Raw genomic sequence first — 144,179 nt, forward strand, 5'->3', positions numbered from 1 at the left:
TCCGAATCCCGAGAGCCGTTTTGCTGCGCCAGGTTATAAATGACTACATGCAGTATGGTAAAAAAAGTTTCAAATCGTATGTGATTCGAAGTCGTCTCTCATGCCCACCTTCTAGGCCGACATACTTACCTGCTCTCATGCTTTCACCCGAGCTTCCCTCCTCATTATAAAAAACAGATCCACACTTTTCCACTACCTTACGGAATGTCCATCTCCACATGCAGTACCCCCTTCTCCAACCCCACTCATTCTTCCTGGGCGGCTTCTTTACAAACCGCTCATCCCGCCGGCCAGAATTGGGTGGTTGATAGGTCTTTATGTGAAGCATGTGCCGGTGGACTCCTAGACCTGTAGGGAACCACCCTGGAAGAGATTTTTTTCTCGTCTAACGAAATTTGTTTGCGCCCATCCTTCCTTTTCAGGAGGACTCTGGCGCCTAATTGATTGTGGGCGGAACTTCGATCCTCAGCTTTAAAGAGACAGCTACAACTGACCGCTGTCACAGCCACTCTCAGCATATTAAGCTTTAGTATGCTTTTTTGTCTCACATCTCTGCAGACAGGTCAACTGCGCCGAAAGGGAAGGGATAAAGGAGGGACAGAGAGAAGAACGGAAGAGAGAGGTCTCGTAGTGGAGGGCTTGGGAATAACTTCGACCACCTGGGGATCTTTAATGTGCACTGGCATCGCAGAGCACATGGGCTGCCGCCGCGCTCGGGTTCGAGCCGGGTACTCCTGCACAGCTCAGTAAGCTCAGGCCTTTCCCCACTTTAACGCTTTCGGACGCTAAACCCCTCTAAACTGAACCAAAGCAGTGTATGTTGCACCACCACCGCCTACCGTAAAACGCCATTGAGGTCGTCACTGATCCAGAAGGCAGTTACACCTCTTCCCTTTCTTCGAAATCAACGATGTTTAAACCTCCCAGCCCACAACGGCGGATGGTGGGGGGGGATAACTGTTTTAGCCAGCGTCGTCGATTCGACGGACATGGTTGTTGAGGCGCGCCTGTTTTTCAGTCCCCCCTACCCTTCTCATCCTTCATTCTTCTCTGTCTGCATACATCAGAAAAAGGTTTTAAATTCAAAATAGCTTTTGGAGAAGGAAATGGCGGAGTATCGCTCACATCTCGGCGGACACCTGAACCAAACCGTAAGGCAAGGGATAAAGGAGGGAGTGAAAGAAAGAGAGAGAGAGGTGCCGTAGTTGAGGGCTGCTGAATAATTTCGACCACCTGGAGATCTTTAACATGAACAGAGATCGCAGAGCCCACAGGCGCCTCTGCTTTTCGCTTCCATCGAAACATGGCCACAGCGGTGTGGGTTCAAACACAGGTAACGCTGGTCAGTAGCCGAGCACCCTCACCACTGAGCCACCACTGCGGACGGCAGCGATGGAAGTTTGCTGTGCGATACCAGTGCACGTTAAATATCCCCTGCTGATAGAACACTTCTTTCTACCTTACATCTTTCACTCCCTCCTTTTTCTCTTCTCTTAGGCGCAGCTCAGGAGTCCGCCAAGTTGTCAGACTTATATTGCGCACTTCCTTTCACCACAAAACCAAATTCAACTTCCAACCTATTTCTGCCATATGCACAAACCCAGGCTGCTTCAGACAACGACTGGAAAAGCACTTTTACAGAGACAGACAGCAAGGAAATGGTCCCGGCGATCTTCGAAAATCCCTCAAGGTAGCGCCAAAACCAAGGAACATGGACCCCAACCTTCACCGATGGTTTAGAGAAGAGAGGGTTGAATTTCTGCGCAAAAATTGTTCCTCACGACACCACTTTGTATGCAGTCGTGTCCTCGAGAGGAGACATTAAACATGAATTGGATAAGGTGGTCGATCTTTCTGTTCCCGAAATGACGAGTGCGTCTATGCAAGACTGCACGGTGCAGAGGCGGAAGAAGTAGCCGTTGCTCTAGCGGTGCGGAGGCATATAGAAACGGGCGGTCGCTAACAATACTCACGACTCTCAAACAGCCTGTCGAAATTACATGAATGGCAAGATAGGTCATAATGCACTCCGTATACCCCTCGCAGAGAGCGACAGAATTAAACCCCACGAAGAATAAAACGACATGAACACACAGAGAACTGTGTGGGTACCGTGAAAAACGGGGGTGGTAGGGAACGAAGGCGGCGACAGGATAGCTCGAAGATGAACTACTTTACGAGCCCCCAACGAGACCGCAAAGCTCGTCGCAGCATCCAAAGAATACTTGGCCATACTACAAAACTATAGAAGCAGAATTCAATATGCCTTGCAGCATAAATATCTCAACGGAGGAAGGAAGCTGGCATTTCGAGACAATTACAAAGAGGTTCTTACCCAAACCTACACATATAAGTAAAAAGCACCCTTCCATATGCGCGGACAGTTGTTCGTGATGCGACGAAAAACCCACATTATATCAGACCACATGGGCCTATCAAAACATAGGCGTGGTCTCCAAAATGCAAAACCTGAGTGCGCAGCAATGGAAGAGACTGACATCCAGCGACAGCTGTGAAGACCAAGAAGGTCTGGTACAGCGAGCTTAATGGGTGGCAGTGGCCAGCCGAGTCCTGGACTGAGGGCGACCGACCATTGGTTAAATGTGGGTGAGCTCGACGGAGGAGACTCCTGCGGATACAACAAAGGAGAGAACAACTCTGAAGATGCTGAAAAAGCGCAGAGCACAATAAAGTTTTCTCCTCCTCCTCAATCACAACTTAAGAGGATATATGATGGAAACAACCTTTATTAGACAAAAAAAAATATTCTAGGGCGGTCTCCTACCAGTCCAGGAGTCTATGGGCTTATTCTTCACATAAAGCTCGATCTACCAGCCATTGCTGGTTAGCGGGCTTAGCGGTGCGTAAAGCAGTTTTCCACGAAGAATGAGTGGGATTGGGGATGGGGGGTGCTTCCTCTTGCGGAAGGAAGAGAATTAGGATAATGTGGATTTGAAGACGCCACAGGTGCTACAATGAGGAGAGAAGCTGGGGTGAAAGCATCCCAGCTGAAAAAAGCAGCCCGTTTGAAACCGTCGCCATGTGACGCTTGATAAGGGCGACAAGGTATTTTGGGTCATGAGAGTGTCATGCGGCTCAGGTTATGGAAAATTAAAACTTTTTTTGGAGGGAGGGGGAAAGGACATTGCGCAGTATCTGTCTCACCTGTCGGCTGAAACCTGAACCGTGCCGTAATAGAAGAGATAAAGGAGGGACTTAAAGGAGAAAAGACGAAAGAGGTGCGTAGTGGAGGGCTCCGGAATAATTACGACCACCTGGGGATCTTTAACATGAACTGACATCGCACAGCACACTGGCGCCTGTTTTGCTTTTCGCCTCCATCGAAATGCGGCCGCCGCGGTGGGGTTCCGATGGAGGAAAAACGCTAAAGCGGAGCCCCTCCTTGCGTTTTTCTTTCAGTACCTCCTTTATCCTTCCCTTACGGCGTGGTTTAGGCATTCGACGAAACGTGAGACAGATACTACACCATTTCCTTTCCGCAACAGCCAACCGACCAATCACCCGGCTCGTGGCGCAATCGGCGAACGCCTCGAGATTACTAAAGGAGTCACGACAAACAAAAGCGGAATGAATGAAGGCGGCCGGGTCAGACTCGTCCACTCGTTCGTCATATGCCGCGTAGTGTACGTGGGGGCCTACCAGAAGTGGGAGAAGAGCAAGAGAATCAAGATAGATATATTCATCCGCAAAGCCTTAAGACGACACTGGGGCTGTTTGAAACAACGAGAATCAAGGGTTGCACAGCACACTAGAATACAAGAAGATAACCAGGGCTTCCCGCTTGGCTCGCAGAACTCTCCCGCCCCTTCGCTCGGGGCTGAGTCGAGAGCAAGCCGTTTTATTTAGACAGATGCAGTCAGGCACACACCCTATCCCATCGCTGAAGCACAGAGTGTATCCAGAGACGCACCCGACAGATATGTGCAGAGTCTGCCGAAGAGAGACGGCCGGCATCGCACACATGCTGTGGAATCCAACCAAGTAATAATAATAATAATAATAATAATAATAATAATAATAATAATAATAATAATAATAATAATAATTGGTTTTGAGGGAAAGGATATGGCGCAGTATCTGTCTCATATATCGTTGGAGACCTGAACCGCGCCGTAAGGGAAGGGGTAAAGGAGGGAGTGAAAGAAGAAAGGAAGAAGAGATGCCGTAGCGGAGGGCTCCGGAATAATTTCGACCACCTGAAGATCTTTAACGTGCACTGACATCGACACAGCACACGGGCGCCTTAGCGTTTTCCCTCCATAAAAACGCAGCCGCCGCGGTCGGGTTCGAACCCGGGACCAAGTAACAGGAAGAAGCCAAGTCTGGTAGGATCGCGCATGCAGCGGCAGGGAGGGATAATGCAGCGGCAGGGAGGCATAATAAAAATGCACAACTTCAGGCCGTCCAGCAGGATATCGAGGCGCTGGCCCGGCAGGGATCCAGCGAGCCGGCAACGGCGAGCGGGGACCCAGGCCGCGCGGCCGGCGCGCAGAAGACGGCGTAGAGTCCGTCCGGAGCACAGGCGCAAGCGCGCGTTTTTCTGCAGGCTGAAATAAACGTTTTACCAATGCAATCATATCCATTCGTCTAGAGACAGTCCACATAAGTAGGCGTGTCTACCTTCCGCCACATAAGCTTTCCCAGGCGGACTCCTATCACCTAAGACGCATCCAAACACTCGTTCTCCGCAATCTCCACCCCCACACCGCATTCAACAGAGATTAGTAGTTTATGGGATTTTATGTCCGAAAGCGACACGGGCTACGAGGAACGTCATTGTGGAGGCCTACTGATAATTTCGACCACCCGCGGTTCTTTAACGTCGACTGACATCGTGCAGTACATGGGTCTCCAGCCATTCACCTGGACCGAAATGCGCCTGCCGCGACCGGAATCGACAACGCGTCTTTCGGGTGAGCTACTCAAAACGGCATTGGAGCAGTGGCAGGTGACGCTGGCCAGCGGCACCTTGGAAGACAAGGAGGCGCTAGTCGCCCTCGCACAAGCATCGGTGCAAGCTACTGTAGTCCCGAAGAGTTCAAACACGATCCCCTATGGTCTCCTTGTAGGCACTAAATGTTTATTGTCTTACTCCAATACAGTTCCATCTGCAGACGTGGGTGTAAGCAGCCACTCCTTCAGTCAAGATGAGCGATGGGAGCGGGGTAGAGAGCAGATGAGGGTATGAATGTATGGTTGGGTTGCAGGGCTCAACCAGTACGAACGCTAAATGTAGGTGTAAAGAAATAATTCGGAGTAGGATGCATGTCCGGAGATTGTGGAAATTCCTTGGACATCTACATAAACGATTTTGTGTAATTAGCCACTGGTGTAAAATTCGTCATCTATGGTGAGTATACGAGCCGATTTATTTGTGATGAAAGCTGCCACCGACTGAAATGAAGAAAATAAAAGGAATATAAGTGTTAATGATGATAGCTGTTTCGGCTTCCTATAACGGGTAAATTATAAAGTAACAAGAACTCGGGCTGTCATCTTTCACGCTAAGGGTAAAAATATAATTCAAAGTCCTGCACTTTGTCTGAATGGTCATTCCATCGATATACTTAGCAGCTTTAAAGCCCTATGTGTAGTCTTTGCTGGGTATATGTTTGCTGGCTGGAGATTTTAATTTCTATAATGTGTTCGTAAGATGGTGGCCAGCAAGTCACGGTGACCGACAAAGCCACCACACCCCAGCATGACGGCAGGCAACACGACCCTCAGGGGAGAGCAGAGGCAAAAAAGCGTGTGCTACAGAGAACCACTTTAAATGGCAGCGAGAGCGGCAGCTGGACCTGTTCAGGTCAACATACGCAAGCAATACCTGAATAACAAGGAGGGAGCAGAAAGTGCGGACAGGGTATATGCCATATAGCGTAGGGTATCGTATATCGAAATCAGCTCCGATGTGCAATAAGATTTCATGTGAAAGTGAATGCGGCTGGCAGTAGTTAAAATGGGTGCTTTTAAGTGCTTGTACTTGTCAGGACACGCGAATAAATTGCTGTCTGTTTAGCTCAGGTTAGACCTAGTGTGTAAGCGATAGCCGAGGAACACGTGGCTTCGCTCGTGGTTTGTCGCTGTCGTTTCTCCGCTGCTGGACGGCGTCGTTTGCCGAGCCGTTACTCTCGTTGTATCGGCGTCTCGGCCGCGCGCTTGACATTTCTGGCTTCTCGGGCTCATTGTTGACTTGCCTTATATCACGCCACAACATCGGGATCCGTCGACGTGGCTTCCCGCAGGCGCCGTTGATGTCAGTCGCAGTATACACTATGGGGTCACTCTGCGTCCAGCCGGCCGGGAAGGCGAGCTTCCGTGCAAGCTACACGCAGGCGTTATTCGAGTACGCAACACGTTTCCCCAACCCGTGGCGCAGAGTCGCAGCCACGGCAGGTTCGGACGAAATAGGCAACGGTAGGGCACGCTAGTAAATAGTTTATTATCCTAACGCGAGGTAAAGCACACTGCGGAAGAATGTTCTATCCGTAAAATAGATGTTCAGCAGCTCATCAAGTCGTTGACGTCGACCGGCGTTGGAGTTCGGGGGCCGGCGGGCAGCGAAAGGGGTCCGTGGGGTACTTAGGTAAGATCCAGCAGCGAGAGTCCCTTCCCGCCGCGCGGTTCCCCTTTTATCCCCTCGGGCATTGCCTCCCTGGCAGCAAATCGTTGCCGTCAAGCTTAGGCGTGCTACCCTCTCCGCAGAAGGCAGCGCGCTGCCGTGACGTCACGTCAGTGCTGGGGCGGAAATGAGCAGAGTCGCAGGGGTGCCTACTCTCCACATTCGTGGTGGCCAGCGCGCCCGTGTAAGTCACGGTCGCCGCTGGCGCGGGGGACGAGGAGGAGATACCAGTGTATCCCACAACACGCGGGCCTTTCTGCTGCTTCATTCATCGTTCAATCTGATGAATGAGCGATTCGCACCCTGTGCTTATGAAGTAGCCGAGCAATCACGCGCATCGTTTGCCCAACTGCGCATGCGCGACACGCACAGCGAGGCTGCGGAGTTCGTGGCGGCAACGGCGATGGCACAACTCTGACGTCATGCGCGGCGCGCCTGTTCCTCGGCGCATGCGCACTAACGGTTCCGGATGAGTCCGGTGAACTTAGCTTTACATAGTGCAATGAAGGTATTGCTTCAAAACATCGGTTAATAACGCCAGAGGAATCGTAGTCGTTCCTGAAGAACGGTTGCGATGGTTACGAAAATGCATACCGGCAGCTCTCCAGCTCAGTGTAATGAAGCATGCGCAAGAAGTAAAGTCGAACCAAGCAGGCGAGAAAGAATTTGATGTCGATGGAAAAAGGTAATGAGATTGGTGCTGCGTCCTTGATGGATCGGAAAACGAACTGGGGTGTTCTCTGAAACATTAGCGGGCAATCTGAAAACATATTTTCAGCCGAAGTTCATACCCGCCGCGGTGGCTCAGTGGTTAGCGCGCTCGGCTACTGATCCAGAGCTCTAGGGCTCGAACCCGACCGTGGCGGCTGCGTTTTTTCGGAGGCAAAACGCTAAGGCTCCCGTGTGCTGTGCGATGTGTGCACGTTAAAGATCTCCAGGTGGTCGAAATTGATCCGAAGCCCTCCACTACGGCGCCTCTTTCTTCTTTCACTCCATCCTTTATCTCTTTCCTTACGGCGTTGTTCAGGTGTCCGCCAATATATAAGACATCTGGGCGTGATGGATACGATGATAGTGTAAGTTTGACGCGGAGCACTCCCGAAATTCGACAGCCACGAAATTTCGCAAACCGTTTGTACCAAAATCGTTGTGCAGGCTAACTTCCATGTTAGCGGTACGATTGTAGGTTCTAAACGTACCCAGAGTGCTCCTAAAATTTCCCTGCACCCCAGCTACGGGATTTGAACTTCATTTGTTTGCACCAAAATTGATTTCCAGACCAATTCGACCATGAGTATCATGACCATATGTCCAAATCAGACCTACACAATTGTCCAGAAATATTGAGTCAGCGCCAATTAATCTCATTGCAGCCGGAGGGAAGTACACTACATTGCCGTATTCTCGTCATGAAAACGGAATACAGCAGAAAAACTTTATCTCCGCGCAGGATTCGAAACACCACCGTCGTAAAAGAGCAGCTTCGTATACCAGCCTCTCACCACCATTCGGACTCGACAGCAGCCTTGCCGCGCTGCATGCCTGGGCAGGGCTCATCCAATTTTAAGCATCAGTTCGCTTCCAGTCACCACGTGCGCTGAAGAGGCTGAAACGGTAACTATCCGGAGTTTCCTATTCCTCACGAGGTGCTTGATGGTGTAAGGGAATACGTCCACTTAGGGCAGGTAGTTCTCGCAGATCCGGATGACGATAGCGAAATTGCTAGAATGGTAAGGATGGGGTCAAGCGCATCTGGCAGGTTCTCTCGGAACGTGAATGGCAGTTTACCAAGATCCCTAAAGACAAAAGTACACGACAGCTGAATCTTTCCGGCAGCCACCTATGGGGCAGAAACGTGGAGGCTAACGAAAAGGGGTCAGCTTAACAAGAGAACAGCGAGGTATGAAAAGAAAAAAATGATATACGTAACGTTAAGAGGCAGGAATAGGGCAGAATAGGTCAGGGATCAAATATAGGTTAATGACATCTTAACCGAAATCAATAGATTTCGATAAGGCAATAAGTTAGTGTAGAAGAACGGAGTTGTAAGTTCAGCGCCTTCCGTGTGTCTCGCATCGTCCTCTGTCTCTGTTTTTTAGCTGCGGTTTTAATACAATGCATCAATAACTTAGTGCCAGTGATATTGATGTGAGGCATGGACTGATGCTCCTAGAAATTTTCACACTGCCTTCGGTGCATAAAAACTAAATATGTTCGTTTTCTACTAAAAAAAATGTATGCGTTGCTCTCAGTGAGCTACGCGCACGGAACTGCTTCTGTGCTGAGCACCAGAAGCGGTTCATGCTCTTTTAAACGTTTTGACCTTTGCATTGTCCATCTTTACGAACTGGCGCGCACTGGCGCCTACCGACCTGAAAACATGCTTATGTATGAATACAGCATGTACCTGTAGTGATTAAACGCACACGTTTCTGTCACGCACAAAAAGCGTCGACTGCTAAGTTTTCAAAGGGCCTTATGTGACTAACATCTCTTTGTCTACTTTTACTCGACCTCAGAGAAAAAATAATTGCCTATTACTGAAAAATAAGTATCCATATGTGTTGCTATCACCTTCGCAAACAGCTCATCAAGTGGGGGTCATACTATCATGCAAACTGCTAAGTTGAGCCTTGCCTTTTGTTGCATGGGTGGAAAGCGTATCCGATGGCGCTAAACATGTTGAACGGTCTGCTCCGGGAATGAAGGCCACAGGTGCTTTCGCCTTCGCATATAAACAGGCACGCAGCGATGCTCGAACATGTATTCCAGAGTGCGTTACAAGGCCAATTGCCATGTGTAGCACATTCACTAGGCCAAAACATCCACAGAATATCTTTAAAACTGACGCAGATTTTCTGCAGCAGTGGTTTCTTTATTTACATTGGTTTTCAACCATTGCAGAGTGGAGCAGTTTTCTTATTTCATCAAAAAACAGTTTGAAAGCCTCGTCGTCCCGATCAGAGCAAAAACCGGAAGCCCTCGCGCGAAGTACAATCTGCGGTTTGTTAGGGTTCATCTTTTAAGCGCGCTCCCACTTACAGAAAACTGCAGTAGAAAATTTTAGCAACAGCAAAAGTTGTCTAAAGTTATTAGCAATTACAAGCAAAATTATCAGTGGAAGCGCGCAAGTTTTAAACCATGCTTTGTTTACCGAGAGGCGAGCTTTTACTCAGAGTGCGCTATCAGCACCGATGAACATGTATCAGTCGAACGGAGAATAAGACTCGAAATCGTGATAGCTGTTTTGCTTTAGATACAAGAGCATAAAAACGACGCTCAGGTATTTGCTGCGGGAAGTCCTGAATGCAAAGAAATGAACACGCTCATGGTACACGCAAATACTCTTTCGCTTTGAGCAGATTCGGTTAACAGGAAAATAAAAAGATCTTCCTGTACCAGCGAAGCATTAGAGTTCGCCCATTTAGGGCCTGTTACCGGAGTCATCACGCCACTCTAACCGCTACACCTGCTTGGCCGTGCACTCAGGCTAGGCAAATGAGGATGAATTACCTCAGGAGTTGCCCCGCCTCCTCTATACCGTGCTTTTAACCATTTTCTTAAATTTCTTCTCTCTTCTGAAGTCTTTTTATACTTCAGGAAGCCGATAGCTATAGCCTAATCAAAAGCTGAACACTGTCCCTTTCCGGTCGCTGCAGCTGTATTACAGTATTACGGTACGCTCACACAGTCTGTCCCGTTTTCGTACAGCGGCTAGTGATGGCCGTCTGGAGCTTCTACTGTATGCAGGAATCTAAGATTTCGCTCTGATATTTCACTGTTTATTTAGTTGAGCTATTGCTGCATTTGGTAACCTTTCCTCAACGGTCCGGCAGCCCTGCCGCTAAATTTAAGAGGAAAAACCATTAAAATATTGTTTTCATCTAATTTATTGTCGGCTGAGCTAGTTTCGTATTACGCACGGAAAGCTATGTAATTCACATATTTTCCCGTGTAATCAGCACCCCCCCCCCCGCTTTCTGCAATGCAAAGATACGAGGTCTAGGGAGAAGACATAATTTTCTAAGAGGGTAAGCGCGGTTGTCCTTCATCGAAGTCTCGAAAACAAGTCCCTCGGCTGTCAACACTAAAACGAATGCAATAAATTGGGCTTCCGTGGAGTAAACTGGGGTTATTTCTGGGCCATTTAAAAGCATATAATGTATCCAAAAGAGACAAATTTTAATCATTCGGTTAGCCTCCAACCTTTACTACCTTAAGCTGCTTTGTTTCTTAAGAATCATTAAGGCAGCAGCCGTGTTATTCAGTAGAAGATAAAAAAATCGATAACTAGCCACAGGACAGAATACGAATCAGGGTCTGGGTTTTATATAAGATTTCAATGCCAATCTGAATAAAATGCTTAGTCGGTGATGTGCCGAAGTTAAGTTCGCGAAGTGGCAACTTCGACCTGCGACCACAACCTATTGTAGAACCTGCGAGCGTGGCTCTTCAAAAAAGCTTTTTTACGTAAGGTGTTCCTCGCTTTCATCGTGATTCTCACAATTGCAACATTGCTTTGAAGATTTAGACACACTTCTGAAGATCTCAATAGGCTATTTTTTTGGCGTAATTTAACAAAACCTTATATTTCCTCCTTACAACTAGTTAATGGCGTCTGCTTATTATTCATAATTTATATCCGAAATGAAGCTCGGCTTCTCAAGTTTATCTTCACATGAAGCTTCTATGCAGTGCTTTTCTAGCGGCCCGTATTGTAACCACTCATCAGCCATTTTCATCTCCGAAATATCAGAACTTCTTCATAAATATGGTGGGGCTGAATAAACTGCGAATTTCCATAAAGCTGTGCCTTCGGTTTGGACGTTCAGATTGTGAAACTTTAGTTACCCGCAGAACTTGTGGGGATTGTGAGTGCACAAACTTAAAGTCAAATTGTAGTGCAATCCGTTTATAAGTGCGCACAGCTGTGTTGGTCGAAACGCAGCCACCAAGTTTTGCAATCCGCTAATCACATAGACAATGCTGCGTATAATAATGCAGACAGAATATAAATGACAAATTGACAGGGGCTGTTCCTGGGGCTTGAGCCTCCCACCCATCCGAAATAAAGTCAATAGTATGGCTCTCGTTGAGACTTAGCTCTGAGTACAGTTCATTTGTTCGCCGTTATAGAGGTTTTATTTTTTCAGTAAATCAAAAAAGATAAGAGGACGAGGAAGTCTCCGAGGAAAAGTGCAAGCTCGGCGCTCCTTGCATGCACAGTATATATTACTTTTTAGCCGTCAGTTCACCTTGAGTGACGAGGGTGCGGTCAAAAATATAAAAGGCAGAAGCAAATATTCCTAAATACACACCCGCACGGATAAACAAAATCCCAATCACGCTGAACAATGAAGTTTGTCCAAGAAGCGAGGAACTGCTTTTAAAAACATTGGAGGCAGTCATAAGAAATAAATTCTGCACAAGCGGAGAGAGTAAAATGAATTCGACTGATGAGGGCAAAAGAGCTAGGATTCACATAAAATCCTACAGACAGATTACGATAACATTTGTTATATAACAGAATCGCAATGCAGGCGATAAATTAAACATAGAGTCATCGGCAGAAAGAAATATTATACTCGAAGAATTTCAGAATCGGTTCAGAAGGGGTAGGCTCTTAGATCTTTGTTCGTGCTTATAAAACACGTAGAAATCGCTACAGCGGAAAACAGACCTGTGTATTTAGCCTTATTGGACATAAGCGGTGCTTACGACAATGTGAACACAGATCTACTATAAACCTTGTTAAAAATGAAGAAGCACAAACTCTGCCTCATTAAAAGTGTCCAGCACTACATTTCCCCGCACACTAGAGCAGGGGTAACCCCAGTTCTGATGCCGGACATTGAAATCACCGCCAACCAAAATAGAGCGTCCCGGGTATGCGCCGCAAAGGTGAGCTATCCATTCTAGCTGTAAGCGACTGTAAACCACTGTAGAGACGTATGTAGCCAGACAGAAGCACCACCTCAGTGCGACGAAGGCGAACCAGCACAGGCACAACCTCTTGCCAATTGTTGCACCAAGACGCCAGGGGAACGTCAGTCTTAAGGTAACAAGTGGCTACGTGGAAGGCGGCCTTTCCAGGTGTCCTGGAGGCAGTGCTGCAACGCTGTCAGGGAGAGTTGGGCAGGAGTAGGCAGTAAAGCCACAAAGCATGGGCACAGCATTAGTCTCTTGTAGATGTAATGCCCATGCAGGAAATTTACCCAAGCGCATTCGATGATGGATTTCGCCAGTCTTGTTCTGGAAACTTTGGAAGTTCTATTGTAACACATGTAGGTGGGTGTTGAATGTTGAATCCATATTTAGGGAACCGAAGGAAGGCTAGCTATTAACATTTTTACAGTCGTTGCAGTTGTCGCGCGACGAAGTGGAGCAGCTCTACAGAAGTCAACTAAAAAGGCTGTTGTGTTCCGCAGGGGGCAAGCGATGTGTGCGCATTTGACTGCGTCACAGGAGATAGGCGAGTTGAATGGAGACCGGACGATTGGGGAAGTAAAGCCCGTTTTTGGGAAAGACGTTGCACGTCCTCCTGCAGAACTGCAAACCTTTTATCCAATTCGGCAATGTCATCTTAAGGTTGCTCATCAAGAGCCGATTTTTTGGGTTGGTTTAGCAGGACGTGCTTTGCCTCGCTTCAATTATTGACTGTACGTTTGGGTGGCGGTAAGATCTTCAACTTTATGTTGTGCGGTGGTGTCATCTTCGCTAAGCGCCAGTAGTGCAAAGCGGTGTGATGTAGGCGAGACACCAATTGACGAGTCCGGCATTGGATTTGAACAAGCACCCTTGGAGCGTTTATGCCTTTTCTCGATTGTGCGGCGCTTCACTGGGCAGTCTTGGGAAGTGACATCGTGATCGCCCTTGCCACAGAGGCCACAGCGATGTTGCTCAAAATTAGAAACCCCCTTAGACGCGTCTGAAGGACACGGGCAAGATGCTTTAATATGTCAGGGCCGAAAGCAACGGTAACAGTAAACGACTCCAGTTTTGTATAGGTGGTGTTGCAAGATGCCCCCATAAAACGAGATGCGGGTCGGAGCAGACAAACGGCCCTGCAGAGTGACAAGACACGTACGTCCCCTACCCTTGTAGGGAGCTTCTAACACCTTAAGTGACGAAGAATTCACAGAAGTAACAAGTTCCTTGGGTGCGACGTCTGGGTCTACACTCGTGCGGACAGAGCGCCGAAGGTCTGAGCCAGATGCCAGGTAACCTTGAACAGGCCCGATGGTCGAAGCAGAGCCAGGCAAAGTCAGCATTTCGCGGTGGCGGTCGACGTCGGTTAATGAGCGCACCCAAATTGTCACGGTTCTGGTGGGGCGGTATTTGGCGTAGCCTTGAAATCCGTGAGTTCCAAGGCACTTGTCAAAGGCCGGTTGAAGGAGACGGTGTGACAAAGTTGATACATGGAAAAATTCGCGCGGCTTAACAACCATATTGTATAGCGGCGATACGCCAGGTTGAGACGACAGGCAGTCCCTCCTCTGAGCCGTTCCCTGAAAGGAAGTTTCAGACTGGCATGTCGATTCGGCAGCACGTTTGGCAGGAGACGTAGAGCCAGAGGGACGACGGTGTTCCATCGTAGGTGTAGCTCTCTGCGGCTGCGGAGCTTGGGGGTTCATGACCTCGAAGGTCACCGACTACGGGTGATACGAGTCCGCGTTCAGACGGCGGTTGAACACCGAATGCAGCACAGCTGCGGCGATGGGTTTCAGTAAATCGCTGGAAAAAATGGTAAAAATTACCGGATCGACTAGAATTACGTGCGGTACAGGCTGCACTTCATCTTTATCCGCCTTGATTAGTTCTTCGCATTAGTGAAAGCCGCACTTTCCTCGGTGCTGGTGAGTTCCTACGAGACGGAATTAACGGCTAACGAGGAGGAAAGCTGCGGTATCAGTTTCTAGTGTATTTGAAATAAGTAAACGTGTGAGAAGTGTGTTTGCAAGTCATGGGTAAATAACAAATATACAGCAGCAACTGTGGAGAGATATATATCATATAGCATACGGTATTATATACTAAATTCAGCTCCGATGTGCGAACACCTTTCACATGGAAGCAAACGCTGCTGGAAGAAGCCAGAATTGCTGCTTTTCAGTGCTTATATTTATGAGAAAACCTTCAATTAACGTCAGACGAATAGCAGTCATTCTTGATGAACTGTTGCGATGGTTACGAGAACACGTAACGATAGCATTCCAGCTCAGCGTAATGGAGCATGCGCAGGCAGTAAATCGAATCAAGCAGGGTAGAAATATTTTATATCGATGGAAATATTTAAGGGTATGAGCTTGTAGCGCCCCGCGCGGCCGGCATTGCGCGTAATGCGGCAAAGGAGGAAGGGTCCTCAGCACGCGCTGGAGAGAACGCTGATTCTTTACTGATTCTTTATCTTTGTGTTCGTCCCTCGCTGTACATGTTGACGATCCCATTTTAACAACTTTCGTATCCCCACTTCCTCCGCATTTGAGCCTTGTTCATTTAGTATGGGTTCCCGGTCACAGCAGTGTGACAGTAAATGATATTGCTGACAATCTCGCAAAGGCTTCCCCACAGCGGCCCCGTGTTGCTAATCATCCCGGCTACAGCCTATATTACAGCATCTAGATTTCGGCGAGGTGTGTTTTTAAGCACGCAACACACAACACTTTTAACATCGGCGGATTATGAGCACCTTAAATATTATTGAAACAGGAAAATTTGTTGCTCTCGGCAGCTTGAAGTATCACTGACGAGGCTGCGCTGCCGCATCCCCCGTCTAAATTTCTATTTACACAAGTCGGGTTCGGCGCTCTTTCCTCTTTGTGCATTTTGCCGTGAGCCTAAATCTATAGAACATTTTTGGCTGTATTGTCGCCGATTCAACTCTCTGAGAAAAAGGTTGCTGGAGGAGCCCTTGCAGCATCTTGGCCTTAGTTTGAGCAGCCCGCTCTTGCTATCATTTGCGCCACCACATTTGGGTTCAGCCACAGATATGTTTGTACCGCTGTTCTAAATTTCCTGATAGAATCTCACCGACTGCCCTGCTAAATGTTCCAAACGTTTCTTTTCTATCAATTATTACATTTTGACTTAATAATTATTATTTAATCTCTCCCTTTATTATTATTCTTATAATTTTGAAATCAAAACTCTCCTCCATTTTCTGTTCATGGCGGAGAATTCACCGGTGTTGCGCTCCCACGTGCTTTTCCTTTTTATTAGCTGCGTTCAGGTGAATAGCCACCCGATTCTTGGCCGATCCCCCATTGTGGGTATGTGCCATCATTTGATAGGCTAACAACAACAACAACAACAACTGCATTTTTCCGGTGTTGCTTTCCCGCATGCTTTAGATTTTTATTACCTAAGTACAGGGGAACAGCCACCCGATTTTTGCCCGATCCCGCAGTGTGGGTATGTGCTATCTTTTGAGAACCTAATAACAATAACAACGACTTCCGCGTACCCAGCCCAAATCAAAGAAGAAACTGCTTGCCCCAAATCCGAGGATAACATTTTGGGGCAGGGAGTTGCTGCTGCTAGGCTTTCGCAAACATATCGTCGTTGCGAGCTCTACAGTGGAACTGTAGCTCTAATGTTTCAGGTCCGCAGATTTGCTGTGTATTTCTACCCAGCTTAATCCGGATGTCATAATTCTGCCAGAAGCCTGGCTTTCTATCGACAAACATTTTCATTTTAAAAATTACCGTCCATTTCGCCTAGATCGCCAGCCGTGAGCAGGGGGTTTGCTAACCTTATTCTCTTCAAAATTTTGCCACAGGGCTAAGGCACATTTTCAACAAATGTCTCCTGACTGTGAGATTTTGGCATAAGACTTTATACTTCCTGGGTGCTCTCCATTCTGCATAGAAAGTTTTTATTTCCCCTCGAGAGTACATGATATTAGACCTCTGGACTTGTCACTCGCTAACAGTAAAAACCGAGTTCTCGTGGCTGGCGACTTTAATTCTCATCATGTGGCGTCGGGTTTTAGGACTACGCTATGCAGCAAGCGCCTTTGGGACTGGGTTTCTTATCACAACCTTATGTGTCCAAATTCTAGATCGGCCACTTACCTTTGCACACAGACTCAATCTGTTTGAGATCTCACGTTCATTAGTCCTGGCATTGGCGTAACGAATTGGTCGACTGCTGATTGCGGCACCTAAAGAGACCACAGACCTATTCATTTTGATATCATATGTTGCGTAACTCCCGCGTCTTCTCAGTTGCGGTCACATGTAAATTATGACAGATTTCACACGGCGTTGCGCTCTGCCCTTGAGTCCGTCTCTAGCATCAACGAGGCCCACCAGTCAACAAGCATATGTCTGGTTATAGACGAATGCGGAAAGAGTCAGAGTTTCTGGTGCGGCTAACAAAATGAAATGCTTCGACCTAGTGGAATGCGGACTGTACAAGGGATTACTGGTGGAGGAAGGCAGCATAGAAAAAGCTTCTTGATAACTGGTGCCCAAATAACTGGAGTGATTATAAATTTATTTCTGCCTCCTTTAAACGCACAGTTCCTAGTGAGAAGGAAAATATGACTTGGAACATTTCGATTATCTTTCAAAATCGGGCAAACGACGTGCCCTAGTCGGCTTACTAGGGTCTATGAAACTACTCACATCATCTAATAATTTACAGTTGTTAATTATGTCACCTAAAGAAGCTATCTAGGTGGTTGAATATAATGCCACGGGCCTGTAAAAGCGGTTTTCATCTCTACTACCTTTGCGACCAATGTTGTTTGCGTCTGTGGTGCCAAATATTAGTTGCTCACAAGCTAATCTATCGGAGCTTTCCCAAGTTTTACAGAGATTACCATCTGCTGCTCCTAGTCCAGGTGGTGTCAATACAAAGATGCTCTAGATTCTCTTTGAAGAGGCTCCCGGCTCCTTTTTGCACTTAATGAACTTCTCTACCAAACACGCCTGGATACCTTCTGAGTGCAAGCTCGCCAGGGTGATCACTTTACTTAAATATCAGAGTAGACGCTAAGAATAGAATAATGTTAGCCCGATTTCTTTAACAACAAACGTAATATTATTAGAAATGGTGTTACTAATTCGGATGTCAGTCTTCGTGGACCGCAGAACAATACTCAGCCCGTGTTCGATATAGATTGCGCATGATGATCTTGAGAGCAGAATTCTCCTTGCTCTTCGTCAATGCCTGGTCGCGGCTTTGGTTACGCTACACGTTGTCAAAGCTTACGATAGTGTAGAACACTCCATTCTAATACGTAGGCTACAATCTCTTCAGTTACCAGATTATATAGTTGCTTGGATATCTGCATTTCTTTATAACAGGAAATTCTTTTGCGTCTGCAATGGTGTTCATTCAGGGAAGTACGAACAAAGGATAAGTGTACCGCAAGGAGTTGTTCTTTCTCCATTGCTCTTTAATATTCTGTTGACGTCAATCCCTCTCCATCGCCATGTACGCACTTACGTCTCTGCGTACGACATTGCGTTTTTTGCTGCTGCGAAGGATATACATGCACTGTATGGTCTGATGCAGACTTATTTGAGTATGCTTGAGCACTGGTTGAGCAGCTTAGAGATGAAGTTAAATGTTAGCAAGTGCGCCATCCTTCTTTTCCCTCCGCAGAATCCTATAGTGGTCTCTCTCACTTGCCAGCTTCGAGCAATACCGTAGATTCAATCCCTAAAATACCTAGGGTCTTTCGTGACGATACACTCACCTGGCGACCTCACAATGACCACGTCGCGGTGAAAGGGTCTCTTGCCGTGGGCATGCTACGTAGATTATGTAGTCACAGGCACGGCATGCGATCAGATGCGCTACTAATGATTTACAAAATGTATGTTAGTACAATTTTAGAATTTCGATCTGTGTTGTTTTGGGCTCGGCTACATAAAAACTTCGTCCTCTCGTTCTTTTGGAGAAGGGGGCACTTCGGATGTGCCTCGGCCTCCAAAAATTTGTGGCTACCAATGGGCTGTACCTTGAAGCACGCAATCCCCCTCTCTTCTCTGGGCTTCAATTTTTAACTGTGCAGGCTTTCCTTAGAATTTATGAATCTCATTTCCACCGTTCGCAAAGCATTCCCTGTTGCCAGCTGACATCCTTTTTGAGTGTCCTTTGGTATCGTTTCCATTCCCAACAGGTAGTGTTTGTGCAAAGATTACTTGAGCCTTGAGATGTGAAAATTTGACATCCTTCCTGTGCTATGCAGAAGGCCCGCTGTCCACATTGTTTTCAACGATATTTTCTCCCAAAATAAGAAAACTTTTGCCACCCAGTACTATAAACAGTCTGCTAGGAGATCATCTACGGACCATGCCTACAAATATTGCATTAGCAACCGACGCATCGCAATCCAATGAATAGGCATGTGAGGGAATATTCAGTTCCCATTTAGACTTCCTTTCAACGGCGAATTAGAGATTTCACACCCATTTTAAAGCAGAGTTTCTGGCTGTAGTACTTGCTCTACGCACGCTAGACGACTGTATTACCGTAGTGGCAGTAATTTCCGATTCTTTGTATTTGTGTTCTTCCCTCGCCGCGCATGTTGACGGTCCCATTTTAAACACATTCTTGTCTCTGCTTCCTCCGCACTTGAGTCATGTTCATTTGGTGTGGGTTCCCGGTCACAGCAGTGTCACAGTTAATGACATGGCTGATAATCTCTCAAAGGCATCTCTAAGCGGCCCCGTGTTGCCTATCATCCTGGCTAAAGCATATATAGAGCATCTAGGTTTCGGTGACATGCGTTTTTTTGCGCGCACGACATCCCCGGATCATCGGTACACCTCAGATATTCTTGGAACAGGCAAGTTCGTCGATCTCGGCAGCTCTAAGGATCTCTGACGAGACTGTGTTGCCGTACCTATCCTCTAAATTTCTATCTTCACAGGGCGGGTTTGGCGCTCTCTCCCCTTCTTGCATTTTGCCTTAAGCTGGAATCTATTGAGCATTTTTGGCTCTATTGTCGCCGATACACCTCTTTGATAAGGTGGTTGTTATAGCAGCTTGCGGCCCCTTAGCCTCAGTTCTAACAGCCTGCTCTTGCTATCATTTGGTGCAACCATATTTGGGTTCAGCCATAGATCTGTTTGTACCGCTGTTCTAAATTTCCTGCTAGAATCTCACTGATTGCCCTGCTATGTGTTGAAAATTTTCTTTTCGATCAATTGCTACCCTTTGAGTTAATAATTTTGTTTCAATTCCTCTGTTTATATCTAGTAATGTTGTTATTATTATTATTACTAATTTTGAAATAAAAACTGTTATCCCTTTTCTGTTCATGAGGAATAATCCTCGGGTGGTACCGTCCCGCATGCTTTTCGTTTTTATTACTTAGTACGGGTGAATAGCCACCCAATTCTTGGCCAATCCCACGTTGTGGCAATGTGGCATCGTTTGATGGGAGAACAACAACAACAACAACGACTCTGGCCAGGGCCGGACACTGCCGCCGCCGCTCCGCTACTAGCTCTTCTCCGGCAGCCCTCAATAAGTGCGGCCGCAGTCGCCTTCCTGGGCAACCACCACATTGTGGTCACCCGTGGAGCCTCACCTTCTCCTGCAGCTGCGTTCATGGAGGGCGGGCTGGCAGAACCGAGCCTTCGACCCGCCGCTTCCGGCATTCCGTCCTGAAGGCGTCGACGGGTGCTTCGCTCTGTTCGAGGCTGCGCTGTATCTGAACGACGTCACCATCCAGCCGCTCAAACATGCAGTCCTCTGCGACATCCTCCCGCCCGACCTGGTGCCCCGACTCGCCTGCCCTGCCTTGGGTAGCCGGCTGCACGACGAGCTGCGCACTGCCATTTTGGCGAGCTTCGGCATCTCCTACCGCCCCTGCCGCTCTGCGACGCTGCAGACCCGCTTTCGCCGCCGCCAGCAGCTGGGCCAGCCCCAGCCTCGCCCTCGCCCACGCAGCATTCGTCAGAACCCTGCCAGCCTCAGCAGCCTCTGCCCGCCTATTCGCGACTCCGGCACAGCATCTCCGGTCTGCTCGTCCCTGTTCCCGACAAGCAAGGTAGGCTCAACATCATCTTTTCCGCATGTCCTGGTCCCACCGCTGTCGTTCTCGCCACAGCCTCCTGACGACAAGGAACGCTGTGTGACCGTCTGCATGTCGCGTTTTTCGGCATCTCAGTCTGCCTCGCCACACAAGCCAATAGCTCAACAGGCCTCTGCAGCGCTGTCGAAGCTGCAGCCAGCTGTTCCCAACGCTGACTCGGCAAAGCCACAGCCTTCCTCTCATGCGCCGGCCACCAGCTGCTGCACCTGAACCACCGGCATTGGGCCCATTTCGCAGGCTGACCCATGTCTTTTTCCTGCCCCTCCACGTCCCTGGACGCCCCCGAAAGCTCATCCTCAATGCTACAGCTAGAGTCGCCCGCCTGAGTCTCGTATTCAGACCCCGGACGGCCTGCACCTTTTCGTCAGGGGGGGATAGTGCATGGAAATAGTTCCGAAAAGAAACGTCAAGGCACGCTTGCGCCACAAAACACCAGAGCATCTTACCCCTGCAAGAACCCTCCTTCCAAAACATCAAAAGTCTGGGAGGCACACACATGGATCCAGATAAGAGAGGGCCAGCTAGGCGGCTTTTGCAGGGCATAATATACTGCCCGCACCAAAGCGCATTGTTCACGAAACAGAGATATCGATGACCATGGGGATTCGGCATGGCGGTCCATCATGCAGCTCTTGTAGAGACTAAATATTCCCAGCAACATAAATAGATCAAATGACACAGCACTGTTTTTCTCTTCGGGTAAAAAATGAATGCTGTAGGGTGTGATGTCAATGTCCTTAAATGATGGTTGTAAAATGTCCCAGAAGGAGATAGCATCAATGGTCAGAACAAAACAATGGTCAATTGTCCCTGGTGTATTGCACAGGCGACAATTCACCACGAATGGGGCAAGCATTTCCTTTGCATGAAGCCGTGCCTTCACAGGCAGAGTCGGCTCAAGGTTTAACCGTGTATAAAAGCGCATGTAGTGAATGAGCGCCTTTGATATATTAAGTCTCCCAGAGCAGATGTCGCCAGGCTTTTGCTACGTATATCCTGGCCTAAATGAGCTAGACCATCATCAATTTGGTGCACATGCGCGGATTTATCACGTGAGGTATACATAAAGGGGGAGTTTTCCAGTGCAATACAGCCATGGAGAAGGGGAGCGAAATTGCTGCCCAGCGGCTATTCGTGCTTAGTGGATCAGCGTAGCCCTCGCTACGTATACCCCGGCATAGCTGAGCTAAGCCACTGATAATTTCTATCCTTTTCCTTATGGCCCGGTTCAGGTCTCGGCTGAGATTTGAAACAGATACTGCTCCATTTCCTTTAACCAATAGGCAATTTTAAATTTTCTTCTCTGAAACATTAGCGGATAGTCTTCTGGACCCCTTATGTAACACTTTAAACCCCGGGCGCCTTTAAGGAAATAAAGTGATGTGAAAAAATTCTTAAGCAGAAGTTCGTCCCCGCGGATTATACATCTGGTAAGAACTATCCTAGGAACACGTTTAATTTCATGACAAGAATTGGCCCCTGGGGGCTCTACGCGGGGTGCACATTATATTCAGGAAAGTACTGGAAGTGCACATGCTTGAAAGCATTGCGCGTCACTGAATCAGCCGAGTAAACAATTGCTGCCACGCAACAAATTGTTTTAGATGGATACCCCGACTCAGTTAAAACCGACTCACAGTCCCAGGGATCTATGACACTGAGGTTGCCTTCTGACATTTCAAATTCATAGCAACAGCCTTAAACCAGATGACTCTGACCATTGGGATAGTGTATATAAAATAGACCTTGGGCGTTTCGAAGATGTGGCGCATCCCATCCCCCTGTTGTTCAAGCCACCCACAAAGTTTTAATTTCATTGATCTGGACAAATATCAATGTCCAGGCTATTGTCAATGTACTCAATACGATGGTACTCTCCATTTTGGACCCAGGCTACACCCAAATTTGGTCCACTCTGCCGCCTAAATTTGATACCTATTGGTATGGAGCAAAATCGATGTCCAGGCTCACTTGAACACGGTCGATACCATGATAGTCTTGATTTGACCCGTGCAACTACGAAATTTCGCCCAGACCGAAATTTGACCATCGATTTGGACGAAAATATATGCCCAAGCTAATTTCAACGTGCTCGATACGATGATAGCCTCCAAATATACTCGGGCCTTTGCTAACATTTGGCCCATCCAACCATCGAAGATTGAAATTCGGCGATTTGATCCAAAATCAATGTCCAGATTATTTTTATCATGGCATCACGATGGTATCTCCAAATCTCACACGTGCTACTGCCAAATCTTGGCCCACCCACCCCGAAATTTTACCTTCGATTTGGACCAACCCATGTCGAGCCTAATTTGACCTTAGGGATTCTGATGGTTTGACCTTGGGTTGGCCTTTGAGAAGCCTTGTCATTTAAACAGAATCCAAAGCATCTCGTTTTAAAAATATTCGCCAGACAGACCAGCAAGAACAGCTATCGCTCGACCATTTTGTGCAAGATGCCTTTAGGTAAACGGCTTTTAGTTTTTTTTAATAATGCGATTGTCCGTGACCTTTTCAATTATTTCCGTTTGCTAAAATTCACTCGAAATATGTTGCTCGCTTATTTACTTTAAACTTTTCTGCGTAATCCAAGCAGCACATTGAATCCTGGCGGCCTTTTGGTGGTGGAGAAATGCGAAGATCCTCCGTGTGTTGTGTGATATGCCAGAGGTCATCAAGGAATGACGGGTGAGAAAAACAAATCCCGAATCCTTCATTGCGTTGTCTCTCAGAGCCGTTTTTCTGTGCCGGGACATAAAGGAATACATGCAGTATGATAGAAAAAGTTTTAAATCGTACGCGATTCGAAGTCGTCTCTCATGCCTACCTTCTAGGCAGACATGCCTACCTTATCTCACGCCTTCACCCGAGCTTCTCTCCTCATTTTAACACCTGATTCACACTTATCCACTTCCTTACAAAATATCCTTCCCCACTTGCAGTACCCCCTTCCCCAACCCCACTCATTCTTCCTGGGCGGCTTCTTTACAAACCGCTCATCCCGCCGGCCAGAATTGGGTGGTTGATAGGCCTTTATGTGAAGCATGTGCCCGTGGACGCCTGGGCCAGTAGTGGACTACACTGGAAGATTTCTTTTTCTCGTCTAATGAAATTTGTTTCCGCCCACCATTCCTTTCATAGGAGGATTCTGGTGCTAATTAGATTGTGGGCGAAACTTCGATCCTCAGCTTTAAAGAGACAGCTACAACTGACCGCTGTCGCAGCCACTCAGCATAATAAGCTTTAGTATGCTATCTGATTCAGCGCGCACTTTACTCGTCGTTCGGGTCGTGTTCGATTTAAGTTATTAAAACGCGTATGCTGAAACCATGCTATCGGCGTGCATGCCATTTTACTCAAATCGCTACATCATAGTTTTTAGGCAAGTTTTTATTTTTTTATTATTAGAGCCGATAAAAAATAAAAATGGTTGCTGTGTAGCATTGCCAAACAAAAAGGGGTGCCCGCCGCGGTAGCTGAGTGGTTGCGCTGCTCGGCTACTGACACGAAAGACACGGGTTCGATCCCGGCCGCGGCGGTTGAATTTTGATGAGATCGAAATTAATGGTTCCTGTGTACTGTGCGTTGTCGGTACACGTTAAAGAACACTAGGCGCCCGAGATTTCCAGCAGTCTTCACTACCGCTTCCCTCATAGCCTGAGACGGTTTGGGACGAAAACTTGATCTGTTGTTGGGGAAAGGAAAATGCGCAGTCTCTCTCTCACATCTAGGCGGACACGTCAACCGCTCCGTAAGGGAAGGGATAAAGGAGGGAAATGACAGTAGAACGGAACAGAGAGGTGTTGTAGTGGAGGGCTTGGGAATAACTTCGACCACCTGAGGATATTTAACGTGCTCTGACATCGCAGTGCACATCGGCGCCTTTTCGTTTCACCTCCGTCGAAACGCGGCCGCCGCGCTCGGGTTCGAACCGGGTACTCCCACTCAGCGCAGTAAGCTCAGGCCTTTCCTTACTTTAACGCTTTGGGACGTTAAAGCCCTCTAAACTGAACCAAAGCAGTGTATTTTGCACCACCGCCACCTACCTTAAAATGCCACTGAGATGCTGACTGATCCAGGAGGCAGTTACACGCCTTCCTTTTCTTCGAAATCAACGAAGTGTAAACCTCCCATGCCGCAGTGGGGATTTGAGTTTTTTTTCTTTTAGGCAGCGCCGTCTATTCGACGGACGCGGTTGTTGCAACGCGCGCCTGTTCTTTCAGTCTCACCCCCTTCTTCCCTTCTCATCTTTCACTCTTATCTGTCTGCACATAGATGGAAATGGTTGGAAATACAAATTAGTTTATGTGGAAGGAAATGGTCACATCTCGGCGGACACCTTAGCCGAACCTTAAGAGAAGAAAAAAAGGAGGGAGCGAAAGGAAGAGAGAAGTGCTCTAGTTGAGAGCTCCTGAATAATTGCGACCACCTGGGGATCTTTAATGTGCACAGAGATCGCACAGCACACGGGCGCCTCTGCTTTTCGCTTCCATCGAAACATGGTCCCCGCAGTGTGGGTTCAAACACAGCTAACGCTGGTCAGTAGCCGAGCGCCCTCACCACTGAGCCACCACTGCGGACAGCAGCGATGGAAGTTTGCAGTGCTATATAAGTGCACGTTAAATATACCCTGGTGGTAGAACACTTCTTTCTACCTTTCATCTTTCACTCCCTCCTTTTTCTCTTCTCTTACGGCGCAGCTCTGGTGTCCGCCAAGTTGTCAGTCTTATATTGCGCACTTCCTTTCCCAATAAAACCAACTTCAATTTCCAACAATTTTTTGCCATATGCAGAAACTTAGGCTGCTTCAGACAATGACTGGAAAAGCGCTTTTACAGAGATAGGGAGGAGGGAAATGATCTTCGGCGATCTTTGAAAATCCATCAAGGTAGCGCCAAGACCAAGGAATATGGACCCCAACCTTCACCGATGGTGAAGTGAAGAGAGGGCTGAATTTATGCGCAAAAAACATCCTCACGACACTACTGTGTGTGCAGACGTGTCCTCGAGAGGAGGAGACTCGAAACTTGAAGTGGCCACGGTGGTCGATTTTTCTGTACCCGAAATGACGAGTGCGTATGTGCGAGACTGAACGGTCGCAGAGGCGGAGGAAGTAGCCGTTGCTCTAGCGGTGGCGGAGGCATACAGAAACGGGCGGTCGCTAACAATACTCACGACTCTCAAACAGCCTGTCGAAATTACACGAATGGCAAGATAGGTCATAATGCACTCCGTATACCCCTCGCAGAGAGCGACAGAATTAAACCCTACGAAGAATAAAACGACAACAACACACAGAGAACTGTGTGGGTACCGCGATACACGGAGGTGGCAGGCAACCAAGAGGGCGGCAGGATAGCTCGAAGATAAATTACTTTACGAGCCCCCAACGAGACCGCGGAGCACGTTCCAGCATCGAAAGAATACTTGGCCATAATACAAAACTATAGAAGCAGAATTCAGTATGCCTGGCAGCATAAATATCTCAAGGGAGGAAGGAAGTTGTGATTTCGTGGCAATTACAGACAGGTTCTTACGCAAACCTACACATATAAATAAAAAGCACCCTACCTTATACGCGGACAATTGTTCATGAAGCGACGAAAAACACACATTATATCAGATCCTCTGGGCGTGTCAAAACATAGATGTGGTCCCCAAAATGCAAATCCCGAATGCGCAGCAATGGGAGAGACTGATATCGAGCGACCGCTGTGAAGACCAACAAGGTTTGGTATACAGCAAGCTCAATGCGCGGCAGTGGCCAGCCGAGTCCTGGACTGAGGGCGACCGATCACTGAATAAAAGTGGGTGAGCTCGACAGAGAAGACCCTGGGGATACAACCAAGGCGAGAACATCTCTGAAAATGCTGAAAAAGCGCAGACTACAACAAATTTTTCTCCTCCTCCTCAATTTAAACTTTCTAGGATAGATGATGGAAACAATTTTTATTCGACAATAAATATTATAGCGTGGTCCCCTACTAATCCAGGAGTCTCTGGGCTTGTTCTTCACATAAAGCTCGATCTACCAGCCATTTCTGGCCAGCGGGCTGAGCGGTGCGTAAAGAAGTCACTCAGGAAGAATGAGCTGGATTGGGGTTGGGGTTCTGCCTCTTGCGGAAGGACAATCCCAAAGGTATTGAGAAAATGTGGATTTGGACACGCCAGAGGTGTAACAATGAGGGGAGAATCTGGGGTGAAAACTTGAGAGACCGTAAGGTGAACTAAAGCAGCCCATTTGTAACTCTCGCCATGTGGCGCTGGATAAGAGCGACAAGATACTGCGAGGTGGTGGCAATGTCTTGCGGCTTAGTTGGTAGTAAATTCAAAATTATTTTTTTCATGTAAAGGAAATGGCGCAGTATCTGTCTCACATGTCGGCTGACACCTCAACCGTGCCGTAATGGGAGGGATAAAGGTTGGACTGAAAGGAGAAAGGAAGATTGAGGTGCCGTAGTAGAGGGTTCCGGAATAATTACGACCATCTGGGGATCTTTAACATGCCCTGACATCGCATAGCACACTGGCGTCTTTTGCGTTCCGCCTCCACCGAAACGCGGCCGCCGCGGCCAGGTTTCGATGGAAGCGAAACGCAAAAGACCCGCCTTGGTGGCTCAGTGGTTAGAGCGCTCGACTACTCATCCGGAGTTCCCGGGTTCGAACCCGATCGCGGCGGTTGCGTTTTTATGGAGGAAAAACGCTAAGGCGCCCGTGTGCTGGGCGATGTCAGTGCACGTTAAAGATCCCCAGGTGGTCGAAATTATTCCGGATCCCTCCACTACGGCACCTATTTTTCCGTTCTTCTTTCACTCCCTCCTTTATCCCTTCTCTTACGGAACGGTTCAAGTGTCCAACGATATATGAGACAGATACTGCGCCATTTCCTTTCCCCCAAAATCAATTAAAAATTAAATTAAACGCAAAAGCGGAACCCCTCCTTCTGTTCTTCTTTCAGTCCTTCCTTTATCCTTTCGCTTACGCCACGGTTCAGGCGTTCGCCGAGATGTGAGACAGATACTACACCATTTCCTTTCCCCAACAGCCAACCAACCAATCACCCGGCTCATGGCGCAATCGGCGAACGCCACAGGACTACTCAAGGAGTCACGACTAACAAAAGCGGAACGAGTGAAGGCAGCCGGACCCACCGCGGTGTCTCAGTGGTTAGGGCGCTCGGCTACTGATCCGGAGTTCACGAGTTCGATCCCGGCCACGGCGGCTGCGCTTTTATGGAGGAAAAACGCGAAGGCGCCCGTGTGCTGTGCGATGTGAGTGCACGTTAAAGATCCCCAGGCGGTCGAAATTATTCCCGAGCTTCTCCTACGGCACCTCACTCTTCACTTCTTCTCGAACTCCCTCCTTTATCCCTTCTCTCACGACGCGGTTCAGGTGTCCAACGATATATGAGACAGATACTGCGCATTTCCTTCTCCAAAGCCAATTATTATTATTATGAAGGCAGCCAAGACAGACTCGTCCGATCGTTCGTCATATGCCGCGTAGTGTGCGTGGCGGCCTACCACAGCAGGGGGAGGGAAGAGCGAGAGGAACAAGAGAGCTATATTCATCCCCAGAGCCTTAAGACGGCACAGGGGCTCTTTGAAACAACGAGAATCAACGGCGTCCTGCAGCTAGGGTTGCACAACACGCTATGATACAAGAAGATAACCAAGGCATCCCGCTTGGCTCGCAGAACTCTCCCGCCCCTTTCCTCGGGGCCGAGACGAGAGGAAGCCGTTTTATTCAGACAGATGCTGAAAGGGACACTCCCCAGCCCATTTCTGAAGCACAGAATGTATCACGAGACGCACCAGACAGATATGTGCAGTCTGACGAAAGGAGACGGCCGGCATCGCAAGCATGGTGTGGAATTGCACCACGTAAGAGGAAGAAGCCAAGTCTGGTAGGATCGCGGCGCGACTCCAAGCAGCATCAGGGAGGAACAATCAAAATGTCTAGGCCGTCCAGCAGCTCATCGAGGCGCTGGCCCGGCAGCGATTCACCGAGCCGGCAACGGCGAGCGGGGACCCAGGCCACGCGGCCGGCTCGCAGAAGACGGCGTAGGCTCCGTCCGGAGCACAGGCGCAAGCGCGCGTTTTACTGCAGGCTGAAATAAACGTTTTACCAATGCAATCTAATCCATCTGCCTAGAGACAGTCCACCTAAGTAGGCGTCTGTACCCTCCTCCACATAAGAAACTTTCCACGCATCCAAAAACTCGCTCTTCGCAATCTCCACCCCGTACACCGCATTCAACCAAGGTTAGTGTTTTATGGGGTGTTACGTCCGAAAGCGACAAGGACTATGAGGAACGATTAGTGGAGGGCTGCGGATAATTTCGACCTCCTGCGGTTCTTTAACGCCGACTGACATCGTGCATTACATGGGTCTCCAGCCATTCACCTGGATCGAAATGCGACTGCCGCGGCCGGAATCGACTCTACGTCTCTCGCGTGAGCCGCTCAACGCGGCTTTGGAGCAGTGGGAGGTGACGCTGGCCAGCGGCACCCAGGAAGACCAGGAGGCGATAGTAATCATCGCACAAGCATCGGTGCAAGCTACTGTAGTCCTGAAGAGCTCATACACAATCCCCGATGGTCTCGTTTTAGGCACTAAATGTTTATTGTCTTACTCCATTACATTTCTATCTGCTGACGTGGGAGGAGTAAGTAGCCACTCCGTCAGTGAGGAAGAGCGACGGGAGCGGGGTCGGGTTTCAGGGCGGAACCAGTACGAACGCTCCTCGGTGCAACCAAAACAATCGGAGTAGGACGGATACCTAGAGATAGTGGAAATTCTTTGGACATCTCCTTAAATGATATTCGGTAATTATCCACTGGGGTAAAGTTAATCATCTGTGGTGAGTATACGAGCCCGGTTATTTGTGATGAAAGCTGCTAACGACTGAAATGAAGGAAATAAATGGAACATAGGTGTTAATCAAGATAGATGTTTCGGCTTCCTATAACGGGTAAATTATAAAGTAACAAGAACTCGGGCTGTTATTTTTCACGCTAAGGGTAAAAATATAATTCAAAGTCCTGCACTTTGTATGAATGGCCATTCCATCGATATAATTAGCAGCTTTAAAGCCCTATGTGTAGTCTTTGTAGGGTACATCTGTGCTGGCTGCATAATTTTAATTTCTATGACGGATGAGTAAGAGTGTGGCCAGCAAGTCACGGTTACCGACAAAGCCACCTTACCCCTGCATGACGGCGGGCAAAACGACACTCAGGGGAGAGCAGAGGCAAAATAGCGTGTGCTACGGAGCACCACTTTAAATGGCAGCGAGAGCGGCAGCTTGACCTGTTCAGGTCAACATACGCAAGCAATACCTGAATAACAAGGAGGCAGTCGAATGTGCGGACAGGGTATATGCCATATTGTGTAGGGTATCGTATATCGAAATTAGCTCCGATGTGCAATCAGATTTCATGTGAAAGTGAATGGGGCTGGCAGTAGTTAGAATGGATGATTTTCAGTGCTTGTACTTGTGAGGACACGCGAAAAAATATTGCTGACGGTTGAGCTCAGGTTAGACCTAGAGTGTAAGGGATAGCCGACCCGAAGAACACGTGGCTTCGCTCGTGGTAAGTAGCTGTCGATTCTCAGCTACTCGACGGCGTCGTTTGAAGAGCCCTTCCACTCGTTGTCTTAACGTCTCGGCCGCGCGCTTGACATTTCTGGCTTCCCGGGCTCATTGTTGACTTGCCTTATACCACGCCACAACTTCGGGATCTGCTGACGTGGCTTGCCGCAGGCGCCGTTGATGTCAGTCGCAGTATACACGCGGGCCTTTCTGCTTCTTCACTCATCGTTCAATCTGATAAAAGAGCGATTCGCACCCTGTGTTTATGAAGTGGCCGAGCATTGACGCGCATCTTTTGCCCAACTGCGCATGCGCGATACGCACAGCGAGGCTGCAGAGTCCGCGGCGGCAACGGAGAAGGCACAACTCTGACGTCACGCGCGGCGCGCCTGTTCCTCGGCGCATGCGCACTAACGGCTCCGGATCAGCCCGGTGAACTTGGCATTACATATTGTAATGAAGGTATTGCTTCAAAACATCGGTTAATGACGTCAGAAGAATCGTAGTCGTTCCTGAAGAACGGTTGCGATGGTTACAAAAATGCTTACCGGCAGCTTTCCACCTCAGTGTAATTGAGCATGCGCAAGAAGTAAAGTCTAACCAAGCTGGTGGGAAAGAATTTGATGTCGATGATAAAAGGTAATGGGATGGGAGCTGCGTCCTTGATGGATCTGAAAAAGAACTGGGGTGTTCTCTGAAACACCCGCCGCGGTGGCTCAGCGGTTTGCGCGCTTGGCTACTGATCCGGAGTTCTAGGGTTCGAACCCCACCGTGGCGGCTGCGCTTTTGCGGAGGCAAAATGCTAAGACGCCCGTGTACTGCGCGATGTCAGTGCACGTTAAATATCGCCAGGTGGTCGAAATTGTTCCGGAGCCCTCCACTACGGCACCTCTTTCTTCTTTAACTCCATCCTTTATCCCTTCCCTTACGGCGCGGTTCAGGCGCCCGCCAATATATGAGACAGATACTGCGCCATTTCCTTTTCTCAAAAACCAATTATTATTATTGTTAGCCGAAATTCGTTCCCGGGGTTTATACACAGATTGCGGACTATCTACGCAACAACTTTATTTGAAGCCGAAAATTGGCTCCCCGGACTCTACACCGGGTGCGTTCATATTACGGAAAGTACTAGAAATATGTACCAATGAAGGACCTGTGCGTTATCGAATCCGATGATTATTGAGCAATTCCTGCAGAGAAACAAATTGTTTTAGAGCGATCGCTCCTCCTCAATGCAGCCGAGTTTCAGTCTGAGGGATATATGCATGACAATGAAAATACCATCTGACTTCGCTATCCCCTAGCAACATCCTCAAACCAGATGACAAAGCAAACTTTGACTATGACCATTGTGATAGCGTCTTCAAATTAGGCCCCGGTAGTTTCCAAATTGTGGCCCATTCCACCCCACCCATTTGTTCCGCTGAAACTTGACCTTCTTTTGTTTCGACCCGAATCGATGTCCAGGATAATTTGAACGTGTTCTATACGGCGGTAGTCACCATACGTGGCCCTGGCTACACCCAAATTCGGCCCATACCACCGCAAAAATTTTACCTTAATCGATTTCGAACAAAGTCGCTGTCCAGGCAAATTTGGGCGTGATGGATACGATGATAGTCTGTGAATTTGACGCGGAGCACTCCATAAATTCGCCAGCCCTTGAATTGTGCAAACCATTTGTACCAAAATCGTTGTGCAGGCTAATTTCCATGTTATCGGTACGATTGTAGGTTCTAAACGTACCCGAGGCGCTCCTAAAATTTACCTGCACCCCAGCTACGGGATTTGAACTTCTTTGATTTGCACAAAAATTGATTTCCAGACCAATTCGACCATGAGTATCATGACCATATGTCCAAATCAGACCTACACAATTGTCCAGAAATATTGAGTCAGCGCCAATTAATCTCATTGCAGCCGGAGGGAAGTACACTACATTGCCGTATTCTCGTCATGAAAACGGAATACAGCAGAAAAAACTTTATCTCCGCGCAGGATTCGAAACACCACCGTCGTAAAAGAGCAGCTTCGTATACCAGCCTCTCACCACCATTCGGACTCGACAGCAGCCTTGCCGCGCTGCATGCCTGGGCAGGGCTCATCCAATTTTAAGCATCAGTTCGCTTCCAGTCACCACGTGCGCTGAAGAGGCTGAAACGGTAACTATCCGGAGTTTCCTATTCCTCACGAGGTGCTTGATGGTGTAAGGGAATACGTCCACTTAGGGCAGGTAGTTCTCGCAGATCCGGATGACGATAGCGAAATTGCTAGAATGGTAAGGATGGGGTCAAGCGCATCTGGCAGGTTCTCTCGGAACGTGAATGGCAGTTTACCAAGATCCCTAAAGACAAAAGTACACGACAGCTGAATCTTTCCGGCAGCCACCTATGGGGCAGAAACGTGGAGGCTAACGAAAAGGGGTCAGCTTAACAAGAGAACAGCGAGGTATGAAAAGAAAAAAATGATATACGTAACGTTAAGAGGCAGGAATAGGGCAGAATAGGTCAGGGATCAAACATAGGTTAATGACATCTTAACCGAAATCAATAGATTTGGATAAGGCAATAAGTTAGTGTAGAAGAACGGAGTTGTAAGTTCAGCGCCTTCCGTGTGTCTCGCATCGTCCTCTGTCTCTGTTTTTTAGCTGTGGTTTTAATACAATGCATCAATAACTTAGTGCCAGTGATATTGATGTGAGGCATGGACTGATGCTCCTAGAAATTTTCACACTGCCTTCGGCGCATAAAAACTAAATATGTTCGTTTTCTACAAAAAAATGTATGCGTTGCTCTGAGTGAGCTACGCGCGCGGAGCTGCTTCTGTGCTGAGCACCAGAAGCGGTTCATGCTCTTTTAAACGTTCTCACCTTGGCATTGTCCGTCTTCACAAAGTGGCGCGCACTGGCGCCTACCAACCTGAAAACATGCTAATATGTATGAAGACAGCATGAACCAGTAGTGATTAAACGCACACGTTTCTGTCACGCAAAAAAAGCGTCGACTGGTAAGTTTTCAAAGGGCCTCATGTGACTAACATCTCTTTGTCTACTTTTACTCGACCTCAGAGAAAACATAATTGCATATGACTGGAAAATAAGTATTAATATGTGTTGCTAGCACCTTCGCAAACAGTTAATCAAGTGGAGGTTATACTATCATGCAAACTGCAAAGTTGAGCCTTGCCTTTTGTTGCATGGGTAGAAAGCGTATTCTATGGCGCTAAACATGTTGAACGGTCTGCTCCGGGAATGAAGGCCACAGGTGCTTTCGCCTTCGCATATAAACAGGCACGCAGCGATGCTCGAACATGTATTCCAGAGTGCGTTACAAGGCCAATTGCCATGTGTAGCACATTCACTAGGCGAAAACAACCACAGAATATCTTTAAAACTGACGCAGATTTTCTGCTGCAGCGGTTTCTTTATTTACATTGGTTTTCTACCATTGCAGAGTGGAGCAGTTTTCTTATTTCATCAAAAAACAGTTTGAAAGCCTCGTCGTCCCGATCAGAGCAAAAACCGGAAGCCCTCGCACGAAGTACGATCTGCGGTTTGTTATGGTTCATCTTTTAAGCGCGCTCCCACTTACAGAAAACTGCAGTAGAAAATTTTAGCAACAGCAAAAGTTGTCTAAAGTTATTAGCAATTACAAGCAAAATTATCAGTGGAAGCACGCAAGTTTCAAACCATGCTTTGTTTACCGAGAGGCGAGCTTTTACTCAGAGTGCGCTATCAGCACCGATTAACATGTATCAGTCGAACGGAGAATAAGACTCGAAATCGTGATAGCTGTTTCGCTTTAGATACAAGAGCATAAAAACGACGCTCAGGTATTTGCTGCGGGAAGTCCTGAATGCAAAGAAATGAACACGCTCATGGTACACGCAAATACTCTTTCGCTTTGAGCAGATTCGGTTAACAGGAAAATAAAAAGATCTTCCTGTACCAGCGAAGCATTAGAGTTCGCCCATTTAGGGCCTGTTACCGGAGTCATCACGCCACTCTAACCGCTACACCTGCTTGGCCGTGCACTCAGGCTAGGCAAATGAGGATGAATTACCTCAGGAGTTGCCCCGCCTCCTCTATACCGTGCTTTTAACCATTTTCTTAAATTTCTTCTCTCTTCTGAAGTCTTTTTATACTTCAGGAAGCCGATAGCTATAGCCTAATCAAAAGCTGAACACTGTCCCTTTCCGGTCGCTGCAGCTGTATTACAGTATTACGGTACGCTCACACAGTCTGTCCCGTTTTCGTACAGCGGCTAGTGATGGCCGTCTGGAGCTTCTACTGTATGCAGGAATCTAAGATTTCGCTCTAATATTTCACTGTTTATTTAGTTGAGCTATTGCTGCATTTGGTAACCTTTCCTCAACGGTCCGGCAGCCCTGCCGCTAAATTTAAGAGGAAAAACCATTAAAATATTGTTTTCATCTAATTTATTGTCGACTGAGCTAGTTTCGTATTACGCACGGAAAGCTATGCAATTCACATATTTCCTCGTGTAATCAGTACCCCCCCCCCCCCCTCATTTTCTGCAAGGCAAAGATACGAGGTCTAGGGAGAAGACATAATATTCTAAGAGGGTAAGCGCGGTTGTCCTTCATCGGAGTCATCGAAGTCTCTAAAATAAGTCACACGGCTGTCAACACTAAAACGGATGCAATAAAGTGGGCTTCCGCGGAGTAAACTGGGGTTATTTCTGGACCATTTAAAACACATATAATATATCCAAAAGAGACAAAATTTAATCATTCTGTTAGCCTCCAACCTTTACAACCTTAAGCTGCTTTGTTCCTTAAGAGTCATTAAGGTAACAGCCGTGTTATTCAGTACAAGATAAAAAAATCGATAACTAGCCACAGGACAGAATACGAATGAGGGACAGGGTTTTATATAAGATCTCCATGCCAATCTGGATAAAATGCTTGTCTGTGCTGTGCCGAAGTTAAGATCGCGAAGTGGCAACTTCGACCTGCGACCACAACCTATAGTAGAACCTGCGAGCGTGGCTCTTCAAAAAAGCTTTTTACGCAAGGTTTTCCTTGCATTCATCGTGATTCTCCCAATGGCAACATTGCTTTTAAGATTTAGACACACTTTTGAAGATCCGAATTGGCGATTTTAATTTTGGCGTAACTTAACACAACCTTATATTTCCTCCTTACAACTAGTTAATTGCGTCTGCTTATTATTCATAATTTATATTCGAAATGAAGCTCAGCTTCTCAAGTTTATCTTCACATGAAGCTTCTATGCAGTGCTTTTCCAGCGGCCCGTATTGTAACCACTCATCAGCTATTTTCACCTCCGAAATATCAGAACTTCTTCATAAATATGGTTGGGCTGTATTAACTGCGAATTTCCATAAAGCTGTGCCTTCGGTTTGGACGTTCAGACTGCGAAACTTTAGTTACCCGCAGAACTTGTGTTGATTTCGAGTGCACAAACTTAAAGTCAAATTCTAGGGCAATCCGTTTATAAGTGCGCACAGCTGTGTTGGTCGAAACGCAGCCACCAAGTTTTGCAATCCGCTAATCACATAGACAATGTTGCGTATAATAATGCAGACAGAATATAAATGACAAATTGACAGGGGCTGTTCCTGGGGCTTCAGCCTCCCACCCTACCGAAATAAAGTCAATAGTATGGCTCTCGTTGAGACTTAGCTCTGAGTACAGTTCATTTGTTCGCCGGTATAGGGGTGTTTATTTTTTCAGTAAATCAAAAAAGTTAAGAGGACGTGGAAGTCTCCGAGGAAAAGTGCAAGCTCGGCGCTCCTTGCATGCACAGTATATATTACTCTTTAGCCGTCAGTTCACCTTGAGTGACGAGGGTGCGGTCAAGAATATTAAAGGCAGAAGCAAATATTCCTAAATGCACCCGCACGGATAAACGAAATTCCAATCACGCTGAACAATGAAGTTGGTCCAAGATCCGAGGAACTGCTTTTAAAAACATTGGAGGCATTCATAAGAAATAAATTCTGCACAGGCGGAGAGAGTAAAGTGAATTCGACTCATGAGGGCAAAAGAGCTAGGATTCACATCAAATCCTACAGACAGATTACAGTAACATCTGTTATATAACAGAATCGCAATGCAGGCGATAAACATAGAGTAATCGGCAGAAAGAAATATTATACTCGAAGAATTTCAGAATCGGTTCAGAAGTGGTAGGCGCTTAGATATTTGTCTGTTAGTGCTTATAAAATGCGTAGAAATCGCTACAGCGGAAAACAGACCTGTGTATTTAGCCTTCTTGGACATAAGCGGTGCTTACAACAATGTGAACACAAAACTCCTATGAACTTTGTTAAAAATGGAGAAGCACAAACTCGGCCTCATTAAAAGTGTCCAGCACTACATTTTCCCGCACACTAGAGCAGGGGTAACCCCTGTTCTGATGCCGGGCATTGAAATCACCGCCAACCAAATTAGAGCATCCCGGGTATGCGCCGCGAAGGTGAGCTATCCCTTCTAGCTGTAAGGAACTCTGCCACTGTAGAGACGAATGTAGCCAGGCAGAAGCACCACCTCAGTGCGATGAAGGCAAACCAGCACAGGCACAACCTCTTGCCAATTGTTGCACCAAGACGCCAGTGGAACGTCAGTCTGAAGGTAACAAGTGGCTACGCGGAAGGTGGCCTTTCCAGGTGTCCTGGAGGCAGTGCTGCAACGCTGTCCGGGATAGTTGGGCAGGAGTAGACAGTAAAGCCACAAAGCACGGGCACACATTAGTCTGTTGTAGATGTAACGCCCATGCAGGTAGTTTACCGAAGCACATTCGATGACGGATTTCGCCTGCCTTGTTCTGGAATCTCCGGCAGTTTAATTGTAACACATATAGGTGGGTGTTGAATGTTGAATCCATATTTAGGAAACCGAAGGAAGGCTAGCTATTAACATTTTTATCAGTCGTTGCAGTTGTCGCGCCAGCAGCTCTACAGAAGTCAACTAAAAAGGCTGTTGTGTTCCGCAGGGGGCAAGCGATGTGTGCGCATTTGACTGCGTCACAGGAGATAGGCGAGTTGAATGGAGACCGGACGATTGGGGAAGTAAAGCCCGTTTTTGGGAAAGACGTTGCACGTCCTCCTGCAGAACTGCAAACCTTTTATCCAATTCGGCAATGTCATCTAAAGGTTGCTCATCAAGAGCCAATTTTTTGGTTGGTTTAGCAGGGCGTGCTTTACCTCGCTTCAATGATTGACTGTACGTTTGGGTGGCTGTAAGACGTTCACCAACGTCATGCTGTGCGGTGGTGTCATCTTCGCTAAGCGCCAGTAGTGCAAAGCGGTGTGATGTAGGCGAGACACCAATTGACGAGTCCGGCATTGGATTTGAACAAGCACCCTTGGAGCGTTTATGCCTTTTCTCGATTGCGCGGCGCTTCACTGGACAGTCTTTGGAAGTGACATCGTGATCGTCCTTGCCACAGAGGCCACAGCGATGTTGCTCAAAATTAGAAACCCCCTTAGACGCGTCTGAAGGACACGGGCAAGAAGCTTTCATATGTGAGGGCCGAAAGCAACGATAACAGTAAACGACTCCAGGTTTGTATAGGTGGTGCTGCAAGATGCCCCCATAAAATGAGATGCGAGTCGGAGCGGACAAAGTTCCCTGCAGAGTTACAAGACACGTACGTCCGCTGCCCATGTAGCGGGCTTCTAACACCTTAAGTGACGAAGAACCCAAAGAAGTAATAATTCCTTTGGTGCGACGTCTGCGTCTACACTCGTCCGGACAGAGCGCCGAAGGTCTGAGCCAGATGCCAGGTAAGCTTGAACAGGCCCGATGGACGAAGCAGAGCCAAGCACGGTCTGCAGATCGCGGAGGCGGTTGACATCGGTTAATGAGCGCACCCAAATCGTCACGGTGCTGGTGGGGCGGTATTTTGCGTAGCCTTGAAATCCGTGAGTTCGAAGGCACTTGTGAAAGGCCGGTTGAGAGAGACGGTGTGTCAAAGTTGATACATGGAAAAATTCGCGCGGCTTAACTACCAGCTTGTATAGCGGCGATACGCCAGGTTGAGACGACAGGCGGCCTGTCTTCTGAGCGGTTCCTTGAAAGGATGTTTCAGCCTGGGCATGTCGATTCCGCAGCACGTTTGGCAGGAGACGTAGAGCCAGAGGGACGACGGTGTTTCATCGTAGGTGTAGCTCTCTGCGGCTGCGGAGCTGGGGGGTCCCTTACCTCGAAGGTCACCGATGGCGGTTGACCACTGCACGCAGCATAGCTGCGGTGATGGCTTTCCAGTAAATCGCTGAAAAAATGGTAAAAATTGACGGATCGCACTAGAACTACGTTCGGTACAGGCTGCACTTTATCTTCATCCGCCTTGATTGGTTCGTCGCATTAGTGAAAGCAGCACTTTCCTCGGTGCTGTTGAGTTCCTACGTAATGGAATTAGCGGCTAATGAGCAGGAAAGCTGCGGTATCAGTTTTGACTGTATTTGAAATAAGTAAACATGTGAGAACTGTGTTTGCAAGTCATGGGTAAATAACAAATATACAGTAGCAACTGGAGAGAGGTATATATCATATAGCGTACGGTATTATATAGCAAATTCAGCTCCGATGTGCGAAAACCTTTCACATGCGAGAAAATGCTGCTGGCAGTAGCCATAATCATTTCTTTTCAGTGCTTGTATTTATGAGCCCACGCGAAAATCTTCGATTAACGTCAGAGGAGTCGCAGTACTTCTTGAACAACGGTTGCGATGGATACGAAAACACATAACGGCAGCATTTCAGATCAGTGTAGTAGAGCATGCGCAGGCAAAAAGTCGAACCAAGGAAGGTAGAAAGAATTTGATATCGATGGAAAAAGTTAGCGGATATAAGCTGTTTACATAAACGGTCGGGAAAAAGTCTGTGCTGCTGTTTCGAACTCGACCGCGGCGGCCGCTTTTCGATGGAGGCGAAACTCAAAGGCGCCCGTGTGCTGTGGGATGTCAGTAGAGGTTAACGGTTCCAAGGTAGTCGAAATTATTTCGAAGCCTTCCAATATGGTACCTCTTTTTCTCTCAGTACCTACTTTATCCTTTCCTTTATGGCGCGGTTCACGTGTGCACCGAGATATTAAACAGATACTGCGCCGTTTGGTTTCCCCCCATAAATATTTTTAATTTTTCTTCCCTGAATCATCAGCGCGTAATCTTAAAAAACTTTTCAGCAGAAGTTCGTCCTCACGGATTATACATCTGGCGAGAACTATCTAAGCGACACCCTTTATTTAAGGCCAGAAATGGCCCCTGGGGTCTCTACGACGGGTTCCCTCTATATTCTGGAGATTACTACAAGTGCACACGAATTAAGGCGTTATGCGTTATTGAATCAGTCGAATAAACAAATTCTGCCAAGCAGCAAATTGTTTTATAGGGATACCTCGATCAACTCAATGTAAAACCGTTTCAGTGTGAGGGATCTATGACACAGAGGTTACCTTTTCACTTAGCAAATTCATAGCAGCAGCTTTAAACTAGATGACTATGACCAATGAGATAGTGTCTATGAATTAGACCCTGGGCGGTTCCAAGATGTGGTGCATCCCGACCCCCTTTTGTTCAAGCCATCCCGAAATTTCACTTTCATCTATTTGGATCAATATAGCGGTCCAGGCTATTTTGAATGTGCTCGTTACGACGGTACTATTCATATTTGACCTGTACTATCCCAAAATTTGGCCTTTCACCACCGAAAATTGGCCCCTAATGGTTTGGACCAAATTCGATGCCAGGCTAACTTGAACATGATCGATACGATGATAGTCTAAATTTGATCCGGGCCACTCTCCAATTTGGACCACACCCGAAATTTTACGATCAATTTGGACGAAAATCCACGTCCAAGATAATTTCAACGTGCTCGATACGATGATAGCCTCCAAATATACCCGGGTCGTTCCTAAAAATTGGACCACCCAAAATTCTTCATTTTGGACCAGAATCGATGTCCACAAAAATTTTATTATGGGCATCGCGATTGCATCTACCAATCTGATCTGGGTTGCTTCCAAAATTTGGCCCACCCGCCCCCGAAATTTCACCTTCGATTTGTACCAAACCGTGTCCCCCTAATTTGAACTTAGTGATTCCGTTAGTTTCATCTTAGTTGGACGTTTGAGAGGCCTTCCCGATCAAAACGCACGACAGAATTTTTTGTCGTGCATCTGTCGCGCGACACAATTTTGTGTCGCAAGACGAGCTTTCTTGTGCCTTGCGTCGTGCGACAAGGTTCGTGTCGTGGGTTCTTTCGCGCGACAAAGTTGTTGGTAGTAGGTCCTGCCGCACGACAGACATCTTTCCAGCATTTTGTCGTGCGAAGAAGGTCCCTGTCGCAGCATTTCTCGCGCGGCAGGTTTCTCTCGCAGGTACTCTCGTGCGACAGAGGGAGTCGTGCCGCGCGACAGAGGTCGCGTGCCTCAGCAAAGTTGCCTGTTGTGGGTTCAGTCGCACGACAGACTTCTAGCGCGCCTCTTTTCACGCGACAAAAGTACCTGCCGTGCGGCCTGTCGCGCGACACAAGAGATTGTCGTGGGATATGCCGCGCGACAGATACCTGTCGTGGGATGCGTCGCGCAATAGATACCTATCGTGGGATGTGTAGTACGACAGATTCCTGGTGAGGGTAATTGTTTTACTGCATAATTCTAGAAATGCTGTCGTGCTGTCGTGCGACAGCGATAGGATCAAATTGACCAAAGATGCTTCAAAGCACATTCACTGTGGCGAGTCGCGAAGAGGATGCGAGGTGCTCTGGTCTGTTGGTGATGGACACCGAGCGAAATGAAGTGCTCATTCACATTGGCGAATCGAGTTTTCAACTCGCTTACCGCGACCTGGCTCTCTCACCGAACGAGAATTGGCTTATATAGGAGAGGCATTGCTCGAGCACCCACTTAAATCCCTTCTGTTCCCACATGACATTGTGACGAAAGTAGTGGACGCTCAAGAGTATAATGCGGCTTTGAAAGCCCAGAAAGCTGTAATGCACAAGCGACGAAGCCAGCGGTGCCTGCGTATCCGCACGTGCTTGCGGTGGCGGCATGTATAGCCAGCCACGACAGCGCCTGCACACCAACTGGCTTGCGCAAGTCGAATGGCGCTACTGAAAGTCAGTGTCCTCTTGGCTTCTGTTACATGTTCAAGCCATGTAATATAATGTACCGCTACTACTACATGCGCAGAAAAGGCCACGGACACTTATACGTGCGTCGCGGAAAATAATGACGTGTATCGTCAATCAGGGAAAATTACTCGCCATAATCATCCGGCTACACAAAGGCTGCATGTATGTACGTGCACGCACTTCTCTGTATAAATGTTCAAAGCAACCCCGATATCATTTTTCCGCGTTTCAGTTTTAAGAGCGTCAGCTCTTACTTCTTACGTTTGTCAAGGACACGTCTGTCTGCAGGGAAGGTCAAATTAGCCAAGACAGTTACCACATTATAATACATAGCAACAGCGGGCACGCAGAGCCTCAGTTGTCACAGATACTTTCGATCCGTTTTACATATGCCAGTATAGCGGCTATCGAAGTGGATCCCCGGGGACCCCCATTTGCATCAAATTTGGGGGCCGCCCGTTTGACGAAGAATGATCGAAGTGGTGTCATATGACTTGTCATGTTCCTGCGGATAAAATAAATAGTTAGATGAAGCCCAAAATATGTGTGGGATTCGCACCGACAACATTTTCGCCCCCCAAACCGCGCATTCCGGGGACTTCCAGACAGCCATATGGCCTAATAGTTTGTCGCAGAGGGTTCCGGATGCGGTAAAACGATTCGTTTTGTTGTAATGCACATATGTAATGTTAACTGATATATAAGGAGGAAACATACCGGATATAGCGAAGGTGGCTGTAAATCGCAATAGTAGTGCAAAATCTTTGAAGCAGACGGTTCTGCTTGTATCTTAGAAAGAATGTTTCCGAAACGAAATCCTCAGATGTTTGTATTTTGTCTTCTCCACGTTTGCTGAGCACCCCGATCTAAACACTTAAAGCTGTCATAGCTAACGCTCTTATGTCCAACACTGATATAGTGTTGGCGGAGAATTTTTTAGCGGCAGTGACGTGCTTCTTATGATAACAATACATTACGACGTTGTTCATTGCCTTCACTGAAAATGTCATGACGGTGACACGAAAATGTCGCTAAATATAGAGAACAGCGTATGCAGCCGAAGGTGAAATGCGGTGGCCGGCGAGATTGAACCGATTTGATTCGCAGTCGAAATGAGAATGAAGTCTTGGGACTGACGTCAATCGCGCGCTTTCAAGAGTTTCGCCTGCTTTGACACAGTCTAGCTCCTGTGCACCCGCGCTCGGTCCTCTAAACTGCTCTGGTCCCAGTGTGACTGTGTGCTATGACAATCTGAGCGAACAGGAAGATGTCTGGGGATTTTGCTGTGCACCACGGCCACAGAGTTAAGCGCCATGATAACGTACGGGCGCCCTTCTCGGGGCCGACATGCAAGCCTGGATTCCGGCCGCCAGCGTCAGAAAAATGCGACAGTAATGTTTGTTCAAGTCCATACTAAGCCGTCGGATGGAGTATCGTTGGCCAATATCGAGTCCTTGGTAGAAGCGATAACAGGAATACAAACTAATGTCTTCCCACAGCGTCTTTAATTGCTGCTGCTCAATCGCGGCTCTCCTGGCCTCAGCTGGCCCCGCTCGTGAAGGTGTCGCGGAAAACGAACATATCTTTGTTTTACTATGAGACGAGGTTCACAGTAAAACGATGACGAGAGCAGCACCTCAGCGCTAACCAGTTTTGAACTGCACTCAGCTGCTGCATCGATGTGAAACCGGCTAGGCTTAGCGACGACTAGGGCAGCCAGTCGGTAGTGCGTCCCAGGTGAAAATCTTCAACTGGAAATTCAATTGGGAGTAACTGGTTTCAACTGGGAGTAACTGATCCCAGTTGGATACCAACTGGTACCAGTTGGAAACCAGTTGGAGACGAACTGGTACAAGTTGGAAGCCAACTGGTTCCACATGGAAACCCAGATGGAGCCCAACTGGTCCCAGTTGAGGACCAAGTGGTAGGCAATTGGTCAAGTGTGCCACCAACTGGGAAACATCTATTCCCAGTTGAGAGCCAAGCAGTAGGAACTGGGAACCAACTGGGAAGTAAGTGGTTCCTTTTCTGGGTCAAGTGGGAAGCAAGAATTCCCAATTGAGGGCCAACTGGGCAGATCTGGTGGTGGGTTAAAACCAAATGGTAAGTTTTTCACTGCTTGGAGGGGCGTCGAGAGGGAAATAAATGCTGCTGCGGCTCAGCACGTTGCACAGTCATTAGGCGCAGATGTGAACGTAATGCGAAATTAGATGGAAGCTGGCTTATTGGCGAACATCATTCCGATTGCACTGTGTGCACTGCATGCGAAAACGCCCGTAGGCGCTCTCCTGGCGAAAAACACCACTTCCTTCAAAACATGTGTCGACACGCATATGCTGCGAAAACATCGCGTGCACGCATTACTGCTTAATTTTTGTTTTATTAAGCCTGTTCTCTTTCTGTCTCAACCCATTGTGACATAGGCGTTTCGGACATGGTAACATTATATTTATTTATTTATTTACAATTGCCGAACCATTCGAAAACGAACTTCCAAGACCGTGACTTCCACGACATGCCGTGTCTTCAGTCATCAGCGGACCGGGTGCGGGTGTAATTCTCGACGCTGCCATCGCGTTGAAGTTCGTAACGTATTTTGTCAATAATAGCACAAACTATGCATGACAATTGCAGCTATGAGAAAAGTAATTCGTTAAAATTTAAAAATTATAACTTATTTTTTATGCTAGTGAAAACAGAGTAGTAAGTAAAAAAAGTTGCCAAAACAAGCGTCGGTTTCGTACACGCCGTCCGTGCCAGGGTAGCGATTGTGGCAATGGTCACGCGGATGGCATGTGCAATTTTTCATCGTGTTCCGCGGGAACGTTGTGTTGGAAGAACCTCGACATAGAATTATTTTTCGCATACTATTGTTGGCAAGATTGTTCAGCAGTTATTTCCTTGATGGTGCTGAAGGAAGACAGTTTGCTTGCTTTGACTACTCAGCGAAGTGGACCCGTCAATACCAATTAGGACTACAAGTCGTTTTCACTGGATGGAATCATGCCCTTTCCAGGTGCGTACTCAGTTCGCTCATTTAAGTGTATTTTATGCTATTTTAGCGTTCGTAATAAAAAAAGTCTAACGCATTTAGTGGCACGTTATATTTTTATGCTAACTAGTTTGGATGTTTTTCCAAACTCGCTGTACATTGAAACAAAGGCTGGTGATGTATGCAACTGATCTGTACTATACGAGAAGTGGGCATGCGTTCGGATCGTGTGCCGAAGTGCATGTGGAAGCGAACTCCGCTCAGCACGATTGCGTCTTAATGCTGCAGAGAGCACCCCTGGACGCCTCATAGACTTGCGTGGGTAAAGAGCGTAAATTTTATTTGTAATTGCTATGTGCGATTCTCTTGTTTGTCCCCTATAAAAATGAACTATTATGTTTTGTTTTGCAGCAACCCTGACCTATTGGGCTCGGCAGAAGAGTATTATTGCCACCGCAGCTGTCTTAAAACATGACGAACGGGCTCAGCGAGAAGATTCAAGATTCAGTGAAGGTGCAAAGAGCAATAAACATTGACGCCCTCAAAACTTCAGTGTTTTGAACTCCCGTGACGACCGTGCACACTCGCTTACTCAAATTTATTTGAGCTAGCTAGAGTGCTTGGACGTCCCGACGCTCCCGTGGAGACGTCTGGGAATGGTCTGCATTAGGCCCCCGCCGCATCTGGGATTGCAACGGGTCCCAGATGCATCTGGGATTGCAATGGGCCCCAGATGCATCTGGGATTAAAATGGGTTCCAGTTTCATCTGGGATTGCAACTGGTTTCAAATGCAGCTGGTCCCAGATGCATCTGGTCCCAGATGCATCTGGTCCCAGTTGCAACTGGAAATCTGCTCCTTAAACCAGATGGACTGGGACCAGTTGGAAACCAGTAGGAAACCAGTTAGAAATTTTCACCTGGGGTAGTTAATTGCCCGGCGCGCCCGCGGGCGGCGTCGTTCCCGAAAGCTCGGCTCGCTCACTCCGGCTGGCTCACTGATTGGCTCAACAGCTTGCGACTTTCACTCGGAAGGCTGGAAAACCGAGCAGCGAGCGACTGGCCTGCGACTGAGCGATACTTTATGCCCACGTTTGCAGTACTGGTGAACAACCTTTAACGCCCATATGCTTGGGTTTTCGGCTGCGTTGCCGCGAGTCTTAGTTAAGATCGTCCGCGACGCCATCGTCACCGTTCGTGACGCACAGGATGAGAACTTCAATCCCAGTCCGTGCCAAAACAGCTCGTATTTATCGTAGCGATACGAACTCGAAAACACGGCTGCTTCGATGTGTTAGTGGGCTCTTGCTTGTGAAACCACAAGCGATCAGGATGCGGCGAGTGCGAGTCGCAGTTGCATATTAGCTAAAGTGTGACGCAGGTATCGACGTAGTTTCGTAACGCAGTTGATATCGAAGCAATCCGCTTGTACTGGTCGCAGATTAAGCTGCTAGGTTTCATGATATCCGGTGAGCGTGCCAGTGTCGCTCAAATTTATGCATCGCAGCTGCTCTCGATCGTGCCAATTGCGTTCAACTTATCCACGATATTCGCCAGCTTGAGCTACGGCGCATTTCTTCGCTGTTTTTGTCGCAACTTTGTGATTTTATCTGGCATCAACGAAATTGCTTTCCGTCAACAGCGTCATCTGCTCCGTCGTCTGCTAGGGCATCCTGGTCACTTCAGGGGATCACAGGATCGGAGCTTCTAAAAACGACATGCCAGAAGAAGTAACTAAAAGCGCTTTAATATTCATAAATAATGTAAAAATAATTTTAAAAAATGCAATGTCTTTGTTGTGAAGATAATTTAAATATTCATGGTTTAAAAAACAAACTTCTTTGTCGGTTGCAATTTTTCTACGACGCGAGAGTGCAGCCGTCGGCGCCATTGCAGCGCAAACGACGCGTCGCGTTTGTATTATTTGCCTCCTTGAGGCATTGCTTGGGTGCTGGTACGGCGGACACGTGTGAAGATCTCATTCAATAGGTAGGTGAGCAGGAGTGTGTTTTGGAAGCCAACGACCAGAATTACGGCCTGTCAACATTGGCGAGTTTCACGGGTAAGCCACGAAGAAAGACAGTGCTGCGACGTCTTGTCATCTGGAAAGGGAACGAAGGCTCCTGCGCAGTTTTACTAAGCCTGGATGAATTGCCTGACCAATGAGTCCCGCTCTGCGTTTCTTTGCTAATGATCTGTATTCACACGCGCTATTTGTATGCGGCTATATAGGGATGTGAGTGGAGGCAGTCTGTATGCGGTTGCAGCAGCTATAATGCGGCGCCAAAAAAGCAGTGCCTATATCCTGCATGACAAGTATTGTTCTCATTGTCTTTATGTGCGTTTAGTACTCGCGTGCTGTGGTAAATAAAAATGGCACCAGATATCACAACAGAGTTACGCTTTCCCTTGCTAGCGCTTCGACACTCAGTGCAAAAGCATGGATTTGCACTGCATAGAAGACGATGAGCGAGAAGTGCCGCGCGGCGGAGCGCACGCGCTAGGCCAGCTGCGATCAGACACCGCACTATTTTGCTCAGGGTTGGTATTTATTGGATTAGTGCTTGTGCCTTAATATTCGTCATACTAAATTATTCTGAGATAGTGATCGCATGCGAAAGGCTGGTGCACATTCCTCGCCTTGTCATTTGTAAACTTATCTGTGCTTCCCCTGTGGAACAGGATTTGACACAGTGTTACGTCAAAGTTAGATCAATCTTGCGTCTCCTGAGCTGTAAGCGTGAATGCTTCCTCTTCTTCTGAGCACTGCGAGCTGTCGGGGATGCAACTGCACACTTATTTAGGATTTCTACCTTTTTGCTATATCCCTCGCTTGTGCGTCCCGAATTCAAGTCGTTCGCCATTGTCGATGGTTTTTTTGTTACTTATTTTCACTTTGTTATTTATTCTTGGTTGCGTGCCATCAGCTGTGCTGCCGGCGATTTTCTGAGCTCGGAACCCTTCCCAGGCACGGGATCCCACCCACAGACCTTCCTTCACCACACTCGCCAGTGTTCTTTGGTATTTTTTGTTTCTCTTGCCCGCACTTGCATTGCCAGTCGACAAATTTGTGCAGTTTTTAATTGTATGCAAATTCGGTAAATGCGCAACCAATTTTTTTATGATACTAAGCTGTGCTGTGAGATATCAAGCTTCTTGCTAGTGAAGGCATGCTTTTTACCATTCTCTCTTCTCATTTAACCAAGGTAGACTGGTTGCAACTTTTAATTGAATACCTAGACTTTGGTGCAAGGCACCATGATAGGAATTAATGAAAACCTGCACATCCTATATTCAAATTGGTGTGCGGTATTTCAGCCAGCTCATCTTTCAGTGTGGTTATAACAGTCATTGTGACTCTTCTCAAAGAATGTATATGGGTGCGCATAAAGTCTGTTCATTTCTTTTGTCATGGGCTAGTTCAATGGTTTTTATTTACTTATGTTATGTCTAGTTTTAGTTTTTAAAGCAGTAGACGATTTTCTCTCTTGACATTCATGACATGGCTACAGCTGCTGACAGCTGTTGCTCTAGATGTATTTATTTGCAGTTGCCAGCTGCCAGCATCTATTGGGCCATGCGTGCTTCCTGCCTTCGGCTATGTCATCCCTCCTGTTCTGTTCATGGTAGTTATTCTTTTTTAGTGATGCATATCTTAGCTGCCTATTTAGAAAAATATTTTCAACATAGGCTTGCAGCTAGGTTTAGAAATGCATACAAACTCTACATGCACTTCACAGCAGTACCTCAGCTAATAATTGCCGCAACTGTAGACTTGTACAAAATATAGGCGCTGATGTTGCTCTTGACGCAGCTGCTGTTAACATAAACGTGCTTTGACATTGCACACCTGTTGCCTGGTATGCATATGTGTCCTCGAAAAGGACCTATATGTTCATTTATTCCTTTAAAAACACTTTGCTCTACAATGATGGTTTACCAGTAATTCTGATACAGAGACCAAATTGTCAGTAATGTAACATTGCACGATGACACCAATCCTTGTATGGCATAGCATCCTTGTAATGCAATGGGCAAGCTGCTGTCAGCAGATTTATTGCTGGTTTATTGCCATAGCATATGGCTATACTGCACAGTTTGTGCCTCTACCTTAAAGCTGCATTCTTGAACATTTTAAAATTAGTTGAAGGAAAATTGAAGGAAATGTAACAGTAACTGTCTCACATTTAGTGGACACTTGAACTGTGATATAAGGGAGGGATATAGAAGCGAATTAGAGAAGAGCTGCCCTAGCGGAGGGCCGACACCCTTGTTAGATTCCCCTCTTTAGTTGCATACCTCGCAATTAACACATTTGGTGCAAAACAAACATGGGACTTGCACGTTCTCGAGCACCCACATGTCACTAAAACAAAGTGCCAATGTTGTCATACTTTAGAGCTTTGCTCTTAAGTGTTGCTGACTGCTGCTCAAAGTTGTGAGAAAAAATATGTCTACTTTTCCTCATGTGCAGCCCGTGGTGCTGGCGCCATTTGCAATGGTGACTGACATTGAATCGAATGATGCGAAGTCCGTTCCTGGAGTTAGTGACTTTGTCTGTCGTGTGAATGTGCAGTTAAAATTAGTGCAGAACAATGGTTATCCTGTTCATCTTAGATAACTGTATCCTGTGCCATATGCTACCACCCTTTTTCCTCAAATTTCCTAATCTCATTTAGCCGTCTGATTGCCACCCATTCATGCATTCACCTACTCTTGGAATCCTCCCAGTGTTTTAGTGTGGTATTACTTATAACTTCTCTGCATTACACATGCATTGCACTTCCTCTTTTTTCGATTTAGTCAAGATATCTCTGTTCCTGTTTCTTGCATAAGAGGCGACTCAAGTGCACCATCTAGCCTTGTGATGCAATGTGTAGGGCCCTTCGTTTTTAGGTAAAACCTGGTTACTCCCTACTGTTTCACCCAAAAAAGATTCTTAAAGATCAAGTTCACCCAATTTCTGGGCAAATGTGCCTGTAAGAAAGTGTGGTTTGAAGGTGCACAAACGGAAGAACGGCTGGAGTGTAGTGAATGTCACATATTTCTTCTGACAGATTTTCAAAACAATTCTGGTTATTTTATTTCTCTTTTAATGTTTATTGTTTGTCGGTTGCTTATAATGTTTGGATAAATTGAAAACTGCATGTACTGACTGGTAGTTCATTGCAATAATTATACCCATAATTATGAAGCTGTATTGGAAGGTAGGCGTGCATTTAGTATGCGTGCTTTGAATTTCAGTGATTGTTTCTGCAATGCAAACTGGAGGACAGGTCTCTGCTGTGGGAGTTTTTTGCAATGGAGTGAAAGTAGCTGGAGCAGCATTTGTTACTGTGTAACCCAGCCACAAGTTCTCCCACAGAACCACTGAGCTTCTGAATACCTATGGCTTAATGCTCAAAGCTCTGGTTGCCCTTTCAGAGGTTTTCTGCATTAACGAGTGCAAGTCCAAGGTCTCAGAGCTAACAAGCATTTCAAACCATAGAGCTATACACAGTAGTGCTGGCACCGTGCAGCAAGTAAGTGTTATTGAGGTCACGATAAACATGGTTTACTGTAGAAAGCGAGTGTGAAAAATAGTTGCGCTCACAGAAAACGCTGTTTTTTTCTTAGTCGGTCATTGAAACAAAGCAATGCGTGTAAGATTTGATATCTCGCTAATCCTTCAATTTTTTCCAGCTAAAGACCAAAAATTGCATGGAAGTTCTGCAAGCCACCAAGTTGCGTGTGATTTGTGCCAGGGACCTGGAGCAGGCGGGGAAATTAGTCGATGACCAGTGGTATTCACTCAGTAAGGCAAGCTTTTTCTGTAAGTACAATTTTTGGCATGGCATTGCTTAGGGATGCATGCACTAAACTGACTATTCTGCACCTGCCCATGCTTCAAGAACAATGACATACATAAAAGAAATTGATTGCGGAAAAAATTGCCGCTTCTGTTATGTTTTTTCAGGAAAGTATTTGCCATTTAAAGGGCTCAGTGTGGTGTGAAAACCTTAAAAGTTATTATGTGTTTGTTGTGGCTTTGTTTTTCAAATTTCTCCTTCCACGTCTATGTTGGCCTGACCTTGTAGCTTGTCTGCATGAGATTGGCTGCTACCTACAGTTTGCTTTTTTGTTGCTCCGTTACTGCCTGTCACAATCTTTACTTTGCGTGGCAGTGGCATGCAGTTTGGGAAGTAATCTGATCTGATTTCTGCATTGGCCTGAAGTGCAAGCTTTTGCATGTGGGGTAGGTTTATGGTGTCCCCTTGTTTGCTGTGACGGCAGTTTGGCCATGAGCGTTAGTCCTTTTTTGATTTTGATGCAGTGTCATTTACTTCATGCACAAATTATTGAAGTAAGCACTATTTTTTCTAATAAATGAACATTCATTATAAATGCGCTTGCCTCTAAAATGGCTGTCTTCCGGCATTCTGCATTACATCTTAAAACCAGCTGGGAGACACAACACAAGAGAAGATATGAGTACAAGACGAGGCTGGTCTAACAACTGAAATTTTATTGAAGGAAAGCGGCAAAAGATGACCTGCAAAGAGATTCACGCGTATAAAACCCCAAAGCAGTGAGAGGGCAAAAAGAATCGAAAGTCACTGGCGTACTAGTAAACCATCTAAAAACTATTTTCTTAGAGTGAAGGTTCACTGAAGGTTTAGCCAGACACATGTCATTAGCCTTACCGATGTAGTAAGCCTCAACTATATCAGGACAGATTTATCACTTCCCTAAACCACTGATGTGCCGCGGAAATCAGGCGTACAAAGAGAAAGGTCGTCCTCCGATTGCATTCACGAGATTGAACGTGCAGTGTCAGGTAAGAATTCGCCTTCCCCTCTATACAGTGAAAGTGCTCTCAGCCAGGCGCACATTCAGATATCTGCCTGTCTGCCCATAGTAGTTTCAGCTACAAGGCAGCGGAACGCAAAAAACCTGTTTACTTTTGCAAGTGGTGAACATTTTTTATCTGCCACTGTGCATAGCGGACGATTACCTGTAGTTGTATCAAGCCTAGTTTGAACTGTGGTGCAAAGGGCTCCTACACCACTTTTAGCTGTCAAGACAGCAGCAACATCATACTTTGGTGCAACGTTCTTGGGATGGTGCGAAATGTCATGAAGGTAAGGTATAGAGGCCCCCTTTTTGTGCTGCTCAACTACATCAGCATTATGCGAATGGTGTTCCGTTCCCTCGATAGAGTAAAAACACTCTGACAGATGCGCGAGATGGGCAAGTGGGAACCCAGGTGCCATTGGCTTGGAAACCTGCTCTGAGAATGCATTCTAAACACTGTGATGGCATGACTTCCATAAAGAAGTCGTGATGCATGCGATTGCCAACCTGTCCTTCACCAGCCTCGAGTGGTTCGACTCATAGCTAAGAGGCTTCCCGATCTTGGGCTGTGGCGCCAACTTATGTGGTCGTCCGGAAAGCACAGGTCTAAATCAAGAAACTGCAAATGATTATGCTTAGTGAAATTCAGACTTAAAAAATAGGCTTTGACCGCATGCCTAAAAATTTCTAAAACGTGTTGTGCCAACTTATCTGAGCCCTCCTTGTGCAAGAAAATTAGGTAGCTATCAACATAACGAAATGCTACTATGCCGAGGTCTTCCAAGCAGGGCTTTGATGCGGTATCGACTCTGGACAGAAGAATGTCGCGGAGGAACGGTGCGACCTGGGGCCCTCTGCATACTCCTGATTTCTGGTGTAAATACCGCCCTGCCAACTCACAAAAGTGGAGTTCTGTGGAGTTTGTTTCTTATGGACAGCAACCTGGGCAGGTGCTCTGCAGTGAGCATCGACATGGGGGGGGGGGGCGGTACTATTCATTGTTACATGGTAGACCTCTGAGGCGTGTGCAAAACTGTATCAGGGTGAACAATGAACATGCTTTTACACACGATTGCGTGATTTCGGTTGCTGGCTTCATGGGGCTGTTGTCAATTACTGCAAATCTGCATTTGTCAGTTCGCAGGGCGGTATTTACATGCAGGTCGTACCTTTGCTCAGCAACATTTTTTTGTCTAAAGTTGATAAGGCATTAGAGCTTTGTTTGGAAGACGTTGACATAGTAGCATTACGTTATGTTCATGACTACTTAACTTTTCTCTACATGGAAGGCTCAGAAAAGTTGGCACCAGACGTTTTAGGAATTTTTAAGGCGTGCGGTCAAGGCCTGTCTTGTACATCAGAATTGTCTAAGCAGAATCGTTAGCAGTTTCTTGATGCAGACCTGCGCTTTGTGGACGACTGTTTTTCGGGACTAGAGCCAAAGATCGTGGAAGGCTCTTCTTAGCTACGAGTCGGACCACTCGTGGCTGGGGAAGGATGGTGAAGAGGTGTATTTGTCGCTGGTTAAGGTCAGTAAAGTTGGAAACACTTGATGGGTGTGCATTCACGTGCATGACATCAGCTTTACATAAGTCATGCCATCACTGTGCTGAGGACGCATTCTTGTTGCAGGTTTCCAAGCTAATGGCAGCTGTGTTCCCACTTGCCCATGTCACCAACCTGTCATAGTATGTTTTCACTCGCTCGAGGGTAAGGAATACACTCGGATGATGCTGATATACCTTACCTCCACAGTATTTCACAGTCTCAAGAAAGTCGCGGCAAAGCATAATGCTGCTGTTGTCTTAACAGCGAAGTGCAAGAGAGGAGGCCTTTGCGCCGCCATTAAAAAAAGGATTGATAAAAATGGGTAATCGTCCACAATGAACAGCGTCACAAAAAAGTCCAAAACTTGCAAAAGTAATGGAGTTTATTGCATTCCACTGCCTTATGGCTGTAACTACTATGGGCAGACAGGCAGATATCAGAATGTGCACCTGACTGAGCACTTTCACTGCATAGGGGAAAGGCAAATTCTAATCTGGCACTGCACGCTCTGTATCTTGTGAATGCAAATCTGAAGATGACCTGTCTCTTTGTAGGCCTAATTTCTACGACACATCAGTGGTTTACGGAAGGGATAAATCTGTCGGTAGATAGTTGAGGCTTACTACATAGGTAAGGCAAAGGACACGTGTGGCTAAGCCGTCGGTAAACTTTCACCGTAAGGAATTTGCTTTTTTAGATGACTCATTAGTATGCAAGTGACTTTTGATTGCATTTCACCCTTTCACTGCTTTGGGTTATTGTGCGCCCGTATCTCTTCGCGGGTCTTCTTTTCCGGCTTTCCTTCAATGATGCCGCCGCGGTGGCTCAGTGGTTATGGCGCTCGGCTGCTGTCCCGAAAGATGCGTGTCCGATCCTGGCCGCGGAGGCGAAACGCTAAGACGTCCGCGTGCTGTGCGATGTCAGTGCACGATAAAGATCCCGACGTGGTCGAAATTATTCCGGAGCGCTCCACTACGGCACCTCTTTCTTCCTTTCTCCTTTCCCTCCCTCTATCTCTTCCCTTACGGTGCGAGATAGTGTTGTGCGCGTGTGTTTTTATTGGTTCATCATAAACTAATCACGGGCACAACCTGTGCGCATCTCTTATTTTGAAAATAGTTTGTATATATTACCTCTCCCTTATCCTCTCTTCCTGCCCCTTACCTCTTTCATTTTATTTCTGCATTCTGCCTGCTATCCTTTTATTCCGCGAAGGAGATGCCCTCGACTCAGCGTGGCAAGCTCAGCAGGAGACCAGCTACCAAGAGACAAGGGGGTTTGTCGTTTGGTGTCCAGCTTTCGCCGGCCGCAAGCCAGATAATGGGTCGGAGCCAAATGTTTGCAAAACAAAACAGTGTATACAGCAAAGAGACGATAGAGAGGTTTTCAGTCACTGGTTCGAGCAGATACGAAGTGATTTACAAATACTATGCAACTCCTGCAAAGTAACGATAGAGAGAGATTACAATTCAACAGAATCTTTGCACCTAAAGTGCACTAACACAGAGAGAGACAAACAAACAAAACACAGTATGTTCACCGGGCACTGCGACAGTCCGACGACCTGAGGAGCACGACGGGGCCGCTCCGCAGACTGGCACACGTTGCCTCGGTGGTTCGTGGCTGGGCGGGTGGCGTTTTCCCGGGAGTCGAGCGGGTGCGCTTCTCGGAGGCTTAACGACGGCTCGTGCTAACAGCCAACGGTTGAAGCCTCTCATTTATAGGCGCAGAACGCGTCTTTTTGCTCTTCGCTCCAAGGCAGGCACGCACATGCACGCAGTATCGACTGCACAAACTCCTTCTCATTCTCGCGCCGGGCGCGCGACCCCGTTGGTCGGGCGCGGAAACCGCCTTGCAGAAATTTCTGGTTCCTTCTCGCATGTGAAGACGCCAGCGCGAGAGTGAAGGGGAGAAGGTGTGACTTTAGCGCGGTCGAGGTTACGCCCTATCCGTCTGACGATGAGTAGAAACTACTCAGACATTCTAGAAAAATCGACGCCGCTCGTGGTTATGTTTACTTTGGCGCGGCGCCGGCGAGCTGATTGGAAAGGGCAACAGCACACGCAACCTTACGCGCTCTCCGAGGTTCCTTCCCCCCTTTTTTGCTTCATTTTCCCGCGCGCGGGCGTGATTGCTTACGCGCAGCGCCGGTTTTTTTCGAATATGCGCCGAATTTTTTGACCAAATTGCTGGTTTTTACCTCAAAAAAGGTTGTGGTAGAGCGCCGGTATTTATGCGTTGCGTTCTTTGCAAGCGCATCTCTCAAAATGATAACTTTTATAACTATATGAGCAGGAGCGCAAAAAAGTTGAGTAAAGGCAGTGAGGTTAACCGGAAGAATAATCGGTTTGCTACCCTACACAGGGGAAAGGGGTGTGGGGATAAAAAATGAAATAGGAAACAGGGACACAATGAAAAGTCAGCGTTCGTAAAAGTCACAGTCTATCGGGCAGGCTAGAGGTTTGTATGAAGCGGAGCAGCCGTTTGGAGGCCTTTACCGCCGACGATTGCCGCAGCCATTGGCCGAGAATCTTGATTTCTGTCAGTGGGCGCGGTTCTAGACGCTTCAGTGCAATGCGGAGCGACTGCCCTTCGGAGCTATATGCAGGGCACTCATAAAAAATGTGAAATATAGTTTCGTCATACCCGCAGATGGCAAAGCAGGGCTATCAGCCATTTCTATTAAGAACGAGTAATGGCTGGTGGAAGCGACACCAGGGCTAAGGGCGACGGAGCAAAGTTTCTTCACATCGTGGTAAGCCGGATGAAAGCCGAATCTTCAGATCTGGGTCAAAAGCTTTTAAACAGGAAGTGTAAATTGGCCGGAATTCTATGCGGCAAGCGTTATGTCCCGCGCTAGAGCGCGAAGCCTGCGCGCTGCGTTATCTGTTTTTTTGGTTGGTGGGTGGGAGGGAAATAGCTCAGTATCTGCCTCACATACCAGCGGACACCTGAACCACGTCGTAAGGGACGGGGTAAAGGAAGGAATGAAAGAAGAAAGGAAGGTAGAGGTGCCGTAGTGGAGGACTCCGGAATAATTTCCGCCACCTGGGGATCTTTAACGTGCGCTGTTATCGCACAGCACACGGGCCCCTTAGCGTTTCGCCTCCATCGAAACACCGCCGCCGCGGTCGGATTCGAACCCGTGAACTCCGGATCAGTAGCCGAGCACCTAACCACTGAGCCACCGCGGCGGTCTGCTCTAGAAAAGGGGATCGACACAAAATCGCCGTCGTGGTGATCAGTTCGTGCCGCCTCATCCGCGCGGTGATTGCCGGCTATGTCGCTGTGCCCCTGCAGCCACTGGTAGCTAATGTCGTGCCCTCTATTTATGACACATTGATGTTGTAGAATTTCCGCGACCAGTTGTTCATGGACTCCACGTCGAAGGGAAGCTTGTAAGCGCGGTAAAGGGCAACTTTTGAGTCGGTACAACTAGACCACTGCTGAGGGCGCTGCTGATTGATGTGTTCAATGGTGACAGGAAGAGCAGTGAGTTCTCCACCCGTCGAAGAACTCTGGTGAGCTGTCCTAAATCTAATTTCTGTAGTTCTTCCGGGGATGACCATCTAGCCTGAAGACCTCGCAGGGTTCACTGAGCCGTCGGTGTAGACATGCACCCGGTTTGCATGGTGCTCGTGGAAATATTCAAGGGTGACTTGTTTTAGTTCTATCGGTGATAAATCAATCTTCTTGATTCCAGGTATTGAAAGAAGCCCACGGGGATTGTGCAGGCTCCAAAGTGGCGAGGAATGTCTAGAGGCAGGTGCAAACAGGGACGGTAGAATGACGCGATGTACATCATGGCGTTTGTAAACGATGTGCGCGGCCTGGTTTTAGGTAGACGGGCTATTGTGCGAGGGAGCCCGAGATATCTGTCGAAAATGTGTCCTCAGTGCGTTAGCTGCTAGGCAGGTACAGATTGGATGCTCCTGGGCGGTGAGTACAGATGCGGCCGTAGAGGCCCATTTCGGCCATCCTAGGCAAGTCCGCCGAGCTTGAGCTGTAAAGGTTTGCAGACTTCGTATGCTTTTTTTTCGAATGTTTCCAAGTGCAGGGACGCTGTAGCGAAGAAATCTTATGAATAAGGCGTTGTAGCGCAGCATCATCGACCGCAGTGCCGCTCCCCACGACTTTCTTCCAAGTAAGGCGAGAACGCGAGAAATCGCTGTCAGCCTCTTTTTCATGTATGAAATAGGGGGGTCGATGATAGATGTCGGTCGATCCCAGATATCGATGGCTCTTTTCGTATGGTATTTTTGTGCTTTTTATGCATACGATATAAAGAGACATGTTCTTGCCTGTGTAGGCCACAAGCGAGCACATTTCGGTTGAAATCTGTAAGCCTTGCAGATGGAGGTAGGCCGTAAGAATACTTTATGCCTTTTGAAGTCTTGCTCGAACTTGTGGGCGCGTTGCGCAGATACAGATATCAACCGCATAGATTGACAGTTGCGCCGACTGTGGTAGTATGTCGACAAGCCCGACAAGTGTAAGGTTCAGCAGCATTGGGCTAAGCGCTTCTGTGGAAGACTTGACAACTATATCGCCACGGTTTCCTGGCAAGAAGCAAGGTTTGACTGATCTTCGTTGTCTGGATCCTGTGAAAACGGTGCCAACCTCGGTCGTCTATATTTCTGAGCAAGCGACGCTAACCGAGCCCTGTCCTGTTCCTGAGTCAGCAACGTCTATGCTACTCGGCCGGAACCCTGCCACAGAGCTCCAGGTGTCCAGTATGCCACGCCTGATTTCTACTACTGCTGATCAACAGGTGCCAAACCTCCCCGATGTGCCTCCTTCTACTGAGTAGCGCCAGGAAACAACATTCCAAGAACCGACTCACTTGTTTCCTGTTAGTTTGGTTTCAAATAATTATGTTCCCACCCACAAACTGTGCCTCAAGAGGACGAATGAGACGGCTTCTCGTTGCGGCAACAGAGAAGTACAGACTCCCTTACAGCAAGAGGTACGTTGCGAGATTCACTGAAGTGACCCTGCTAAGTGGCCGGACGTTATTACTGAGAGCTTTCGGTGTGTATGCCTTGAGAAAGGGCTATTGTATTTTCAAAATCGGGCAAAAGATTTTCCGTCTTCCGGAAAGCAATAGAAAACTCTGAAAGGTATATGTCACCTCATCCTTTCGTGCGAAAGGCTGTAAATGGGGGGGGGGGGGGGGGGGCGTACGACCGACACTGATTAATGTACTCGATGTCCAAAGGTTACGTTTACTATTTCATGTGCAAACTATTTTCGATTTCAAGCATCCCCAGTGCTTTCGCCACGCTCGGCTTTTCTTATTGGAAAAGAGCAGAAAAGGTTTGCGCTCATGAAAATAGCGTCGAGCACCGGAACAGCCTGGCAACATGGCTCGCCCGCTCTAATTCAAGCAGCACAATTGATAAGGAGCTGGTTAAGCATCTTGTCTCTGAGACCGCTTACTGGACAGAGGTGTTGAAGCGCGTAGTCGTTGTAGTTAAGCTTCTTGATTAGCGCAAACTAGTGTTTAGGGGCAGTGAGGAGATTTTTGGTTCACCGCGAAATGACAATTATATGAGTATCCTTGAGGCCATTGCCAAGTTTTATCTCTTTCTAGACAAGCACATCAAACGCTACGATACTATTTAAATGAGAAAGTGTACGAACGCTTTTTTGCATTTGTTCCAATCTAATTGCATGCCGGCTTGTATCCTTTCGATACCGGGATGTCTCTCTTGACGACCAGTGGCATCTCAATTGATGATTGTAGGGGCCAAGCTTATGATAATGTGAGTAATATGTCAGGAAAATACAAGAGACTGCAGGCTCAAATCAAACACTTGAACGAATTGGCAGTCTACGTCCCGTGTGCTTGTCAATCACTGAAGTTAGTTGGCGCGTGTAGCGTTGACAGTTGCCTTGAGGGAGTCAAAATTTTCATAGCAATTCAGACACTGTAAGTGTTCTTTGCTGTCTCACCTAAGCGATGGAAGTATCGTTTGGACAGCATGGGCGGAACTGGCCAGCAGCTTGTTTTAAAAAGTCTTTCGGGGACCAGGTGGTCAAGACACGCTCAATCATGCAAGGCCATTCTGAAAAATTTCAATGCAGTCTTGTGTTGCCTTGAACCTATATCAAAGAAAGAGGAAGAAAACGGTAACACTAGAAATGAAGGGCACTTTCTCTTCAACAAAATAACAAAACAAGAGACTGCATTTTTGGCAATTTTTTGGAGTGAAATCTTGGACCGCTTTGACAAAATGAGCGTAGTATTTCAGAAACCAGGCATAGACATTTCAACTGCTAGAAAGCTTTGTTAATTCTTTGCGACTTCTCTTTATACCTTCGAAGGGAGTGCATGCAAGCTGAGTACCAATCAATGTTATCAGGATGAGGATTAACGCATCGTTTTGAGTAAGAACCCGGAAGGGAAAAGCGATAGCGGGCTACAAGGTAGAAAAAAGTTTATCGTAGAAACCTACAATGTTGTACTTGACAGTATAGGCTCTGCTTTGCGAGTGCGAAAGGCTGCCTATACTGAACTCTGCGAAGGGTTCGATTTCTTAAAATTGCTGACAGAAGTTGGGAGTGAGGCCTCTCTGGCACAGCAGGCAGAGAAGTTTATGAAAACCTACGAAAATGATTTGGAGCCAGCATTTTTCACTCAAATCGTTCAGTTTGCGAACTTTCTGCATAACTCTTTACGCCAGGACACGAGTCCCCTGGGAATAATGAAGTTGCTGCACGAAAGCTTATTGATGTGTTTCCGAACCTTTCTATTGCTTTGCGAATGTACTTAAGCATACCAGTGACAAATTGTGAGACCGAACGATCGTTTTCAAAGTTGTCGCTGATAAAAAATTGCCCTCGTTTGAGCCTCCTTGACGCCTTGGTGAACTCGCTTGCAATCATGTCTATTGAAAGTGACCTGCACCGCAATCTATCCTTCGAACAGACTATATCTGAATTTGCAAAAGCGAAGGCGCGAAAGATGCAATTTTAAAAGAGGACTGTTTGCGCTATACATAAATAGTTCCAATAAGTTCGTTGTGCCACCTCCGAGCCTCTGCGTTGCCATTGAAGCGCTGGGCAATGTAATTCAAGATATGCAAATCTTCGTTGTTTGTATCTTGTTTGTTCTTGCGAAATTTAACGTGCCTATAAAGGACTGTAATTTTGTTGTTTTTGATCGTGCCACGTTTATTTGGTGTCGTCCTTGCTTGGCTTGTCTTTAACGAAATAATTTTTAAATAATGTTCTGTAATTACAGTTGCTAATTTTCACCTGTATTCTAGTGCATTTTTATGGTGTTTGTATTGCCTTAGGTATGATATGTATTAGATATTTGTAGAGTAACGTGTATAATAATTACTGCAGTCTGAAGCTTGAATTTTAATAAAGAATGTTTTGGATACAACCATGCGTCTCCTCACCTAATTAAACTTAGTGATGCAAACAAAGCCTAGCTTCAGAACGATCGACATCTGAGCTGTGTGGTGTTTTCTGCGTTCTTGTTCGTCTTGATTGCACTAAACTTTTCCTTTAAGCAAAGCTTTTGCTGAAAACACAATGCAGATTAATCATAAAGTGAACATATGTGTGGGTGTTTACAACAGCACGAGTTTCAAGAAAGTTTTGCTGTTTATTTATAATAATAACAATAATAATAACTCGTTGATTGCACTTCGTTCTTTTTATTTTCGCGCAATTAAACTGAAACATGGCATATTTCCAGCTGCGTATCAGGCGACAGAGGGAGGGAAGTCGGTATAAGGAAAGGGGGCCAGCATGCGCATTAGTCCAGGGCCCCCATTTTTCTTAATCCTGCACTGGTTATTGTAATAAACAAGGTTTATGGTTTGTGGGGGTTTAACGTCCCAATGCGACGCAGGCTATGAGGGACGCCGTAGTAAAGGGCTCCGGAAATTTGACCACCTGGGGTTCTTTAACGTGCGCTGATATTGCACAGTACACGGGACTCAAGAGTTTTTCCACCACCGAAATTCGACCATCGGGGTCGGGATCGAGCCCGCGTTTTTCGGGATAGCAACCGAGTGCCATAAAAACAGAGCCACTGTGGCGGCATTGCGATATGGAGAAGCGACAGGAAGTGGCATCCAACTTTGGCGTAGATAGGCAATTGTTTTGGAGATAAAAGCACGAAGTTTTTGTCACCTCTGCGTCTCAGCCTAATATTGTTCTTTTTTATTCGAGAGTACTATCTCTTCGACAATCCTGACTCGGACATCTTTCAATACCATGAATGTCAAACTGATTGAAACTACTCTGGGGGCAACGCCACTTTCTTGCGTGACCTCCAAAAGTGCCAGAAGATCCCGCTGAAACCATAATGCGAAAGTGCTTGGAAGTGGTTACTGAACACGTTGTTCCTTTGTTCGAGTTGTATATAGCCCACTTTTCAGCTACTCGCATGAGCGGTCTCCAGTAGCACAAATGGGGCTCTGAACTGCGGGCCCTTGTGGGCCCGGCACGGGCTGCCCATAGGGGCCCGACGTGGGATATGTGCGGGATTTGCAACTCGTCATCGGGTGGAGACCCTCAAGGGCAGCCCAGTGGGCTTACTGCATAGCCCCACTAGGCTCCGCGCTGGATCCCCCTGGGGAGGCCCGTGCCGGGCCTCCGTGGGCTGGCCTGTGCCGTGCTTCCGTGGACTAGACCGTGCCGGGCCTCTGTGGGCTGGCCCGTGCGGGGCCTCCGTGGGCTGGCCCGTGCCGGGCCTCTGTGAGCTGGCCCGTGTCGGGCCTCCGTGGGCTAGCCCGTACTGGGCCCCCGTGATCTTGCTCGTACTGGGCCCCTGTGGTCTAGTCATTCTGGTCCCTGTGCGCTTCTTAAGAGATAACTTGCGGGAAGTCAACAAAGGTAACCCATATAGAACCAATAGCTGTATGCCTTTGGGCCCACCGACCCAATTAGACTTAAGGCCCACCTTGCCAACCCAGAGAGGCTTTCTTCACTTCATCAGTATATTTTGTGTACATATTACTACTGAAATCACAATGCAAGTAAGAATGCTTCTTTTTTATACATTTGTTTTTGCAAGACATTTTGGGAATTCTTGCATACAAATCCCAAATTACTGGGGTGAAGGGTCCGCCCCCTTCATCCGAACTTTCCGACCGCCATCCCAGTCTCTCGCCTCCCGCACGAACGCAGCCACTCTGTTGTTGCCTTCCATGATTGGCTGTCGGGATTCTGCGCTGCACAGCACAAGTAAAAGTGAACAAATAAACACACATATCAAATTGATGTTCAGTATGGTGGATAAAAATCACTTTCCAAAGCATTAAAGTCACATCTTTCAGGAAATGCTTCAGAGCCGTATGCAATGCTTGAAATATCAGCAAATTTCGTTTGCTATTAATATCCGCCCAGTCAAAACGTACTACAGGATTCTAAGACAGAAAAAGTTTGTAGTCTGTAGTCTTGTCGTATTTTGGGCATGTCTTGTGTAGTCTGTCTTGACTTTTGTAGTCTGTCTTGTCTTTTGAAGTCTGTAGTCTGTCTTGTCTTTTGAAGTCTGTGTTGTCTTTTGTAGTCTGTCTTGTCTTTTGTAGTGTGTCTTGTCTTTTGAAGTCTGTCTTGTCTTTTGTAGTCTGTCTTCTCTTTTGTAGTCCGTCTTGTCTTTTGTTGTCTGTATTGTCTTTTGTAGTCTGTCTTGTCTTGTGTAGTGCCTCGTACGCTGTGTTGCAGTCATTACTGTGCAATTCTTGTGAACTTAATGGTCATCTATCATGTAACACAGGCTTTGTGCATTCTGGAAGTCATGCACAAAAATGCGAAGCTTGTTAACGGTCGCCTCTCAATTAACAAAAGCTTTGTGCATTCCAGAGTAATTCATGCACAAAACCACATAGCTTAATTGAAATGAAAATGAATATATTTATTGTAATAAATTAAGCTTTTTTTAGCACTTGCTCATGCACGCTGCCCTGGTTGCATGCACGCTGCCCTGGTTGCATGCAGGCTCCCGGCTGCAGGCTCCCGGCTGCAGGCTCCCGGCTGCAGGCTCCTGGCTGCAGGCTCTTATGGCCCTAAAGCGGTCTTGTCTTGGCTGAAAAAAGAAAAATAATGTAGTACAGAATGTCAGCAGACGCCCATTTTAGACAGTCAAGTAGACTTATGGCCGCAGTTATAATGAACGCTCATTTTTTTACAAACGAGGGCTTGCATCAACCAATTATGCCTTTGGTAAATGACACTGCATCAATATAAAATAGGACTAACCATCATGGCCAAACCACACAGTTACAGCTAACAAGGTGCCGAATACCTGCCCCCACATCCATAACCTTGCACTTCAGGCCAAAGCAGAATGGTCTCCATTAAAATTTAAAATGAAAAAGCTGCTCCTGCGGGCACCTTTCCCTCAGTGCATGCCATATAGTAATTGGTTACAATCCCATATCTATTCGATCCGATACGCTGTAATGCACTAGAGTGCATAGACATTGCTTCGTCCCAGCATAAACGAGGTTTCATCATTAGTATAGTCAGACTTTGTGCGATACATCTCTAGGCACAGTGATGCAGAAAGTACAAAATGACTGTTGTCAGGCTTAAAATGTTCTACATGGATGAAACATTTTTATAGAAAACTAACACCTTCTAGTGTTATAATTTGTAAGCTGTAGCAGACTGTAGCTAGTCCGTCAGTGATAGCAGCATGACATCTGGCCGCAGTCGTCACTGGAGATATTGGTACAATTTGCGATTACGAGTGCAGCTCGAGGTAGGTAGGTAAAAAGTTAAGGCACCTGCTCCTTGGTTGAACAGCGCTGGCGTTACTAGACAAAACAAATGATTGGTTTGGTTTATTGGGTTTAAATGTCCAAAAGTGAGGCTGCATAATTTTAAGTAAGCTGCTCCAGTTTTCGTACGTGAAAGCACACAGTACAGATACAAAACTTACTTGCTTGAAAGTATGCATACTTTCAGGCAATTTTCACTAAACGTTCCCATGAAGAACTGCTTAGTATATCTTGCATAGGTTACAGCTAGCGGTGTGCGAATAACAAAATTTTCGAATACGAATCGAATACAAATATGAAGAAAAAATGGCTTCGGATATCGAATCGAATATCTGGCCAGCACAAAAAATAAATTCAGAAAAGATAAACAAGCAAAAATTGTTCCTCATAATTTTTTCAAGATCGTATATGGCCTTTGCAACTGAAATAAACAAACCTAAACTGCCTGAACACCGTAAAAAACATAATGTGCGCTAAAATGTATATATATACTACTTAATTGAACTGCATAACAGTATCCAACCTGTAATTTGCTCAGGCAAAATGCAATTAATAACATGACAAGACTGGAAACAAAAATAACATGATGGCTAGTAAAATCTCATTAACTCGGTTTTCAAAGAACCGACAGAAATGCCCAGGTTATTTGTAGGTCGATTTGCAAAACGCCCCGTGGCCCCGAAAAAAATACCAAAAATGCGGTAGTCTTGTGAGGCGGCTCCATCGTACAAACACCTGTAATCCTGTGACGAGCACGGAGTTACGGCTTGCTGGAAGACAGCGCGAACGTAAGTGAGATGGGAATGCACATTGACGTCGGAATGGCGAGACTGCTTCTAAAAAAGGAAAAGAAATGACGAGCGATGTGTCAGTCAGCGTCTGAAAGCGGCGCGGTGCTGAGATTGGACTACTGGCGAATGCGCGGGCCGACAGTTGCCATTGCAATGGGCGAGTGGCCAAGCTGAGAAACCAAAACTACGCGGCCAGGTTATTTTTTTAACCTAGTGACAGGGACCCTCTGAACATTGTCACGGCTGCCGTTAGGCCCACGTAAGAGGTTCATGGGTTAGAGTGCCCTATGCAATACGCGGGATTTTTACAGGATCGCTTGCCCTGTTGCGACACCTAGACTCGTCCCTTCGGGAGCCTCACGTGAAATTCCGCAAGTAGGCTTCCCGCATAGCGTAGTTGACCAAAACAAGATTGCGGTGGTCACGCTCGGATAGTTAAGGTGACAGAACGAATGCCATGGGTGTGGGCATTAATTAGATAACACATTACAGAAAAATAAAAAATCAACAAGCTTTCGCTTTGCAACCGTTAGAAGCGGCTCGTCCCCCATGTTGTTCGCAGCACGTGTGGTATGTGGGAAAGCCCACTTGCAGATTTGTGCACAAGGTCAAGCCTAGCGGCATCGGAATGCGATCGGTCGACGCGATAAACGACGGAGAAGAAAGAGAACAAGGCCTTTTTATTGTTTTCCTGGAACTTTAAAGTCTATATTCAGATAATCTGCCCATATATTGCGCTTTTGCAACAATCAGATTTACGAAAGTCGGCGCGGTATACGATCGCTGCCGAGTATTCGGGAATTTTCGAAAATTCCCGAATATCATTTCTCGAATACGTATATGAACCGAATATGAAACATATTCGATTCGTATTCGAAATTTCGAATATTCGCACACCCCTAGTTACATCTAAACCTCAATATATAGAACCTCAATATAAGGAAGTTCACTGCGCAACAAAGTTTAATTTTAGTTTCTAGTTTCCACTGAAATCTATGTATTTTTTCCCTCGATTTAACGAAGCAGTTTCATGCCAATGTTTTGATACGAAAGTTTCAAAAAAATTTGGGCAAATTTCATCACTTTGTAAAGTTAAAAAATGTAATTTTTGTAAAAACGTGAAGGTTGCTACTGCTACTATAAGCGTTGGCAGCAGCAGCAACCTACCAGTGCCACCTAATGCGAACACTCTTGAGCTGTCGAGCGTCCTATACAACGAACACTGCCGCGGCGGCTTAGTGGTTAGGACGCTCGACTGCTGATATCAACGACATTGCGGCTGCATTTCGGTGGAGCCAGTGCATGCCAGTTCATCAGACTTATACTGATGATAATGAAAACAAAAGCAAATTAGAGTGTATTTTCACACACCAGAAAACAGATATTGCACAGATATTTACCGCCGCAGGTCACAGAACTTCTGTGCTAAATACCGCACGACCTTCTTGTTCCGCTTTGAAAGCTCCTCGGCAGAGCACCCTTTCAGCATCAAATAGTACCGGAAGGAATCTGCAAAGTTTGGACAATGAGTAATGTCAGTGTGTTTATAAAAATCATAAAATAATTTGAAAACAAGCTTTTTCATTTTTTTGTTGCTGGTTCAGCCAGCGAATGGGTAAGACGACTTAAAACACGGGCTAAGGTCATGTGAGGCATACAGAAACTACAGAAAGGTTGCTGCTTTCTTCACTTTATTTCATGCCAACTCTTATGCAAGCCTATCCAAAGCTGAATTGACAAAAAAATTAACAAACAAAGAGATCCGTAGTTTCAGTACACCTCGCATGACATCTGCTCACCTTCATCATTAGCTACCTCTGAGCTTCTGAAGAAAAATGAGACAATTTTCGGACATGCTTGATTATTCGGACTTTTCCGCAGCACCGTGATATGGCCCACAGAGGCAATGTTCAAGAGTGCCTGAAATTTCAGACGCACCACAACTGATTGCTTGATTTTTCGGACCTCATTCGCACTCGCCGCCAATACTGAAGCTGCCATATAATGTGAACAGTGGAACCTCATTAATTCATAACTGCAAGCGAGATCGAAAACTTGATCAAACAAAACGAAATTCAAGCTTAAAGGGAGCCTCTTAACTTGCGATGCTAAGTTCTTCGCAAGTCGGCACATTGCACCCGCGTGGTTTTGAATTTATACTGTTCTTGAATGTCTTCCGCCACGCGGACTTGAACAGTAGTCAGATTTCACCGAAATCATCTGTACCGAGTCTTCCGTCTCGCATACGAGAGCAGGTAGCTGCAAAGCTGCGTGGGAGGCGTACGGTTTCACGGAGACGGCGAGTGCAGGAGGAAATGGTGGTGCATTTCAAAGCGAGGTCAGCGTACCCGCGGCAAAACACACCGCAAACCTGACTTTTCTATCATAAAACCGTAAACAACTAGCGTTTCGATGACAGGCAAGACACCTCTCATTATATGCAAGCCACCGCTAAGAGCATATCGCTGGATACAAAGCCGATTTTGGCTCCAGTCGCTAGGCCTAATTACGAGGCCAATGCCGACGGAGCACCTGCTTCGGCTGTTTCCCGATTGTTATTGTCTCGCCATCTTCGCATTCTCGTTCCAGGCCCATCGTATTGCGGGCGCAGCGCAGTTCCCACAGCAGCGTGCTTGCTTTCTCGTTTAAGCTTTGTTCCAACCGTGCATTTATAGGCTACATGCTGAGGGCAGTACAGCCAGGCCGAACATGTGAAAGCGGTCACCGCCGTCGTCTGTGCACGTCACGCGGAGAAATTTAGTCGTGAGGATCTTTATAATGTGTGCAATACAACTGACCCCTTTCTCCGGCATATTGGTAATAAGTTCGTAATTTTTTCAGTAAAATTTGATTGTCCGAACTGCCTGATTTTTCAGACTTTTAGTGGTCCCTAGACAGTCCGAAAAATCGGTCGTCAACTGTAACTGGCACCAGAAAATTCTATCCCACGACTCTGAAAAGGTGGCAGCAAGTGGCACAGGCACAGTTCACTAAAGATCAATGGGAGAGGGGGCTTCTGTCCTCTAGTAAGTGTAACACCCGATTCACAGGAGTGAATCACTATTCCAGAAGCTGGTTGCGTATCATGCGATTCGATGTCATTGCTCTGTATGAATCATGCCTGAACCATGGACAGCGCATGTTGAAAAACATACATTTCACTAAGTTTTAGCAGCAGTCTACTCCGCGTTTAAATATAGCAACTCTAGCACTTTTTCTTGGCACCGGGGTGCTTGTGTGTCAACTTTTCGCTGCATCTTTGTTGTTTTGTACTGGTGCTGCCATGTTCATTCCGGACACGTTCATCTAAAATGGGGCAGCTGACGATACTGATAATTCCATGTACCTGTTGAACAACACACCCCCTTCAGTAACTGCTGTGACAGCAATGCAAACAGAATGCGTTCAGTCCCTGAGTCTATTTTTACAGCAGACAGAATCAGTCTGACACAAAAGTCTTGCAACCTTCATGAGCCAACGCAAAAGAAACTGCGGGACCATACGTCATGTCTTTACGACCTCTATTTTGACCTCTCAAACCACCTTCTTCGCAAGAAGGTTGGAAAGCAGCGGCTGCAACAGCTGCCGCCTGATCCCACAGCCCACTGTGCACTTTTCAGCTGCCGCTAGACGAGCAGAGCATCACTCAAGTGACTTTCATATACAGTAAAAGCTCGTTAATTCGAACTTCATGGGACCGGGAAAAAAAGTTTGAATTATCGGATGTTCGAATAACGAATGGCCTCGAAAAAACTGACAAGAGCCATTTGCATTATGGTAGAAAACGTTTCGTATTTACTTGTGTAACGAACCCACCCACCCCCAATTTCTGCCTAAGAATTTGAAAAAAAAGCGTCAGTCGTTAACACTTCCCTCTATTTCGTACCTTCACGGTCCACAACGCATTTCTTGGCAGTGCGCCAAGATGCTGCGCAGCGATAACATCCCAGTGTGTTTACCTTTTGACATTAGCTCTAGCAAAGGGGAGAAGCGAACTTTGCAGAGTGCCAGCGCTTGTCCGGTTATGCAAGCCTCATTTTCAGTACATTCGCCTTAAGGGCAACCCATAGGAGCGAACTTGCGCTGCGGGCTTTGAGCGGCACGGCGTTCCCCGCACCGCCGCCGTGCAGCACCACAAGTGGCGGAAAATGGCCGGCTGCCACCAAGGTTTAGAAACTGCGTGATTTCATATGCTTAGTGAAATGATGAAAAGAACAGCTGTGCATTTACAATTAAACTATTATTTATTCAATGATGACCAAGAGGACCAATTATTCTTCATGGCCCTTTTCTGAACCAAAATAATGAACCTCCTGCGCTTGACCTGCCGCCGTGGCTCAGTGGTTAGGGCGCTCGACTACTGACCCGGAGTTCCCGGGTTCGAACCCGACCGCGGCGGCTGCGTTTTTATGGAGGAAAAACGCTAAGGCTCCCGTGTGCTGTGCGATGTCAGTGCACGTTAAAGATCCCCAGGTGGTCGAAATTATTCCGGAGCCCTCCACTACGGCACCTCTCTCTTCCTTTCTTCTTTCACTTCCTCCCTTATCCCTTCCCTTACGGCGCGGTTCAGGTGTCCAACGATATGTGTGACAGATACTGCGCCATTTCCTTTCCCCCCAAAACCAATTATAACCTCCTGCGCTTCCTGACGTCAACCGACGCGTAGTTGCTAAGCCTAGCAGCCTTGAAAATCCAGAAGCATTCTGAAAATTTGGAGCGTTTCATCGCTAAAATTTTGTGCTGTGGACATCTTCAGACAAAGCGAGAGCTTCGTGCGAATTTTGTTTGCCGTGGACATGAGGCACAGTGTAGCGGCAACGACGAGTTCGTGGTGAAGTGAGAGGTCGCTTTGGCAGGCACAGCCATGTTGCAGAAGCGGGCGGAAGCCTGACGCGGTCGCGCCCCGATTGGTCTGCGCTGATAGCCGACGTTGGCCGCTTCCGGCCAGCGGCTGACCGCCAGGCGATGCTAAAAGCTGGCGTTATGATCGCGGCTAACCGCATGCTTCCATTGGCGTTTGATGGATGGAAAGATGGACGACACTCGCGAAAGAAATAAAGTTCTTCGCACGTAATTCGTAGCACCCGTCCGAAGTCATAGCCTTTCATGGGCGTTGGCTGACTGCGCCGACAGTACTTATCAATATTTTCGAATTAACAGCGCTCGAATTAACGAGTATTTAGTGGCGAGTTTTGGAGGCTGTGCGGAATTGAGGGTAGGCAGCCGTCACTGCGGCCGTCGACGCCTACCCGTCGGCGCCGCCGGCCGCCGCGCCGGTGATGGCGCCATTTAGGCTTTGCCCACTCCTCCACGGTTTTATCTGGTTCCATCTTCTATCCCTGTTTAAGACATGCGCAGCCTCTAACTATGCGGAGGTGCTATTTTTTTTTTGGCAACGTGCTGTGTGCCAAGCTGCCCAGACGCGGCAGCGCGTAGTTCGAATTATCCGTAGCGGAACCGACTCGCTTTCGAATTAACGGGCTTTTTTATACAGAGATCTCTATGGAGCTTGGCCGGACCAAGTAGTGTAGTTCGAATTATCCGAAAATTCAAATGATCGAGATTCGAATTAACGAGCTTTCACTGTAAAGTCCTCTTTATAGTGTGAATTGGTTCTCATCAGTCTGACAACAGTGACAGCAATGTAATTAATAATTTACAAACTCACAGAATCTCAAATGGGCCACATTCTAAAAACATTCACCACATTCACCAGTAAGAGTGACTAAATGCATGCAGCTATGCAACAAGAACGAGTGGTTTACCTGACACTGAAGCCACCTTTATAGGGGAAAGCGGTGGATATATCTTCGTCATCCCCTTAGAGATGCCTGTGAGGCTCCTTTGGGCGAGGATTTCGTTACCCCACAGGCACACTGCCAACTGTTTGCAGAATGTGGAATCACTGCCCAATGCCAGCAGGCGATTCTATGCAGCCACTGGCACATAACTTCCATGCCCAACATGAACCTGAAGATGAACACAGAGCACAGATGGTTTTAATACTGTTTTAAATGCAGAACTCACCCGACATGAAATGCCAACATAAACATACTTGCTAGTGATCTGACTTCTGATTGAACATTAAAAGCTACTAAAAAATGTACATATTAAGGAACCAGTCTTAGATGCGTTTCCTGAGAAGCACTTTCACATTTTAATTTCCGCTCAAAGTAACCAAGACACATCGCAGGGTGGAGACAACACATTTTTGGCTTGCATGTATTTTCTATCAAATGTTGCACACTAGCTGCTTCCAAAAGCATGATACATGCTGCAGTACTCATATGTGTATGGTAAAAAATTGTTTGTTTTGGCGTTATGGGGTTTGACGTCTGAAAGCAACTCAGGCTATAAGGAACCTCGTAGTGGAGAGCTTCGGAAATTTCTACCACCTGGGGTTCTTCTATATTTCATAATTACATCGGGACTGCAGAACAACAACCCGGACTAGTTTCATGGGCCTCAACAGTCAAGACACACAGACTGTTACACTGCCTGCACTCATTACATGTGCTGTACCGGCACCTTTACAATATTAACACACATAGGCAGTACATCAATATTTAATATCAAGCTAGCAAGGGCGAAAACAGTTCTCAGGTCCGAGCAGGCACCGCACCTCGTAACTTGCAACCCTTTGGCAAAGAAGCCAGTCACAGCAAGAGGCGTAGAATTATGGCAAGCTAGTCAAGTTGGTATTTATTTGTGGTAAGCGAAGGTCTAAAAAATTAATATATAGCACAGCAACTGCTGTTTTACTTCTCTGCAGCTGTGTTCCATGCTGTTTACAATACAATGAAAGACTGGAAAAGTTTGCTCCGGCATGCTTAGAAACTTAACTGCTTTACAGGCCTTGACTTGCCCAAAGCATGCTGTGACGAACACTGGCAACTTATTGGATGCACTAATATTTTGATTCAATTCAATTAAGATTGACACACTACGAAATTACAGGACTCAATCATGTCTGAAGTTGCCACTGTTGTACAAAACACTTACATGTGGCACAGTTTAACTTATGTATTTCACCGTGGAAAATTACAGAAGTAGACACCAAATGACATTGAGTATCAAAAAACACAGAAGCAAAACATTGCGTCTGTGCGTGGAATACCATAAAATAATAAAAACAATAAACTCAAGAATAACATGTGGTAAAATCACACATAATGACAAAGGAAAAACGACTGCAAAGGGGTGACGCAACTATCACTTGTTGTTAATAAACCGGGTCTATTTTTCTAGGATAGCCAGAGAAGGCTCACTTACATGGGTGTCAAGGCCAAGTGTGTGCATGTGTGCTGCTTCTAAAATCTCTCGCTCAATTCTAGACTTTCCTCTTCGTACGATATTGTTTGATTAAGCTTGGGGTAACAACCATTGCATCCCATGCAATGTCTGGGGAGATTAGCACCAATTTCACTCTTCAGAGAGCAGAAATGCTGCCACAGTCTATCATTGATACATTGGCCAGTTTGGCCAATGTAAACTCTGCCACACTGCAGTGGAAACTGGAACACCACTTCAGTGGTGCAGGTGGCGCTGCACGGACCGTCCGCCACATGCTTGCAAAGTTGAGACAACTTGCAGGGGGCGGAGAACACAAGACGGATTCCCTGCTAAGCAGCCACCTTCTTCAGGTTATGTGCCATTTTATGCAAATAAGGCATAACCTCTAGCTGGCCTTTGTCAAGGGGGCCGCTTGCTTCCTCCGGTGTGTCTTGTCCCACAGCTTCTACATCAGCGATTCAGCCACTGCCTGGAGGAGGGGTGGTGGAAAGCTGTGGGACAAGATGCGCGGGCGGAAGCGAGCAGCCAGTGCAACTGCTCGTCACATGCTTTTGAGGATTTCTCGAAGCTTAAGTTCAGATTTCAAGATAGCACACAACGCCATACACTCGTGTCGTCGTAGCCATATGTGCGCAAAACGCGATCAGCTGTTTGCTCTACAGCCTGCAGCCGCCCAATAACTTCACGTCGTTTCTTCTGCTCCCAAGGATCCAATATCTACCGTACATGTGCAAGAAACGATACGCAGTAGCCCGCAAAGCAGCGTGCTTCCGTGATCCGTGGCCACCATCCCTTTTGACTGTGATGAACTTTCCTGTCTAGACTTTTCTAGCGGCCAGCAAGCTGCCTGAGCAAGGTAAACAGAAGAGGTCCAGAGTCCACGGCCATTATGAAGTTTCAAGAAATGCTTTTTTTCTCACCTCTGACTAACACAGTACGTAAACAAAAAACTAGCGAAATACCACGCACCTCTCCAGCTTCATTTGTGATCCCCACTGTGTTGTCCACTTGTGCTGTAGGCCCTACAGCTGCAAAATAAGAGGGAAAACAAGAAAGACAGGTGGATAAAGTAAAAAGCAGCTTACAGTAGTAGTGCGAGAACTATCTGCCATCTATGAATCTCAGGTAAAGAATGACCAATTCTGCACGTATGAACATTAACCCACACAGCTTTCGCATTCATAGAATGTAAGGAATTAAGTGCCCTGGGTAGTTTTTTTTCATTTTTTTTTCATTTTCATTGATTTTGAGTTTTTTCCCATTGATTTGAGGTAACAGATACTTAGCACCGTTTTTTTACTCTTTCACCTCACACAATTTCAAACCTTTGCTTATGTTTGAAATTTCACCTGTGCTTAGGAACATAGCAGGCAGTTTTACCTTTGAAGACTAGAGCTACACCAAAATCGGAACAAAGATAACGCCTTTCAGTGGAGTCGCGGAAGTTTCAGCATAGCATGCATTCCATGAGTATATGCCAACGAGTCACAAGTGCTTTAAACCACAGATGCATGCTGCTTTCCATATCTTGGATTGTGAAAAGGCTGACTCCTTCAGAATACACCACAAAAATCCCAAGACACCATAGTTCTCCAGTGCAGCAAGGCACTATTACTGAAGGCTATGGAGCAAATTATGTTTCTTGATGTATATGTGCTTTAAGAAAAACCAGAAGCATGGCTTCACTAATACAAGGGCACATTATTGAGATAGCCGCATGTAATGCAGCAGATAGGTACTGCAATTGCAGAGGAGGCCAGCCTACAAGGCGGAAAGTTAGGTTGTAGAGACCGCCCCAAGGCAATTTTTTTCAGGAGTGAGCTTGACAAGTGGCAGCCGACTGCCCAAGCTGGATCAGATTACATTCGGCATAATAAAATAAACCTGAGTTTTCACTTGCAAGGCATTGATAATGATAAAGTCAGTATTCAGCGCAGTATTCAGCGCAGAAATAAACAAGTTATTATTATTATTATTATTATTATTAAAACAAAAGTTAAATGCCGGGAACACCAATAAAGAATTGCTATTCGCACAATGAAGAGCCCTCTTACCAAGTTTCCTTCAGCTTGTGCAAGCAGAAACATACCTTTTGGCAGCCTTGCTTCGTCTGTGGAGTTCACGTCGGGAAATGGTGCAGGGTCCACTGTTAACGAAATAAAAACGACCCTTTTGTGTCTTGCATCCAAAATTCCTGCCCAGAAAATTTTTTGAAACGAACGTAACACACCATTTTCAACAACAGTGTTTCCCTTTTTATTGCCGCAAAATACCCTGAAATTAATTTATTTTCCTTACTGCAGGCAAGGATTAGCCACAAAAAGCGACCAGACGGCTGCTTGACAAGCTGGCTACCCCATTAACAGGAAATATTCAGTGCCTTACATGCGAATAATGGCACCACAAAAATGGTGTCACTATGAACACTAGCAAAGAATGTCTATCAGTGTAGGCAGTACTTCTCATTATAAATACTATAACAATGGACAGAAATGTGAACAACACGGCACATATGCGCTCCGCTGTTACAATTTCTTTTGATCGCGCTTTTACCAAGGTGGTAAGAAAATGATGCTAAAGTCATCCATGAATGCATAACAGACGACTCTCGTGTCCACTGAAGTGAAAGTAAGATGAAAAAAAATGCGAACAGTGGAGCACCCAGGCTCCGCTGTTCGCATTTCTATTCATCGTGCTTTTACCCAGGCTCCGCTCTGTTCGCATTTTTGTCCATAGCTCCTGCACATGCCATAATTGTAATCGCAATACCAGCTCCAGTTATAATTGACGCTTACTAGTTATGAATGAGGGCAGTCCTGACGTCAAAATGTGCATTAGCCCATTGTCACAGCGCCTCGGATAGAACAAACTGCACCCATTCCTCAGTCAGACGAAACAAGGAGGCACTGTAATTCATCCTTTAGTTGAAGCACTTGCGCGTCTTAGCAGAAGCACCCGGACACCGAATGACATCCCAGACCCCTTCTTTCGAGGGGAGGTGCCCTCAAAACAAGGTGCTGCCTCAAGAAAAGCTACAAAAAAGACTGCACTGAAAGTGTAACAGCATGCCAAACACTTACAAAGTTACATAGTGTGTACCATTACGGGTAAAAAGTAACAGACCCCATGTCTAAGTTCTGGCCCTTGCTACTGTGCATGGGAACGCCACCTGACGAAACACTTCTGGTGTCGAGACCGGCGCAGAGGGCCTGTTTCGACACCAGAAGCGCTTTTTCAGGTGACGCCCCTGCGCACAGTGGCATGAGTCTAAACTTGGAGGGGGGGGGGGTGGTCTGTTATTTTTGCCCCCAATGATCCATGTGCCGTGCACGGGCAAACCGCCGATAATGGAATCCTGGGTCTAGTGGGTGCGATAAGTGGGCATCAGAGCAAGTGAAACTACTGCACACAGTCAGTGATCTACAGCTGCCAGCAAACTGAAAATTTCAATATGGCATGCCTCACCGGCTGAAGCTGTCATGTGCCTTGCGCTGGATTTCCAACCAGCTCACCAGCTTTTGCGCTGTTACCATGTCAATTGCATGCTGACAGCAGAGAATTCATGAAATGCTTCATGTCATAGGTGCTATGGCAGCTTTGTCATTGCATCATTACAACTTCTTTGACAACTGGAGACTAAGGCTGGTCTACTGTAGAGTCACTAAATAAAACTTAAAGTACCGCATGGCGTTAAGCAGGGGCGGCCATTTTGGTGTTTATCATTGTTGTCAGATTGCCGCTTCTGTGACCTCACCGCTAACTTTAGCCCAACCATTTCATAAACAATGCTTCTAGCCACCCTGACGCTGCGGCGGGAATCGTGCGGCTTGGAACCGCTGAGATGCAAAGGGTACAGCCGTTACCATCAGTTTATGCTTTCATCGTGGGGAGACACTCCTTGCAGTATGAACTTAAATATTCCAGGTTATTGTTGATTATTCTGGGCAAATTTTTCTAGACTCTGCACAATCGGCGTTGCGCTGTTCGTATGCTTTATTATATATTGCGATAGGCGATCGCCTCCTCAGTAGAAGCTGTTGCTATAACACTTCATGTGTTGCCTGTTAAACTTGCTTTTATTTTGTAGGAGGTAATGTGTCAACACCGCGGGAGTATTGCTAATGGCTCAATGTAGGCAGCGGTCGAGTGCAATGCTACTACGGGTGTCTTCGCGGTTACTCCAAACTTTTACAGGAGAAATATACGAGCGCTCCGGCTGGGCAATTCACGGTGATTAAGGCAAGGGTAACCTCGCTGGAGGTAAAATAACGCTGGGCGCCCTGGCGACTGCTTCAAACAGCGGCTTAATCTTGAAGCTAACGGCAGCGAGCCATCTGCACGTGTATTCGCAACTTGTAGCCGGTGTAACTGGATGGTCAGCACGCTTCCGGAGCACAGTAATCACTATAATTCCGTGAAACTTTGGGGGCTGGTTACAGAGAATAGCATAATCGTTACAGGGAATGGCATAATCGAAATCATTGCGGCTCACGAGTTGCAGCCATACGCGTAGTCGAGCACCGTCCTTTTTTCCCAACGGAAAGCGCATGAACCGTTTTCTGTCATTTTGCGAGTTGAAACAGCCAAAAACGCAGCAAAACGGCATCCTCGTATGCTCTTGTGCAGCTGAAATGCTGCGAAGCGCGGGATCTCGTGGTCAATGCGTCGGCCACTGACAGCACTTGCAGCGTCGCAGCACTAGGACTACCACAGTTGGCCGACTGAAAACGCAAAAGCCACAAAATGGCCACCCCCATGAACTATCGCACTGTAAACAAATATCACGTGATGCAGACTGACCAATGATCGTGGCAGCGGCACATAATAAGAGAAAAGAGTGCCGGTACTCTAACTTTTTATTTAGTGACTCTAGTTTACTGCATGCTGCATGCATCTAAGAACTCCTTCCTTATTCAATGGTTGACTGCACGCAAAATTCAACTGCGCAAAAACCCTTGACACTTAAGTGACTACCGTTCTTGTCGAAATCAATGAAAAAAGATAAGCATTTTTTTGCCACTGCATGCTACCAGTAAGCTCTATCCACTAGACATGGCATATTGTTCATAACAAGAAGCCTAATCGGCAGTGCTGTGGCAATTAGCTCCCCATATGTAGTCATATTCATAAAGTGAGCTGGACTGTATAGCAGCACTATGTCACGAGAACTTAACTCTTTTCGGGATAGGTGTTGGGCTTTGATTGATTCGATCATTACAGTGTCTCGAATGAAATAATGTGCAAGCCACTCTACATAGAACAACCCTGCTAACAGTCCAGGCTTCGAATTTTTGCGCTGGTAGAAAGGCAGCAGTTTATGCTAATTTTGCATCAAGATGAGAACATGGGAACATTTCAAGAGTGTTAAAAGTTGGTACCAGCCAGCTGCGGCAAGGGCGACGAGTGCTTAGCCTGTGAAGCACTGCTGCCATGGGCACACTGACTTGGAACCCAAGAAGCATGGCCGGGGACTGGAAATCAAATAAGCAAATAAAATTTCACAAAACTTTCTATTCATGCAGATACCAGTATAATACACTATCAACAAATTAAGCACACAGAGCAGCATTTACCATGTTCACTCAAAAGAAGAATACATTTAAAAAATAGCTCAAAATTGGGAAGAGCATTCATTATGCACAGAAACATTTCAAAAAAATTTGCAACAGCAAAAACAAAAAATTTGGGAATTCTTCAGCTTCGTCGCCTTCAAGGGCATGATGTGGCAGTGTTTAATGGCTCCCATCAGACTCTTCTTGCAGATCCTCATTCAATGCATGATGTGGGAGTGTTTAATGGCTCCCATCAGACTCTTCTTGCAGATCCTCATTCGTGTACATGCACTTTGCTACTCTTGTAACCACTAACTCTTTAACTTGCGCCTCTATATCTCACACACTCATAAGAATACAATCATAGCCTGTCACATTATTTGCAGATTACCCGTCAATACAGAGCCCCGCTTTAACCAAGCCATATGAATGTGCATGCATGGCCAAGGGGCAGAGTGTCTGAGTCTGGATCCAAGAGTCCTGGATTCAATTTCCATCTCGCACCCTCATGTCAAAGGAGTTGATCGAGTTGGCAGCTGTCAACTCAGTTATATAATGTGGTCTCGCGACGACACACAACCTGCTGACCAATCAGTGCCCTGCCATGCCACTTGTCAACTACCATGCTCATGATTTTTTTATGCTGACTTTAACGCTGCCACATTAATATAGACATGTAAACTAGATACTTCATTCAATATGGCAGACATTTAAAAAGAAATGAAACGCACCATTCAGCTCAGTTGCTTGTTCGATGTCACAGATTACTTTTAACATGGAAGCTGGTCTTAGAAATTTATATAAATGCAGTCAAATTTTGACATCAGGGAATATGTATGTGTGTGCTGGTTTCTAATATGCAATTCAATTTTGATGCGAAACAAGTCCTTGAGTACTTATATATTATGTAACTTTTTTCAGAGAGCTTTCAATAAATTTTGCTGCAGGGAAATTGCTGAATGCATGCCACTAACTTCTCTTGATTGTGACTTCATAAATAATTTTTCTAAGAACCTATTCCCACTATAGTGGCCCATATAGTAATGTCAAAAGTGGGCACAACTAGGATTTACTCTCAATTTACATAATGCAGTGCGAAGCGTAACCGCCATCAGATACTAGAATCTTTCGAACGGTAGACTGACAGTGCAAATCATCTGTGACCAGCCAAGGTTTCCATGAGCTTTCATATCCCTCGCGAAACATTCTTAGAGGCCATTGATCCCATAGGCCAGGACAAAAAATTGTGACATTTGAGAAATATGTTTATGTACTGCGTACTTCTTTATGGTGTACAAGAAAAGGCTGCTAGCTTGCAATCACTATCAGTATAAGCTGCCACAAAAGAAAGAAGTGCGTTTAATGCACGCGGGTTAAGAAAATTGAGCTTTCTGACAGCCAGAGCAGGAGGCACATCTTGTGTGCGTGTATGTAATGCAAGTAAACAACGACATAGACGAGACCAAACCAATAAATTATGAGGTCAGTCAAGCATTAAAACTAGAAAAAAATTAACTGCATGCAAAGAGCATCATTTATAGAACAGCCAAAGCCCATAGGACAAAGAAACTACAAACAAACAAGACAAACATAGCCAAAGCAAAATGTCATGAATCTGAGGCAGTCTTCATGGGCCCATCAGGAACCTAAATCCAGCATAACAAAAAAATAGTGACGAAACAAAACAGTGAAGGACGAGCAAGACTAAAAGCAGCAGCAGCAGCAGCAGTAGCAGCAAGAGGTCCACGAGAAGGTGTAGCGGCGCTGGTATCGACAGCGGCGCTGATGAAGACGAAGTTCAGATGTTCTTGCTGGCCGCTACTGTTTTCTGCATCTTCTGGTGGTTCCGGCTTGTTCATCCTTGGTGAGCCCGTTCTATGTTGGGGGGTTTTGGTCAAGGCGTAGTTTAAGACACAGTTCATGTGAACCTGAGAGTGCGTTTTGCTGAGAGATGTCGTTGACCTCCCCAGGTGGAGGGTCGGCAGCTTGGTTTGCCAGCTTGCCAGCCCAAAGCCTGCCACTTGAGTCCTTTCACAAAAATGGCATTGATGCGGCTCCCGTGGCTATCGTACCAATCGGTGAGGGTGTGATCAAAATGAAAACCCCCAAACTAATTCAACAGGAGCTAAGATCATTGACTGCCCAATACCTGCAGATCTCTGAGGTGCGTCCATTTGGCTGTCGAGGAATTGTGTGCATGTCCTCGGACATCGCTTGTGTTGCAGACTTGCTTAAGTGCAAAAATTTCAGTTCGCTGCCGGTGAAAGCATTCATTCCCGAACAGCTTGCAAGTGTAAAGGGTATCGTAAGAGGTGTCGTCCCAGCATCATCCCCGCAAGAAATTTTACACGAATTTCAGAATGCAGGCGTTGGTGTCCTTTCAGTCTACCGCTGCAGTAGAGAGGTAAACGGCTCGCGTGTTGCTACTGAGTCTGTAATAACAACTTTTGCTGGCTCTTCCTGCCCTGCTGAATTAAGAATCTGGCCGATTGTATACCGTGTGGACCCTCTAGAACCCCGCCCTCTTCAATGCACCAACTGTTGGCGGTTCGGGCATAGTGGCAAAGCATGCAAGTCGGAGACCCGCTGCCGTTTATGTGGAAAAGGTCATTCTGCTGAACACTGCACCTCAGAGCAGCCTCATTGTTGCCTCTGCAGCAACAGTCACTCAGCTGATGATGCCAACTGCGCAAAACGTAGTGAAGAGCGTAGCTTGTTGGACATTATCAAAGAGAAGCGGTGCTCAAGAGCCGATGCTTACGCTGTTCTTAACAGGAAAAAAGATTCATATGCTAGTCGTGTGCGCGCTTCTCTTGGGGACATTGAGTCCAACTTGATTGCCTCAATTGTGACCAAAGTCGAAATGGCTCTTTATAATGTGGTTGAGCGAATGCTAAACACTTTCTCTGAGGCGTTGGCTCAGTTTGTTGCAGTTCAGTCTGCGTCACCATCAACACCCGTCCTGGCAGCAACGTCTGCATCTGTTTCAGCTTCTGAAGCTAGTGCTAGCCGCTCTACATCACCTTCTGATGCTCCCCAGGTCCCACCTAACATCTCTGTTCCTAGCAGTGAATGTCGCATTGACATCTGCACAACAGATGTCGAAATGTCGTGCCCTACGCAGAAGCACCGTGCTTCCTCATCACCATCTAATTCTAGTTCCCCACAGATGAAAGCTATAAAGGGACCACCCAAACTTCATCCCCATGTTGATGAGAAACTATCCCCATGCTGTTGATGTTGAATGAAAAACTTTCAAGTTTTCCGGTCAGGTTGAAATGTTGGCTTGGTAACCATGCTATCTCAAAATTTATGTCATCAGGCATCTATCTCTAAGAAAATTGTTCTCCCTGACTGTGAGCTTTTAGCGATAAAAATTTCATTTCCGCATTGTGAAGATATTACAATTGCTTATGTCTATTTTCCTTAAGGTGTACACAGGACAGACTGTTTAGACAGCTTGGTGACTGGCACAAACAGTGCAGTCATCGCAGGAGAATTTAATTCTCACCATAGTGACTGGGGAAGTCGTACTGATTCCTGCGGCCAGCTTCTCTGGTCGTGGCTGTCTGCAAATGCTGTACGCTGCTGCAATTCCAGAGATATAAGCTTTATGCGAGGGGTTGCTCGCTCAGCCATTGACTTAACATTATCAGCAGGTAGGCTAGATGTGACTGATTGGTCGACAGAGGATTTGGGTACGTCTAGTGATCACTTTTCTATAACTTTCACTATCCGGTTATCTCCTCTTAAAGCTAGTTGTGTAAACCATAAATTTGTCAACCACAAAATTTATAAAAATCTGATGTCCGCCTCACTCGCCTTTATAGTTAATACAAGCCGGGATGACAGAGCTCAGCAGACGGTTTCATTTTGCAAAATGCAATAGACCACTCAATATTCGCTGTGCCCGCGGCAGCCTCTACTAAACAGCCGTCTCCTTGGTGGACAGAAGAATGTGAGAAGGCCTATCGTCGCAGAAAAGCGGCCTGGAAGAGGCTGTCCTGCAACCAGAGTCCGGCTAATTGGTTAAATTACAAATTCTTCTCTGCATCTTTCAAAACAACACTTGCAAAAGGCAAGGAAGAGTACAACCAAAATTTAAACACGTATCTTTCAAATCCTCGTCATCGGAAAGCACTGTATAGATTCATGGAACGTAACAAGAGTTCTGTCATCCCTCTTCTCACTAGTTCAACAGTGTTATCACCACAAAAGGCTCAGGAGAGCCTGGAGTGTATTGCTCAGGGATTGGCGTTACGCTTCCAGACGCTGAGCAAGGTCCCTTTGTGCACAATTTCACCCTCTTCAGATTATACCGAGGTTGACGCATCAGAGCTCCTCTCAGTCCTGGCAATGTTGCATCCTGCAGCTCCTGGACCAGATGGTGTCTCTGTTGGTATGATTAAAATTTTAGCCCAGGAGTTTACAAGCGCCCTCTTAGATTTGGTCAATGCTTCTCTGGAAAATGCATGGATTCCAAGTATTTTGAAGACGGCGATAAGTATTTTATTATTGAAAGATGTAGGAAAGGGATACGTCTTAGATAATATTCGGCCAATTGCACTGACTTCAAATTTTGTCAAATTAATAGAAAGAATAGTGCACAGTCGCCTCACAAAACATGTTCATGACATCAATGGTCTCAGCTCAGCCCAGATTGGCTTTCGTCATGGATGCTCTATATGGTCCGCGCATGTGGATCTAGAGAGCAGAATCCGGCTCTCGCTACGCAGAAGAGAAGTTTCAGCTTTGGTCACTCTTGATGTAGCAAAGGCCTATGACAGTGTAGAGCATACTATTTTACTTAACAGACTTGCTCAGTTACATCCTCCAACCTACATTTATGCGTGGATATCTGAATTTCTGAAGGACAGATTCTTTTACTGCGCCGAGGGAACCCTATGTTCAAATACATATTATCAATCAAGAGGTGTGCCGCAAGGATCGGTGCTATCCCCTCTGCTTTTTAATATTTTGGTCAGTGGCATCCTCATTCGTCCTGATATAACAGTTTTTGTGTATGCAGATGACATAGCTTTTTTCGCCTCGGCCAGGGATATCCACTCCCTTTACCACATTCTGCAGGAATATTTGGATGCTCTTGGAGTATGGTTGCAGGGTATTAATTTATCCCTGAATGTAGACAAATGCGGAGTTTTGGTATTTCCTCCAGACAGGCCTTTGCACATTTCATTAGTCCATCGCTCTCTCCAGATTCCACAAGTGGAATCCGTAAAATACCTGGGTGTTACTTGTCACCCAGCGCTAGATTGGAGCCTTCATATAAAGAACAATGCGTTTAAAGGAGAACGCGCTCTAAGCCGGCTTACAAGAATTGCCAATAAAAAATTTGGGATGCGCCTCGACACGTTATTGTTATTATACAAAGCCTACGTAAGACCTATACTTGAATTTGGTTGCATTCTGTTCTCTGGTAGCGCAAGCTGCAAGATTGAACCCTTAATCTTACTGGAAAGGTGCGCTCTCCGCCTCTGCCTTCGTCTCCCAAAATCAGTTTCAAACGCCCTGCTTTATCTGGAAGCCCGATTCCTGCTCTAACTTCCCGTTTTCAAATACTCACGGTGCGAACTTTCCTCAGGTCGATGGACCCAGTGACGGATGTCAGTTCTCCTATTTTTGTGTCTCAGCCGCCTTATTTTTTTCTCATCATTGGCCACGGTATCAAATGCCACAAAGTATGCTAACGCAGAACCTTTTAACACCGATTGGTGTTGATCTCAGTTCTTTGCAGTGGGTTGATGACACGCCGGCAGCAGTGGAATTCCATTTCGACCACATCTTCCCATCTCATGCAAAACACATGTCAGCAAATATTTTAAACGGTATTCTCTCGGATAACATAGAGAAATACCCCCATCATACTGTGCTTGCTACCGATGCCTCCGTCAACTGCCAAAAAGCTGGAGTTGGCATCTTTTCGCAGGATTTGGCATGGAGCTATTCCGTCCGCATCCCAGATTATATTCCTATATTCTTTGCGGAATTTTTGGCTCTTGGAATGGCCCTTCACAAAATTTCATGCCATGTGTCTCATGTTATTATTCTCGCTGGTTGTTTGTCAGTGTTAGTCTCCCTTGACACTTCACAAGAAGATTTTTTGAGCCGTATCCTGGGATTTTTTGTCACATGCACTTTGAAGGTGGTCCGTTTTGTCTGGGTCCCTGGCCATGCAGGTATTCATTCAAATGAGGTGGCTGATTACTTAGCAAGGTCGGCTCTTGACGGCTCAGTGACACATCCCGTCCCGAATTTCAGCCTGCTGGCGATTTCCAGGTTTCAGCGGTTCCTACATATATCAGCCAGGTTACGAGATCCCTTACTAAATACCACTGACTATCAGCACTTAGCATATAACTGGAACGTCCGTTCGTGTAAATCCAGGCTGTGTGAGGTAACAATGACGCGGTTGCGGTGCAGGATTCCAAGTTTGAATTTACATCTATGCAGGTGTGGGTTGACACCGACGAACCTTTATGACGCATGTGGGAAAGTTGAATCTTTAGACAATTTTCTCCTCTACTGCCCAAAGTTCGCACTTCAGGGAAAGATTTACCTGGAGGTCCCTCTCTCCAGGTTAGGGCTCCCTTTATCTTTGCCAGCATTATTATCGTTTGGTGTGAACGCCAAGGGATTTGCATTGGGTTCTATTTGTGGGTTTCTCCACGATTACATAATTGCAACTGGTAGGTTGATGTGCTAATTCTTTTAAAGTTCTACGAGCTCTTCTTTTGTCACCAAAATGCTGTCTGTTATTTAACTGTCAATAGGGTTCTCTTGTTTTTATTCATTGATTTTTCAAAATTCACGATTGGTGCTACATTTTTGTCATCATCTGCCATGGAAACTTTGTTTATTCAACTACACCTTGGCCAATCCCCCGCGTGGGTATGTGCCATATACCTGGGGTGAAGAAAAAGAAGACCTGACTCACGCACTACAGAACTCTTTCAGCAACAGGCCTGGCCAGCAACGTCAACAGCCCGCTCCGCCGGCTCACCGTCCGCAGCTACCGGGACCCCAAGTAAATGTGGATCACCTACCATAAAGCCATGTGTAGCAGATGGCAGCAGAAAGCCGGGTGAATGAGATTAGGAAGTTAGCAGGATAAGCTGACCACAGCTGGCATTGGACAGGGTTAATAGAAATAACACTGGTGGCCTTTATTCTGAAGCAACTTAGTTAGGCAGATGGTGCACCTTTGTGTAAAATGTTTCCATTACAGTTCACATTGTTGTCTTTTACTAACAACTGCTTTTGCCTTGGTGTTCAATTTTGCTCTTGCCATTAACTTCAGTCTTTCTTCCTGCACTCTCCACTTTCACTCGCACTCATTCTTTTCGGCTGCTGTGGAATGAGACAATGGTTTGCTCACAGCGACCATGTTTTAGGTGTAATCAAAGGATGACATTTTGCTTCGGCTATTTTTGTTGTTTTTTGTTTACTCAGTTGGTCACGTGGGCACTGGCCAGTGTAAATGGCACTTTAATCTAGATTCAATAGCAAATGCTCAAACATCTGCTGACTCACCATGCCATTCTGCGTTGCAAAAGAGGTTTACGAGCCTGCTGCTCTAGGTGGTCCTGTCTGCGCACGGTGAGAACTTGGCTGCCCATGGCCACATTTTAACACACAGGAATCTAAAGAGAAGTTAGAAAGGGAAGCATCAAATTACTGAACAGACATGCCAGGTTCAGAACACTGAAGAGGTGATAACTTTTGAGTGCAAAAATTGTACAGAAATGCTCCGTTTTCTCACACCTACAAATTACAATAGTAGAATCTAGTGATAGTACATAGCTGTCTTGATGCAACCAAAACACTGTGCATGTGGTTTTCACATGCAGTTCTTGTACTGTGTAAATCCTACTAACAGTGAGCACCTGCTGCAGGAAGGCAGCCCACTTTCACTGTTACCCAAGTATATAGCTTCGCAAAAGCTGTCACTTCATGACCAACGGTGAAAGCCTATGTGAACTAGCAGAAAGAGGGCACCCTTTGCAGCGTGGTGTAAAAACCAAACTTGCTATAACAAGCAAGCATTTGGAGTCCAAATTATTCACATACCAATAATAAAAACTTTGGCACAGAGGGCCTTCTGCAGCTCCTTGTTAAGGCTCTCGAGCTCCTTCACACGTGCCCCCAAGTCTGCAACCTTGGATTGAAGGCTTACAGCTTTGCTTGTGCCCTCAGTCCCCTCCATCTCATTTGTTTGTTCCATCAGCTCTTCCTCAGCACTTCTTTTTGCCAGGGCCCTAGCCTGAAAGTTCAGCTTAGACTGAAAAATAAAGAAGTGCTTAGTCAAATCCTCGGCCCTTTTCCAAATGAAGTGGATGTAATCTCTTTGCCAGCAAGATGAAATAGTGATCCATCAAAATAATGATTTAGGCTTTATGGGGTTTAACATCCCAAAGCAACTCCTCTATCATTTCGTCTCCATCGAAATGCGATCGCAGCAGCGGCCGGGATCAATCCCGTGTCGTTCAGGTCAGCAGCCGTGCACTATAACCACTGGTCCTAAACCTTGTCCCAATCATTCCAGCCCACGGAAAGCCAACTACATGTTCAAGGGACAGTTTGTAACCCGAGAAAACTGGTACAAAAATGAAACTTCAACAAAAACTTGCCTGATAAGACATCACATTAAAAAGTGAATTGAAACCATAAAAATTAAAAGGATAAATAATTTCCCCTATTGTACAGGAGCCTTGTTCACAACAAAGTGATTAAAGCTGCATTGGATTTGAAAAGAGGGTCAGGAAGCTTATGTACACGGGGGGTTGACCTTAGTGGCTGCAATTTAGGGTGTCATTAGTCATTTGCATAATTACAGTTCTAGGAAATAACTTTTTTTTAGCTGGCAGTATGCGCATCCCCTCCCCCCATCAAAAGTCGTAGGCAGATGACACAGTGTTTGGCAAAACTGCTGAAACACACCGTTTTGTTTTCAAAGCCATTATGCTCTTTTCGGCGCATCACATTTCCACCTCGGTAATGCAAACACAGCCGGTTGAGCAGAAAACGATAGGGCAGACGGGCTCGTAGTGACATACATATGAAGGCTATGTCATCAGCGTCATTTTAGTTGCATACACGCATCAAGCCAAGACCAACAGGAGGCGAGAGGGCACAGTGAAGGTAGCTAGATATAGAGATTGGGCGGCCCATAGAGCAGGGGCCGAATATCACAGGGTAACAACTCGGATTTCACTGTTCACTTTGCTCGAGCGTTCCTTCCTGTTGGTCTTGCCGTACTTTTCCTTTACTGATCTCGAAACTAACAGAGCTTTACCTCATGGCTCCTATGTCGACTACCCGAATCTCTGCTGACTCCCGCTATTCTCATTAGTCAACACCTAATGTTACGAAGCTGCTTTTGCAGGCAATTTAAAGGCTTACCAATGGGTGCCCCTATTTCTGACTTTCGCAAACCTTGGTAGACACAGTAAATCCTTCCCCTCAGCTTCCAGCATGCGAGAGAAAAAATCCCTCGTGCACTGTCAACAAGAAGAAATTCCTCCAAGCAAGAAATCTACTGAGTTAAGTGGAGTTTTGGGCCAGTTGGCAAGTCATGATTTGCAGGTGGGCTTAGCGTGAGACAAACGAGGACAAGAGAGGGACACAGGATGGCCGCTAACTTGCAACTAAAAGAAAGCGAAGCAGAATTACGAGCTCAAGAAACTGAATGTGCATGCCCAGCTATCCACTCATTAAGACGGGGGGCTGGATAAAGGCAAACTGAACCAATATAATCTGGGACTGAATGACGACAAAAATGGCACAGAAAGAAACTGGAAGCACCTCTTCCACCTTCAAGCAGCAATACCCAAGAAATTACTCAACATTTAGAAACAGAATAATTTCGCAACATGACAATAGACGCGTCACTCAGATACTTATCACTTCCTGGCTCATGAATAAATGACGCCTCAAGAAGCTCCCCTGCTAGTTCTCCTTTAGAACGGCCAAGAAATTTTCTTTTTCCAAACAGTGGATGACATTTGCAGCTCAAATAATGCTTAGGCAGGTTGTTAGATTGAGACGATTTAAAAGAAGTAGCATATTCCCTTAAGCGTTCACTGAGGCAGCGACCAGTCTGCCCTATTTAGACACGGCCACAGCTCAGAGGGACCTCGTAAACAACACCAACTTTGCACGCAGCTAACTTGCAAGCCTGATGCTGCAAGCCAGTTTGTGATGACTTTGGCTCGCCAGTGCACAAAGACTTGACAGTTTTCGAGGTGCCTTGAAAACAACGTCCACACAAAACTTGCTTGCTATCCTTAGTGGATAGCTGGGCGTGCATTAAGATCCTCTAGCTAGTAATTCTGCTTCCGTTTCTTTCAGTAGCAAGTTAGCGCTCGTCCTTTGTCCCTGCATTGTACCGCGCTAAGCCCACCTGCAAATCAATAAATCTACTGGAACGACGTTTTTATTGCTGCCGTGTGACCGACAACACCTGAAAGCCGTGCAGCGGGCAAAACGTGGAACCCGTGCGTGAATCTCCTAGGCTGATAACTAATCCAAAAGAAGCAATATCAAGAACATGGACACAGTACACATGTTGGTAAGTTCCTGGTTCAAAGATAATTGCGGTTAATGTGAACTAAGCGCATAATGTTCAGCAAGCACAGGAAAGCCAGTTGGACGCAGCTTCTACCGCGGCGAGCCATCCTTCGAGGAACACTTGCGTGAGGCCATACGCTTGTTTTGGCGCCACGGTCTCATTTCTTCTTCAGTCTCTGCAATTTTTACCGCATGATTATAAGTGAACGCCAAAATCGTGTTCGGCAATGCCGGAGAGGATCCTAACTCTTACCTGTCATATGGACAATGGTGGCCTTGTAAAATCCGCCCCGGGTGGTGGTGCTGCCCGCCCAAAACACATCATAGGGCTTCCCCGCTTCCCCCTCTCAAAGTCGTCGATATCATGCGGTGCAAAATTTCGAACGTCGGCGTCCGATACGACGTAGCGTTTCTCTTCGCCTTCGTATTGGACAAGCACGAACATTTTCTTGCCCCAACAGAGTCAGCAACGCGAGCACATAAAAGCACACCAGAGCACACCTTAACACTACGCTAGGGCTAAACATCTGCCGCGGATTCTCCGAAACGGTATGGCTACACCTAGTCGTGGCCGGAAACCAAATGTCTTCGTATATGTCGGAAAACAAACCGCACCACTTTTCCTTGTAAACAAGCATTTATCTGTCATGTTGATTTTTGTTTCATTTGTTTTTTTATTACAAATGTCCGCGACAAGCGGCATGTGAAAATAAAATATAGCCTAGTACTCATGCGCATATACACGTGAATATGTAGTGAAGAAAAGAAACAAGGGGTGGAGAACAGATACTCCATACCGAGTACTGGTAGGACCAAAAAGCCCGAGAGTGGCTCTTAAGGAAAGAGAAGTATTAAACGCGAGCTTGTAATTGAAGTACAAAGTACGCAGAAGATATATTGAGGTGCCCTGTATATTCGACTCTATATTAGGCCGATAGTTTTTTTTAATCATAAGATATAGAACTCTTAGGTCGGCTTAGATTCCACGGGACCAGTGAAACGCACGAGCAAACTCCGACAGGCCGCTTTAAACACGCATACCGGAAATCCTGGTTGAGCACTCGTTTCAAAAGAGCAGCACTACAAAACACTTGATTGACTGCACAGAAGATTGGAACTGTACAAAGAGGAGAGTGATAAGGAGGAGGCCAGTGATGGCAAGGACGAGTGAGCTGGAGTAGGTTCACATGAAAGAAATGCCGTTTACGTGCTGTCTCCGCTGAACGTTCCGATCTATTCGACGTTTAACTTTCAAGCGTCGATCGGCTTAAAGTCTTGGCCGCGGCCTAGATTCGAGTAAATATACTATATAACTATCTCGATCAGGCAAATGGTACTGCACATATGCGCAAGATTTTTTGCATGCTGTAAAGGGCAGAAAAAAGTTGATGCCCCGCATAATGTTCAGGCATATTAATGGTGTCAATCGCAATAAAAAGAAGAAAACAGAATTAGGACACCAGCTGATCGACGGGATGTAGTCTAGTAAATTCTCTCCAATAGCTAGAGTGTAGGCGTATGTACACTAGCTATATAATAGTTGGTTATTCATAACACATGTGCTGTGGCATAAAAAGGGTGACACAAATAAGTTGACGCTGCGTCTTGCGTGTTTCTTTTTGTGTGTTATACGTAATTGCATCGTTATGCAGTTACTACATTAATTTTTTGCTCAATTTGTAGCACTTACTATCGCGATCGAAAGAAACACGAACAACGCGGCGCCTACGCGCTCCACTGCTCATATTTATTTTGATCGCACTTTTACATGACGTTCGTCCTAGAATGCATCACGTACGACTCTATAGCGTCTTTTTTGCTACCACCAAAGTAAAATCGTGATGGAAAGAAATGCGAACAGCTGAGCGCGTACGCTCCGTGTTGTTCGCCTTCCTTTCGATCACGATAGTACGCGTATGTATACTCAGGTGTGCGACAGCGCAAATTACCTCCGAAATGCGAATTGCATGCAACGCGCATTCAAACCGCACTGTCTGCTTTCGATGTGCAGTCCAGCGTATTAACTGTGAGTACATACATTCACCGCCTTGCAGCTCGCAATGAATGTCGGTTCGACATTCACACTTTTCCCCAACTCAGGCACTTAATTCGGCCACCCCATTTTGTCAAGAAACGAGAAAGTACAGCTAGGGCGGCACACGCAGAGCCCTCAGATCTGCTGTGACGAGTTCAAATTCGAGATATATGGGATGCGTACATGGGTATAACTAGCCATACGACATAGCACGCGGTTTTGAGCTCTGAACTTTTGACCTACAGCGCACGTTCCTCCGGTTGTGATTACACCGCCTTGAAGGTATATTGGTGAGCGCTATCAAAATACGGAAAGGGACGAAAAACATGTCGATTCCATATTTCTCCGTATTTGATAGCGCTCACCAATACCTTCAAGGATGCATTTCCAACTAGCCCCAGTAGTAGCTCTTTTGATTATACCGGCCTCCCAAATGGGAAATAAGGTTGCGCATTGAAGGACCCCAGTTGGGGTTCCTCTTTCGAGTGACGGTCGGCGAACAGGCTGTGCGGAGAGCAAACAAAAAGCCACCAGTTTAGACGGTTGACACAATATATCATATGAGCCCCTGGCCAACTTTTTTTTTGACGGGGAAAGAAAAGAAATTTGTTTTTAGGAAAGAAATGACCTCACATCTCAGTGCACGGATACCCGAACAGCGCCGTAAGGGAAAGTATGAAGGAGGAATTGAAGGAAGAAAGGAAGAGGGAAGTGTTGCAGTGGAGAGCTCGGGAATAATTTCGACCCTGCGGATTTTTAATGTGCACTACCATCGCATAGCATACGGGCGCTTTTTGCGCTTCGCATCCATCGAAACGCATGCAGCCGTCGCGGCTGGGTTCGAACCGGGGCAGTCTTTAGTAAGCCCCGCCACGGTACGTGGCTTAATGGTTCAAATCAAACGACACCTGAGGTGTCGGTTCACTGCGCTCGATACTGAGAGGAGGACTGAGCACTCGTGTTCGATTCCAGCCACGGTGCCATGACAGACGGCGTACAACGATGAGCTGAAGAGAGCTCGACGCGCTCACGCTAGCAACGTGGATAGTGTGACACAAGGCGACGAGTCCGACCATGCTCACGGAAGCCGATGTACAGACAGTTCCAGCCACTCAGGAGACGATACTAGCTGTGTTGATGGCAATGAAGCGCCTGACGATTTTTTTGATTGCCACGAACAGGCAATCGGTGATGTTGATCACCCTGGCGGATCAAAACCAGTGGAAATGTGCAACAACAGCCGCCCTGCGAACGAAGACGAGATGGCGTCGGTCAGCGATGTAGGCGGGAGTGCCGAAGACAGCCCTCCAAACTCGGGCGAGTCGACATCGCTCACTGACGTCGGCGAGCATAGCGAAGGCGGCACTCCCAACACAGATGAATGGGCATCTTTCAGTGAGGCGGGCGACAGTGGCGAGGGGGCCCCCCGAACGAAGAAGAGCCAGCGTCATTCAGAGAATATGATGAAAACTTCAGACGTTATTTCGAAGAATGTGCAAAAGAAACCCTGCCCAATCAGGCCATAAACAAAGCACAGACCATTCTTCTAATTTTGACGTACGTTGTGCACGCAGGCCTCTCTTGGACCCAAGTAGAGGGGCTGTTGAAGCTCATCAACACGCTTTGTGGCAGTGACGTGTTGCCTGACACCACACACATGCTTAGGAAGATGTGGGAGACAAATGGATTCTCTTCGGATCCACTTCTCTTGCCAGGTTTGCTGTGGCTACTTTGGAAGCAAAGGGAGGAAGGAAACAACACACACATTCACATGCATGCATTGCAACACCACGCAGACGGTGCGGCGGCTGATAGCAAGAGGCGATTTCTTTCTAATTTTCAACCTGAAGGAGCAAATCTACGACATCGTTTCACAGTACTCTGGGTTACTGTTTCACCGCTTGAAGCAAATGGCCTCGACTGTACCTTCCATGTATGCAGATATCACAGATGGGCGGCTCTATCGAAGCAAAAGAAGCCAACTGAAGGCAAAATGGAGTGACCTGACAGTCACTATGAACACTGATGGATCACCTGTTTTTAAATACAGTAAGGCTAGTGTATGGCCTGTTCAAATACTAATAAATGAGCTGCCTTTCAACATTCGGTTCCATATTGTAATTGTGGGGGCACTGTGGTTTGCGAAGACCCATCCTCCTCAACATCTATTTATGAAGGCGTTTGTCAAGGGGTTTAATGACATTGGCACCATAGTGTGGAAGCATGCCTCTGAAACTGTGCTGTCTAGAGTGACTGTGGCATGCTGCTGTGTCGGCTCGCCAGCCAGGGCATCTGCTTAACATGAAGCAGTTCAATGTATATTTCGGGTGCTCCTGGTGCCTGGAGAAGGGAACTCCTGTCGATGGTAAGCCATTTATTTTGGGGAATCGGGCTTGTATTCATATTAGCTTGCATTGTGGTCTACCAAATGCTTTTAAACTAAGGGTCCTTTGTATTGTATGCTGAGCGTCAAAGCTTGCTTAACCTGTACATCAGTATTTTGTTATATTTTAAAAACTAGTAATTTTATTGTTTCAGCACTGTTTGTTCGTGGGACAGGTACGTGTAATTTGTGCGAGGCGGCCACCTGCATGAGTGGCATTGGCAACATAATCTTTTGTATGCACAGTGCCTGACATCGTGACACCTGCTCTTGCACACTTCTCTTCACACTTACTAGTAGCATTATGAGGCTCAGAAACAAAGTCAATGTCATGAGAAGTAATATGTATTGAAAATGCTTATTAATGCAAGTTTACTTCATCCTGTCATTGCTCTTTGAATATTGAGTTTTCATTATTGTAGGGTGTGTAATTTACTGGCTGTGTATAGTCTGACATTGAAGATCCAGATACAACATCCTTTGACATAAGGCAGGACACAAGATACTTGCCATGATTGCAGTCTTGCACTGCTAGCATTGTTTTCATGTTTAAGGCATCTCAAAATTCTTCATGTAGTACACATGGCCCTGATGCACGGTATTGAAGCCTCATAAACAGGCTGGCGACAAATTTACTGCTGTGATATAGCAGTGCACATATTTAAAGCGGCTCTAATAAAGTTGCGGTATGCCTGGGATGTTAAAACACGCTGCTTGACGAATATTGTCAAGCAAGAATATTTTTATTGCGCCTTGTAGAAGCCGAGTTATCTGTAGTTGAAATCTAAAATTTCAGCGTCTTAGCACCTTTTCCTCTCCACTCATCACTTTTTGTATGCTGGAAGATCGACGCTCCTCCACCGACCCCAATTCTGGGAGCGGAGCTTCCTGACCTGCCGGAGCTGTGCTGCTTAGTGGCCGTGGTCACGGTAGATGCCTGACGTCTCAAAGAATGTAACCAATAGTCAGCTCTCAACTTTCATATGACGTTGCAGGCAATGGAGGAGGATGCGAACATGAAAAAGTCGGCGGGAAGGTCTCGTAAATTTTATGCTGTATGTAGAGGTGTATTTTTGGGTCAGGTTTTCGTGAAAAAACAGTGCACTGAATGAGCGAGTTGATGCACTCTCCTCGGAATGTGTTTCAGAGCCCTCTTAATGAAGTGGCTGTAGTGCACTGCATGACAGAGAATTTTGTTATTCCAATGATTGGGAGTCAATGTTGTAGCACAGGCAATCGTGTATTCATATTTACTGAAGTTTTATTTCACTTTAGCAGCTGCTATTATTTTATTGATAATGATAGCCTGGTTGTCTATACTCACAATGAAGGCACAGCAGAGAATGTACACAGGCATAATGGAAGGAAAGGAGACAACTGCGTTCGCTCTTTTGCAGTCATCTGTTCTGTTTTTGCACCATGATGCTGTAGTTTTGTAAATGCTCAATTCCTGTGCCTGTCTCTTGCAGGTACGATTCGGTATATCCAAGGAGGTGATCCAGCAGCGCCACGCACGCACACTAACATGCGTCAAGACATGCAGTCTGCCCACAGACAGCGCCAGACCGTGCGTGGGGTGAAAGGACTTTCTCCGCTTGTGAGCCTCCAAGGCTTCAATCTTGTGCGGGGTCTGCCACCCGATTATATGCACTGTGTACTTGAGGAGGTAACGCAACAAGTAACCGAGATATGGCTGACTGTTGTTGGAAAGCCTTTTTATATTTGCAGGCATGTTCATGAACTCGAGCATCGCATTCAGCAACTGAAGCCTCCGATTAAGTTCTGCCGATTGCCTACACCAATTTCAGAGCGTAAGAATTGGAAGGCCACTGAGTGGATGTTCTGGTTACTGTGTTACGCTCTCCATTGCTTAAGGGGTCTGATCCCTGAAAGGCACCTAAATCATTTTTCATTGTGTGTCAAGGCATTTTTCTGCTGATTCAGACCTCCGTGAGTAGTGTCCACCTCACTGAAGCAGAGCAACTGCTGTCATCATTTGTGAACAGGTTTTCCTTTCTGTACGGAAAAAGCAATGCCTCATTTAATGTGCATCAATTGCTGCATCTTGCTAAAAGTGTGGAAATGTTGGGCCTCTGTGGGGAACCTCAACATTTCCATTTGAAAATGGAAATGGGCAACTGGTAAGACATGTTACAGCCGCAAAAGGTGTGCCATTGCAGGTGGCGGAGCGTTGCATGATGAAAATGTGGCTCAAGAATGCAAATAGGTTTGTGGGCCGGTCATCAACTCTCTTGCAGAGAAAAACAAAATGTTAACGGTTCGTGACATGCAAACTGGTACACATGTGCTAGGAGCACCACTGCGATCGATGCACCTGGAGGGCGCCGTCACCGGAATGTTCATTACTCTGTATGGAGAAGTGCCTGTCATGTCACATTATGCTCGAGTAGAGATAAATGGCATCACCATTCACAGTACTCAATACAATAGGCCTGAAAAGACTTGTTCTTACTGTGTGAGGATGACTAATGGCATTTACTGCCTTGTGATAGACATCTGCTCTTTCAACATAAATGGCCGAAAGGTTGCACTCGTGTGCCATAAGTTGGTAATCTGCCAGCCAGTCTTCCGAAATGTCACGTACATGCACCCCTGTAAGCGTGTTCCTGCGAGTCGAAATCTCTGTGCTCATCTGATGATGTTGCTGCCCAGTGTGTGTTGCTTGAAATGGAGAATGTTTTTTATGTTTGCGATATTGCAAACAATCACAACATAGATTGAGTGAAAGAAGGATTTCAGTACCTTGTTACTGCCAACTTTAAATGAAGAAAAGAGGCCTAAAAAATTCTATTACTGGAGTCACAATTTTGAAGCCTTAAAAGAACATGTATTTTGAATGATAATTACAAATATGCTGTTTAAATAGCAACAACTTTAAAAACTTTAGAGCTCAATTTTTATTATGCAGTATTAATTTTTCTCTTGCTGCATTCCATGTTGTCAGGGGAAGCCAGTGTCATGCATTTTAGCGAAATCCTTGCAGCAGAATTTCTTCAAAGATTGTGACAAAAAGTTTACGTAACATATGCGTTCACTAGGACTTTGTTTACATCAGGTTAAATGGCATATTTGAAATCGGCACACACAACTACATGCTATGTGAAGGTTTAATAATTGTGACTTATATTTTTCCTAGACATTTTTCTCTATTTAAATAGGTTTTGTGGTTTGGTTCTGTGCTGTTTAAAGTCCCTAAGCGACTTATTCTAGAAAGGATGCCATAGTGGAGGGCTCTGGAAGTTTCAACCATTTAGGGTTCTTTGACGTGCACAGAGATTGCACAGTACACTGGCCTGAAGCATTTTTCCTCCATCGAAATGCAACTGCTGTGGCTCGGATCAAATCCATGTCTTTAGGGTCAGCAGCCGAGGATCATAACCGCTGAGCCATCGGGGCAGCCAACTTAAATAAGCGAATAGGGGTGCTTTTGGTTAAGAAAATGTGCTCGGCTGGAGCTGCTTGTCATGATGACGATGATGTTTTCCTATAGCGCAAGGGCGTCTTGGCCAAAGAGTGCCATAGCGTAAGGTGGCGTCGAAGATTCATTTTCCGAGCATTTCACCCCTGAAGAGCAGATCACCAGACCAGGTGTAGACCCATTGCTTTTCCATCAGCAGTCAGCTTATACTAATGTGTACTCATTGCCAGTAGGGATTGAGCTGCACACCTAGCTCTTGCATATAAGGCGGATGTTTAAACCACTTTTCCACTGCTGTGGTATAGGTGCCTGGCATCTTGTGCCGGTCCGTACTGAAGGCCATAGGGGATCGAACCATGCACCCGTCACATTCAAGATGTATACTGAAACCATTTGGCTACTGCTCTGGCCTTGGTGCCCAGCGCAGTTTGCCAAATATTTTGCATACTATGCCTGATATGATCCAATGCAAGAGATTGCACCTGCTAAAGTAGTGTTTCTGTTTCATGCTGTTGCTCAGTGCAAGCCGCTCACTCAGACATGACAATGATTCAGCACACAGCTGTACAGTCAGTCCTTGCTGGTGTAAAATAGCAGAACATTGGTGAGCCATGGGGCCAGATAAGGGGTAAAGACCTTGATGTTATAAGCTGGACCATTCACAAGGACTATCTTTGTGCATTAGGTGCTTGATCAGCGAGGGTCATTAATAGCTGATTGCTAGGCATAGAAGTAACCCCCCCTAAAGTGATATGTAACAGAGTCAGAACCTACTTTCAGTGCTACTCTTAACCACAAAAGAAACCACTAAAGTTATGGCTGTGCTGCTCTTGGTGACGCAGAACTCAGAATTGTCTCTCTATGCTTTTCATATTCTGCTTCATCTTTGTCTTTGTCATTCATGCAAAGAGATATGGTTGCACTGGCCAAGGATAACTTCGAACCAGCTAGTGAAGTTTCTACAAGCCAGCTGTTTTTAGTGTGTATGCATTGCTCTTTTGCTCAGAGGTCTCATTTACATGAAGTTCCATATTGCAAGGATCGATCTTATTCCTCCCTTTGTGGCCCTGTCTCCTGCCTGTTGGCCCCCTGGCCTTTCTGCAGACTCCTTAGAAACCATTGCTGGCTCCAACGAGTTCTTAGCAAGGACATGCTGCCATCAATTGTTCCTCTTTGTTACCTGAAAATGTGTTTAGTTTACCTCAGGTGTAGTTACCGCACATGTAACCAGCATTTTATGTTATTCCTGTGCAATTAGTTTGTGTTTCTGAAATATGTTTACTTCTTTGGCAGTGCATACATATTGTCATATGCATATGGCATTTTGCCGCATGCATAATTTGTAGATTACAGTTGTGGTTTTGAAGTAATTATACCGCAAAAGTTGTGATGTCATGTTCTACACTTCGACTACCCCAGTACAGGAATGCATGAGTGCTGCCCTGTACGTATTTTTTGCCATGTGTAATCACCAAGCATTGTTAGTAAGTTCACCACGGTTTCCTTGTTTTTCTGTGACTATTTTGTGCCATCACTTAGGACAACAATTGAATTTGATAGGTGAAGTATAACTATAACAAACACAGTTTTTGTGTTCCACATGTGCATTTTGCAAATATCTAGTCAGTGCAGCTGGTGCCTATGGTGGTTGGTTGAAGTAGGTTGTTGACTGTATAATGCTGAGAACTTCACCCATGAGCAGTTGTAAGAACAGCATTTTGTTTGGTGTTCATATTGAATTTTCTGCAGATGACGAGGGTTATGTTCACTGTGACCTTGAGTAAGGTTTGAATTTTCTGTGTTGTTATAAGGCCCTGACAATAAATAATTTCTGTGCCTACTTACTGTCCCAACAATACTGATCTGGTGCTAGAATGCACAACTGCAAGGTGGCCTGCAATGAGCAGTCATGCCTCGCTATGCAACTCACTTGGGGAAGACTGGCAACTTTTCCTGGAGATATAATAGTCATACAGCTCCAACAACAGTATCTCAGTGCTGCTTAGTGCAGAGCTTTGTGTGCCAAAATATCAGCACAATTTGGAGGGCACTGATTTTGCATTGTGTGGACCAGTTACCAATTCGATGCTGTAGAGAGCGTCAGTGGCAGAAAGGCATGACAATGACAGTCCCACTGCTCATAAATGAGATGCATTTTCAAGGAACATAGGCCCATTGCGTACTTAAACCTAGCCATTGAATGCAGCACTTTGCGAATCCTCTGTAAAGCTTAGATCATATGGCGGATCGATTCACCTAATTATTACAATGAAACACTATAGTCCTGATGGTAACATGTATGTTGCGTATATGCCTGCTGCAGGACGAAGGCCTCTCCCATATATCTCTCCACTTAACCTCATCCTGTGCCAGCCACAGCTATCTTTCTGCGCACGATTCTTAATATAACCCACCCACCGAACTTTCTGCTAAATACACTTGCCTTCTCTTATAACCGAATCCGTTACCCTTAATGACCATATGTCATCTTTCCTTCGCATCACATGCCTCAAGCCTATTTCCTCTAGATTTCCACTAGGCTGTCAATTACCCACATTTGTTCTCTGATTCACTCTGTTGTCATCCTGTCCTTTATCATTATACACATTATTTTTCTTTCCATGCAGCTCTCTGTATTGTTCTCAAGTTAACTTGGTTGAACCCTTTTGATCAGCCTCCATGTTTCTGCCCCACAGGTTTCTGCCCCACTGGAACGTACAGCTAGCTATAAAATATTTCTCGTGAGGGATATTGTTATAAACAAGCTAAATTTATATGAGTATATACCTGTCAAACATGCCCCATTCTCATTTTTTAAATTCACACTCATTTATGGTCCATATCTGCAGTTATACCAGCCCAAAATAGACTTATTCCCTTACCACTTCCAGTGTCTCACAACCAATTGTAAACTGCTGTTCCTTCAAAGACTGAGTTAGCAGCATGTTAATTTTTACACCCATTTACATATATGAATATTTTAGACAATTTATTTCTGTAGTACAAAACTTTTTAAACGTCATCATTGATGAATTTGAGCTCTGAATCCGCAGTGACAGCATTGTGAAAAATCTGCAGCAAAGCAGTACAGTCCCTCGACAGGAATCTGTCGCGCCGCGACAGAACCCACGGCAGGAATCTGTCGCGCGACAGAACCCGCGGCAGACACCTCTGTCGCGCTAAAAGAGGCATCCTACAAGTCTGTCGCGCCACTGAACCCAGAACAGGCGGCGCTGTTGCCTGTCGTTGGCGCGAAAAAAGTGCCTGTCGAGGGCTCTGTCGCGCGACAAAGTCGTGCCGCGCGACAGAACCCACGACAGGCACTTCTGTCGCGCGGGTGACCCCACGACAGGTAGCTCTGGCGAGGCGCGCAGCTCTGTGTCGTGCGGCACGACTCTCTCTGTCGCACGACAGTACCTGTCGCGCGACATAGCCTGCGACAGATACCTTTGTCGCACGACACGCGGCAGCAGAAATGTCTGTCTTGCGACAAACCACACTGCAGAGGTTTTTGTCGCGCTACAGAAGCCACGACACGATCCTTTGTCGCGCGACACACAGCACGACAAGAAAGCTTGTCTTGCGACACAAAATTTTGTCGCGCGACAGGAATTTCGGTCGTGCGTTTTGATCGGGCGTAACCATAATAAACACAAATATCCATAATAAGAATAACCCAAAAGGGGCATGAGCCATTAAAGGACTATAGACACCTAAATTTTTTGCATTTTTTCTTTGTCAAATGATGCGTTAGATAATAAAATGCATGGATTACCAGATAGTACTTGCCTACAACCCCGCTAAATAATTTATAATCGAATTTCTTCTCTCATGCTGTTTTGGTTTCATAGACCGAACACCTACTGTCGTCAAGTTGATGTTTTGGTCACATGATGCAACTAGAAAAACTAATACAATCGCTAATATGTAGCTTTAATTGACTACGACATTTATTCCTGCCTCTTCCAAGATCTGGAATGACAAAAAATGACCTGTCAGCAATAATATAACCGATTTCTTATGCCTCATGTGAATTAAACACCAACTACACGTCACAGTCATCGTTCGACTGATGAAACCGAAACAGCGTCAAGAAGAAATTAAATTGCAGAAAAACTTCACATCGCGCTAGTTGGTGTTGATGCATAGTGGTGGTTCAAAAGCGCAAACACACACAGACAATGTAAGAGACGAGACACACAAACCAGCGCTGAACTTACTACAAATTTTTTATTAGGAAGAAGCACGTCATATATACACACAGACGAAAAAACAGCGCACATGCGCAGTGTCAACAAGACTCCTAGTGCTAGTACAAGGAAAAAACTGCTTTAAAAGCACGTGAATATCTGCAGAACCACTACCCACTAAGTAGCGTATTGATTTCTCGAAGCGATAATGTAACAGATGGCATACTCCCGCACCCATTACTTTTTCTGATATGAAACGCCTCAGGTAATTTTCTAGTGCGCTGATCAGAATGAGCGAACAAGACATCAGTATCGTCAAAAAATGGCGTACATTTGCACGTGAAACAATGCTTAGCTAGGTCAGTTTCTTTCTTAAAGAATTAGCATGCTCCATGAGCCGCACGTTAACGCAGCGGCCAATTTGTCCTATGTAGGTAAGTCCACAGGGCTGAGGGATTTGATACGCTACGCCAGTCTTACAGGGAACATTTATTTTCACGATTTATGTTGCAAGAATTTCTTCTGCGCCCTTCATGCTTTCTTTGAAATGCCGGCCCCAATCTTTCTAGCTTGTTAGGGGCAGGGAGCAGAACCTTTACACCATGCATGCTTCCCACTCTTTTTAATCCGGTGCGACAGCGTGTGGACATATGGCATAACCACTACCTTCCTTCTCCCTTCTTCCGAACCCTTTTCCAGCCCCGAGATACTTGCAGACGATTTAAGCTCATGGAGGACTTTGTCTGCACTTGAAACGAGAACTGAGTTCCAGAAACCAGCTTCCCTACATCTGTCTATTTGGGCTAAGAGACTGGACATCATTTTATGAAAAGATTTCTTTACTGTCATGCCTAAGCATCCCGTAACGATGCCAATTTTTGCAAGCTTTGAATGAAATGACCTGTAATTCAAAAGGGACTTTTCACTTCTAGGGGAATACTGCCAACAGACATGGTTGGGATCGAAAGAGAATGTTAAATCAAGAAATTGCAAGACTCTTTCTTGAGAGACTTCGTGTGTGAACCTCATCCCTGACCCATTACGTGCAAAATATGAACATTTGACACAAATTCTGGATTCACGGACCTAGCCAGCACCAGGTAATCATCCACATACCAGAAAATGCGTATGCAATATCCGGCTGGATCAGTTTCAACTTTCATATCAACCCTGCTTAGATAAATGTTACTGAGAATGGGAGCTACCTTGGCATCTATGCACACACCTGACTTGCAAATAAAGACGACCATCCCACTCAACAACGTGTTACTCAGGTAGTAAGATAACAGTTAAAAAGGATCCTGTGTTGATTCCACACTCATTTTGGAACATGCATTCATCACAGTCATCCCTAATACAATGCTGAACATACTGGATTAGTTCAAAGTGTGCAAAAGAATAAAACAAATCAACCACATCTACGCTAAAACCATCACATAGTGCCCGGCTCTCAATTCGGAGGAAATTTGCTACTGCCTCAGAATTCGGTACGAGAAACGGATCCTTTACGTGAAGTGACAACAAATGTTTGCGAAGATCGGTAGACACAAACAACTGCCAAGAATTGTGCTCAGAGACGCTTGCCCGGAAAGGAACTTTAGGCTTGTGCATCTTAGCACTAAAGAAAATTTCTAGCACCGATTGTTCAGCTTCCTTCCCTTTCTTTGCTATACCATCATACTTAAAACTTCCGAAGTAAAGTCATCGCCTTCTCTGAACACTCGGCGCTAGAAATTTTCTTAGTGCTAAGACGCACAAGCCTAACGTTCCTTTCCGCGCAATCGTCTCTGAGCACAATTCTTGGCAGTTGGTTGTGTCTACCTATCTTTGCAAACATTTGTCGTTACTTCGCGCAAAGGATCCGTTTCTCGTACCTAAATCTGAGGCTGTAGCTGATTTCCTCCGAAATGAGAGCCCTTCACTATGTGATGGTTTAAGCATAGATGTGGTTGATTTGTTTTATTCTGTTCCACACTTTGAACTAATCCAGTATGTTCAGCAATGTATTACGGAAGAAAACAATGAATGCGTGCTCCAAAATAAGTGTGGAATCACATCAGGTTCCTTTCTGGAACTGTTATCTTACTACCTGAGTAACACGCTTGTTGAGTGGGATGGTCGACCTTTTATGCAAAAATCGGGTGTGCGCATAGGTGCCAAGGTAGCTCCCATTCTCAGTAACATTTATCTAAGCCGGGTTGATATGAAAGCTGAGACTGATCTAGATTGTTATTGCATACGCATTTTCTGTTATGTGGACGATGACCTGGTGCTGGCTAGGTCAGTGAATTCCGAATTTGTGTCAAATGTTCTTCATGTTTTTGCACGTAATGGGTCGGGGCTGAAGTTCACACATGAAGACCCTCAAGAAAAAGTCTTGCAATTCCTTGATTTAAAATTCTCTTTGGAACCAAACCATGTCTGTTGGCAGTATTCTCCTAGAAGTGAAAAGCCCCTTTTGAATTACTGGCCCTTTCATTCAAAGCTTATAAAAAGTGACATTGTTACGGGACGCTTAGGCATGGCAGTAAAGAAATCTTATCATAAAAAGATACCCAGTCTCTTAGCCCAAATAGACAGATGTAGGGAAGCTGGTTTCAGGGACTCAGTTCTCGTTTCGAGCGCAGACGAAGTCCTCCATGAGCTGAAATCGTCTGCAAATACCTCGGAGCTGGAAAAGGGTTCGGAAGAAGGGAGAAGAAAGGTAGTGGTTTTGCCATATGTCCACACGCTTTCGCACCGGATTAAAAAGTGTGGGGAGCAAGCATAGGATAAAGGTTCTGTTCCCTGCACGTACCAATCTAGAAAGAGTGGGGGCGAAAGTTCAAAGAAAGCATGAAGGGCGCAGAAGAAATGCTTGCCACATAAATCATGAAAATAGATATGTTCCCTGCAAGACTGGCGTAGTGTATCAAATCCCATAGTCCTGTGGCCTTACCTACATAGTCCAGATTGGCCACTGCTTTAACGTGCGGCTCATAGAGAACGCTAATTCTTTAAGAAATAAACTAACCTAGCTAAGCATTGTTTCACGTGCAAATGTACGCCATTTTTCTGAGGATACTGATGTCTTGTTCGCTCACTCTGACCAGCGCACTAGAGAAGTAGCTGAGGCATTTCATATTATCAGAAATAATAATGGGTGCGTGAGTACGCCATCTGTTACATTATCGCTTCTAGAAATCAATATGCTACATAGTGGGTAGCGGTTCTGCAGATATACACATGCTTTTAAAGCAGTTTTTACCTTTTACCAGCACTAGGAGTGTTGTTGACATCACACATGTGCGCAGTTTTTCCTTGCGTATATATGTGACGTGTTCTTGCTAATAAAAAAATCAGTTGTAGGATCAGTGCTGGTTTGTGCGTCTCGTCTCTTGGTCCGTGTGTGTTTGCACTTTTGAACCACCACTATGAAAATAAATAATAAATTATTTAGTGGTCGTGCTTGCATAAAATATCTAACGTATGGTTTGAAAGAAGAAACGCACGAGTAAAAATTTGGTAACTATAGTCCTTTAAATTTGGATGGCTACTCAGTAATTGATAACGGAAGTGCTGAAGACCACACCAGGTAGATTGAAAGTAGCTTTTTCCTGCAATTAGATGGTGTGTTCACAAAGTGTCTATAACCTTCAGAAGATTCACATGTACTCACCAACAATTTCGCTGTACAGCAGTAGGTTCTTAAATGCCTCTTTTCGCTCCGCCCTTCAATGTGTACATAAGGGCCACAGGAGTCTTCACTAGTCTTCACAATGAGTTTTGTAGCCTATCAGCTGGCTCACCCCCAATGAGTGCTAGCTTTTTGATCTGAAATAGATTATACAGATTATACAAAGTGAACTATGCCATGAAAACGATACATTGAACTATTCATAAAACTTCCTCTTCCAGGAACCATGTGCAAGCCAGCAAAAAATCAGAAGGATGTAGAACAGGATAATACAGAGGACTCAAACAGACCTATGATCACAGTGGTGTGACTCGGCTTAATGATAACAGAATTCTCTGTTGTCTTCTAAACGCCCATCTTTGTATCATCATATTAACTTCCTTTTATGCATGACTCAATGGCATACGCTTCCCAAACAATAAGATAAGGGCGAAAAAGTGAAGTCATTACTTTAAGGCGACCTTGAATCATGGCAAAATTGTAGTGTGGAGCTAAATGAGTGATGTAAGAACATAACCGTCAGCTGCCACTATGAACAGCAAGGATAATGCTTGTGCTAATTTCTTGTACTAGGCTAGATATTATAAGCAGCAAATCCTCTTTCAAATAGACTTGTACAAAATGAAGCTTTCAGGTCTACAAATCCAAATGCGACATGAGGCAATTTCGAAGTCCCAACTTAATCTGAAGTGGACTCACCATATGTAGAGGGCTCAAATTAAACTACAGCTGAACAAAACACTATGCATCAAAATTATATTCAAAGGAATCAATACGTTGCCAGTAGTTCATAGGCACAATTCAAAGAAATGCCATATACCCAGTCGAAAAAAAAACACCAGCCCGTTTCTGGTGTTTACACCAAACTGGCTCTTTTAGACATGGGTTCTGGTGTGACCGTGTCTGTGTTTCCGACCAGACCAGGATTCTCAGACACGGGTCCTGATGTGGCGTAGTGTGGTGTGCTTTAGTGTGTTCTGGTCTGGTGTTCTGTGCTGTGGCCCTGCTGTCTGATACCGGCTCTGGTGTGCTTTGGTTTAGTGTTTCCTGGTGTGGTCAGTGTACCATTCGATTTGGTGTGGTTGGAATACTGTAGAATGTCTTGATTGAGATACTGTGAGTTCGGACATACTATCGCGAGGAAAATTAAGAGATCAACGCGAATGCACGCCAAATGGTGTAAAACGGCAAGCACTCCTGATGTCGAGTAAAGTGCACTAACATCCATCAATCTCGCTGCGCCGGCCTTGATGGCACGAGCATTTCATCAGATGGCACCTGCACGCAGTTAGGCATAGTGTGGCACACACTCGCAGCCTCATAATTTTTCACATGATAGTACACTGGAGCATGCACACAACCACATCATTTCTGTTCTTGCCGAAGACTAAGAGCAAGCACATGTCGTAAAGAAAGAAAAAAATGCTCACATTTGCACAAAAGCATCCATAGCTTCACTGGTAGACAAAATTGGCAGTATAGACAAGATGGAGGCCCCTAGCATCATAGCGTGCATCTTTTCTGACAAAGTCGAATAGGTTGAATTTCCCTGATAGCAGCTTGACTCCAGCTGTGTAGCTACAATGCTTGAAGAACAAGAGAGCGAAATCACGAATTTGTGTGAAATACACTATAATAATCACAGTGCAAAGAAAACCAGCAAATACTGCTATTAAATTTAGCTTAGTGGTGCAAACATAGAGTACACATTCAATACGACTTCCAATGCCTCTGCAGTAAATCAACTGTCTTCTGCTTTATAGTAAATCAATGCTACTCACATAAAGCACCCCACTTGCATTAATTTGCTTGAAATGAGTGTCTGGATGACCAAGTATTTCACACTTTCATTCACACAGTACAATGATGAACACGGACAAGGGGGAAGACGCCGAAAAACACTTTGAGGTGCCTCCTACCTAGCCCCTGTTCATCATCAGGCTGTGTGAATGAAAATGTGAATTATTGCGTTGTGTTTTTTTTTGTATTCATAGCGAACTGCATATATTTACAGCACAGTTGGGTACGCCTGCATCATAATCTGAATTCCTATCATATTTTGGCATTGCAGCTGATATTGAGCATGACAGTCCTAACACAGTCAGGCTTTCTGAGACAATCAACAGCACTCTAGCATCTCCGGTAATTTGATTCATTATCAGGCTCAGAGATACTAATACTTGGTAGCCTAGAGAAATAAAGAAATAAATTGATATGAAAATTCTACTGCTGCAGAAAACAAAAATCAGAGAATTTAAGGAATTAGAGAAATGATTACAAGATGCCCACAAAGATGGGCACAAAATGAAGATAAGACGTAGTTCGAATAAAAAAAATATTTGATGCAAGTACATTATAGGGTGACAAAATCCATGTATTGATACTTTATGCGCACAGGGTGCAGAACTGTAAACCACTGCATGGCTGGCTGCATTTATTTAGAAGACCATTCCTCTTCATTACTTCCAAAAAAGTGGCAGCAAAGCATAAAAATCCGACTGCTGAAATTTATTTTCAGCTGAATGCCACATACAAAATGACAAGGGTGGAATGTTAATGATTCGAAAAGAAACCTTAAAAAAGATTCGATGAACTCTGGCACTGGCAAAACCCCAAGAGATGTGCAAAAAAAGCTGCCAGATTATTTTTCGTGCTGAATGTATTAAAACCAAAGCTGCCTGAGCGCACATGAGTTTTGTTGAGGTATAGCTTGCTATACACATCCTGAGCCTCTGGTGCAGTTGACTGCAGAGTACCTGCAGACACTTGCACACATACAAAACCCACACTAGATTCTGCGTACTGTGCATTGCCCACTATTGTGCCTAGCACGCCCTGTCTTCCAGTGAGATGCACTTCTTTTGGTGCATCCAGGCGTTAGGGTTCCAGTTATAAAAAATGTCCGAGTTGATTATGAGTTAAGTGAATAAGCTTAACAAGTTGACTGGTTCTAAGACGCAGATCACTTGCAAGAGCCGCTTCTCACAGCAAGGCAGAAAACAATAATGGCTTCAGGACACTGCAGTGCAGGGCTCGAAATTAGTTTATACCAAGTGGGGCTCGTTAAGCTTCGCTGACATTGTATGGCAGACCGGCGCCTAGTCCAAAGTAGCAATGTTTACTGCCACACATATACATAACTCACAAGTGGCATGATTCCTCCCAACATGTATGCAACAAAGTATTGCAACCGCTTCGAGCCATCTCTACAGGTCCCACTGGGCCGTCCCTGCTAAGTGTGAAAAAAGTGGCTAAAATGTGCTTTGTCATATTCAATGCTACAAACTATTTTTACAAAGCATGCAGCAAAGCTAGCGAAAGAGTGCTCAAGCACACCTATGCTTGAGTAAAAAGTATCCATAATTTTTTTACATGTAAACTGGAATAGGCGAAGTTAGAACGTGACATGTAAAACTGCATGCATAACAGCTAGACAAGAGAGCAGAGAAGGTAAGGGAAAACAGGGCTCATTATGGGCTACATGATTGACTCTAACAGTCACTTCCATCATGGCGTCTGACAGTTAAACAATAGGCCAGCTAGCATTCAATTCAAACTTATTTTCATGCAAAATGCTTTCAGTGATGGCTGCAAGTTATAACATACTAATTTTCGTTGTTACGTAGAGGTAACCAGAGGATTCATGGACGGTGGCAAATGTGGCGGCACCCACGAATGCCTATACTGAATCAGCATCACTTAGGCCTCAGTACCTAGAATCCAAGCTTCAGGGCAAATGACTGCTAAGTACCATCCGTCTTCTGTTTCCATGGCATGAGAAGTATATATTCACTAAAAGTTGTTCATTATGAGTAATTTCAGTGATCATGCACTGCCGCACTGCATATAGAGCCTAGGCTTTTAAGCTGCTTTTTTCCTCACACGAGCTAACTGCACCCATCAGTTAACCTCCTGTAAATAAACTTTCACATGAAGACAACATCTACAATTATTTGATCACGTCTTGTAAGTTAGGCATTATCCTTTGTTTGGCGCTTTCATATAATAAACCACTAACAAACCTGAGTCGTAATTCTAACATACACTGATGGAGTGAGTATATGCCCCTGAGATAAATCCAGCTAAAGCTAGCAATTACCTCTCAGTGCATCCATTTTTCACACTCCAGCGCACAAAAATACACGAAAGAAGAGGATAGACACCACTGACACCGGACAATATTTTTGTGCGCTAGAATGATGTCTCATAATTCTTCCCAGAACAGACTATCCCAGCCCTCTATGCTTAGCCTTGTGGAGAACCTTTTCCTTGCCTTCCGCTGTCACCTCCTGAGCACTTGCCACTGGAACTGCATAGTACAACTGCTTCTGTTGACCAGATGGGAATGGCAGTCCTCTTGTGAAATACTGCATCCTTTGGGATTCCCTTCACGGTGTCATACATTGCCTTCTCTACCTTGAATTCAGATACACTTAAAGGAAAAATGATTTATGATTTATGGGGGTTTAACGTCCCAAAGCGACTAAGGCTATGAGGGACGCCGTAGTGAAGGGCTCCGGAAATTTCGACCACCTGGGGTTCTTTAACGTGCACTGACATCACACAGTACACGGGCCTCTAGAATTTCGCCTCCATACTTAAAGGAAAAAAGAACGCGCATATAAAAGTTCTTAGCCAAATTTGCAGCCAAGAATATGATAATAATTGTATTTGTACGCTTCACAGCAACAACAGCAGTATGCTTTAACGCGTGTTGAAGCAAGAAAGTAAGAAATCATTTCCTTTATTACCAACACAAGACTTGCACATAGACGTTGATGGTGTCATGCAATAGTGGTGAGTTCTGATAGCAGTGTGAAGTACAAAAGGCAACTGCTTGTTTCGAATTTTAGAACATGCAACATTAACCGCACAATTATTGAAAAAAAATTGACATCATCCTTGAAAATCGCAGATTAGTATGTGTCGTAGCAAATACTGAAAATAAAAATAGTAGGAGCCCTGCCAGTGTTTAAATCAACACGCAGTGACTGGTTTGGTGTATGGTTTGGTTTATATGAGTTTAACGTCCCAAAGCGACTCAGGCTATGAGAGACACCGTAATGAAGGGCTCCAAAAATTTCGACCACCTGGGGTTCTTTAGAGTGCACTGACACCGCACAGTACACGGGCCTCAAGAATTTCGCCTTCATCGAAATTTGACCGCCGCGGCTGGGATCGAATCCGCGTCTTTCGGGCCAGCAGCCGAGTGCCATACCACTCAGTCACCGCGGCGGCTTCGCAGTGACTGGTAAAAGCAATTTTCTAATTGCAGTTCTTGCCCATGCCCTTGTCAAGCAAGGCACTAATGCCGGTTGACCTGCAGTATATCTAATGTGCCCTCAACATGCTGCCTAGTTAGCAAAGTTCTTGTAGTCAAAATTGAACGAAACGTTACTTAACATTTTTTCAGCTAGAACCGCATGAGCTATTATATAGTCCAAGGCACACAACTTAGTGCCTTAGAATAGTGTTCAACGAGGGGCCCACACGCAGAGACGCTGGACTGGCCACTGTTTCCTTATACAAAGTAATACAGGAGTGCATGGCCCGTGGTGTTCATGCTAAGAAATACAAAATATAAATAGAAACAAAACTGAAGTGCAAAGAAAAATTAGAGACAAGTTCTGTCATTACACCTTATGCGACACTAGAGAGTACATGTTCATAAAGTAGTAAAATGGTCATTTTGAAATCTTGTACAATCATCAAATTGTCATGAGCACAGTCAGTATGCCTTTTCTTCACACAAAAGGTTTCCAGCGGCTCCGGTGCACTTCAGTTTCGTTTTAGTACAGTGCCTTTAAAAGACAGAAATTGGTCAAGTGCCACAAAATGGCAATAACTGTGTATCACCATTTTCATATCTGTGCTTCATTACTTTTTAACACAACCTCCAATATCATTCACATGATTTGCTGCAGGAGCAGGATTCCAGTGTGCACCACTCACATTCAATGAAGGACCTGGCTGCCTTTTCCAAGTGATACTAATTTTCACAATGAAAGTGCCGTTGAGCGAGTTTGACAGCAAGCAAAAACATGATTTGAACCCAATAGCAAGCATAAGAAAATTTTAAAGTGGTCCGTAACATTATGCTTGTAAAAAGACAACTTCAGGTGTCAATACTCACCAAAGCTGCCATCAGATCTCAGCTTTGGTGTGCTCATAAAGGGAGGGTGGGGTGCTTAGTTATAATGACCAATTGTCACGGCTGGTACATTGCGCTACCTACTTCAATGATGAAGGATGTGACAAACTATCCTCCAAAACCTGACATCTGGCATAAATGCTGAAAAGCAAAAGCAAATGAAGGACCATTAAGACCTGAAATTATTTCCTACTTGAACAGTTATGTACATCATCATGAAAGCTGACAAACGGCGCGAAGTTATACTGCTAATTTGGCCCCAGATGCTCGCTCATTTGAGCCTGAGTATCCTAACTAAAGCAATAAAAAAGACATGACTGTTGAAGGTATCATAAGCTCCTGTAAAGCTCACCAGCAGTGAGGAAACAAATTCTAACCCTCATAATAATATAAAAGTCAGCCAATGAGGCCACTGTGTCAGTCACCAACTAAGAGATCATGTACAAACTATACACTGTAAATGCACAAACTCTACATGAGAGCAAAGCATGCCCTGCACTTGTGAAACAAATTTGTGTCAATGTAAGATTCTTGGCAACAGTAGGCATCACCATTAATGGCATGTGCTAAAAAGGAAGTGGGCACCTTAATGATGCTGTACAATTTAGAATTCAGCCTTTCAGTAGACTATATTTTGTCTAGTACCATGAGGACTGTCAGAAGAGAAGGCAAAATGAAAGGAAAGCTGCCAGCTGTCATGAGGCCTGCCACAAAAAAAACAACACTGAACAGAAGTAGTGCGCAAACAAAAAGGAAGGGGTGCACTATGCGATCACAGAACACAAAATACCACAGGAAAACAGGGCCCAACCAATGAATGAAAAGAAAACAAAAAGAAGGGAAGCAGTACTGAACACTGCTACCTCTGCAAAGAGAGAACAGTGAAATAAACAACACCTAAAAAATAAGCTTCAAGGACTTTAAAAACGTAACTTTAATCACATATTTTTTAAACGCTGCATTAGACACTAGAATACATGAATCCCCAAGTGGTATTTGCCTACCATTAAATAATTTACAATTTCATTTCCTTCCCTGATGTTGTTTAGGCTTGACCAGCCAAATGATGGCTGTGATGCCTAGTTGGCCTTTAGGTCTGCTGAGGCACAAAAAGGCTGCAATATAAATGTTGATATGCAATTTTAATTCACTACAACACCTAAAACAGCCTGTTTCAAAAGCTGGAATGACAACAAATGCCATACAAGCAGTTATACTACCAGTTTTTTTTTGCTTTTGACGTGACCTGAAAACCAACTACACGTCGCAGGAATCGTTCGGTTGATAATACGGTTGATAATACAACAAGGAGAAAGACAATTATAAATTATTTACCAGTCTAAGAGCAAATATCACGGGGTGGTCCATGTACAGCCGCGGACAGAAGTAAACGGAGCGCGCCGCACAAGAAAGAACTGCGTGTCAGCGCCGCCTAGCCAAACCAGACGAAAGCTCGAAGTCGCCACGCGCATGTGCAGGCCCGCTTCCGGCGCAACCCTCAATGCTCCGCTTGCCTCGCATTTGTCCGGCGTCTGTGTCATGCTGATGATGATCATGATCGGATGGTCGTGATCTGTGTAGCTAGCGAACATTTCGGAAAACAAAGACCGCTGTCTTGATAACGCAAATTGCGCGGGGACGGCTCTACTATTGAGCCGCTTCGTTTGAGACAGCTGGAGGCATGTTTGCGCCGCAAACAACCCGCGTGTTTCGAACTTTTGCTGCCGCTGGGACTCTGCTGGGTCTCACTCGCAAGAAAACGCGCTCGAAACACTCGGCATACTGCAGCAGTTTTGTGTTAATTTTATACAGTTATCACTGATGATTCGCCTTGTCCCTACCAGGCGCTGACGAAGCACTCGTGCATGCACCCTGCCTGTCTCCCCCGAAACAAACTGCCCCTATACTGGATCCTGCTCTTATCGCCACCGAGACCGTGCGCTGCGTATCGCGCTGTCATGTGCGGAGCAGAGCTCATGGCAATCACTTTGCATTCACCTTCGGATCTTAGGATGACTACAAGGACCCGCTGTCTCACCCACACGAATGCCGCGGCAGCAGTGCGTCACTGTCGCGTGCCCCGCGTGCGAAATGCGGCATATAAGTACCCATGATCGCCCACTAATCAGAGTATGAGCCACGACAAAACCCGGCAAGCGATCCAAACTCTTCTGTGCGAACTGTATTACTTCACTGATTTCGGTTAAATATAGACATTGATCTGTTTGAGAATATAGATGTGGAAACCCAACAGCTGCATCCAGCACATTTGTAAGCAGTCACTATCCTTGAGACCCTGGATCGCGCTGCAAAAAGCGCCAAGAGCGGCGGTTTCATCTAATTTTAAGCTGACCTCCTAGGCGAGGTTCCAATGCAGGAGCACTGTGGTGCAGTACAGACGCACAGGGCGCATCCTTTGGCGCTCCGTCGGTTCCTCGCAGGAGCAAGCCGGAAATGAACAGTAACTGTATTAATAGAACCCGAAACTGCTGTGGTGGATCGAGTGTTTTGAGCTTGTTTGGTCTATAGCGAGATGGAAATGAATCCCAGAGGCAACTAAAGTTCGAAGGACGCGCATTATCTGCGATGGAAACGTGCCTATAGCTGCCACAGATGAAACGACATAATGATAGCGTCACCCCCGCGGGATTTGTGGCATCAAGGAAGCGGTCAGTGCGCTCCGAAATGCCCGCTCGCTACTAAGGGCGCAACCATCCGACCATAATCATCATCAGCGTGACCCTGACTACGGCCAAATGCGAGGCAAGTGGAGCAATGAGAGGGTTGCGCCGGTAGGGGGCCTGCATATGCGTGTGGCGATTTTGAGCTTACGTGTGGTTTTGCTAGGCGGCGCTGAAAAACAGTTTTCTTGTGCGGCGCGCTCTGTTTACTTCTGTCCGCGCCTGCACATTAATGTCTAAGGCATTTGAAAAAAGACGCAAGCAAACATCTGGTGTCCATAGTATATGCAGTTTCTTTCAAGCTTTGTTGAACTATGATATCAGGTAGCATGCCGAAAGGCTGAGTCAAACAGGTCACTACAAGCTCCTATTTCCTGTAAGTGTATTAGAGCAAGTATATTCACTGAACTTGCACAGTGTCATCACCAAGCAAGTGAAATGGCAAAAAAAATCAAAACTGACCAAGATAATCACAGAAGTAACAATTTATGGTGAACATTCCCCTTTTTTCATTTAGCACTTCAAGCTTATTGGTGCACAGGCTATAATTCAACAAACCTTGAAGTAGTTTGCAGTAGACGGTGCTCATTTTCCACTCAGATCTAGAGGCAGTAAAAATATTGCAACTACAGTGAAAAGTTCGTTTAACAGTACCTCTTGCCGGACTAGTTGGTGTAATATTGTGTAACAAAAGTAAAAATAGCGCTAATTTTTACATAAACAACACAGAAAGAACAGACAGGACGGGCGCTGTCGCTGTCCTGTCTGTTCTTTCTGTGTGGTTTGTTTAAAAAGTAACGCTGTTTTTTCTTTGGTTATACAGTGAGAGGCCACAGAAGAGAAGCTGTCAAGTCCAATTAATGTTTAATCTTTGAGGTGCATTCATAGCTGCACTATATAACACCATTCATATTCTTTTCATCAAGTGAAATAAGACGTATTTGCTGGACCAGTCTCTGAGGAGTGCCATGTGACACCGGCATTACTGCAGAAGCTTGACAAGGTTACCCTTCTACTATGATTGTCTATGAGGAGTGCAATGGGAGATGGTTACTAGAGGAAAAAAGAATAAAAGCATTGTTCTGATGCTGTAATATCACCTTACACTGCTGCCCTGTAGCCCATTACTTCATATTGGCATTTTTTAAAGCCTGGCTGCATTGAAGGGGGTCTGTAGTGACTCTAGAACAGGTGGGGAGTGAACTAGAGAGGAAGAGAGAGAAAGCGGCAGAGCTGAGGCTATGCCAGTGTGCTCGTTGTTGCTGTGTAGCCTTGGAGCTGAGCGGCCAGCTCTGGACTCAATCGTGGTATGAGGGTGCGGGTTTCCCCTTTTCTTCCACCCTGTGTGTTGTGCTGTCAACGTTGCATTTTTTGCGTCTTGGCTATAAGAAAACGTGTGAATGATTCTTGCTAAAAATCACGAAATTTTAGATATGACAGGAGAAATGTTCCAACCACCACTAACAAGAAAAAGAAATTTGCTTGCTTGCTTCGGATTCATACGTTCCCTACATTATAGTACAGGGAGTCTCAGATTCCTCGTTAGTTTTGTAAGGGGTCCGAGGCCAGCTGAGACCCCCCTGTCTTTAAGCACTGCTTCTTTCTGAGCATGAAACTGGCACTATCTGATGATGACCTATTGAGAAGAGACACACACGTTATTTTGAATAGGGGAATGCCAATGCATGCCATCAACGTTCTGGTCCAAAGCAGACATTGCAGCACACTGACCTCAATGCAGAGGTGAAAAAAAACAGATCTGAGAAAACTCGACACATACTTGTGCTCTGCAATGTACTCTGAACGGGCACAGACAAGAACAGCCCCAAATCTGGACAGTGGAGACATCTTCTCCGATGAAGCTCTTTTCAGACCTCTTCACTACTGAAGAGAAGGCACTTCACCTGCATAACATCATAATTTCCAGCTGTGCATTTTGCACCCACAATGCCTGGCACTTCCTGATAATTATTTGTATTGCTGGCATTTCACACAACCACAAGAAAATGTTTAAACAGCCTAACTTCAAACACATAACGCCACTTGCTCACACTAGTTTTTATGAAAGCTCTGTACTACTTAGGTTATTCAAAACCACTTAATTTGAAAGAGCTAAAAAGCGCTCTTTTTCTAGGTCTAGTTCTTCGTCATCAGTAAGCAATGATTTTTATTCACGGCCGCCAGCAACTAAAAGAACTTTACAGCTGCAGGCAACGTTAGCAATGTTGCAAAAGTGATCGATCAGGCAGTTACTTGTGGTATCGCAGTGACGCGTCACTTCAATTCACTCAGTCGCTTGCATGCCTTGATGCGTCACACCCCTCCCACTCTGAGCTTGACAGCTGGTGTAATCGGCTCGTAGACGTGTGTTCTAACCCTAAAACGCCGCATCAGATCACTATAAAGACGCACATACGCGTAGCGAATAACACAACGCTAAACAGACCGAGCGGCGCACGCTATCGGCAGTCCGCAACGGGCCGAAACTGGCGTCAAAAACACGCGTGCAAGCAGTGCACGACCACGTCGAATAATGAACAGGAAGTCGGGAAACCACCTTAACCAAAGCCCAAAACATAGTCGCGCGCCTTGCTGGGCGGTATACAATTGCCACATTTACATTTAGGACTCCTACGCGTGCGTGCCATTCAGCAAACGCATCTATGCATACACCTCGGCGTTCGCGTCGCAACGCATACACTGTGAACACTGACGGACCAGCAGTTTGATGATTCGATGTGGAATGCACTTTGCTGCCGCGGAAACAACCAGTGACTCACGCGCAATGCCGAAGGGAAACGAACAGGACAGAGCTGACAGAGCCTCGTCCCTTCCGCTCCTTCTCGCCTTTGCGCTCGCTCGTTTATTTTCGCGGTCACAAACTGCACGCACTCTTGCGCTACAATATGGGTCTCACCTGGAAACGAAGACTCTACGAATTCCAGTAACCGCTTTCTTCTCTTGCTTTGCGGCTGCTATGGTTGAAGTCGAACGTGTTGTGGAAACGAGGACTCGACGCATTCCAGTAACCGCTTTCTTCTCTTGCTTCGCGGTTGCTACGGTTGAAGCCGAACGTGCTGTCAATATGAAACGGCTCCATGCTTCTCGGCGTGGTCACGTTTCACAAAGTACGCGAACGGCTGCATTGCTGACACGCGGCGCAAGCTACGATAAGCAGGAAATCCAAATGGAGTTTGAAGGAACGATTTTAAAATCAGACAAAAGCAGCACACGAACAGCAGCAGCACGGACCACGTCATGGCGCGGCGTAAGGCCTAGCCGGATATCACTCCGGAAATGCACCTAGGGAGAGGAGGGGAGGAGGGTGTGCTGCGTCCTGCCACGTGACCTGGCAGCAGCGCGCTGGATTTGAACGGCGTTGGGAAGCACGCTGGGCGCTGGCGCGTGGCTATTAGCGTGGTTATTAGCGTCATGGTAAATATATACTGCGAACTGTTACAAAATTGCAGTTAGACCAAGGCGCTCCGCGCCTCCGTGCATCATTGCCGTGCAGTTTTCATGTCAAAAGCAGGCGACAATGTTTCAGCTCCTTGCAGAACAACTTTACAAATTGTTTTCTTAGCTTTTCTCTTTTCTTTCTGGTCTTTTGGCGACCGGATTAACGAGCTTTCACTGCATATTTTTTAGCACAGTAACAAGTTTCTCGTAAACCACATTTCGCCTTATGCTACAAAGATAAGATCTGCAGAACAAGTCTGCTTTACTCAACTTCAAAAAAAAGTTAATCTCGAAGGTTCTATTGTAGATTGCAAAAAATGTGTATTACTGCAAAATCTCATTAAATTGAACATCAAGGGACCATAAAACATTCAAATTATCAAATGACCTCTAACAAGACTGACAAGAACCACTTGTACCAGAGTATAGGTCGGAAGAGGGGAACGTCTAAGTTATTGCTGGCAGCCGGAATTTGTCTACCTATATGCTTTGTCATTTTAAATCGCATATAACTTAAATTGCAAGCTTAATTGCATATTCTGTGAAGAATATATTTTGCTTGAACGCGGGAATGCAAGCTATTTGCCCACATTCGTCTGGCTACATCAACGTGCTGAGTGGCAGTCCATATACTGAGCATATATATATGCCCGCACTTCACCCATGCGCCCATGCTCCATCGCTATGGTATCCATGCTGCCCTTTTACATGTAATGTAGGATATGCAGCCTGGCTAATGTAAGTGTAACTACATGTTCATAGGTGTCGCCTGGCAACGATCGGCAACATTACGCGTGATGTTTCTGCACTGCAAACTCCAGAATAATCGACGCAGGATTTACGAAGGCTACAGGCTGAAATATACTCTTGTTTCCACACACAGTGTCGTCAGAGTGATGCACGGCAAGCCCCCATCGCGGTTGCCCGCAATTCACCGTCGTATAGCCCAGGTTCACGCACACACATTTTGCCACTGCATAGTCCAAACTTAGCCCTTTTCTACCAGATATGTAGGCGGGGAAGGTGTGGGAATGGCTGATATATGCCCATGCGCCGACCACGTATTTTCTACGCAGTGCCTTTTTAGGCTGTAGGCGGGAATATTGTATGTTTGCCCACACGCAGCTAGCCTCCTTGGATCAATGAGGGTGGTGCAGGGGCCGCCTCTAATTGGGTTTGCCCGCACTTCACCATCATGTAACCCCATATTTTATGCACACGAACTGCGTCCAGCCCATGCTTAGCCCTTTCATACCCTGGTTAGGATAAAGGTGGGGAAGATGCAGGAATGGCAAATGCGCCCATCCCTAACCCATGCGGGACCAACGTAGGTGGTGCTCGGACAGCTCAAACTGTATGCCTACAACAGTTCGCCACTGTGAAACCCATTGTTTAGCCCCTGTATTTTCCACACAGGACACATGTAGGCCGAAGGCGGGAATACCATCTCTTCGCCCACTCAAAACCACCGTGGCTCCCTCAAGGTGCTGTACGGGCAGCCCCAAGAGGGGCTGCCCACACTGAACCATGATAGAGCCCGCACTGTTGCCCGCATGTATCTGTGGTGGGACCCAGGTGGGCTAGTCGCTCTTTTTAAGCCCATGCGTAGCTGACGAGGGGCCCACTCAGGCATAAAATGGGTAGCCCAAACCTTTTTGCCAGCACTGCGCCCACGAGGGACCCATGTATGTTTATTGCGGGCAGCCACCAGCCCTCATCGCCCATGTCGGACCCGCATGGGCCCGCCACCTTGTGCTACTGGGGGTGGAACCAGATTGGGTAGGCGTTGTTTTCGTATTGGAATAAATATTTACTGTGCTGCTGAGCAGAGAAAAGACTCCGAGCCCAAGCCTGCCTAGACGCATCACGTGGGCGCCAGCCTACCAGACTCCGTGGTTACGAAGCTGCGAATGCGGCTGCCCGAACGCTTATGCTCCAGACACCTACTACCGCCTGCTCGCCAACCGATGAGCCTAGCCGACCGCTTCTGCGGTTTGCATGCGTTATCCGTAGACTACGTTTAAATGTGGCATTCACGCGCAAATACTTGCACTTAATAGGACAAGCGGGCTCCCCGAAATGTACCACATGTGGCGTGCTAGAGACTATAGAACATGTTTTAGTGGCGTGTCCAGCGTATGCACGTGAAAGACTCATACTCGCATCTGCTCTGACGCCTATGGACACATCGCTCCTCTCTGAGGATTTGATCCTCGGCGCTTGGCCAGATAGATATAGAACTGTAATGGCAACGAGAGCGCTCTCACGCTTCTTGAGCGACACGGACCTTGTCTCGCGTTTGTGATGTCAGAAAGTTTGCCTTGTTTTTTTTTTAAAGTAGTTTTTCATCTGCCTCCTCCCATCATCATCGTCCCCCATCGTGACCTTCTTTTATCTCCTCTTCCCGTCCCCCAGAGCAGAGTAGCCGTCCAGATATATATTTTCAGGCCAACCTCTCTGCCTTTCTTATCAATAAACCCTCTGTCTCTGCGGTTTCGAGATATCACCGAATATTAGAAAGACAGGCATCACCAGTTCCTTCCTCCAGCAAAGGGGCTGTCGAAGGCAGACGAACGCATTCGGCGACAGCTACAGACGAACACCTACTGGTGTACCGCCATAGCTGCTCGCTATGCCCCGAAAGTGAATCATTTATGTTCACACTGTGATGAGCTCTCTTCTCTATCGCACATGGGGTGGGCCGGTCAACACAGTCCGCACTTTCATCCCCATCCCACCCCCACTAAAGAGGCTTGGGAGATCTTTCTCCTCGAGTGCTCGAGTGTGACACCACAAGCTGCCCTCGCACGCCGGGTTCGTGAGGCGGTGGGATCTTGGGGCATCCCGGGCTATACGGACGCGGTCCAAGAAGATACCGATATTCACCAACTACGTCGGCTCATCCTCTCTATTTTCTTAATAAAGGTTTGTTCTCTCGCCAGAAAATCGCATTCAGGTCTGCTTGACAGCGGAAATGCGGAAGTTTTTCCCTGTCTTCTTTGTCCCTACAATTATCATGTTATTTTCTGCGTCATTTAGTGTTTGTTCTTGCTGGATGTTTTTCATTGCTTTTTAGCTATTACTTTTTTTCTTTCAATTTTTTTATTATTATTGCTTTGTTTATTATTTACAGATATGTTACGGGATAACTGATACCTAATAAATACTTGCATTTTTGTTTTATTTCATCATCCTCATCAGCCTGACTACACACAATGCAGGGCAAAGACCTCTCCCATGTCTCTCCAATTAACCCTGTCCTTCGCCAGCCGCATCCGCACTCTGCCTGCAAACTTCTTATCTCCTCTGCCCACCAAACCTGCTGCCGCCCCCTGCTACTCTTATTTTCTGTTAGAATCCGCTCTATTAACCTTAAAGACCAACGGTATCTTGCCGTCGCTTTACATGCCCGGCCTAAGCCCATTTCGTCCTCTTGATTTCGACTAGGATTGATTTCTTCCTCTTGATTTCGACCATGTGACCAACCACGTGACAGCGTGGCAGTGAAGCGACGGCATGGCGGCTCAGCCACGGCGTGGCGGCGCAGCCACAGGGTAGCGGCGTCGCCACGTTGAAGGCTCGAAATACTACCGTAATGTAGCTATCGCTACACGAACACTCCTTCGTTCTGTGATGTGTTCTGTGTACATATCAGGTACGTCGAGCAGGTAGGGGTGGCGGAACAAGCCGTGCGCTGGGCCCAAGAGCAGTGCGTCAGGAGCCGCGGCATGCGTTCACCGCTGCAGCTGAAAGTAGTGATGCGTCCTTTCTTTCCCAAGCTGCGCTTCCTGACCATGATCGCCGAGGACTTTATCAGGGGCCCGGTCACGTGGGGCATCATGGACGGCGACGAGGCCCTATCCGTGCTGCGGAACACGGTTTCTAATGGGGCGCTGCCGCTTCCGCCCGGATTCTGCGAGTTGACGCAGCCCCGTTACTGACTGTGCTTAAGTTCTCTGTAAGACCCATGTTGAAGGTCCAAGATTGTCCAAAGGCTATACGGAATATAAAAATTGGAAGTAATTTGACAATCACTGCAAACAGCAAAAGTGTAAAGTTACTAGACCACGAAGTGACAGAAGAACGTGTTTCAAAAGTGCTGGCATTTCGGAAGGTTTGCCCCTAGAACTAGTGAAAACTTATTTTGTACAAACTGTTACAAAAATAAACGCATTGGTTGCCTGTAGCTTCGTTTTCATGGACGTGATGTTAATATAGAGCTATATTTTATCTCTTTGAGACAACAGACATGAAGTGGAGCCATAAAAGAGGCCTACTGGGCATCTGAGCAAAAAAGAACTTTGCTTTGTTATCTGTAATATAAGCAATTATTATCAATACAACGGGCACACAAACTGCGTGTCCACATAAATGACCTGTCAACGACATCTTCACTCATTTCTTTTTTCGCAGAACAGATATGTTATATATCGATAATCGTATCTGTAGTCTCGGCACTAGTTCTCTTTTGCATCCTGTCCTGCCTATCTTGCTCTTAGTGCAATGTGGTCACATCAACACGGTTACTCGCTGTTGACAGAGACTATTTCTACCGAAGGCTGGGAACCTTAGCCATAAGTAAGGGGTTGGACTTTTATTACTTTATTTATTACATTACCCACAGAGCCTATTTGGCATCACAGTTGTGGGAAGAGAGTTACAACACGATCATAAGAATACTTGCAGGAAGATAACGAAAAATATATTCACAGCAAATACAAAGCAGCATAATATGATGCCAACAAACAAAAGAATAAAATTACAGCAGTGCGGCAAACGATTCATTCGTATAAACTGAAGAACGCGGAACAGTGAAAGTACACGGAATTAAACCTTCAGAACTTGGTTTTAATTGATAAGGACGGGCTAAGGTTAGAAATCGAAAATCCCAAGCATGTACCCTTATGACAGTTAGTATCCTTGACAAGCTGGCCACAACTACCTGGTTCTGGGGTAGGAATTGCACTCAGCAGGAGTAGAAAATCGTCACAGTACAGAAGCCAGAGGGGTGGAGAGTCGATGGTAGGATTAAGTAGCACAGCGGTTGACACGTGTGTGCAGAACGGCCGCTGAGCTCCACATCCTCTCGTGAAGTCGTCTCCTAACGTAACGCTGTTCGTTCACGGTCGTCTTCCCCTTTAGGGCAGTTCACTGCGTTTTATTACGTTGACGCAAAACCGTGCATAAGCGTCACAAAAGTGTGATGTTGCGGCTACCCCCGGGAGTCTGCGATAGTTTCATCGGCTAATTTCGTCAACACAGAGCCCGCGTGATGCCCCGCCCCAGCCTCTTTCAGCCCAGTGCAACAACCCAATGAAAACATGACAGCGGAGTTTTTAGAAATAGATTTGCACTTGCATTTTTGTATAGTGGATCCATCATGTGCACATCATGTTAAACCCCGTCATGTCAAACACTGCAGAACCGGCAATAAAGACAAGAAAAAACCTCAGCGGTGGCCTAGTGGTTTATCATCCGCCTCGCGTGCGGGAGGTGCGGGGTTCGATCCCCAGTGCCTCCGGGCACCCACCGCGGTGATGCAGTGGGTACAAGCTTTCCCTGGCGTGGTGCTCGGCTTAATCACGGTGAAATGCTTGAGAAATGGGCCTTTGACCCGCCTTTAGCAAACGAAAAATACCTTGTGCCATGGCACTATTTGGGCGCAGATGCCCTTGCGGCCTAACAATTCAGTATCTTCATTATCATGTAGCGTCTGCTTTGCTTTAATGGTACCAGATTTTTTTACGCACACAAATGTATGTTCGGTCCTTTTTGTGTTAGTTAGCCATCAATGGACTGCTCCGTACAGAGAAATGACTCTTCACCGCATACGAATACTTTATATCGCCGGGAAAGAAGTTATTTACTACAAGAAAGTAACCATTGCTGAAAAAATAAACGAAAACAGCGTTCTTAAAAAAACCACAGAAGTCGCCGAATTAAAAAAAGTGGCTATAAGGTACGGTTATAAGGATCGAAAGACAACCGATATCCGCGCTGAGATGTTGGCAGCATCCGCTGCACTTTTCCTCTTGAGATACCCTTGTTGCCTGTGTGGTTGCTTGTCCAGACAAGCCTTCAGTTCGTCGGTTTCACCAACTCCACGAGCCCGCTTTCGTGAGTTCTTTCTAGCCAACGCGACCTCGTGAAGCTCTCTGTCGTAGGGATCGCTAGAAGCAGCCCGGCGCCTCTAATGTTCTGTGGAAGAACTCGTCCCAGAGACAGGTTCTGGCTCCACGTCTGCGGAGTCTAGGCGCCGAGCGCTGGCCTAGGAGCAAGCGGTAAGTCGTGTGGTATGACGGCAGAGCCACATCTAAGGAGAGCCTTCAGTTAGGGTTCAAATTGAAGCGCCATTTGACCTTCGGCTTTGCTTGCGAGAAGCGGACATTTTCGCTTTAACCTACCAATTTCGGAGAGGAGCAGACACACTTCAAGATCTCGGACGACGGTGCTTTCGAGGGAGGCTGAAGCCCCGTGTAAGGAAGCAATGCCAGCTCGAAGCAACGAATTGAACGGGAGAGAGTATCTACCGTCGTAATGCAGTGAGTTGGTGCTGTGAAATTCTCAGTTGGGTTCATAAAGTTCAATGACAAATGATGCGCCAACCATCCTGTTTGTACGCGGCTGTTATAACGATCCGGTGAAAACACTTAACTATCAAAACGGGTAGAGGAGCTGAGTATTGAATGGCGACCTAGCGTTGCGCCTGTTCTACACTGCGGATGGAGGCTAAGTCTCTGCACTTCGCTACACTATGTCTTCGTAGCCAGCGCGCAAGTCTGCAGCGATTAGACTAGAAAGGCGTGCTAAGCTTGCTGCAAAATATAATCTATGCTGAACACACCTAAACTCATGACACAAGACTAAAAGAGTGGCAGCTGTTTGTTAACTAGGAATTGTGCAGTCATCCCGAGGCTGTGGATTAGCTCAGTTAATACAGGATACAAAAAGAGAAAACTGTCGGCGTTCAGTTTGTTCATAGGCTTTGGCGTTGACAACGTCCCAGATTCTAAAGATTTTGTGGAAAGGAGGAATAATAATAATATTAATAATAATAATTGGTTTTTTTGGGGGAAAGGAAATGGCGCAGTATCTGTCTCATATATCGTTGGACACCTGAACCGCGCCGTATGGAAAGGGCTAAGGGAGGGAGTGAAAGAAGAAAGGAAGAAATAGGTGCCGTAGTGGAGGGCTCCGGATTAATTTCGACCACCTGGGGATCTTTAACGTGCACTGACACTGCACAGCACAAGGGCGCCATAGCGTTTCTCCTCCATAAAAACGCAGCCGCCGCGGTCGGGTTCGAACCCGGGAACTCCGGCTCAGTAGTCGAGCGCCCTAACCACTGAGCCACCGCGGCGGGTAAAAGGAGGAACGCATGACTGGCTTCCTGGGTCAGTGGACACCTTAATCATGCTTTGAAGTACGGGGCGGCATTGAGACAGGAATATAGTGGTGTCAATAAAAATAAAAATAAATGGTTTTGGGTGAAAGGAAATTGCACAATATATGTCTCATATTCCATTGGACACTAGAACGGCGCCGAAAGAGAAAGGGATAAAGGAGCGAGTGAAAGAAAAGAGGTGCCGTAGTGGAGGACTCCGGAATATTTTCGACCACGTGGGGATCTTTAAAATACCCACCGCGGTGGCTAAATGGTTAGAGCGGTGGACTACTGATACAGAGAGTATTTCGAAGGTTTTTACAGATTCGTCATTTCGCTGAATTTAGCAACGGAGTACATTTTTTTAAAAGGTTCTAGGCGCCTGCGTTTTTATGGAGGCAAAACGCTAAGGCGCCCCTGTGCTGTGCGATGTCAGTTTACATTAAATATCCCCACGTGGTCGAAAGTATTCCGGAGCCCACCACTACGGCACCTCTCTCATCCTTTCTTCTTCCCCTCCCTCCTTTATCCCTTCCATTACAGCGCGTTACAGGTGTCCAACAATATATGAGAAAAACATTTTAAAAAATTATAATTGGTTTTGGGGGAACGGAAATGGGGCAGTGTCTATCTCATTTATCGGCGGACACCTGAACCGCGCCATAAGGGAAGGGATAGAGGAGGGAGTGAAAGAAGAAAGAGGAGCCGTAGTGGAGGGCTCCGGGATAATTTAGACCATCTGGGGATCTTTAATACCTACCGCGGTGGCTCAGTGGTTAGAGAGCTCGAGTACTAATCCGAAGGTCCCGGGTTGGAACTCGACCGCGGCGGCTGCGTTTTTATGGAGGAAAAACGCTAAGGCGCCCGTGTGCTGTGCGATGTCAGGTTACGTTAAACATCCCCACGTGGTCGAAATTATTCTGGAGCCCTCAACTACGGCACCTCTTCCTTCCTTTCTGCGTTCACTCCCTCCTTTATCCCTTTCCTTACGGCGTGGTTCAGGTGTCAACGATATATGAGACATACTGCGCCTTGTCCTTACCCCCAAAGCTAATTATTTTTATTAATTTAGGGGTCAAAGTGAAGCGTGATTTCAACTTCGGCTTTGCTTGCGAGAAGCGTAGATTTTCGCTTAAAAACCTCTAAATCTCGGAGAGGAGCAGGCACGCTTCAAGAACGAGGACGACGGTGCGTTCGAGGGAGGCTGAAGCCCCGTGTAAAGAAGGAATGCCAGCTCGAAGCAACGAATTGAACGGGAGAGAGTTCTTGCTGTGGAATTCTCAGTTGCATTCATAAAGTTTAAAGACAAATGATGCGCCAACCATCCTGTTTGTAGGCGGCTGTTATAATGATCCGGTGAAAACAACACTTGCGGCAATTATCAAAAAGTGTAGAGGAGCTGAATATTGAACGGCGTCATAGCATGTGCGTTTCTTACAGTGCGGATGGAGCCGAAGTCTGCACTTCTCTACACCACGTCTTCGTAGCCAGCGCGCAAGTCTGCAGCGATTCAACTAGAAAGGCGTGCTAAGCTAGCTGCAAAATATAATCGACACTTAATACATCTAAACTCATGACACAATACTAAAAGAGTGGCAGCTGTCTATTAACTAGGAATTGTGTAGTCATCCTGAGGCTGTTGATTATCTCAGTTAATACAGGATACAGAAAGCGAAAACTGTCGGCGTTCTGTTTGTTCATAGGCTTTAGCGTAGACAACGTTCCAGACTCTAAAGATTTTGAGGAAAGGATGAACGCATGACCGGCTTCCTGGATCAGTGGACAATAATAATAATAATTGGTTTTTGGGGAAAGGAAATGGCGCAGTATCTGTCTCGTATATCTTTGGACACCTGAACCGCGCCGTAAGGGAAGGGATAAAGGAGGGAGTGGAAGAAAGGAAGAATAGGTGCCGTAGTGGAGGGCTCCGGAATAATTTAGACCACCTGGGGATCTTTAACGTGCACTGACATCGCACAGCACATGGGCGCCTTAGCGTTTTTCCTCCATAAAAACGCAGCCGCCGCGGTCGGGTTCGAACCCGGGGATCAGTGGACGCCTCAATCATGCTTTGAGGTACGTAGCGGTAGTGAGAGAGGAATATGGTGGTGGTGATAAAAATAAAAATAAATGGTTTTGGGGGAAAGGAAATGGCGCAATATCGGTCTCATATTTCATTGGACACCACAACCGCACCGAAAGGGAAAGGAATAAAGGAGGGAGTGAAAGAAGAAAGAGCTGCCGTAGTGGAGGGCTCCGGGATAATTTCAACCACCTGGAGATATTTAATACCTACCGCGGTGGCTAAGTGGTTAGAGCGCTCGACTACTGATCCAGAGAGTATTTTCAAGGTTTTTTACAGATTCGTCATTTCACTGCATTTAACAACGGGGTACATTTGGAAAAGATTTTAGGTGGCTGCGTTTTTATGGAGGCAAAACGCTAAAGAGTTTGGAAGCCACAGACAAACTGGCTTTATTTCTGCAAGTGAGTTTTAGACCAACCAGCCGCGGTGTCTCAGTGGTTAGTGCGCTCGGCTACTGATCCGGAGTTCCCGGGTGCGAACCCGTCCGCGGTGGCGGCGTTTTTATGGAAGCGAAACACTAATTCTCCCGTGTGCTTTGCGATTTCAGTGCACGTTAAAGATCTCTAGCTGGTAGAAATTAATCCGGAGCCCTCCACTACGACACCTCTTTCTTCCTGATTGCTTTCAATTCCTCATTTATTTCTTCCTTTACGGCGAGGTTCAGGTGTCTAACGATTTATGACAGATACTGCGCTATTTCCTTTCCCCCAAAAGCAATTATTATGATATTAGACACTGCTGGGTCCCTGGGCCACTGCGCGCTCCCGCACTGCGTCATGTAGGTCATGTCGGGACATGTCGGCAGCCCGAGCCACCTCAGCAAGCAGCGATGTCGGGTCAGCAGACGTGAGCAGGACCTCCCAGTTCTCCCTCCCCGCTCGAGATGACGTGCTGCTCTTGAGGGCTGCGGTGGCTCGGGATGCCGACGTGAGCAGGACCTCCCAGTCTTCCCAGCTCTAGGTGGCGTGCTGTTCTAGCAGGTGAGGGTCAGCAGGGCAGCCGAAAAGCATGTGGGAGAGTGTGGCCTGAAGGTCGCAGCATAGGGAGCATGCAGCGGACGTGCCACAATTGTGGGATAACAGCTGAGGGGATGACAGAGAGCGGGTCTGGAGGCCTCTGAAATGGACTTCTTGGGAGTGGCCCTGCTACATGGTCGGCGTCCTTATTCCGGGACACCGCATGACGAGACCCCGTCTCGCGCCCATTTCACCAGAGTCCTTTGGAACTCAAGGAGCTTTCAAAGGGACCACCAGGGGCGCGACGTGTGGAACTTCGGCTCCGTGGAATGACCATCATTTAGGATGGAAAACGACCATGGACTGCTGAAAAAGTGTTGTTTGTGTGCCGCGGACGTGGTAAGGATCCTGTGAATACTATTACCAAGACTGTAATAAGGCTGTAAGCTTGTAGGATTTGATCGCATCTTGTGTATTCTACCACGCCGAAAGCCTCAATCAGCCTAATGCTGACATGGCCTGAGCGGTGGCCGAGGGCCACCGACGTCAGGCCCTAGACACTATGGCGTCACTATCACGATGACATTGAGCGTTGAGGGTACGGATGTCGATCCGGCAGAACTTCAAAGCTCGGGCTTGGTGAAGAATATATCGGAACGTGTGGCGGAGGTTCAAGAGCGCAAACAACGAGAACGCCCAGATGGCGCCGCTAAAAAAGCGATGTTCAGCTGTGGAGTAGGGAAAGCCGGCAGGAAGACGCAGGTCGGATACAGTGGCAACAAGTACGGCGTCTGCGGGAAACGCTCGTATAAAGCGGCGGGAAGAAAGCTCGCGGAGCCGTGGGTGGTATCGCACCTGCCGCGTCCTCCGAACGCGGACCACAAGATTATCATCAGGCCCAAAGAAGGACTTACCCTAACCAAGCTCTCTGTGCCAGTGATCGGCGGAGTAATAAGGATGGCGGCTGGCACTCCGAGGCGGAAAGGTCAAGAGGAGGACAGGATCATCGTGAACGACAAGCAGGGAGCACTGATATACAGCACGCCCAAAGAGGACGATGAGAAAAAAATGTTGGGACTGAAGTCCATTAAGCTCGACAAGAAGAAGTACGAGGTGTCGACTTACATGGCGGAACCAGAAAGCTGTGGCAAGGAAGTGGTACGCTGTCTCGATCTGAGGCTGTGTGAGAAAGAATTGGAATTGGCTTTCTCACCCCCGCAGAATCCTCCCATTCTTGGCGCGCAGGATGAGACTACTGGTCATGACTATATACCGAAGTGGATGATGTGTTTCGGGTCGCCAATGAAGTGCTTTCTATACAAGACATATGAAGTATGCTAAATGTGTGTTGAAGTGTGGTGACGTATGAGACAGTCCGCATGAAGAGTGCAGAGGGTGTGGGGCAACCCCCCCGATGAAGGCCCACGAGTGTGTGCCGACACTGCCTAGGTGCCAACTGTGTGGCAAGGATCACATCACCGGAGATAAGAGGTGCAAGGCACTCTTCCCAACACCTTATATATTCAAGAAGCGACATAGGTAAATGAAGCTGGAATACGAAGAGAGAAAGAATGAAGAGCGCCACAAGGCTGATGCAGAAAAAGAAAGGCGCAGCTGGAAAAGCCGGTTTAGAGACCGTTCGAGGAGAGATTCGGGGCATCGCAGCAAGTCGAGACGGCGCTCGGAATCTTTCCCTCGACTTCCATCACTGAGAAAAGGTAAACCTACAACGACGGAACCCCAGGAGCGTAGTGGCGGCACGCAGACGAAGACAGTCTACTGGACCAAAGGTGGGTTGGGTAAATAAGAACCGGAAACATCCCGCACCGGAAACATCCCGCACCAGAACCGGAAAACTTCCCGCACACCTAATATTCTACCCTTAAAGAGGAAGAGTGCTAAGGAAACAGAGGACGAGGATCATCACTGAGTGAGAACTGCAGCTCTTGAGGTTGAAACAAAGCCATTGCATGGAATGCTTCAAACGGTACTTGAGCAGCTGAAACGGATGGGCACTGCTGTCGAGCAAGTGAAGGTTTACTATAGGGATAAGCAGTTGCAACGGTTATGCTAAGAGGCTCAAATACTCAAACACAATGGACCTGCGCGTCACTGTAATGACAAAGATTTGGAGTTGAACTAGAGTTTTCTCGCGTAAACGTGCGGTTCAGCAGCGCTTTCTCGCCAATGGCGATCTACCGCAGGTTATTGCAACCAAGAACTGCGGGAAAATATGAAGTTAGCAGGTTACAAATCGTTTGCGGGCGGGTACGCTACCCGAGTGACTACCTTTGTAAAAACAAAAACACTTCAACGTTGCAGGACGAGACGGGGAATGCGCATATCGATCATATTTTGGTCCAACTCATTCCTCGTAATCGCAGCAAAAATCTTTCCTTCCTGAACGTGTATAGCTCACCCAGGCAGCGCTAATGTGACTTTGGCGATCCTTTTACGAAGACTAAGGTTATTTCAAAAAGGATTCCATCTTGATACTGGGCGATTTTAATATGCACTGCCGGCAGGGGGATAAAAATTCACGCAAGTTAAAGGCAGAAGACTGGAATAAAATTCTACAACATGGGCTCGTTCTTATTACGGACCTGATGAGGCCGACTAGGAAGACGAATAGCTTATCCATGGGCACGACACCAGATGCAACCTTGTTCGGTAGTGGCATGCATCACTGCTACATGATGCAACACAAAGAAAGACCTAGGTTGCGATCTTAGGATACAAGAGATCATCGTCTAGAATGGCCCACCGGTCTTCAGTAAGAGGAGAGTAGAGACTGTACATTGGGATTTTGTTAGAAGTATCAGGTCGGGATCGGAAACAATAAACGATATTAACGATTGGAGCAAGGGAGTTATTCAATCTGTTTGGACGCTACCGAAGAGATTGAATTTGAAGGTGATCCGGAAGTCGTTGATAGGCATCTCGGGGGTTTATGGAAGAAAAAGAAATAGAGCAAAAGCGTGGAAGGAGATCCACATTTATTGGAGGTAACGACAGCCGCACCTGGCTAGCAGGCGGAGCGGGCTGTTGATGTTGCTGGCCAGGCCGGTTGCCGAATGCGCTCTGCTTTGCGCGAGCGAGGTCTCGATCCCATCAACACCAGAGCCGCTGGCGATGCCACCGCCGCTACAGGTGCCCCCAATAGCGCGATGCGCGATAAAAGACAATATAAAAACGGTATAAAAAGGGTATCTACGAAGTTTCTTGAGGCGAGTGAAGTTCGGGTCCGAGTTCGAGAAGGCAGTCGTGCGGGAGAAACGAGCTCGGGTGCTTGAGACTGGCTGCTTCGCAAAGGGCGAGAGGAGCCAGAAGATGATGAGTATGATGCAAAAAACAGGCTCGAAAAGTCATCAAGGAACGGGAGGCGAGCTACGCGTGCTTCAGTCGTAAGGCCTACTGGCGGGGCAGGGAAAGGCCCCTGCGGTAGCTGTCCGGGAAACGCCAATACAGAAAACGCATCCTCGTGGGGATTTACGGGAGATATGAGATGTGTGCTGCTCCACTCAGTTTAGGCGAAGGTACGGCAAGAAAACCACAGCCGTAGAAGAGAAGGGGATGCCTCGGCCACTGGCGATGGTGAAACGACGGCGCGCGCCATTGGGCTTGCGATCTGCTCTGTGGGGCTGGGGCTGCCGTGTAGGGAAGTGCTCGAAGCGGGCGACGGTGTGTACCGACTGTTTGCAAAAGAGAGCCCACTGTGGCGTTGGGGCTGCTTGCTGGGAACTGAGGGCACAAGTATGTGACGTAGGGGTTGGAGTTTGAAGAAAGTAATAGTGCCGAATACATTGGCGATGTTGGATGGGGTATGCTGCAATGTGTTGAAAGCATGACACCTCCTTCGATGGCTATCTTGTCTGTCGCGAAGGTACAGTCACTTGTGAAGGCGCCAGACTGGCAGGTATCCGAGCCAGGTGGTTCAGGTGGCGTGTGATGAGCGAAAATGCTCTGGTGGGGCTTGCATGCGCGCCCCACAATTAGAAGAGTTGGGCTCACTCTGGTTAGGCTAGAGGTAGCAAGCAAACATGCGACTAGAAGCGAGTTGGGGCCCGGGTTGAGAGAGTGTTCTTCTGGTGATGGTCCAAGCGCCACAGCTGGCAAGCAGGGATGGGCAGGAGGCGCCCAGGGACGGGAGCTCGCAGCTGGATGGCCGTCCGTGGAGGCTGCTGGAGAAACTTATGAGAGACCGCGGTATAGTATAAGGCAGCTGGTTGAGAAGGTTGGCAAGAGACCGACGCGTGCATGCGTGGCATTTGAAGTTCCGTGGGTAAGAGGACATTCAGTGGCGGCGATAGTGGACAGCCCGGTGTGCGGAGTGGCACTGGTGTGGTAGTGTTAGCTGGCAGAGTGAAATCCGAAGCAGCTCGGTGAAGGAGTCTGGCCAGGGGTAGTGCGTGGAGTGGGGCCGCAGCTTCTCAATCTGGAACTGGAGCGCAGGAAGGTGGCGGCAGCTCCAAGCCAAATTACGCCGTCAGGCTTTTCTTGAAGTCAGCGCAAATGTCTGGGCCAGCAGGCGGCAACCGCAGCTTTGCCAGGAGACTGGGATTGAGTTCGCGGCCGGCGTGCTGATAGGGCAGCAGCTGGCTGGACACATGGTGGATGTGAAAGAGCGAGACCAGCAGCGCCATCCACAAAACGGGGTCCCTGGCATAAAACGCGGGTAGACCGGGCAACCGAGGAATGAAGGAGCGCTGATACTGCTCGAAGAACCCACCGGATGCGATGATAGGCGCGTACATGGCGGAGAGAAGAAGCTGCCGAAAGCCGGGTGCAAACAGCGGGCGTGCAGCGGCAAGGCCAATTGGTGGGAAAGGACGGAGGGAGCGTAGAGCCGGTGGGATCGGCGTTGCGCGCGTCGAAGCTGTCGTCCTGAGTCACAAGATGAGGAAGGTGATCCACATTTATTAGAGGTCCCGGTAGCCACGGCTGATGAGCCGGCGGAGTGACCTGTCGATGTTGCTGGCCCGGCCGGTTGTCGAATGCGTTCTCTGTTGCGGGAGCGAGGCCGCCCTCCCATCAGCATCTCCGTCAGCGCCGCTGGCGATGCCACCGCCGCTATAAAAGATCAGCCAGAGAAAAGGTGACAGGAATCTCAGAAAGCAGCTTGCAGCATTCAAGATAAACAATGAAGAGCATGCAATAGAACTCACCAAGCAAAATTGGGTCATATTTGTGTAAGAAATGGATAGGAATATTGGCAGCGCCGGAACGTGGAAACTGCTCCGACATCTATTAGCTCCAGAGAAAACAATATCGGAGGCTCAACAGCAGCTTCAATTGCTTGTGCATAAATATGCAGGTCCGACAAAGGAACTTATAACCGAGGTTAGGGATCGCTACCTTAACTGTTCTAGAGTCCTTGAGTACGCGGGCTCGGTAAACCCGGTATTGGACAGTCCCATCACTGTCGGTGAAGGGGGGGGATAAACTCAACAGCCTAAGAACAAAAACGTCAGCCGGGTCGGAGAGAATCAACAACAGGATGCTCAGGAATCTTGACGACGGTTCCATTCAAAATCTTACAACCTGTATGCAAGAATGTTGGGACCAGGGAGAGATACCGCGAGCATAGAAAGCTGCGATTCTGGTCTTCATTGCGAGGAGAGGAAAGAAGCTAGGCTTTGAGCATGTCAAACCCATTTCCTTAAAATTTTGGGTTGCAAAATTGATGGAGGACATAATTCAATCTAGACAGAATAGAGTCATGGAAGATCAAAATCATTATCCTGATACCGGCGTCTCTCATAGCCTGAGTCACTTTGGCACGTTAACCCAACACAAATACTTCATCCTGATACATTCATATTCTTCAGATCAAACCTATCGGCATGCGATGCCATTCTACAGCTTAAGATGCAGGAAATCGATAAAAATATTGTTGATACTAGGGTCATTGTGGCACTGGACGTCCCTGAATCTTTTGATAGTGTCACAAACGTAGCCATACTTGAGAAGCTTAGCACGCTAAAAGTTAGAGTCGCGACATATAACTACGTAAGGGACTTTCTCTCAAATCGGACGGTTACCCCTCAGCCTGGCAGGACAATCACTCTAAAACATTAGATAGGGGAATAGAGGGACGCCGCAAAGATCTGTTCTCTCTCCCACTCTGTATAATGTAGCGAAGATTCGGCTCGCAGGGCAGCTGAATGGAATCACAAATTTGCATCACATCATATATGCCGACGATTTGACGCGGTGGTTGAGCAGGAGTAGCGATGAACAGATTGAAAGGAAACTTCAGCGAGCCATAGGCGTAATAGAGAAATATCTCGAGCAGATTGAGTTATTATGCTAGGCAGAAAAATCAGGGGGCTTTTTTTGTTTCATCTCAAAAAATGAAAAGAAACAGTCCCCCTTGAAAAAGTTGTGATATTGCTTTGCGATTAGGTGGCAGTTCCATTCCGGTTGTAGACAGTATATATGCCCGAGGGCCGCGCATGCAAAGAAATGGGCGCAAACACAGAAACTATCATGAGACTTGTAACGAGTACCAGCCAGACGTGCCGGCTACTCAAGCGCATTTCTAACAAGCATGCGGGGGAGAAGGAGGCCAATCTTTTGAGATTGGTTCAAGATTTCTTCTTAAGCCGAGTGTTATACGTTGCCCCCTATCTCGAACTGGCCAAAGCAAAAAAGGACAAAATTGAAATCAGAATCATAAAAGGGATCCAAATCGCACTAGGTCTTCCTCCGAACACTTCGACGGTAGAGATTCTAAACCTAGGTTTCTCCAACAATCTGAATGAGCTCATGGAAGCCGCCGCCCTATCGCAGTATCAAAGGCTTTTAAAAATCAAAAACTGGGAGGAAAATCATGGAGCCTCTGGGGTTCGAACCCTACAAGTGTTCAAAGCGGACAGATAACATACCTAGAGCAACCAGAGATAGACTCAAAATTTCACCGCTGCCAAAGAACATGCATCCGGTATTTTACCAAGGTAGACGCAAAGATAGGGCTGTGGCCCTACCGAGCAAATTTCGAGGTAGATCCGATGTGCTCTACACGGACGCTGTCAAATACGATCGGAAGGCAGCACAAACAGCGATAGTGGTTCGTGAGAGTGGAGACCCTGTCTCGTGCTGCACTGTTCAAAACACAAGTGCACCAAATGCAGAAGGAGTTGCCTTTGCTATAGCTGCACTACAAAACGGTACAAGGATGGCAGTGAGTGACTCTAAGACAGCCATTAAGAACTATGATATGGGCAGAATCTCTGCTGAAGCCGCCAAAATTCTGAGAGAAGGGCAAGTACCATCACAGCTAATCTCAAGAATCTGGTCCCCGGCTCATCAGGGTCTGTTTGGGAACAAGAAGCCGAACGCGACCTCCCGAGGGCTCACTTTGCAGTCAATCGCCGCTGACGCGCCGCCTCCATAACGAGGAATACCTCCCATCGGGTGACGAACTCACAACATTCCATGATGTAATTTCTCATTATAAGCTCGGTCGCAAGGCCTATTCAGCAGCAGATAAACAGCTCAGTAGGAAAGAGAAAATCCAGTGGCAGAAATTGCAAACCGGGGTGATTCCAAATGCTCTACTTTACAGTAAATGGTATCCAGAAGTCTTTAATCCTAGATGTATGCACTGCAATAACATTGTAGATCTAGTCCACATGGTCTGGAGCTGCCCTTTCTATGACGACCCGAATAAAAATGTACAATCCTGGAAGATCGTATTGCTCAACCCCGAAGCAGAAGAACAACGCAAAGTCATCGGTCCCGCCCTGACCGCCGCCGAGTCCCAAGGGATTCCGCGCGACGGTTTAGGGAATGAATGGCGGTTTAGGCTATAGCCTTCTCCCCCTTCAGTTTACACGGGTGCAAATTAAAGTTACATTTCTCTCACTCTTGGGAATCAAGCGAGGAACAGTTCAAGAGGGTAGTCTCTCGTGTCTTTCGGGAAGGGATAGGGGAAGGGGGAGGTGGGGATTTTGAGTACATGTACACACCATGTGGAAGATATCACAGGTCTCCCCACAGTGCAGGCATCCGCGGTCTCATTATCTCGTAAGCTCTGGTGGCCAGGAGCCGAATGATTCTTTTCGGTGTGCGATCAGCGGCAGTCCGTCTTAAATACAAGCGACAAAGGGGGAGATCTCGCCTGCAAAGTAATGATCAAAAGCTTTTCGGGAGTCCGTTATGATGAATCTCGAATTGGCGTGGGCGGCAGCAAGCGCTATCTTTACTTCCTCGGCTCGCATTGAATTCTGGGCTTGGAAGGAGAATATGTCAACGTTCATTTCCTGGTATAAAAGAGTAGCCGAGTAAAATTCCGTGGGTGATGGCCCTGCTACGTCTACATAGTATACACAGGGTCGAGAGCCGTGTTGTGTCTCAATTTTTCTCAATTTTTTGTTTACGGCAGACAAGGTGAGGACATAAATTGTTTCAAGGGCAAAATGATGAGGAAGGGTCAAAATTCTTAGAAAATTTGGTTGCTGTGATTGTGATTGGCATTGTCATAAGGAACAGGAGCTTTAATTCTCTTTTGACTGTAAACTGGAGGTGGTTGAGAAAATGACTGACCTGGACGCACCTCTAGCCATGTGTTTGGAACTTCGATTATGCAGATGTCTTCTTGGGCTCAACTTTTTCTATCATCACAAGAGTAATGGAACTTCTATGCATAAATATTGGCAGCATTTCTATACGAAACCGATCCACGGCTTTATATTCGATTTTTTAATAGATCAAGACAGCAACCTTGCAAGGTTCGTGGAAAGAATACTGTGCAAGCTGAAGCTAAAGGCGGCGCCTCATCTTCAGGTGCAGCAGGAATAGGCATGAAGGAAGGTCGTGTACATCCCGTATATGCACGGTGTCGCACATCTTCTGAAGAAGATCGCTGCGCGGTGGAATATGCAGGTGGTGTTCTTCGCCGAACAAAAAGTTGAGAAAGTACGCGCTGCTGTGCTCAAGAAGCTGAATCCGGGCCCTCTTAGAAAAGATAATCGGCAGCGCTCAGTTGCACACGCAGAAAAGTTCATAAACTGAAAAAAAGGCGTCATGTATTGGGTACCTTTCTCTTGTGGAAAGGTGTATTACGGCCAGGCGGACAGGTGCATAAGCATCACACTGAAAGATCATTAGAATTCCCTCTAGATGAAAAATATTCAGGGGGCACTTTGTTTACCTGAAGTGCAGCGAGGGGAAAGCCTTCAGCGTGGTGTTGGTGCATGTGTTACTAACTGATGTCTGGTTAAGATGTTGATATAAGTACACCACTGTCTGTGAATCTTAAATGCTGGAGACACTGGAGGGCGTTTGGGAGGCATCCGTCTGATTCGACTCCTTCCCGCAAACACTCTCCAGCGTCCAACACGAGGAGAAATGCATGAGCGTTGGCAGCAAGCTGCGTTGTAGAGCACGATCGGCTGCTGATCGGAAAGATGTTTGTTCGAATCCAATCTTGCACAAAGAATTTTTTGTTATCGAATTGAAGACCGTAATGAGCTGAACGATCGTGTGCTGTCACTTCTGTTGTCGTGACTTCCGGTTGGCGATACAGCGGACGAACAGGACCTCGACCGGGAGTATGAGTCATAAAAGGCTCTCGCCTTAAAACCCCCTTCTTCCCACCTAGTGCAGCACTGCAGTTATTGCAAAGATCAAAATGACAACCTTTGCCGGCCTGACATTCATAACAAAGAGATCCATTACTACAGCAGCAACCAGTTAGGCAGGGAAATCTTCGAAGCTTATTGCATGGCTAAGAACACACACACGAATGTGGCGATACCATCCGTGGCATTACAGGAAAATGAGATAGCCTTCCTCGATAGAAGGCTTCCATCCGCAGTGTAGTCTTCGATGCGTTTGTTTTTTTGTTTGGTTTCGTGCATGTTTCGTCTTATTTATTTCACATGTTTTTCCAATAAAATTTAGTTGCTAGTCCGCGCCCGCGTGTTCTTCTCTATCCGAAGTCCGTTATCCGTTTTATGCTACTCCACCATCTGGACTACTATCCTTTTTATTGCTCTTTGTAGAGGAGGTCTCGGTTCTTGATAAGTCTTAGTTATTGGACACCGGGTTCACCGAGTAGCAGATGAGTTGTTAAAGGTAACCCTTTGAAAGGATTTGGGCAAGTGATGTAAGCACTTCAGCACCCTATAACTGTGATTTATAAAGTGTTTTTTTTTCTCAATAAGAAGATCAGTTGGGAGGTAAAGCTTTCCTGTGTCGTCTTCTAATTTTTCTTTCTTCTCATTCACGCTGTACCACCCACAACAAACTCTTGCCAAGTTTCCCAGGTATCCGTACTTCTTAAAATGAAGATTGGAATCAAGTTCAGCTCCCTCCTACTTTCGTCACTGCGAACAAAGTTTGATGCTGTTTGTTATCTGAAACCTGGCTTCCCGCACAGGATGAATCTATTTATTTTGATGATTATAAGTACAATGGTTTGACGAGGCTTCATGGAATAGGCGGTGGTCTTGCAATTTATGTGAAAGACTGCTACACGCCTACTGTAATTGAAGAAATTTTGGTCGAAACTCTCAATTATAAATGCCTTTCTATATCTTTGTCACACGTTATTATTACTGCAATGTACCAACTACCCATGGTTCATAAGCAGACTTTTTTCAATTTACCGAGAGCCTGGTTGACTATCTAGCTTCTATTAAACTTCCTTTCATACTTATGAGCGATGTCAATATAAATCTTATGGCTACAGATTCCAATGCATGCGAATTTAAGAGTATCTTGTCAAGGCATGGAAACTGGGGTACATGAGACTGCACTGAGAACGCTACATCAGAGTTTTAACCAAGTTAATACCTTTTTATTATTTCAGGAGAAAAAAACAAAAAATTGGTTTGTGGTTAAGCATTGAGTAAAAGTTTGCCAGTGCTGTTGGTCCGGTGATATCCAGAAACTGGATGCACCGCTTGAATGCTTCTCGATGATATGACTTGCAGGCGAAGCGATTTAGTGAGAAACGAACTTTTATACAGGCTATTTTGCAGATGGCTACAGTCAAAAGTCAGTATACGGCCACAACTATCCGCGGCCGACCTAGCCGTCCGCCTGCAAAGAGGCGAGGGACACCGCGTCCCAACAGCCAAACTGGCGCGCCTTGCACCAGCTCTCAACGGTCACTCCCTCCGTACTCCGCCAGACCGAGCGCCTCCCAGCTAGGAGTAGGTACAGAAAAAGCACACGGGCGCGGCTCCCTTCGCGGGTACACCCCGAAGATGCCCGCGCCCCTGTCCACACATAAAAATAAACTGCAAACTGTGACTCATCAGTTTTGACGAATAGGAATGCTCAGAACTGATGTCAGCGTTTTCTCTTACCCCAGAGTTCGTCCCTAGGTGGTCTCGCAATCCTTCGCCAAGGAGACAGGGGTCCAATGTCGAGGCCGGCAGGTAGCCCCGCCGTCCGGAGCGGCGAAGGAAACCGCAAGGACGAATGGGGAGACTAACCAAAAAGCCATGAGTCCCCTTCTAACGCCCTGCACCAAAGCAAAACAAAATAAAACAAAACCGGACGCGCAGCCTAGGTCACTGCTCTCTCGCGGAATATTCGCAACACATGTACGAAAAGATGCGACAGCTTGCCGAACCCTACACCTTCCCCCAAGACCCGGCTAATCTATTCAGAGATAAGCCGAGGCAACAAACAACAAAAAGAGTTTGACAAGTGGCGGTTGAGGTGGTTGAGTACCTCTGCACGAGCAAGCAACCGGAGCCTGCGAGAGCTCATGCTGCGACCCTTCGTCACACACACAGATACATGCTACTAAGGTCCACAAAATAGAGACAAAAAAAAACGCACGGAAATCCCACACTTTCGTTCGATCGACGCGCGCCTTTCTTGAGTACAACGAGTACAGTTTGTGGACCATGCACACAGTTCTCTGGTCCACTATCCCCCGCGGTCACTGCGGCATGTCAGCCAGTGCACTGTCCCAACAAGCGTTGGGTATTCTAGACAAGACATCTGCGTTAGCGTGGTCGGCTCCTCTGCGATGTTCAATGGTAACGTTGTAGCGTTGGAGCGCAAGAGCCCAGCGCCTAAGCTTTGCAGTTTGAGGCACACTGCTCGTAAGAAAGGAGATTGAATTGTGGTCAGTGATGACGGTCACGGTGGCGGCGCACAACCACGTCTCAAACTTTTTTCATGCCCAGATTACCCCGAATGCCTCCCTCTCGATTGCCGCCCACCGCATCTGCGATGGTGTGAACTTGTGACTGGCGAAGGCTACCGGCGCCTCAGTGCCGTTGTCAGAAATCTGCGCTAAACAGGCGCCGGCTGCTACTGCCGACGCGTCTGTAAAGAGCAGATACGGCTTTCGAGGGTCCGGAGTGGTCAGTGAAACCGCCTCGCTTAGAGCTTTCTTCAGGGCTTTCAAGGCTTTTTCCGCGTCATCTGGCCACGGTAATTTGTTCGGCACGCCTTTTCCTGTCAGGCGTGTTAGTGGCAGAGCGAGGTCTGCAAAATTGGGAACATAGCTACGGTAGTAGCCGCACAGCCCAAGGGTGATCCTCAATTCTTTCTTTGTCTTAGGGGCTTGAATTCTTTCGATGTCCTCAATTGTCTCTTTGGCTGGGCATGCCGGCCTGAGCCGACAACGTGCCCCAGGTAGCGTATTGAAGGCATCGCTGCCTGGCACTTCTCCCAGCTAGCGTGCAAGCCCACCCTCTCCAGAGTGCAAAACACCCGCTTTAAATGATGGATATGCGCTTCTAGAGATTGGCTGAACACAGCGATATCGTCTAGATAGGCGCAAGCGTATTCTTCCTGCCCGGCTAGCAACTGGTTCATGTTCCTTTGGAAGGTTGCCGCTGCGTTCTTAAGACCGAAAGGCATCACCCGCCAGGCAAATTGACCTAGGTGCGAGATGAACGCTGTCGGAAGCTGAGAATCCTGAGCGAGTGGCACCTGCCAATAGCCGCGCCTGAGGTCCAGAAGTGTTATGAACCTCGCGGCTTTGACACGCATGATCAGCTCCTGGGGGAAACCCATAGGAAATGCGTCCGTCTCGGTCATCGCGTTCACCGCTCGGTAGTCTATGCAAAGACGTACCGACCCGCCTTTTTTGGGAACGCACACGATCGGGTGTGCAAAAGGGCTTTTACAGGGGTAGATGAGGCCTTGTGCAAGGAGCTCATCAATTTGCCTCGTTACTTCGTCTTTTAAAGACTCTGGGGTCCTATAAGGATGGCCTCGCCTTGGAGTTGCCCCCTCCGTGAGCTTAATGCTGTGCTCACCCACGCGCGCAATCGACGCTTCGTTCGGAAATAATGCCTGGTGCTGCTCGAACGTGACGTGCACCAGCTCCGCTGCATCCCTGTCTAAGTGGCTTGTTTTATCCGGCATAGGCATTACTCGGTTCTTCGGGACGTTGCTTGCGCGCGGGGTATATTCGATTTCTCCAAAATTGCAGTCGCCATCAAATATGACGCTCCTCGAACCTACCTTCCCGACGTAAGGGCGTAGCTTATTTGCATGTATTAGCATGCGGCGACCATCACTCATCTGCACATAGTACGAGTGCTCGCGGTACCTTTTTGTCCCCACCGCCGGCCCTAGACACTTCGGGTACATTTTCCCTGGCCTCTTGTCATCAGAAACGAGGACCGCCTCACCTTCGCGAAATGTTTTTGTCATTGCGTGCTTGTAGTGCGACGAGTACGCCTCTTGCTGTTTTCTAGTCGTTACCTCCGCAATGTCGGCCGCGAGTTTGAGCTGTGCTTTCAGATTTTCCAAATACTCAGCGGGAGCACTCGCTAGCTCCCCGGGTACCTCAATGTCTCCTGCCTAGCTTTGCTTCAGGATACCGAGTGGTCCTACTGGGTCTCGGCCGTAAAGCATTCGGAAGGGTGACACGCCAGTGGTGTCGTGTGCCACCTCCCGATTGGCCCAAAGAAAGGGAATGAACTTGTCCCAGTTTTTCGGTTCCTTTTCGAATACGTGTGAGAGCGTGGTCTTAAAGACTCTGTTCCACCTCTCCACCGCCCCATTGCTCTCCGGATGATAGGGAGCGGAAAAGCGTGGCGTACAGCCGAGTCTTTCGAGGAACTCCTTCGTAAGTGCGGCTGTGAAATTGGTGCCGCAGTCTGAGCACACCACCTCGGGAGCCCCAGTCCGGCTAAACACCGAAAGCAGCGCGTCGCAGGTTGCCGTGGCGGACAAAGACCTTTAGGCAGACTACTTCTGGCCAACGCGTCCACAAATCTATTATACAAAGCGCGTATCGATGTCCTCGGCCAGATAATGGCTCAATCGGACCTATGATATCCACGTTCACTTTCTGAAAGGGAAACTTCGGGCGAGTGAGAGGCGTTATCTATATCCTATCGGTTCGCCGGTGGTCTGAACACGCTTGACAGCTATGGCAGCTGTCACAGTGTTTGCGAATATCTGACTCCATGCCCGGCCAGTAGAAGCTGTACTTTAGGCGAGCTTTAGTCTTGAGAAAACCCAGGTGTCCCCCCAATAGGACTCGTGTGCTAGACTGAGTGCGGCCTCTCTCCGTAATCTTTGCAGTACTAACTGCTGTACCCCTTAGCCTTGCACCTGGTCTTTATGATACAAAACTCTGTCTACGATAGACATGCCCGCCTTTCCTTGCTTGGCGTTCTGCCAGGCCTGACGCAGAGTCTCATCCTCATGCTGATCCACACGAAACTTCTGTGCCCCGCTAAGCTCAGCCTTGCCGCCCCCCTGTGATGGCTCGACCTCATTACTGTCAACTGTCTGCTGGGGCAGGGTTTCATCTGCGAACACCAGGACGGGCTCTGTGCCCAAGTCTGGCCCTGATCTATCTGGTGTGTCTTCAGCCGGCGGCGACAGAGTTCCCACCACCTGCACGAGACCCTCACTGTCCATTTTGACCGAGTCGTGCAGCTGTTACCATGAGTCTGCGGAAATTAGACAGTCGGCTTGTGTGAGCTTGTCGGTGAGCGCACACAACACCGGTGTCTCAACGTCCACATTTTCGATCAGGGGAGCGCCAAGAAACAGCGCCAACGGAACTACTGCCAGTTTTGCATCTACCTTCTCTCCGAAAGCAGAGACGAGATCGATCGTCCTCAGACGAACTCCTCAGGTACAAGGCTTTCGAGCATTACGGTGATATCTGCACCGGTGTCCACAATAGCGCCTATAACCGCTTCCCTACAGCAGATTTTAATGTCCCTGAGGACTGGACGCGTGAATTGCAAGACATGGGTGGACACGCGTGCCGTTAGCCTATCATCGCGCGGTGGATTCTATCGTCTGTCAGCTGGGTTCTCACGATCAAATGGGCAGTTCGCGACAACATGTCTCCAGCTCCCGCATCGGAAACAGCCACCCGACCGCGATACCTTTTTCTTTTCTTCTCCTGGCCTGACCGGCTATTCTGTCTCCTCGCTCTGCTCCATGCTTCTGCGTAGTTGGGGCTTCAGTTCTCGGTTTTGGGGGCGTGTCAAAACCTTTAAAGCTGTCGGCTTTCCTTTGAGCACTTCCCTTCCCGGCGACTTCCCCGTATGTCTGTAGCAGTGCAGCTATCTCATCCGCATTCAACCATTTCTCACCCTCGCGCAGTTTGACATATTTATGTGCTTCTTCTGATAGCCCCGTCTTGAGCTGGACGGCAACCAGTAGCTTCAATAATCCGTCAAAAGACGACACGCAACGTGACTAAATAAAAATTTGAGTAACTCTGGACGCGTGTGACAAAAGCCTTCCAGGTTTCTTCACGGCGCTTGGTGGCCCCAGAAAACCGCCTTTGATACACTGCGGCTGAAAGTTTCAACACGTCTAGGACCACCGACTTCAACTTGTCATAGTCCCTGTGCTGCTCTGCGGTGAACCGTGTCGATAAGTAGGCTACCCACTCAGCCAGCACCGGGAACACAAGCTCAGCCAATGTTCCTTCGGCACGTTGTAAGCCACGAGCGAGCATTCTAGTGACTCAAACCAGACGGGTACTTCACCGTCTGCCGGCAATTTGGGGAACGCGACGGCGAGTAGCTTAGCATACTGTCTCAACCGCTCGTCTTCGGAAGGCACCGAATTCTGGCTTCGAGCACGCATGAATTGCATCTCGAGCTCTAAGGCCCTTATCTTTTTTTCATACAATTCCAACTCTTTCTAAATGTTTTGGCCATGCCGTGACCCCGATGCCTCGTTGCTGCCCTTGTCTCCACTGTCACTACCGCTGTCCATCGTAGATGCCTTGTCGGGGTTAAGATGACCAAATCGGGTTATCATCAACTACGCAAGCCTTAGTCAAACAGTGACAGCTAAGAAAACGAAGGAATCAGATAACTCCCTAGGAGCTGCGCTGAGGGTCCTCTTTTCGGGCAGGAATGGCGGCGACCTCGGATCAGGCGCCGACTGAAGCCGCTAGCTGCTGCCTTTACTCGGGGATGCCGTTTTCTGTCCGCTGAAGGCCGTGTCCGCTTGAATCTTCCAACTGCCGCCGTTGCTCAGGGATACCACTCTGTGTCTGTTGAAGGCCTTGTCTTCGGCGTTTCACGCCCGATGCGGTTCGCATTTTCGTACCCCCGTAGCCTGTCGTCCTTTCGGTATCTCGCCTTGGATGCCGAACTTCGTCGTTCTCTCCGTGGATGCCTTCGTCCGTTCCTCGGGGCCGCTGCAGAGCACCAGTACTGTCGACTGCGCCAGTAAAGGTTTGCCGGTGGTGTTGGTCCGGCGATTTCCAGCAACTGGTTGCACCGCGTGAAGGGTTCTCGATGATATGACTTGCAGGCGAATCGATTTAGTGAGAAACGAACTTTTATACGGGCTATTTACAGATGGGTACAATCAAAAGTCAGTATACGGCCACAACTATCCGCGGCTGGCCTAGCCGTCCGCCTGCACAGAGGCAAGGGAGACTGCGTCCCAACAGCCAAACTGGCGCGCCTTGCACCAGCTCTCAACGGTCACTACCTCCGCACTCGGCCAGACCGAGCGCCTCCCAGCTAGGAGTAGCTACAGAAGAAGCACAAGGGCGCGGCTCCCTTCGCGGGTACACCCCGATGATGCCCGCGCACCTTTCCACACGTAAAAATAAACTGCTAACTGCGGCTCATCAGTTTTGACGAATAGGAAAGCTCAGAACTGATGTCAGCGTTTTTCCTTACCCCGAGTTCCTCCCTAGGTGGTCTCGCAATCCTTCGCCAAGGGGACAGGGGTCCAAGGTCGAGGCCGGCAGATAGCCCCGCCGTCCGGAGCGGCGAAGGATACCGGAAGGGCGAATGGGGAGACTAACCAAAAAGGCATGAGTCCCCTTCTAACGGCGTGCACCAAAGCAAAACAAAATAAAACAAAACCAGACGCGCAGCCTAGGTGACTGCCCTCTCACGGAATATTCGCAACACATGTACAAAAAGATGCGATAGCGCGGCGAACCCTACACATTGCTAAACATAAAATAAGTTCGAAGGCACGGCTTTTTGCAGCCCCGCCACGTACATGAAAACGCCGCTTGGGTGCCCACAGTGGCTGGAAAAAGCCGTGTCTTCGTACTTATTTTATGTTTAGCAATGCTTAACCACAAACCATTTTTTGTTTTTTTTTTGACTCAAATAATAAAAAGGTATTCATCATCATCATCATCAGCCCTACTACACCCACTGCAGGGCAAAGGCCTCTCCCATGTCTCTCCAATTAACCCTATCCTTTGCCAGCTGCATCCACCCTTTGCCTGCAAACTTCTTAATCTCATCCGCCCACCTAACATTCTGCCGCCCCCTGCTCCGCTTACTTTCTCTTGGAATCCACTCCGTTGCCCTTAAGGACCTGCGGTTATCTTGCCTTCGCATTACATGCCCTGCCCAAGACCATTTCTTTCTCTTGATTTCGACTAGGATGTCATTAACCCGTGTTTGTTCCCTCATCCACTCTGCCCGCTTCCGATCTCTTAACGTTACACCTATCATTTTTCTTTCCATGGCTCGCTGCGTTGTCCTTAACTTAAGCTGAACTCTTTTCGTTAGCCTCCACGTTTC

General features: G+C 46.7%; 2 long non-coding RNA genes and 1 pseudogene across 2 annotated transcripts; 1 reads left to right on the forward strand and 2 right to left on the reverse strand.

The window, feature by feature from the left end:
* Positions 1–62,654: 62,654 nt before the first annotated feature.
* LOC144134827 (uncharacterized) lies at positions 62,655–72,661 on the reverse strand. Its single transcript, XR_013315269.1, has 4 exons — positions 72,601–72,661; positions 70,104–70,308; positions 65,739–65,847; positions 62,655–62,850 (listed from the first exon to the last, which is right to left on the reverse strand). It is a non-coding gene; the product is annotated as an uncharacterized LOC144134827 (long non-coding RNA).
* Positions 72,662–73,720: 1,059 nt separating this feature from the next.
* Positions 73,721–115,571, reverse strand: LOC144134828 (uncharacterized). The gene is made up of 9 exons (XR_013315270.1): positions 115,243–115,571; positions 114,106–114,229; positions 109,627–109,785; positions 104,924–105,079; positions 103,476–103,630; positions 85,272–85,482; positions 84,735–84,844; positions 77,010–77,102; positions 73,721–73,777 (listed from the first exon to the last, which is right to left on the reverse strand). It is a non-coding gene; the product is annotated as an uncharacterized LOC144134828 (long non-coding RNA).
* Positions 115,572–132,978: 17,407 nt separating this feature from the next.
* On the forward strand, positions 132,979–134,024 carry LOC144133979 (uncharacterized; annotated as a pseudogene).
* The last annotated feature ends 10,155 nt before the right edge of the window (positions 134,025–144,179 follow it).

Source organism: Amblyomma americanum, chromosome 5, assembly GCF_052857255.1.
Source record: "Amblyomma americanum isolate KBUSLIRL-KWMA chromosome 5, ASM5285725v1, whole genome shotgun sequence".
Lineage (NCBI taxonomy): Eukaryota > Metazoa > Arthropoda > Arachnida > Ixodida > Ixodidae > Amblyomma > Amblyomma americanum.